This window comes from Panthera tigris, chromosome C1, assembly GCF_018350195.1.
Source record: "Panthera tigris isolate Pti1 chromosome C1, P.tigris_Pti1_mat1.1, whole genome shotgun sequence".
Taxonomy (NCBI): domain Eukaryota; kingdom Metazoa; phylum Chordata; class Mammalia; order Carnivora; family Felidae; genus Panthera; species Panthera tigris.
Genome location: NC_056667.1, coordinates 4070761 through 4177929, shown reverse-complemented (window position 1 = coordinate 4177929; position 107169 = coordinate 4070761). Strand labels below are relative to the sequence as shown.

General features: G+C 56.4%; 1 protein-coding gene and 1 long non-coding RNA gene across 5 annotated transcripts; one reads left to right on the top strand and one right to left on the bottom strand.

The window, feature by feature from the left end:
• Nucleotides 1-9000: 9000 nt before the first annotated feature.
• LOC122241114 lies at nucleotides 9001-10501 on the bottom strand. Of its 2 annotated transcripts, none has more exons than XR_006221082.1 (2): nucleotides 10339-10501; nucleotides 9001-9253 (listed from the first exon to the last, which is right to left on the bottom strand). It is a non-coding gene; the product is annotated as an uncharacterized LOC122241114 (long non-coding RNA). The 2 variants fall into 2 exon arrangements; XR_006221081.1 differs by lacking the exon at nucleotides 10339-10501 and adding an exon at nucleotides 9954-10332.
• A 43-nt stretch (nucleotides 10502-10544) lies between these two features.
• ACOT7 (acyl-CoA thioesterase 7) lies at nucleotides 10545-106208 on the top strand. Of its 3 annotated transcripts, XM_042996147.1 has the most exons (10): nucleotides 10545-10788; nucleotides 16583-16810; nucleotides 37542-37659; nucleotides 44138-44294; nucleotides 49031-49122; nucleotides 54470-54584; nucleotides 61922-62008; nucleotides 77984-78100; nucleotides 89432-89616; nucleotides 105835-106208. In XM_042996147.1, exons 1-10 carry the CDS (start codon nucleotides 10658-10660, stop codon nucleotides 105931-105933), a joined length of 1329 nt encoding a protein of 442 aa, XP_042852081.1. In that variant the 5' UTR covers nucleotides 10545-10657; the 3' UTR covers nucleotides 105934-106208. The 3 variants fall into 3 exon arrangements, with proteins under 3 accessions (XP_042852081.1, XP_042852082.1, XP_007078399.2); XM_042996148.1 differs by lacking the exon at nucleotides 16583-16810 and having other exon boundaries at nucleotides 10573-10788; XM_007078337.3 differs by lacking the exons at nucleotides 10545-10788; nucleotides 16583-16810 and adding an exon at nucleotides 19478-19686.
• Nucleotides 106209-107169: the final 961 nt, after the last annotated feature.

The window sequence follows — 107169 nt, the reverse complement described above, 5'->3', positions numbered from 1 at the left end:
AGCATATGCATCTTTTCAATAATACATTTTTTCAAAACGAAACTATTTGGAGACAAGCGCGGTATGGTTTTTTATAGCTTTGCCAATCTCTTTGCTATCTGCATTACTAGAAGACAGCTAGATTCTCCTATCTCTTGCACTCTGCGTGTTCTGATATGTTGTTCCCATGGAAGCGTATGAAAACACACACAAATATATCGTTGGGAAAAGGAGAAGTATTTAAAAAAAATTTTTTTTCATACTTATTTATTTTGGAGACGGCGCAAGCAGGGGAGGAGCAGAGAGAGGGGGACAGAGGGTCTGAAGCGGGCTCTACACTGTTAGGCTGACAGCAGCGAGCCTGATGTGGGGCTCGAACCCACAGACCACGAGATCACCACGGACCATCTGAGCCAAAGTTGGACGCTCAACCGACTGAGCCACCCAGGTGCCCCAAAGGAGGAGTATTTTAATGTTTTAATAGTCTTTTCAGAAACTTGTGGATACTTTTCTTCGCTACGACATCAAAACCCAACAGGTGCTAACTCCTTCAAGGTCAGCTGCAATACAGAATCCAACACCATATGGATATACTGCTTCGTCATGCTCTGTTACGTTAATTCCACTGATCTATCTGGCACTTTTTAATTAATGTATTTATTTTTAAATTTTTTGATGTTTATTTTCGAGGGAGACAGAGACAGAGCACCAGCTGTGAAGGGGCAGAGAGAGAGAGGGAGACACAGAATTAGAAGCAGGCTCCAGGCTCCGAGCTGTCAGCACAGAGCCTGATGCGGGGCTTGAACCCACGGACCGCGGGATCATGACCTGAGCCGAAGTCAGAGGCTTAACCAACTGAGCCACCCAGACGCCCCTATCTGGCACTTTTTAAAAAAGTAAGCTTTATGTCCAATGTGGGGTTCGAACTCACCACCCCGAAATCAAGACTCTCACGTTCCAGCCACTCAGCCAGCCAGGAGCCCTATCTGGCATTTTGAATGGGTCCTTTACCCACGTGTGATTATGTAACATCGTGCGTTAGTCATCTGAAAAATATCGCTTCCCTGAGTTATGCAGATCTTCGAAATACCGACTGATTTCATGATATAGTCTCGCCACACATCAGGAAGCTTCTGAGAAAACCCTGTATATTTGTTAGACACGAGGACCGCCAGGGGTCCACAGAGCACGCACTGGGAACAGGCACAGTTAAGAAGACACGATGGGGAGATGATGTGGAACCATAAAAAACCCACAACCCGAAAGAGGGCAGGAAAAGAGGGCAAAAAGAGCAGAGGACACACGGAACGTGGGAGAATAAACGGTGCGGGGGCAGCTGAGCACTTTGACAAGGAATGTGGGGCCATGACCTCTCCGTGACCGGAAGACTACCACAGGGCAGTGATGGCCCGCAGGCTCAGAGGACTTGAGAGCCAGAGAACAGTGGTCTAGCAAGAGTGAGGAGTAAGGACACCGCTTTTGGAAACGCTGGGTCGGAAATGTAACGAAGGCTTATGCTCATGCGATGGATGCTATGCAGTGACAAAAGCAAGCAGACCACTGCTCCCGGCAGCAGCCACGGCCACCTGTCACACCGACGTTGTACACGGCGATCGTCTGTACCAGGGAGGGGTGCCGTTTCTGGGAGAGCACAGGCGGGAGCCTTCTGGGGTGTTGGTGATGTCATCATTCGCGGTCTGGGGGGCTAATGGGTGTATTTATTTTGTGATAATCAACTGTACGATTATGACTGTGCATTTTCCTGCACGTATGCCTTATGTATAAATATCTGGATGGTTTCTGGGGCGCCTGGGTGGCTCGGTAGGTTAAGCTTCCAACTCTTCATCTCAGCTAATGTCATGATCTCACGGTTTGTGAGTTCAAGCCCTGCGTCAGGCTTCTGTGCTGACACCACGGAGCCTGCTTACAATTCTCTCTCTCTCTCTCTCTCCCTCTCTCTCTCTCTCTCTCCCTTTCTCTCTGCCCCTCCCCTGTTAGTGCACACGCTCTCTCCAAATAAATCAGCTTAAAAAAAATATCTAGACGGTTTCTGTGTGGTATCATAGGCATGATGGTGGTGCCCAGTACACGGCCTGGCATGTATAAAATGCTCAATAAATTTTTGTTAAATGCACGACAATAATCTTCATTAACTAGTCATACTGTCAACTACCATTTATTGAGCCCTCCCTATGCACCAGGCACTGCTCTCAACGACTTTTATGTATTAACTCACTGATACCTCATAAAAACCCTATGAGGTGTATACTGTTATTCTCATTTTGTAGATGAGGAGACTGAAGCACAGAGAGGTCAAGGAACTTACCTGAAGCCACACAGCTAGGTGTGCCTGAAGGTGGGGCCCTGCTGCAGGGCTCTGCATCCTTCCCCCCTCTTTCTTTTTTAATGTTTTATTTTATTTTTTGAGAGACAGAGCATGAGCAGGGGAGGGGCAGAGAGAGAGGGAGACACAGAATCCAAAGCAGGCTCCAGGCTCCTAGCTGTCAGCACAGAGCCCTATGCCAGGCTCGAACCCATGAATGCGCGATCGTGATCATCCAGGCGCCCCTGGATCCCTCCCTTTAACCTCTTCACCCAACTAGTCAGCCTTCCCAAGACCAATTATGAAATGAACCCTCTTAAGGACACGAACACCAAATCCAACCTGTGTTACTGGACCGCTGAGGCATAAAAGCGGTTCTGTTCCCTCAGTGACCTGAGCATTTAGATGAGCATTTGGAGGGGTCACCCAAAGCTCTCGCCAGGCAAGGGTTTGGTTACACAGCAGTCGCTTCTCTGGGGAGCCTGTCACAGGCAGAGAACAGGGGGTGGGGCTGGGAGCCTGGGAGCTGTGCCCTCCAGGGTTCTTCGCGACTCACACAACCATGTGGGATCTGATTTAAGTATCTCTAGCAAATTAGGGCCCTTTGACTCTTCAAACAGCAATTACTTGATGCATGAAACCAGCATCATTTTTCCCCCAGGGCCTTTGAGAAACTGTAATTATACCCCAGTTTTTTTAATTATCACGTGTGTGGGAAAAAAAATAGAATTTCTCTCACTCTGAGTGGTTTTTGTTGTAATCACAGGGTTCCTGGTATAAGTTTTAGTAAGGGGAAGTTTATTTTGATTTTTAGCAGGATCTGAAGGCGGGTGGAACCCAGGCTGGGGCCAGGGCCTAGGGAAGGATGCAGAGGTTTGGGGGCTCGGCCCCTAGGTCACAGAGCTTCAGACACAGCGCCCAAGGGCCACCGGGCTTACAAAGGAAGGGAACTCTCACCTCTAAAGGCACTTTGAAGATCATCTCTCACCAACACTCTAACGCAGGCACCCGGACAAGGCTATAATTCTAGATTTACAGTTTGACCTACTTACGAGTCGAAGGGATGATTTCTAAATGCTTCACTTGGAAAGTGCATCTCTTGTCTATTCTAAACCCTTGGGTGTTTTTCTTCTCCGTGTAAGGACCAATTTGTTCTTTGCTTGTCCTCTTGGATTATGGGTCCTGCTTTCAGACCGGTGGTTTATCAGGTCTGGGTTTCCTCAGAGTGGCTCACTGTGGGGTCAGAGCCCCAGGGCTTGATCTTACAGGTGTTAGGAGTGGGCTGGGTACCAGTGAGGTCTCTAAGCAGCCTCTGTAGTCCTCCCTGAGACGGAGGCCATGCTCAGCCTTTGTAGGTTTCCTGCTGGCAACAGATGGAGGGGCTTGTCCACTCAATGCAGTAGACAAGATGCTACTGAATAGAGACAAGTTGCTAGAATCACGAAGGGTCCAGCATCTCTTAGGAGGAAAAACAAATCTTTAGTAAAACAGCTAAATATTGGGGCACCTGGGTGGCCCAGTCGATTGAGTGTCTCACTTTGGCTCAGGTCATGAACTCGAGGTTCGTGAGTTCGAGCTCTGCTTCATATCCTTTTTTCTTCTCTCTCTGCCCCTCCCCCGCGTGTACTCTCTTTCTCAAAAATAAATAAACATTAAGACAACAACAACAACAGCAGCTAGATGTCATTGACATCAGAAGGAGACAGAGGGAGCAGAGGGGCCAGGTGGCCCCTTCCAGGCTGCATCTGGTGCCTGACACCCAAAAGGACATGGTGAGCCCTGGAGAATCCAGCACTGTCCTTTTCTTGTACTGGTGCCTGCTTGAACTAATCGGGGTCTTCTTCCGGGACCCCAGTTAGAGTGCTCTGGCACAAGGCAGACGGCATCCCATCTGATCAAATCATCCCCGGAGCCCCCAGGACCTCAGGACAACTGGGCTTCACAAGCTGGTTCACGAAAACTTAAGCTGACCTTTTCTCTTGTGCCACATCCTATTCCAAGTGCCTTATGATATCAACTTATTTCTTCCGTCCAACAACCAGCGGGGCAGTTGCTGTCGTTTCCCCGTGTCTCCTAACAAGAGAGCCAGGGCACAGATGCATCAGGAGACAATGCGAGGCCGCACGGGGCTCATGCAGCACGGCCTGGGGCCCTCGCTCCTAAGCCTACATCCCTCTCTCTCTGATCGGCCTCCCTCCTCTGTCTGCGACTCATCTCCCACCCAGTCACAGAAGGTCCCTTGACTCTGGCAGTCTGCTGGGGCTCCCCAAGGGTGAGCTTCATGTGACTTCTGGACAAAGGCTCGCAGAAAGGTCTCTGCATTTACTCAGAGGGCCTGCTCTCCCATGTGAAGGAGGCAACGGCAGTGACACCGATACGTGGTGCTAAGTGCACTTCCCGGGAGCCCTTCTCTGGGGGTCTACAGCCAGCCCCCAGCCTGTTACCCCGCCTCTGCCTCACCCCTTTCCAGGCATGGGTCAGGTGAATGGTGCTCAAGGACACACGGGCAGTTTCAGGGGCATGCACCCGGTGTTTCTTTGGCCCCTTCTCTTTCACAGCTCTGAGTGATAAATTCATGCTTACGCCGGAGTCAAATCTTCAGTTTAAGACACGGTATTCAGGGGCACCTGGGCGGCTCAGTCGGTTAAGCGTCTGACTCTTGACTTTTGCTCAGGTCGCGATCTCACAGTTCCTGTGATGGAGCCCTACATCGGGCTCTGTGCTGGCTGTGCAGAGCCTGCTTGGGATTCTCTCTCTCTGCCTCTCCCCAACTTGTGCTGTCTCTGTCTCTCTCAAGATAAATAAATACATATTAAAAACAAAATATAAAACTTACATTTACAGCATAAAAAAATAATGATCCCGTATACCATCACCCCGGTCAGGAGAAGAAACGTGAATACCGCCCCCACTCACCTCGTTCCCTGTGACCCTCCTTGCCGACAACACTCTTTTACCACCTGTTTATATTTTCCTAACAGAGTTGTTTATTTATTCTTAGCAAATTCCCGTTATGCAATACAGCGTTTTCAGCTATAGTTACCACGTTACGCATTAGATTCTGAGACCTTATTCATCTTACAGATAAAAGCTTGCACCATTTTACCAACCTCTTCCCATTTCCCCTAAGCCCCAGCCCTGGCCACCACATTTCTACTCTCTGTTCCTAAGAGTTCAACATTTTTTTTTTTTTTTTTTTTTTTTTACAGGATTCTACCTGAATCGTACTGTGCGGTATTTATATTTCTCTGTCTGGCTTATTTCACTTAGCATAATGCTCTCCAGGCTCATCTATGTTGTTGCCAATGGCAAGATTTCCTTCATTTTAAAGACTGAATAGTATCCCATCGTGTGTGTGTGTGTGTGTGTGTGTGTGTGTATAAAATTATAATATATAATTTATATATATTGAATTTTCCTGATCCTGTCCATCCATTGATGGACACTTAGGCTGTTTCAACGTGAATCATGCTACAATGAGCACTACAGCACAGATACCTTTTCGAGATGGTGGTCTCATTTCCTTTGGACATATACCCAGAAGTGGGCTTGCTGGATTATAAGGTAGTTCTCTTTTTCACTTCTTGAGGAGTTGCCATATGGTTTTCCATTTGCATTCCTAGTAACAGTGTCAAAGGCTTCCCTTTTCTCCACATCTTCGCCAACCCTTACCCTTTTGGGACTGGCACGAATAGAGTATTCGCTGTTTGCATGCATGGCTTGGTCCTACACGTTCTTTGGGATCTTTCTTCTTTCCCCCCACATTGTGATTCGTCGTGTGCAACTGGAGTTCGTGGGTTTCCACGGCTACTCAGTATGGCGCTGATGAGCGTGCTGCAATCCGCTGATCTGGTGCACTGCCGACGGGCATTTGAGTTCCAGTTTGGGGTTATCACAAACAGTGCCGCTGTGAATCCTTTTGGAAGCCCTTCTGGGTGACCTCACGCTCAATACACTGGAGATGTACCCAGTAGTAGAGTTTCTGGGTCAAAGACTATGGCAGTTTCAAGCTTTAGCAATTATTTTTGGTTGTTATTCTTCAAAGAGTCCACCTAACTCACGTTTCCACCATTGGTGTATGAGGGTCCCCATTGCTTCATATCCAATACTCCCTACTGACTTGAAAAAAATAATAAAACAGTCGCGGGGCGCCTGGGTGGCTCAGTCGGTTAAGCATCCGACTTCGGCTCAGGTCGTGATCTCGCGGTCCGTGAGTTCGAGCCCCGCGTCGGGCTCTGGGCTGACGGCTCAGAGCCTGGAGCCTGTTTCAGATTCTGTGTCTCCCTCTCTCTGACCCTCCCCTGTTCATGCTCTGTCTCTCCCTGTCTCAAAAAGAAATAAATGTTAAAAAAAAGAAAAAAATAATAAAACAGTCGAGAGGTTAGATGGTAATAGTACAAAAATACATCAATGGAAAGCGAAGGTCTAACCCCCCTTTCCCCAAAAGTTACCAGTGTCAATAGCTTCCTAAATATCTTTCCATAAAAATTTTCAGAAATTATTTAAATAATATATGTAAGGTTTTTTTATTAAAAATGTTTAAGTGTTTATTTTTGAGAGAGAGAGAGAGAGGACCAGCGGGGGAGGGGGCAGAGAGAGAGAGGGAGACACAGAATCTGAAGCAGGCTCCAGGCTCTGAGCTGTCAGCCCATCGTGGACTCGCACTCACAAACTGTGAGATCGTGACCTGAGCCGAAGTCAGACGCTTAACCCACTGAGCCACTCAGGCACCCCTGTAAGTTTTTTTTTTGAATGACAATTTGTGGATACTATTTCTAGTCCAAAGAAAGAGTGGGGAAATTAAATAGAATGAATTAAATACCTGAGGTAGTTCAACTCGTTGCTGTTGGTAAACCTCTGTTGAGTCAATCATCTGTAAAATATTTCCTGAGCACCTGTTATGTGCTAAGCACTCTTCTAGGAGCTTGGGATACAGCAATGAAAAACATGGTTGGCAGAGACAAAATAAATAGATGAGTAAATTGGGGTAACGGGGTGGCTCAGTCGGTTAAGCGTCTGACTTTGGCTCGGGTCACGATCTCGCAGTCTGCGAGCCCAAGCCCCGCGTCGGGCTCTGTGCTGACAGCTCAGAGCCTGGAGCCTGTTTCCGATTCTGTGTCTCCCTCTCTCTCTCACCCTCCCCCGTTCATGCTCTGTCTCTCTCTGTCTCAAAAATAAATAAAACGTTAAAACAAAAAACCAAAACTGTCTTACTCACTTATTAAAAAAAATAGATGAGTAAAATATATACTAAGTGGCATTAAGACCTAAGGGGAAAATTAAGCCAGGGAGAGATTAGGGACTACTGAGGAACTCAGCTTTTGACAGGTGGTCAGGGAAGGCCTTATTTACAGGTGATATTTTAGTAAAGACCCAAGGAAGTGAGGGCCGAAGCTTGGGGGTGCCTGAGGAAAGAGGTGTTAGTTGTAGTCAAGGACCCTCTGAGGGGTCATGGCGGTGGGGACCACGCAAGCACGGGGAGAGCGGAGATGAGGACATCTGGACAGAGGTGTGGACGATGCTTGGAATGCTACAGGGAGACAGGGCACATTCTAGACTTACTTTCCTTGTTTAATGTTTTCTAATGTTTACTTATTTTTGAGGCGAGACAGGGTGTGAGCGGGGGAGGGGCAGGAAGAATCTGAAGCAGGCTCCACGCTCCGAGCTGTCAGCACAGAGCCCGATACGGGGCTCGAACTCACTAACCATGAAATCATGACCTAAGACGAAGTCAGACGCTTAACTGGCTTGCCTAGACTTACCCTGGATGCAGAGCTGGCAGGATTTGCAGATGGGTTGGATGAGGGATGGGAGAGAAATGAGTCACAGGTGACTCCCCAGTTGTTAGCTTGAACAATTGGAAAAAAGAAACTGTAATGGGGAAGACTGGGAGAAGCAGTCTCAGGGGGAGTGGGAGATGCCTAGAACACCACTGGGGTGATGTGAGGTCCAGGCATGAGGAGTCTAGTGAGTCTAGGAGTCTAGGTGAGAGTCTAGAATTCGGGGGAGAGTTCTGGGCATCCCACATGGCAGAACTAGCAGAGCAGACCCAGCAAAGTGGCCAGAAAAGTAGTAGCGTGGGGTGTCTTGGAAGGCAAGGAGTTCACGTTTCGAGAGAGAGATGACTTCTGACAACAGATTACTGGATTTAGCAACTTGGGAAGGAATTAGTGACCTTGACAAACTGAGCTGTAGAGACAAAACCCAGGGATGGAATGGGTTCAGAAGAGAATGGAAGGGGGGTACAGACGACAGAGGGTGTATATATAAACAGCTTTTCTGAGAAGTTTTGCCCCGAAAGACAGGGACGGAAATGGCTCAACAGCTTGAGAAAATAGGGAAAAACCTGACGTGGGAAGGAGGGAGGCTGTAAGGTGAAAGACCAGTGTAAATCCACCAGCGCTGTAGTAAAGCTAACTGGTAATGGCTTTGCTAAGGGATTGCCCCCCCCCACCCCACTGCTGACCTTGAACACTGGGCAACAGTATAAACAACTGGCAATGACATACAAGTGGTTAATCCTGGAGCATCATTTTCTCTACAGAAGCAGGACACAACAATATCTGGGCTGAAAGGTCATGTTCCCTGGCTCCCTCTGCTACAAGAAGAGCTGTCACATGGACAGTGTTGACAGATGCTGTCTTTGGGCCAAAGCTTAGCCACACCCTTTTCCAAAGGTACAGATGTTGTCCCAGATCTCTTTTTTTGTCTCCCTCTGGGAGGGACCAGTCTATTTAATCCTGAACCATTCAGCCCATTCCCTAGTCTAGGAATATGGTTCAGCAGGTGGTCACAGTCAGGTTTCTTGTGTCCCGGATTTGTCTCCAAATCAGATTTTTTGAGGTTTTCGAAGAACAAAAGGTATCCAACTTCATGGGAATGCTCTCACCTATACAAAAAGGGCAGGGCCCCAGTAAAGACTTGTTCCTTTGCATTGACCGTCTGGGAAGACTGTTTGGAGAGACAGGACATTTGAGTAAGAAAGGTGAGAACAAAAAGGAAGGAAGGCCCTAAATTATTGATGTGTTGGGCCCCTTACATTCATTACCTCATTTCTCCTGGGGAAGGTCAGGTAAATATTACCAATTAACCGGTAAGGAAACTGCCTTGCCTAACGCTCCAAATCTGGTTTATTGCTGCTAGGTCCCATCCTAAGAAATCTATTCCCTTTGGGACCCATCCTGGGACGACGTGGTGGTTAAATAGGCTTGGTGACCCTTGGTGCTTGCATCAATTTAACTCTCGCTAGAAAACGAAATTTCTAATGCAATCGTCTTAAAACATAGATGTGATCCAGACTGTCCCCTCTATTCCAAGGACTTAGACATGAGCTGGGCTGCCTCTAGGGTCTGATAATGCGGGACTGACCAGGATGAGACAGGATTCCTTCAGAGCTATTTAGTTTAGTATAAATGGGTTTTCAAATCTCACTGAAGAGCCTATTTTGTGGGTTTTATTTGATTTTTAAAAATCTGACTACAAAAGCAATTTATGTTCACGGTAACAAATGTGGAAAAGGCACATCTTATACGGAGTAAAAAGCTCTCTGCAATTCTGGCACACAGATGTAATCACCTTTTCCCTCTTTGGTGTGTGTTAAGCCTATTTTGCAACCCAGACTTGACCTGGGCTGTGCAACAGAACAGCTCACCATCTTTAGGGCGCCCTACCGCCGCCCGCACGCACACCCCCAAGCAAAAGCTCAGGGCTTCCAGGAAATCCTGCACGAAGCTCGAGGCGGTCTGCAGCGGACCGCGTAGGCGGATTCCCTGCCTGCAGCCGGCGGTGTAGGCCATCCCGGGTCCTTGGTCGTCTGCAGCCCAGCTCGCCGGCTCCGGACTCCGGGTTCTGCGCACCCACGTGCCCTCCCAGCACAATACCCAGCAGCTCCGCCATAAATGCTCGTTTACGGGGGATGGGGGGACCTCCAATTTCCCGTCAGGGGCTGATTCGAGAGTGCAAGCCCCGGAGGCGGACCCCCGCAGGCCTTCCTGCCGCACTCCAGCCCCAGGGCCTCCGAGCCCGGGCTCGCTCACCTCCCGGGGCGCTGTATCCGCAACCGCCCAGCGTCGGCTGCCGGGACGGCCCCTCCCCCCCGCGGACACGCGCGGCGCGGGGCGAGGCTGATCCACGCGGCTGCCGCGCCCGGCACCGCCCAACAGTCGCCGAACCTTCTGGAAGCGGCTCCCCACCGCGCCCCACCGCCGCCAGAACCGGACGCCCCGGGCGCCGGCGGCGGCCCGAGGGGCGGGGCGTGCGGGGGCGGGGCCTGCGCAGGAGACCGCATTCGATTCGCCGTCGGGGCCTAGGTCCCGCCCCTCCGACGCGCAGGCCCCGCCTCCACCCTCCCCCTCCATGGCGCCGCCCGGGCTCATTCATTCCGCGCCAGGCCTGCCAGACACCTGCGTTCTCTTTCAGTCGTTCGCCGACGCCGCCAGCATGTCGGGCCCCGCCGCGGAGACCCCGTCCGCCATCCAGATCTGCCGGTAAGCGGGGCGCGCGGAGCGGCGAGCAGCCCGGACGCCGAGTCAGCGCCCGGGCCTCCCCCGCCCGCCCCAGCCCGCCCTGCCCCCCGCCCCAGCCCGCGGCCGGGCCCGGCTTCTCCGACTCGCCGCCCTCCCGCCGAGGCCTGGATGCGCCTCAAGGCCCGCAGCGCCGGCGGCCTGAGGCGCATCCCGGGGACGGCGCCGCGGCCACGCAGGCTGTTTGCGGGAGGACTCGGCGCGGCGCCGTCCCCGGGCGGGGTCGATGCGCATCCCTGGCGCTCCGCCCCGCCCCGCCCGGTGCCCGAGCGCGCCGGAGCCCCTGCCGGGGTCCCGCTGAGCCCCCTAATCCGAGGGCGTTCTCCGGGCGGTGGTGCATCGCCTGCCGGATCCCCTGAGAGGTGGGGTGCAGATTACCAGCTTGCCAGGCGAGCCCCTCGGTGGGTACCCGAGTGGGCGGAGGCTGCAGAGATACAGTCCCTTTCCTGTCTGCCTCGGCTTTTTCGGGGAGTCGGTGTTAACGGAGGAGCAGAAAATACCCATCCCCTCTAAAGGTTAACTGCTCCATTGAGCCTGGTAGCATCTTACACAATGGGGGCAACGGGTTGTTCTTCGCAGCGGACCACCCCCGGCCTTCCTCCACGGGCCATGGGTAGATAGAAGCCCCCAGAGGAAGCTGGAGATCGTGAGCTGGCTCGTTTCCCACTGGAGCGGGGAGGGCAGCCTCAAGGTTACCCTTCATTACCTTGGACAGAATCGGAAGCAGGCACGCTAGTATTTGAGCCTGAGCTGAGTAAGGGCAAGTCTGGGAAGGCCTCACTAGGACTGGGGCCTGCAGCCGGGCCTAGTCTGCCTGACACACCACTAAGAATGAGCTGCTTCCTGATTTGGGGTAGGTTCCTCAGATTTGGAGGTTGGGCATCACACTGACCTTGGGTCCCACCCACCAGGTTGGCTTCCTGTGGATGGTGACATCTCCCTGGAAAAGACAGCAACTGGATGTGTAGTAAGTGCTGGATTCTTGGGGTGCCTTGACTCCACCCCTACTTCTGACGCCATCAGAAGCCTTTCCTAACCTCAAGGTCAGTTTTGAGCGTTCTTAGGGAGAGGAGATCTTTAAGGGGAACCTTGCTCTGTTCCCTTTGTTATTGGCTGTGTGGCAGTCATGGCCCCACTAACTATAAGTTCCTGGCAAAATGATAGAAGCAACTGACTTTGGGAAACAGGAGGGCCTGGAGTCAGGGTCTTGGATCAGGCTCTGCCTCGTATTGGCCAAGTGACCTTGGCAATCATGGTTTACAAAGGGCTTGTGTATCTTCTCATTCGGTTTGCCCAACTTACCTGGGAGAAAGGATGGCAGGGGTCTCACCGCTGTGAGGAGAGGAAGGAAACTGAGGTTCTGGGAGACCCAATGTCTCTGTAAGGTCATCCAGCCACAAGAGCCTGAGGGCAGCCCCTGCCAGGTCTTCTGTCTCCAGACCCGTGTACTTTCCACTGCGCTCACCCCAAAAAGAAGATACTGATTTCAGTCTGCACGTGGAAGGCCAGGCTTTTATTTACTTCATGAGGATGATGAATAGCCAGTCTATACGTATTATCTTTCTTTAACCAGCTTCTAACAGTTAATAGTTCTTGGATAGTTTTAGACGCTTTCCGTGTGTGCACAAGCATATGTGTGTGTGCTTTTTGTTACCCATGGCGTGTACAGGGCTGCCTGTGGCACATTCACAATCGCATATTGTCTCTGAGTAGTCTTGGGACAGGTGGGCAGGATGCCTGGCTGAGGTGAGCCTCAGGTGCCCGGCATGACTGCCAAAGGGAGTGTGGGTGGGGCTGTGACAACGGCCGTGGTCACAAGGGCTTGGCCCACAGAAACCCCAGGATACTGGAGAGTGGACATACGAGGGTGGGGAGCCCTTTAAGGACATCTGAGCTGACACCCCATGTTGAAAGAGGAGCCTCCTGCCCTAGGACAGCCAAGCCCATGAATTTAACAAGTTTTACTGGATGCCTCCAAAGAGCAAAGCGCCACGGAGGGACACCCACATGGAAAATTCGGTCCTCATCTTCTGGGGTCCACAGTTCAGCAGAGAAGGAGGCCCAAACCTCTACCATCCTAGATAATTAAGAGTGGTCACATGGTCTTGGTGTGGAAGGCAATGTTGAAGAGATAGGGGCCCTGAAGGCTGGGGAAGGCAGTGGTTAGAACCAACCCTGGAGTCCGACAAGGAAAACGTAATTTGCTAACTAAACGTTAATTGGCATTACTGAAATGAATTCAGCCTCTGCCCCTTTGGAAGCTGCCTGACCTTTCCGTGTCCCCATTTTCTCATGGGTGGTTCTGAGTGTTAAAGAAAGTGTATCCAGTGCTTGGCAGAGTGGCCGGCACCTTGTAAGTAAATGAAAGCTCTTTTTTGTCCAAAAAGTGGGACACTGGCCCAAGAGGCTAAGGGGCCTGGATGCGAATCTTAGCTCTGCCTCTTGTAGGTGAGCTGCTTTCGGCTTCTGCGTGTTCCTTAACCTCCCTGGGCCTCAGCTTCCTTAGTTGTGAATTGGAGATGATAATGCCTGTGTCAGGGTGGCTGTAGGGATTACAATCTTTGCCATAGTGCTGGGCAGTTATAAAAGTGGCCTCCTAAAGGGCATATGAGCTCACAAAGAGAACAGTGTATCTTTGAGGGCCTGAACTTTGGACAGTCAGGCCACGGTAGGGTGCTGTCCTCCTCCCGCCTTTGATCCAGCCCTAAGATGCAGGTTCCAGGACAGCATTTAAAGTTCAGAAGAACAGGGGTACCTGGGTGGCTCAGTCGGTTGAGCGTCTGACTTTGGCTCAGGTCATGATCTCATGGTCCGTGAGTTTGAGCCCCATATCGGGCTCTGTGCTGACAGCTCAGAACCTGGAGCCTGCTTCAGATTCTGTGTCTCCTTCTCTCTTTGACCCTCCCCCGTTCATGCTCTCTCTCTGTCTCAAAAATAAATAAACATTAAAAAAATTTTTTTTAAGTTCAGAAGAACATTTTTCCTATGACTATTTTGGTTATTTCCTTTATTTTTTTTTTTTAAATGTTTATTTATTTTGAGAGAAAGAGGGAGAGAGAGACTATCCCAAGCAGGCCCCGCACTGTCAGCATAGAGCCCAGCATGGGGCTCCATCTTGTGGAACATGACCTGAGCCCAAATCAAGAGTCAGAAGCCTAACCAACTGAGCCACCAAGGTGTCCTCTTTTGGCTTATTTTTAACTAATGTTAATTAAATTTTGCTTTTCCTTGTTGGACTCAAGAGTTCTAGAATGTCAGACCCGGAAGGAGCCCCAGTCCACCTGTGTCATGTTATAGATGAGGAAAATGAGGCTCTCAGGGGTTGAAGACTTGGTCAAGGGCACACCTCGGACCTTGACCAGGAGCTGAAGGCTGTTGGTAGAGTACTCCCTGCCAGGTGTCCCCACTGCTACGATTTGTCCACTGCTTACTCAAGCTTCAGTTTATATTTGGTTGTGAGGCTTAATCATGGCATCAGTGTGGGCCCCTAGTAGAAGCCTCCGGGGCTTTGTTGAAAAAACGGCTGAAGGACATGCCATGTAACAGGTTGTAGGAGAGCAGGACTTTGTGGAGCAGTGATGGAGATGTCCAGGTCTGTGCAATATGGTGGCACAGTATACTAGTCACTGGCCATTGAGTGCTTGGGATGTGGCCAGATGTGGAGGAAGTGAATTTTTAATTGCATTCGTTTAGATGTATTTAAATGTAAACATAGATAGTCTCCTGGAATTTATGGCAGGCCTATGAGAGGAAGGATTTCCTAAGGGTTTCAGAAGCTCTCTGGGAACCGCCTAGCTAATGGAGGCGGACTTTGGTTTAGACTTTGCCCAGGGCGGATAATCCAGGAATCCTCTATTTGTAGGTAAGTGTGTGAGGTCTACAAGGTATTTTGTTTGCATGCTGTTAGATACAGATCTATTAGGAAATGTATTGAGATTAGTGATTGCTTTGTTCACTGTAGTACCGACAAAGGACCTGGACTTTAGCATGTTAAGGGGTTAGAATTTTTTCCCCTTGAGCTCTGTCTTTGGGTTTACAGTGGAATTAAGGAAAACATCGAATCTGATTTAGGGAAACCACACTCTGAGCTAATATTCTGGAACATTCCATAAAACAATGCACGGTGCTGACTCCTTTCTTGCTAGGAGGTGGAGGCCCTAGGAAAAGGCACAGTTCTTGCAGCTCGGAGAGCCTGTGGTTGGGTCGGCCGTTCTCACCCACCGTCCAGCCTCCCTCTGTAAGGGGGCCCGGCAGCTTGGCATTGCCCTGGACGTGGCACCACAGCCCATCAGCTCCCGGGTTTCACTCAGGCCAGAAGTTGCTTTCTTCTGTTAACGTTAAGAATGAAGCTGTCAGAGGGGGCACCCGGATGGCTGAGTCACTTGTGCGTCCGACTTCAGCTCAGGTCATGATCTCGCGGTTCATGAATTTGAGCCCCACATCGAGCTTGCTGCCGTCAGTGCCCGCCGAGCCCACTTTGGATCCTCTGTCCCCCTCTCTCTGCCCCTCCCCCGCCTGCACTCTCCCCCGAATAAATTAATATTAAAGAATGGAGCCGTCAGTCATTTTACCAGCAAAACTGGATTTATTTAGGAATTGCAGGGCAAGGAAGCTTACAGCAAAACCCTCGGCGCCTGGAGAACAAAAGAGAGGAAAGCTCTTTTATAGAGGAGAGAGGGGACTTCCGAAAGGTTGTTATGAGGGCAAAGTCTGTGGGCAAAGTCTGTGGGCGCAAACTGGGAGTTCAAAGGATAGTGGCTTCTCACTGGCCGAGTTGTGACTGTCTCTCACTGGCTCGGCTGTTGCCGGAGCGAGGGGAAACCCTTCTTCCTCCTGCTGGAGCGGTAAGTAGTAGCTAAAGCCATGTGGACTTGCAAGGAGCCGATTTTCCTGACTGGTCTGCAACTGATGCAGTGTGAGTGCGCCCCCTGCTGGCCCTGTGGCGCCACCCTAGAGGAGGTCTTTTACCGGTCTTCACCTGGTGGCGTGGCTTCTGCAAGGGGAGCCCAGCCTCCCGAAGACAGGGTCAGCTTCCAGGTCCACTGTGTCTCCAGGTGTCCCAAGGAGGGGGATGAATTACATGGTCAGCCTACCTGGGGACAACCTACACCTGAGTAACTGAGGAAGCTTGTTACAAATGCACATTTTCTGTATGCAAATTACACTTAGGTAGAAAATCGACCAAAGTGCAGACTTTAAAGCATTTATGAGATATTTGGGGGAACTTGAATAGTCCTTTGAAACTTAAAATATATTAAGGAATTTCTGTTTTTTAAGGTGAGATCATTGTAGTTCTGCTTTTTTTAAAATTAAATTTTTTTTTTTTTTTTTTTTAAATTTTGACAGAGCCTGCGCAGGTGGGGAGTGCTGGGGTGGAGAGAGGGAGAGAGAATCCCAAGCAGGCTCCACACTGTCAGCACTGAGCCGGACGCGGGGCTCGAACTCATGAACCATGAGAGCATGATCTGAGCCGAAATCAAGAGTCAGGCGCTTAGCCAACTGAGTCACCCAGACGCTTTTCAAAAAGCGATCTGATGAAATATCATGAACACATAATAAAATGCGTCTCTTTTAAGTGTCCAGTTCACTGAGTTTTAGCAAATGTGTGCATCCACATAATGACCACGACAGCTGTGACCTAGAACATTTCCATCAGCCCCAAAAGTTCCCTCCTGCTCCTTCTCGGTTGGTCCCTACCCACCCCCCGACCCCTATAAACAGGGCTGCTTTCTCTCACTCTAGTTTCTGCCTTTTCTAGACTCTCATACGGATGGACTCATACGCTTAGCGCTGTGCTTGTGAGCACCACTGCTGTGCCTGCAGGGCTCGCTGCTGTTGCATCCATTACCTGCAATATGTTTCTCTCTTCACCTGTCAGCGAACATCCGGGGTCTTTCCGGCTCTTGGCGATTTGTGAATACAGTTCACAAATGCAGATTTCAAAACTTCCAGGACACCATCGAGGAAACTTGAGCACACTTCCTGGGTATTAATGATACCCTCATTTAAAATATATTTTAAAATGTTTACTTATTTTGGAGGGGGAGGGGCAGAGAGAGAGAGAGAGAGAGAGAGAGAGAGAGAAGGAGAATCCTAAGCAGGCTCCATGCTGTCAGCACAGCCCGGTGTGGGGCTTGAACCCAGAAACCTCAGCCGAAATCAGGAGTCGGACACTCAACCAACTGAGACACCCAGGCCCAAAGAGGCATGTTTGAATAGCTTCAGGATAGGAAGAAGCAGGCAGAGAGTCAAAGGAAAATGGAAAATCGGCAAGGGAATTGGAACAGGGAAGCTGAGGATGTAGGGGAGGTGAAGGTGGTACAGAAGGGAAGGAGGACGGTGGGCCTGGAGCGCAAGGTGTCTGCCGTGTGCCCTGAGACAAAGAGGACGGGGTGGGGGGGAAGGAGGCCCCAGAAGCCTTTTTGTTTATATATATATGTATATGTATATGTATACACACACACACACACACACACACACAAACACATATATATATAATTTAATTAATTTATGGAAACTGTATCCAGTGTGGGGCTTGAGCTCAGAACCCAGAGATCAAGAGTCCGAAGGCTCCACCGAGCCAGCCAGGTGCCCTGAAGCCTCTTTGTCTTTAACTGTTTGTTTACCTCAGTCCAGAAAGTGTGTTTGGCAGAGGCAGTTCTGGATTCCTGATCATGTTTGGAACCTTCAGAATTCCAGTCCAGATAGACATCCCATTCAGTCATGACAGTTTTAGAGCCTGGCTATCCAGTTTCGTTTTGAGAAGCATAAGTTGGTGGAGCTGAAAAGCTCCCCATCATGGCCACTGATGTTCTAAATTACTTTCGGTTAAGTTGGTCCATTTAAGGGGCGCCCGGGTGGCTCAGTCGGTTGAGCATCCTACTCCAGCTCCGGTCATGATCTCACGGTCCATGGGTTTGAGCCCCCGCGTCAGGCTCTGTGCCGACAGCTCAGAGCCTGGAGCCTGCTTCGGATTCTGTGTCTCCCTCTCTCTCTGCCCCTCCCCTGCTGGAGCTCTGTCTCTCTCTCTTTCTCAAAAATAAATACACATTAAAAAAAAAATTTTTTTTAAAAAGGTGGTCCATTTAATTAGAACTGTGCACAAGGAGGGACCATAGTTTCTATTTATTTATTTATTATTATTCTTTTTTAAAATTTTTTTGGGGGGGACCATAGTTTTTAAACATAAAACCAAGTGTATCCCAGAAACGGGGGATGGGCGTCCCCAGTTTTTTTTTTATTTTTTTTTTAAATTTTTTTTTTTTTTTAAACGTTTATTTATTTTTGAGACAGAGAGAGACAGAGCATGAACGGGGGAAGGTCACAGAGAGAGGGAGACACAGAATCGGAAACAGGCTCCAGGCTCCGAGCCATCAGCCCAGACCCGACGCGGGGCTCGAACCCACGGACTGCGAGATCGTGACCTGGCTGAAGTCGGACGCTTAACCGACTGCGCCACCCAGGCGCCCCCTGGCGTCCCCAGTTTTGATGCCTGGGATCCTGTTTCTTTTCTCTCTTCTTTTTTTTTTTTTTAGTTTTTTTTTTTTTTTAATGTTTATTTATTTTTAAGAGAGAGAGATACAGTGGGTGAGCAGGAAGGGTCAGAGAGAGAGGAAGACGCAGAATCTGAAGCAGAAAGCAGAAAGCAAAAGTCCTACACAGCACAGTTCCAAACAGAAGTCCGACCAAAGTCCAAGTGAGAACTCTGAAAGGGCAAAGCCTTAAAATAGATCCTGAATACAGCCAGGAGAGCTCACACACAAAGAGAGTGGAGCTTGAAATCCAGGAGAAAACTTGCCCTTGCACTCCAGGGTCAGCAAGAAAGCCGTGACCCGTGTTGGCTTTGGGGGCACTGGCACCTTTGTGTCCACCAGCCCCGGAGTTGTTGGGGGGTCGCCTCTGGATCCCACTTCTGATCACCAAAAAAATGGTAACCTTAGAAATAAGAAAAGTCAGCTATTTTATCAGCAAAAATGGGCTTATTTGGGAAGAGCAGAGAGTTGCAAGTTGGGACAAGCAAGCTGTGGCAAAACCAACAAAGTCAAGTCCAACAAAGGAAAGGAATATTATGGGAGTGGGGGGAGGGGGAGGAGGAGGAAGTTGGGAGGGGGGTTCTGAGTGAAAGTCCACTGGAGAAAAGCCAGAGCCCAGGGGGATGAGGGTTTCTCATTGGCTGGGTTGCAGGGGTGGTCAAGTTCTTGTGCAAGATGCAAGGTACAGGGTTTTCCGTGGAGGCACTTAGCTGATCCTTCTGTTGGAATCTGTAATTGTCATTGACGCCAAGTGCTGTAGCTTCCCCTTCTAGCTTCCCGACTCCACTCTGCACCTTTTTCCTTTGTGAATGGTCACGCTGCTATCCCGCAGCCTGTTGTCGCCTTCCTCCTTTGCTCAGGAGAGAGCCAAACTCTATGACTTCAGGCCAAGTCATGAATTCCTTGCGTCACTGGGGTTGCAGAGAAGCATCCTGTGAGATGCTTCCGGAAGCAGAACTGCCAGTTTGACTGTGGACTCATGGGAGGAGGGGCAGCCCCAGGAGGAGGCTCCGGGGAGAGGGACATCTGCATTCCTGTCTGGAGGGCTCTGGGTGGGTCGGGCCCCCTGGGGAGACGGGAGTGGGGGCTGCTAAGCCTTGTGCTGAGGACTGGGTGAACTGACCACTCACTGCAAGATGAAGCTGCTAGTCTGCGCCCTCCGCCTCCGCCTCCACCTCCACCTCCGCCTCCGCGAGCTCAGCAGGCAGGCAGCCGCCTGGGAGCATCTGGGGCCCAGGAGCTCCCAGGGTCCTGGGCAGAAATGCTGGGCTTCCGTCCAGGCTGTTGAAACCAGGTCTAATCTGCTGTCTCGACCCTGTATCACTGCAAGGTAGGATGACAAGGACATTTCTGTGCCCACAGCAGCGCCTTCTTCCCGCTGGTGTCCAGCGTGCAAGGCAGACTAGGCAGCCCGCCCTGGAGCCATGGGCCACATGACTCAGGATTTATTGTTGACGGTTTGGAGGGGCCATTGGAGCACCGGGTGTTCAGTGAACTGCTTGACTGAGCATGCCCGCTAATGTGTTCATCCAAGTGGAAACCTAGCATGCTTCCCTGCCGGGGCCCAGTCAAAGTCCCCCCAGGCTTTGTTGGAGGAGTTAGGCTTTCGGGACTGGTGGGCTCTGGGCTCTGGGCAGCTGGCACCTTTGAGGGAAGGAGGCAGGTGTGGAAATTGAAGCACCGCACGTGCCAACAGCTGTGCGGGTTCATCCCTCCCTGGGCACCTGCTGCCGAGGAGTCTGGGGCCGTGGGGGCACCTGCTGTCTCCGGGGGCAGGGGCTCAAGCTGCGATTTTTGGACCAGAAGCTTATGCAGGGCAGCAGAGCTGTCCTCGCACGATGGGCTCATCTTCAGCAGCACAACGTTGTGCTGTTACCGTGGCCTTCCTATGTTTATTTCAAACTTTACAGAAACTTTGTTCGGTGAGTATATCACCCTCTACTTCGTACCAGCTTTATTTATCGAAACGTAATCCGTGTTCCATAGGACTCCCCACTGAAGGGTACGGTTTAGCCAGCAAAAATGGGTTTCTTTGGGAATAGCAGAGAATTACAACTCCAGACAAGCAAGCTTCTGTGAAACCACTGGCAAGTCTGGAGAACAGAGTAACCTTTATAGAGGGAAGGGGTGGGCGGCCTGGGAGGGCTGTCCTTTGGAGCAAACTGGGAGTTGGAAGTGTAGCGGCTTCCCATTGGCTGAACTCTGACAATCTCTCCTTGGCTGGGCTGTTGCTGGAGCTGGAGGAGAGCCTTTCTGGGGCCTGCCTGTGGTCAAGCAGGAGGGGTGTGGTGGGACCTGAGGATACCTCTCCTCCTGCTGGGTCTGTGGGGTGTGAGACCTCCCCCTGCTGGCCTCCCGACTCCATTATGAATTTTTTTATTTAAAATTTTTTTTTTATGTTTATTTTTTTATTTTTGAGAGAGAGAGAGAGAGACAGATCATGAGCAGGGGAAGGGCAGAGGGAGAGGGAGACACAGAATCCAAAGCAGGCTCCAGGCCCCTAGCTGTCAGCACAGAGCCCGACGCAGGGCTCGAACCCACGAACCGCGCGATCATGACCTGACCCGAATAAATATTTTTTTATTTTTTGTTAATTCAATTTGTATTAATTTTTACACCGCCTCCATCTATTTTTCTTTCTGTGCAAGTTCGGCTCTTCTGGACATTCCAGATAAGTGGAATCATGCAATATGGTGTTTTGTATCTGGCTTCTCTCACATAGCGTGATGTTTTCATCATGCGTGTATCCATGCTTCTTTCATGATAGTTCACCGTGCGGGGACATACCACATTTTGCATGTCCATTTGCCAGCTGATGGACCTTGCGGTGTTTCCACCTTTCATCTATTATGCATAATGTTACTATGAATGTTTCTGTCCCAGCTTTTGTGTGGACATGTGCGTTGATGTCTCTTGAATGTATACCTAGTGTGGCTTAATAAGACAAAGGTATTTAGTCTTTATCCCTGGGTCCTGGCACAGAGTTCCTAAGACACTTGAAATTCTTCCAGTGAGAGTGTATCTTTGGTATGCTGAGGAGATGCGAGGTGGCCGGGAGCCCTTTAGATAGCTTCAGGATGGGGACTGGTGGCCAGCCTGGTGCAGGCTGCCTTACCGGGGTGGAACTTTCAGCCCCACGTCCTATCTGGGGATGGCGGTGGGGGGAGGGAGGCCTGGAGGTTGAGTTAATCACCAATGCCTCCATCGTGACCGCCATAAAGATCCTGAACAGTGGAGCTGGGAGAGCTTCCGGGTTGCCGAACACAGGGAGGTGTCGGAAGGGCAGCGTGCCTGACCCCACCCCACACCTTGCGCTGTGCGCCTCTTCCATCTGGCTGTTTCTGAGCTGAATCCTTTACGACAAACCGGTAAATGTGAATAAAGCAAAGTTTGCCCGAGTCCCGTGAGCTGCTCCAGCAAGTGATCCAACCGGAGGAGATTTTTGTGGGAACCCCAAAGTCTAGAGCCAGTTTGTCAGAAGTTCGGGCGGCCTGGGACTTGAGAGGGGCGTGGAAGCAGGGACAGCCTGGAGCCCTTGAACTTTGGATGGGGTCTGCGCTACCTCTGGGCTGTTAGCGTCAGGACTGCGTTGAATTGTAGGACACCCAGCTGGTGGTGCAGAAGAGAAGAACCCGCACCTTGGGGGTCAGAGGCCGTGTGAGTAAAGACCGCTCCGCTGGGTCATGCGCTTACTCTGTTTAACTTCCGGGGTGTTTTCCAACTGGGCTGTTTCCCCCCCTCCCCCAGCAGTGCGGGGGCGGTCCACATCCCCCTCCGTGCTGGGTATTTGCCTTTTGGATTGCAGCCGCCTATCTCCTTGTGGCTTAGATTTGAATTTCTCTGATGAGTAATGACGCTGAGTGCTTATCAGCCATTTGTACAGCTTGGCTGTTTTGTTTCTTTACCTGTTTTTCATTTGGCATATTTGTCTTTCTGTTACTGAGTTGTTAAGACTTCCTTCTGTAGTCTAGAGATAAGACCCTTCTCAGATACATGGTTTGCAGAGATTTTCTCCCATTCAGTCTTTTCGCTTTGGATGTTCTTTTTTTTAAATTTTTTTTTAATGTTTATTTTATTTTTGAGACAGGAGAGACAGCATGAACGGGGGAGGGTCAGAGAGAGAGGGAGACACAGAATCTGAAGGTGGCTCAGGCTCTGAGCTGTCAGCGCAGAGCCTGACGTGGGGCTCGAACTCACGGACCGTGAGATCATGACCTGAGCCGAAGTCGGATGCTTAACTGACTGAGCCACCCAGGCGTCCCATGGATGTTCTGTCTTAAAGCACAAACCTTTTTTTTATTTTTTCATGTTTATTTAGAGAGAGGGCACACATGCTCGTGCATGAGTGGGGGAGGGGCAGAGAGAGAGAGGGAGACAGAATCTCAAGCAGGCCTCATGCCATCAGCACAGAACCCGATGCGGGGATCAACCTCACGAACCGTGAGATCATGACCTGAGCCAAAGTCACGAGCCAGACGCTCAACCGACTGAGCCACCCAGGTGTCCCTTGAAGCGCAGAAGTTTTGACATTTTCATGTAGTCTAGTTTAGGTTTTTTATTTTTTGGTTGCTTGTACTCTTATCGTCGCACCTAAGAAACCGTTGCCAGACTCAGGGTCACAGAGCCTTACCTGTATGTTTTCTTTCAGCCTCAGCCCTTCTGTTCAGAGCTTTACCTATTTTGAATCTGTGAGGTAAGGGTCCAGCTTTGTTCTTTTGAGGTGGACCCACCCCTTCTTCCGAGGTCCCAGGACTTGTCGGGGTCCCAGGCTGGTAAGTGCAGGGCTGAAGCCACACACCTGGCCCGCACCCCCGGGTTATCCCTGACCCTGAGGACAGAAGCAAAAGTCCACCGACAGTAAAAGTTGCGCCCTGTAGATTGTGGAGTGTTCATCACACACGTGGTTTCATTTCATGACTAGGCTGTGCTTCCTGGCGGCTGTGTGGGGTCTCAACCTGGGTCTGTGGTTCCGCTTCCCGTCCCTGAACACCAACCCCGCCCCTTCCGGCCTTCCCCGCCCCCTTGCAGCGTCGTGCTGTGACCAGCCTGTCCCAGGCAGGTGGCAGCCTCGTGTACAGGCCTACCTGCCTCCCGTGCGGCAGGTCCCCGTTGGGGACCTTCCTGGGCTGTGCCAGACAGGCAGAACCCCCTGGTGCCCTGAATTTCCTCCCTTAGGCTTGGGCTTGCTGTGGGGCAGGTCCAGCAGGCGTGACTGCCCATCTAGAGGGTGTTTAAGGAGCACCTGGGTGGCTCAGTCAGTTGAGCGTCCAACTTCGGCTCAGGCCATGATCTCAAAGTTTGTGAGTTTGAGTCCCACATCGGGCTCGCTGCTGTCAGTGCTGAGCCTGCTTCTGATCCTCTGTCTCCTCTCTCTCTCTGCCCCTCCCCTGTTCGTGTCTCTCTCTATCAAAAATAAACATTAAAAAATAATAAAGGGTGTTCATGGGGAGCCTGGGTGGCTCAGTCGGTGAAGCGTCCGACTTCGGCTCAGCTCGTGATCTCACAGTTCGTGAGTTCGAGCCCCGCATTGGACTCTGTGCTGACAGCTTGGAGCCTGGAGCCTTCTTCAGATTCTGTGTCTCCTTCTCTCTCTGCCCCTCCCCTGCTTGCACTCTGTCTCTGCCTCTCAATCAAAAATAAATAAACATTGGGGCGCCTGGGTGGCTCAGTCGGTTTGGCGTTGGGCTTTGGCTCAGGTCATGATCTCACAGTCCGTGGGTTTGAGCCCCACGTCGGGCTCTGTGCTGACAGCTTGGAGCCTGGAGCCTGCTTCGGATTCTGTGTCTCCCTCTCTCTCTGCCCCTCCCCTGCTTGTGCTCTGTTTCTCTCTGTCTCAAAAGCAAATAAAAACATTAAAAAATTTTTTTTAATTAAAAAATAATTAAAAATAAATAAATAAACATAAAAAAATAATAAAGGGTGCTTAAAAACCCTGGGAGGTGGGAAGTTGCCTGTAGCAGTCATGGCCTTGAGTGTGCCCTGTGGCCCTGTGAGACATTTAATTGGACATTGGACATAACAAGCAAATCAGAATTTTAGGGCCTTTTTTTTTTTAAGTTTATTTATTTATTTTGAGAGAGAGAGAGAGAGAGAGAGAACAAGCTGGGGAGGGGCAGAGAGAGAAGGAGACAGAGGATCCAAAGCGGGCTCTGTGCTGAGAGCAGACAGCTGAGAGCAGATAGCCCGATGCAATGAGGGGCTTGAACTCACGAACTAAGAGATCATGACCTGAGCCAAAGTCAGATGCTTAACTAACTGAGCCACCCAGGTGCCCCAGGGAAATTAGAATTTTCTTTTTCATGTTTATTTATTTTTGAGAGGGAGACAGAGTGGGAGTGGGAGACAGAGAAGGAGACACAGAATCCGAAGCAGGCTCCAGGCTCTGAGCTGTCAGCACAGAGGCGGACATGGGGCCTGAACTCATGAACCGCGAGATCATGACCTGAGCCAAAGTCGGATGTTTCACCGACTGAGCCACCCAGGCGCCCTAGCAAATCAGAATTTTAATCCAGCCGGGGAGATAACATCAGACTGGGAGGTTGAAGCATCGGGAGAAAGAACTGCTTTTGTAATAAAACTTATTTTCTCACCGTCTTGATGTGGAGCAAAGTCTGACATCAGCTGACAGGGGAGCGGCCCTGTGTTCAGGAGCAAAACCTGCGTTCTGAGAGCTCGCCCCGGCTCCCATCTGCACCCTGCACCCTTCAAGCTCGCTTGCTTAGCTCTCAGCCCCGGGGCAGGGGGGGGGGCACAGGAATCACCCTCATTTTACAGATAGGGTGAACCGAGTGCGGGAGTGACTCCAGTGGACACTGAAACCCAGGTCTCTCAACACCGAGTTCTCTGTACCTCATCGCCTGCCCTGACCAGGGGCAAATGCTGCTGTAAAGGAAGGGGGCAGGTGGTGGAGACAGCTCCAGCCCGCCCGCTGCCCCAGAAATGGCCTGTTGTTTACTTTGGCTTATGAATGGGTAGGATTAAAAGTCTAAGGTGTGATGTGTCTCCCAAACTCAGCACGATGCTGAGGGCGTCTCTGAGCCTTAGGGAACATGAGTGTCCTGATGCCGCGAGGTCAGGGCGTTGCTCCCTGGGTCTGGGAGAAGACCCTGAAGTCCTCGCCCCCGTAAGATTTGTCTGATGGGTCTTAGAAGGGCACCTGGTGTGAGTGCTTTGCTGTCATTCAGGGCACGGGACTGGAAAATGCTTGGGGTTCGTTTCTGATCCCTCAACCCCTGTCCTGGCCTGCCTTGGCACACCCCAGCTGGGGTCTGTAGGGGGCGTGCTGGAGACGGACCCTGCCCCTCTCTCCACCTATTGAAAGTCCCCAGGCTTCCAATTCAGTCTCTCTTCGAGCCAGCTAAATATTTCATTACCTTGTGGGCACTTAGCAGATGGAAATTGTAGCCTTGTAACTGATCAGGGTGAGCGAGCGTGGGTGGCCATCATTCTCAGTAAATGCCACACTTTTTGTGTGTGTTTTTGGCTGTGCTGGTGCTGTGTTCGCTCAGATGTGGCTTGTGTTTGGAACCAGAGCTTTAACGGCGACACTGCTTTCTGGTGTCCTCCCGTGTCTCAGGAAACTAAGTCCTGTTTGATTGGTGCTCTGCCTCCGTTGATGACAGGCTGAGCCCACTATGTCATGTGCCTTATGAAAGCTGAGGTGATAACACTCACAAGCCAGCCTGAAGCTGCCTAATTGATCCCGTGGTATCTGAAACATGTTGCCAATATTCTTTTTTTTAATTGAACGTAGTTGTCACACTATTGTATTAGTTTCAGGTGTACAACATAGTGGATGGACATTTACATACGTGATGAAATGTTCACCCTAAGTGCCGTGACCGTCTGTTACCATATGGAGTTATTACACTATTCTTGATGATATTTGTCTCTATTTATGAGTCTGTTATCTTATTGGTTTTTTGTTTTATTTTTTTAGATTCTACGCATAAGGAAAATCATACAGTATTTGTATGATTTGTTTTGGTCGATTTCACTTCTTCCTTCATTTTTTTGTTCATGTGGCATGTCACGTTGATTGATTTGTAGGACACTGCATCATCCTCGAGTCTCTGGATCAAATCCCACTCGATCGTGGCTATTGATCCTTTTTTTAAATTTTTATTCTTTTTTTTTAAAGTTTGTTTTGAGAGAGAGAGAGTGCATGTGAGTGGGGGAGGGGAGAGAGAAGGAGAGAGAAAGACTCCCAAGCAGGCTGTGTGTTGTCAGTGTGGAGCCCGATGTGGGGCTCAAACTCACAAACCGTGAGATCTGACCTGAGCTGTGATCAAGAGTGGGATGCTCAACTGAGCCACCCAAGCGCCCCATTAAGATTCTTAATTCCATGGGGCGCCTGGGTGGCGCAGTCGGTTAAGCGTCCGACTTCAGCCAGGTCACGATCTCGCGGTCCGTGAGTTCGAGCCCCGCGTCAGGCTCTGGGCTGATGGCTCGGAGCCTGGAGCCTGTTTCCGATTCTGTGTCTCCCTCTCTCTCTGACCCTCTCCCGTTCATGCTATGTCTCTCTCTGTCCCAAAAATAAATAAAAAACGTTGAAAAAAAAAATTAAAAAAAACAAACAAAAAAAAAAGATTCTTAATTCCATAACCAACAATTCAAACCAACAATAGTTTTTTTTACTTGATTTTTCTTTAATTGCTTCCATGTACCTATTAAATTTTACATCATTAATGCAGTAGAGAGTAGAATATAGTTAATTGAAATTAAAGGGTACAGTTCGGTTAAAAAATTTTTTTTTAACATTTATTTGTTTTTGAAAGACGGAGACAGAGCATGAGCAGGGGAGGGGCAGAGAGAGAGGGAGACACAGAATCCGAAGCAGGCTCCGGGCTCCGAGCTGTCAGCACAGAGCCCGACACGGGGCTCGAACTCACAGACTGAGAGATCATGACCTGAGCTGCAGTTGGACGCCTAACTGACTGAGCGCCCCCAGGCACCCCGGGTAGTTAGTTTTGTAGGAAATTGCCAAACCGTCTTCCAAAGCGGCCGCACTGTGTTGCGTCCCCACCAGCAGTGAGAGAGGTCCTGCTGTTCCACCCCTGACAGTGGTGTCACTGCCATGGTTCTAATTTGCAGTCCCCTGGTGGCCCGTGATGGTGCACATCTTCCCATATGCTTATTTACCGTCTGTGTGTCTTGTTTCACGAGGTGTCTGTTCATACCTTTTGCCCCTTTTCATATTGGTTGTTATCATAGAATTTTTAAGAGCTCTTCATTTATTTTGGATACAAGTCCTTCATCAGATACGTGTCTTGTAAACGTTTCCTCCCGGTCCGTGGCTTGCCTCTTACTCTTTTTTTTTTAAGTTTTTAAAAATGATTATTATTATGTTTTTATTTTTGAGAGAGAGAGAGACAGGGCGAGCAGGTGAGGGGCAGAGAGAGAGGGAGACCGAGGATCAGAAGCAGGCTTCAAGCTGACAGCAGAGAGCCTGATGTGTCTCTCGACCTTTGTCAGCTTCCAGATGCCTTTGAAAGCTGAACAGAAGGGTTGCCACTTAATTCCAGAGAAATGCACACCAGACGCAACCTCGCCCATGCCCAGGGCCCCCTGAGCTAGCTGGACTTTGTTTAGTATCAGAAACACTGTGGCTGCAGCCTGCCATGTCCAGCTGTGTGTGGTTTTCTTTGGGCTACATTCCCAGAGCGCTCTTCCTCGGCCAAGTGAGTCTTTGGAGGTCTGGCCAACACAGAAAGTTCTGGAAGTGGAGGGATGGGCCTGTTTCTCCACAGCTGTCTGCAAACAGGTTGAACAGCTTTATCATGATACAACTCATGTCCTGTAAGTTCATTTACTCTTGAGGACAGTTCAGTGTTTTCTGGTATATTCACAAGGTTGTATAACCATCACTGTTCTTGAATTCCAGAACATTTTATTCACCCCCAGAATAAACGCTGTGCCTGTTAGCTATCACTCCCCATTCACCTCTCCCAGGCCCTGGCAACCACCAGTCTGGATTTGCCTGTTCTGGACGTTTCCTGTGAATAGAATCATGCCTTATGTGACAGGCTTCTTGTGCTCAGCAGCACTTGTTCAAGATTCTTCCATGTGGTAGTAAACATTGCTACTCAATTCCTTCTTAGAGTCAGATCATATCCCATTGCTTGGAGAGACCACTTCTGATTTATCTGTTCATCTGTGATGGGCATCTGTGTCCTTCCCACCTTTTTTGGCTACGACAAATAATGTTGCTGTGAACCTTTCCGGATGTCTGGTTGTATCGTTTAAAATAGTTCTTGGTTGGGGCGCCTGGGTGGCTCAGCCGGTTGAGTGTCCGACTTTGGCTCGGGTCATGATCTCACCGTTCGTGAGTTCGAGCCCCGTGTCAGGCTCTGTGCTGACAGCTCAGAGCCTGGAGCCTGCTTCGGATTCTGTCTCCTCTCTCTGCCTCTCCCCTGCTCATGCTCTGTCTGTCTCTGTCTCTCAATAATAAATAAACGTTAAAAAAATTTTTTTTAAATAGTTCTTGGTTAATTTAGAACATGAGGAACCACCTCATGGTTATTTAACTTTGAAATTATTTACTCATAAGGCTGACAACAAACGATTCCTTTCTGTGGAAAGGTCTGTTAATGGCTCAGTCGGTGTGGCCGTGGAGGCCTGCAGAGGTGAGGTATGGTCCTTGCTGATTTGACTGAGCCATGGTGGACTTTTAGATATTTCACTTGGTTGTGTCATTTAAAAAAATTTTTTTTATGTTTATTTTTAAGAGCGAGACAGCATGAGCAGGGGAGGGACAGAGAGAGAGGGAGACACAGAACCCGAAGCAGGCTCCAGGCCCTGAGCGGTCAGCACAGAGCCCAACGCGGGGCTCAAAGTCACAGAGTAAGAGATTCTGACCTGAGCCGAAGTTGGACGCCCAACCGACTGAGCCACCCAGGTGCCCCTGGTTGTGTCACTTCCTGCAGATTTCCCTCATTCCCTTTCTGTGTTTTGGTTTTTGTTTGTTTGTTTGTTTGTTTGTTTGTTTGTTTTTGAAATCTTGGTTCTTCTGGTTTAGGTTGTATCCCTGTACCCAGATGTTAAGTAATTGATCGTGCCTGTCATTAGTGGGTCATTCCAAGTCTGAAAACTGTCTTCCCTCTAATGGTGACAATAGGGTCTTAACTCAGCAGCTTGTTTCAAAGCGTTTCTCGGTCGTGGATTTGGGTGCCTCTTCCTGCATGGCCAGCCCCGCGTCACAGCACCATGTGCTCCGTCAGCCCAGCCCAGCCCAGCGCGGGCTGACTTCTCGATCCCAGATCCCTTGTTCAGGTGCCCGCTGGTTGCAGGACCCCCGTGTGCTCCCGTGAGGACTGTTTCTCTTTACGCCAGTCTTGTGTATCTTCACGATCTTTCCATAACTGAGAACGAACCTGGTGGGGCAAGTCGTGCCCGGTTCTCGTCTGCATGTGCGTCATCAACTGCGTCACCTGGGTGGTGTTTTGATGGTAGGTCCGCAGCGTGCAGGAGGGTGCGTCTCCCTTGGCCCCGGGCCCGGCCCCCTCCCGGGACGCCATCGTGAGGGTGCCGAGCGCCCAGTCCCCCAGGTCTACCTGATGTGGGCCTGGGCAAGCCTCCGGCCTTCTGTGTGCCTGCTTTCCTCACAGGTAAAAGTTGGGGCCTGAAGTGGGTAGTTTCCAGCGACTCTTTCGACTCAATTTCCTGTGATTGTAAGGGATTTGAAAAGGTCATGGGAGTGATGGGGTGGCCACCCGTCGCCTGGCGTGGGCAGTGTGCCCAGCACACCCAGGGTTGGGACCAAGGGGGAGAGAAGCCAGCGTTGCTTAGGGAGGCTGCGATGCCTGCATTGAGGAATGGGGCCAAGTCCAAAGGGCATAGCATCCGGGCTGAGGCCCCCCTCTGGTCCCATCTGGCCACAGCTCCGGAAGGGGCTAACAGAGACCATGCTTCTGCTTCGGCGAGGTGTGTCCCTAAAAGTGTTCAGGAAAGGAGCTGACGAGGCCTGTCTTAGGGAGAAAGCCAAGCTGTAAGAACCTGTGGGATGGCTGGGGGTGGCGCTACCTGGGGGGGGGGTGGTGTCTGGTTGTGGTTGTGGAGTGGGAAGGGCTGTGGTGCCTGGACACATGGCTGTGGGATGCCCCGTGGCCAGAGTGGGCACCTGTGGCCTTGGGGCCTTTTCTCTGACCTGAAGGTGATAGATGGGTTTGACCAGACCCGGCACACGGCTCTCTTAGGGGGCACCCAGAACCCACTATGGGAGTCTGCGTCCTTAGTGGCCTTGGGGAGCAACGCTTTTGACCTCTTGGTCCAGGCGAGGCGTGGGGCAGGCTGCTGGCCGGGTGCACGCAGGGCCTAAGCACCCAGCTGACTGGAGGGGAATAGGGCGGATGGAGTGGGGGCCTCTGTCCATTCTGTGTCTCCCAGGCACTGGCTCACTCCCTGATTTGACACCTATTCATGGCACTTTGCTGTGTGCCCGGCCCGGTGCCAGCTGCTGGGGACACAGCAGTGAGCAGGATGGCCCCAGGCCATGTCCTACAGGAATAGTCCTCGGACCTCCCTGCAAATGGGGTCATTTCTACTCAGGATCAAGCACCGTCAGGGACAGCCAAGAGGCCGAAGGAGGTCTGCCGTCCCGCCAGGGCCCCCGTCAGGCGGTGTGGGTGGGGAAGGCTGTTGGGGAAGGTTTTCCGCCCAGATTCTGCCCTGACTCCCCCCTCCAGGTAGACATTTTGGGTGTGGTCAGCAGGCCCCCTTATCCCTTCAGGGGCCCTCTCGCCCGAGGACAGCCTTGCCACTTCCTGCCCCGGCCGGCCTCCCTCCCTGTGGAACCAGGCTCTGTGCTGTTGGTCAGTCTGGAGTTTTCCTTCTCTCTCTCTTCGTACAAACGTGGGAAGACTGGGGACAATGGTACCTGGACCTTTAGGCGTAATTTGTCTGCACTTCAGGGAGGCCGCTGGGAGCCGGGAGCGTGCTGGGCCTCTGGTGAGGGCTGTGTGTGAGTGAGCAGCGGGCCCAGCTTGCTCTGTCCTCACTTTACCCCTCGAGCACAAAACCTGCCAGAGTCGCCCTGCAGGTGAGGCGGACCGGTGCCCAGGAGCCAAGCCAGGATGACAGTTTTCAGGAAGGACTCTCTCAGGTGGCTTGCAGGCAGATTCATTCACTGGTGGTGGCCATCACCCTGCCTGATGGACGGAGGCTGTGCTCTGCCCAGTGTCCTGGCTGCGGGTTCCTGGGAAAGTGGCCTTGTGTGGAGGTGCCCTGGGACGCGGGGGTAATAATTACACATCCGGCCTCCTCTCCCAGGACTGCCACTGTCACACGTGCTCCTCGGCCACTCTGACGGCTTGCCTGGCACCCAGCGGGAGGGGAGACGGAAGGCCTGTCCCTGGCAGCCTGGCACCGGAGAGGGGAGGAGGCAGGTCTGTGTGGGGGTGGGGGTGCCAGCCAGGGGAGTGCCGGGGCTGGCAGAGCCAGTGGGTCACCTGGACCCTCGACCTCCAGGAGGTAGCTTCGGGGACAGGTGTCAGATGCCAGCCCCTCTGAGCAGGATGTGGGGCTCTGCACCAACTGTGACCTCTTGCTGTGAGTCTCCCTCTGGCCTGAGACCCTCCTCCCCTGTCTGCGTCTTGGGAGGCTCAGAAGGCTTGCAGGGAATCCAGGCCTGGGGCCCGGCCTCTGCTGAGAAAAGTCTGGGTGGGCGTTTGCCCTCTCCTTGGGCCCCCTAGAGGCTTCTCAGAGAGGCACCTGTGACTTCTTCATCTCAGAGACAGCAGCGGGAGGGCTCGAAGATGTACTTCTCCGCTGTCATTATTTACAAAGCGAGGTTGCTATGACAGCTGGCCTTTGGTAGAGTCTTCAGATCAGATTGGGGAGGCAGCCTCTTCCTGGTTAGATTGGGCAGCCTGGTGTGGCGGGGAGTTGGGACGGTGCTTGTGGTGGGGAAGGGTGGGTGCTCTGGCTGCCGCTAGCCGCCTTGCCTCTCGGGAACTGGGATCCGGGGCAAACCAGCGGGTATAGCTTCCCAGATGAGCAGGTACCACAAAGTCACGCGCCGCCCCCTTCTCTTAGGGGCATCCATCTGGGGGCCCTTTGAAGGGGTCCGATGTAGAGGGGACGCGGCCCCTTCGTGTGGCCAGGGACAGCTGTGCCTGGCCTGATTCTTGCTGAGTCGGATGTGAGGTGGTTAATGGAGGCTGGGACGGGAAGTCCAGTCTCTGCGTGACACCTGGGGGCCTGGGGGCCTGGCAGGGTCAGACCCTGGGTTCCCAGAAGAGTGGGGCCGTGGGGCCGTGGGGCTCAGCGGTCTCCCTCCTGGCTGGAGCCCCAGGAATGATGGCAACTGTGTTTCTTTCTCTTGCCAGCCAGTTCCCTGGTTGGGCAGGGCTCTGCTGAGCGTCCTGCCTGCTCAGCCCCCGAAGGTTCTGCATTCTCAGGATCAGTGGGTGCTGGTCCGCTACCCCCTGGAGCCTTCTCCTGGTTCATTCCCCTGTCCCAGCCGAAGTGTGAGCCTGGGTGTTCGGTGTGATTGGCACCCCCGACCCCATGCCTGCTCTGGGACCTGAAAGAGCCCCAGGGACTTTTTCCTGGCCCAGCCACTTCTCCTCCCTTGCCTCTTGTAGGGGATGGGGGGTGGGGGTGGGGGGGCTCTGGGGCTGAAGGAACTTTCCTGGAACCTTCCTTGGCAGCAAATTAGAGGGGATAAGCAGTGTCACTTGGGCTTCTGGTTGGCAGAGGCCCCCATAGAAACATGAGGTTTCACATGTGCCATGGGCAAGGCCCGTGCCCACCCTGTGGGCACCAGGAATGGCACTCCCTATTCTTCCTTGTCTCCCTGCCAAGGCGACTGTTCCCTGCGCTGAGCACAAAGGAAGCTTGAAAGCTGCCGCTGTGGGTAAGGTCAGGGCAGAAGCTCCTGGGGGTTGTTCCTGCTCAGGACACCCATCATTGCCTGTCTATTTTGAGCCTCATTTAGAAAGGATGGGCCCGGGGACCTTCTGCACAGTCTGTGAGGTGTCCTTAGCCCTGGCTGCCCCGTGTGCCCCCACCTGAACCCCCCCCAGAGGCTCTGCTGGTCTTTGGTGCAGGTGGAAAATCCGGGAGACTTTATCTGTCCCGGAAATCTGGCTGTGCGCGGAGCCGGCCTTCTCCCTCAGAGAGCTATTCTAGCTTCCACCGTGGGAGACGGAAGCAGGCCTCTCCAGCCCAGTAACCATGGACTCCTGCAGCACTGTTACGTTGTAGCGCTGACATGTTTGGGTGAGAATCAGGCTGACCACAGCCCCCTGTGGTGCGGGCACCCCCTGGCCTGGGCTCCCCGGGCTGGGGAGGCCGCCACGCCCGCGGGTCCTGTGGGCTCGCCTGTCACTCCTGCTGTTTTCTGTGCATGGGGCAAAGCCCCCCTGAGTGTGAATGTGAGTGTCAGTGTCCTGCCAGGACAAATGACCACACATAGCGTGGCTTACAATAGAAATTTATGTTCTCACAGCCCGGAGGCCACAAGCCACAAGCCACAAGCCACAAGACAGATCCTGCTGTCGGCAGGGCCACACTCCCTCCGAGGGCCCGAGGGGAGGATCCTTCCTTGCCTCTTCCAGCTTCTGGTGGCTCCTGACGTCCTGCATTTTTGGGCTTCTGGATGTATCACTCCAGTCTCTGGCTGCTCCCCGGCGTGTGTCCATTTCCCTCTTTTCAAAAGGGTGCTGTGCACACTGCATTAGGGCACACCCTAACGACCTCATCTTAACTTGATGACATTTGCAAAGACCCTGTTCTGTATTTAAAAAAAATTTTTTTTAGGGGCGCCTGGGTGGCTCAGTCGGTTAAGCGTCCAACTTCTGCTCAGGTCATAATCTCGTGGTCCGTGAGTTCAAGCCCCGCATCGGGCTCTGTGCTGACAGCTCTGAGCCTGGAGCCTGCTTCCAATTCTGTGTCTCGCTCTCTCTCTGTCCCTCCCCTGCTCACACTTTGTCTCTCTCTGTCTCAAAAATAAATTAAGAAACATTAAAAAAAAAATCTTGGGGCGCCTGGGTGGCTCAGTCGGTTAAGCATCCGACTTCGGCTCAGGTCGTGATCTTGCGGTTTGTGAGTTCAAGCCCTGTGTCGGGCTCTGTGCTGACAGCTCAGAGCCTGGAGCCTGTTTCAGATTCTGTGTCTCCCTCTCTCTGACCCTCCCCTGTTCATGCTCTGCCTCTCTGTCTCAAAAATAAACATTAAAAAAAAAATTTTTTTTTTTTAATGTTTATTTATTTTTGAGAGGGAGGGAGAGCGAGCACGAGCAGGGGAGGGGCAGAGGGAGAGGGAGACACAGAATCTGAAGCAGGCCCTAGGCTTTGAGCTGTCAGCACAGAACCCTACAAGGGGCTCAAACCCGTGAGCTGTGGGATCATTACCTGAGTCGAAGTCGACGCTTAACCGTCTGAGCCACCAGGCACCCCCACTAAGACCCGTATCTAACTACGGCCCCATTCACAGGTTCCAGCGGCTAGAGCTTGAACGTATCTTTCGGGGGACACAGTTCAACCCAGTATAAAAGCTCTATGTGGGGCTAAGGAACAGGAGGACGGGGCTTGCCTTCAAGGTGTCTGCTGTGAGGCCGGCTACACGGAATGCAATGGGCAACAAACAGGTTTACTCACATTTGGAAACATCCGTGGGACACACTCCTACAGCTGGAATTGCTGGGTCGGAGCCCGCCTGTGCCTTTGGAGTTTGGGAATGCCGGGCTGTCCTCCATGAGGTTGTGTCTACTTATTCCCGCCCCCATTCGTGGATGAGTCCCCTTTCCTCCCAGACCGTAGGTCGGATGTTGCTGGGACAGGTGGATCCAGGTAGGGTGGTAGGAAGGCCCTGGCTGATGCTCTGGTTTGGCCAGGGCAGTGGCTGATGATGACACAGAAGTTCCAGATGCCTGAGGGCTTCAAGTTCCTCACTAGTGAGGTGAGTCTTTATTCTTTAGATGAGAGAGGTGATTTAGGACTAGATTCCTGCTTAAGATGACTCTCCAGGCAGTGGGATGAGTGGCTGGTTAAGTGCAGGAGGAGATGGGCAGGTGCAGAGATGCCTCCCCGACCAGGTGCTGTGGTCAGTGCTGCTTGCTTCACCGGGTTTTCTTTACTTGTTTTTTTAATAGTGAAGAGGAAAGAGAAGCCCTTTTCATACCCATGGCTGCATTAAACCTGGGAAAACAGGGGCTCCTGGGTGGCTTGGTCAGTTATAAGTGTCTGATCTCACAGTTCATGAGTTCAAGCCCTGCGTTGGGCTCTGCACTGATGGTGTGGAGCCTGCTTGGGATTCTGTCTCCTTCCTTCTCTGTTCCTCTCCCGCTTGCTCTCTGTCTCTCAAAATAAATAAATTTAATAAACTTAAAAAAAAAATGGGAAAACAAAAGCTTGAATGAGGGACCACATGTTCTCCTGGCTGCCCTCACTTGTGCCTGGGGAGGACCAGGGTGTGGGCAGGGAGAGCCCTGGGGAAGTGAACTGGGGAGGAAGGCCCTGACAGAGTGAATGGCCTTGAGCAGTGGGGGGGCATTGGGGACCCAGGGGACTCAGGGTAACTGCAGAGTGCTGGGTCAGGATCAGGTCCAGTGGAGGGAGGTTTATGTCTGAGTGGCCAGCTGGCCTGGGGAATTAGGTCGGTGCCTGGTGCAGGACCCAGGGTGACCAGGAAGGGTGGGGGACAGCAAGTGTCCCAGTGAGCTTTCGTGCCTCAAGCGTGTGGTCTGGAGCTCCTGGCATTTACTCCCAGTTGCCCAGGATCCTGGGGCAGCCCGATGTTGATGGTGTGGGGTTTCTGGGGACCCTCAGTCTGCAACTCCAGACACTATCTCCAGCCTCCTATCTCACAGGCTGCTTCCTTATCAGCCTCTGACTCAATGTCCCGCCGGATGTGAGCACTTCCTCCTCTGCCCTTCTCTCCCAGGTCGCACAGCATTGCTGTGGGTCAACCAACAGTGGCAGGGACAGCTGTGCTTTACAGACAGGCAAAGCGAGGCCCGAGGGGAAAGGCTGGATTCAAGTTTCCCCAGCGCTCTAGAGCCCAGGAGCTCAGCTCTCCCTGGCCAGCCCCTGCCCTACGGCAGCCTCTGTGGTACCTGTGCTCGCAGGAGGACCAGCTTCTCTGTGTGGAAATGACCGTCTGTCCTTCACGAAATTGCAAACAATTCCAAAGGAAAGAGGTTGATAACAATAGGGTTTTTTTTAAGTTTTTAAAAACATTAAAATTTTTAATAAACATTTATTAACTTAAATAACATTTCAAGTTTTTAATAAACATTTTTTTAAAGTTTATTTATTTTTGAGAGAGAGAGAGAGAGAGAGACAGAGTGCAAGTAAGGGAGGGGCAGACAGAGAGGGAGACACAGAATCCGAAGCAGGCTCCAGGCTCCGAGCTGTCAGCACAGAGCCCGACGTGGGGCCTGAACTCACAGACTGTGAGATCATGACCTGAGCTGAAGTCAGACACTCAACCAATTGAGCCACCCCGGCGCCCCACGGTGATGGTTTGATGTGTGTACATTTTGCAAAACGATCACTGCAGTGAGTTTAGGTGACACACATCACCTGACAGATGTTTTTTCCCTGTGGCGAGAGCTTTCACTGCGGCAACTTTCATACAGTGCAGCACTGTTAATGTTAGTCACCGTGCTGGGCGTTATGGCCCCAGGATTTATGTCTCTTATAGTGGAACTTTGTGCCTTTGTACCTAGAGCTGTGGCTTGTTTCCAGTTCTCAGGGCAGCCGGCCCCACTGGGACTCCTGATAGGGGGGGTCCTGTCCTGGGAATTTGTCTGCTGTCCAAGGGGGTCACAGCCTGTGTCCTCATGCTCACTCAGCCCTGCCCTGCTCATTCAACCCCAGGTCTTTGGGGAGCCTGGGAAGCAGGAAGGGCAGGAGTGCTGGGAACTCCCAACGGTCATGCCGCCACCTTGCTGCCTCTGCCAAAGGTCCCCACTGTCACCCCTTCTCTGCTGGGTGCCTGTAGCTCTCGGGGACAACTTCCTGCTCTCTGCCCTCCTCCCTCCCGTGGAAACAGGGCCCGGTGGCCTCTTGCCTGGGGCTGTCGGGTCAGCATCCCACTGTGACCAAACTCATGGAAAGTTCTTTTTCCTTCTTTGGGAGCCATTGGTCTCTTTGGAGGACCTTCTCCTCACCCTGGGTGGTCACTGTTGATGAGTGATGTCCTTCTCAGGAGCCTCATCCTGCTTCTCTCTCCTCTGCCTAGGATCATGAGGCCGGATGATGCCAATGTGGCTGGCAATGTCCACGGTGGAACCATCCTGAAGATGATCGAGGAGGCAGGGGCCATCATCAGCACCCGGCACTGTAACAGCCAGAATGGGGTAAGTGTCTGGGGCGGTCATGCAGGCTGCATGGAAGGTTCCAGGGCCCAGGAGGCCTGGCATCCCTCTGTATGCAGCACTGCACCACTCTTGGGTCAGGATAGGAGTTTGCTTGGCGTCTTCCCTTCCTTCATCCCCTGGGCCTTGGGGATTTCCAGAAGCCCTGGGTAGGTTGCTTGGTTTGGGGCCCAGCGAGGGAGGACAGGGGACAGCCAGAGACTGAGCTGAGAGCTGCCTTTAAACTCCTCCTCCTTAAAGTCTTGGTTTCTAAACCCCCACCCCCATCCCCAGCCTGGCCACACTGGGTCTGACCCCTCCTCTGCCCCATCCACCCCCTGGCGGGGGGGGGAGCCAGGGCAAGTACCGAGCCAGCAAAGCCCTGACCGCCTGGGTTGAGGGCCGGGCTTTCTGCTTTTGGGACTTCAAGGCAGCTGGGGGCTTTGGGACATCACCTCTTACCGTCCCTCCAGCCCCAAGGGACCTGACCTTTCTTCCAGAGGCCTGCCAGCCACCTTGCTTGGGGAAGGGGGTCTGTCTTGTGCCACGCTGCCACCTGGGGGTCAGCAGAGATGCGGCACCACAGGAAGCCGTGGCCTTTGTGTCCCTGAGTGCTGTGACCTGTGTCCCCATGGGCCTCTGCCAGCCACCTGCTGTGATGATAGGAATGCTGGAGGGGGCGGGGGTGGCTCGAGGAGAATACGACAGCAACACCTGTGTGTGCGTGTGCGTGTGCGTGTGCGTGTGATAAACCAGGCCGGGGTGAATGTGTTACTTACTGGGTGGACATTGACACCCAGGAGGAGCTGGGTGTGAAGGAGGAGCTCGTCTGCCTGGCTAGGACTCTGGACTTGTTCAGGAGCCCTTGGAGTTCTGGGGCAAACCCAGCAGTGTCCAGAGCACGCCCTCTGCTGGCCGTGGGGAGGGTGGGCCTGAGCCTGTGGGGCCTGGGGGCTGAGAGAGACAGTGAGGGTCCCCCTCGGGCCTGGCGGGAGAGGCTGGACACTGGGAAGGAGAACCTCAGGGTAGGGGAGAGGAGGAGGGGGGCCTTGGGAGGCCACGTGGGTGGTGAGGGCCTGTGTAACTGCTGTCAGTAAGTGCTTAATGTTCTGCAAAGCTGTGAAGTACTCCCACTCATAATCCTCGCCACGCCCCGTTGTCCCCATTGCACAAGTGAGGACGTAGAGAAGAGGTCGCCTACTTGCCCGAGGCTGCGTGGGGCAGTGTGGGTAGGTCTGGACCACGAATCTGCCTCAAACCTGTGCTTTGAGCCTCCGCTTCTCCTCTTGCGCTCCCTGGAGGGAGCCTGGGCGCAGGAAGGACAGTTGTGACGCGTTGGCTTGGAGATGCCTCTGGACTGGCGGACCCAGGATAGGGGTGTAGAAGTTCCAGGTTCAGGGGGGCATGTGAGCCCCAGGCAGCTCCAGGTAGATGCTGGCACGGGTGCTGATGCTGATCTCTGAGAGGCTTCTCTGGGGCTCTGAGTCGGGGAGGGCACCCCCACCCCACTCGCCTCGAGACCTCATCCGGTCTGTGCCTTTAGTACCGTCATGTAGGCCCGGAGCTCTGTTTCCAGCCGGGCCTCTTGTGGCTCCACCTGGATGCTTAACTGGCCCCTTGACCTTCACAAGGCCAAAAAGACACCCTGGGCCTTTCCCCGGGCCGCTCCTCCCACAGCCTCCCTCTCCTCCGTAAACGACCTCTGCGGCATTCAGTTACTTACACCCATTGACTCCCTTCTCACTGGCGGCTGATCCTGTTGGCTCTGCCTGCTGGGTGGCTCCTGATCTGAGCACCGGCCAGTTCCTGGGTCTCCTCTACCATGCCTTCCTCTCAACACTAGCCGGGGCCACACTGGCCCTCCTGTGGCTGTGTGAACTGGCCAGTGTGTTCTTACCCCTGGGCCTTTGCACTGCCTCTTCCCTCTGCCAGGGCTATTCTTCCTCCAGATATCTGCATGACTCGCCCCTCCTTCCGGTCTCTGTAAATACGACCTCCATCCAGGCCTTTCCTGATGACCAGCTCCCTCCTTGCTCCCAGGTATTCCTGGAACACTGTGTTTTGCTCCTGTATCTTTGGTATGCTTGCCCCCTTTTGCACCCCGTTAGAGTGTAAGCCCCGCGAAGGGAGGGACTTTTTGTTTGTTGGGTCCCTGCCGGATGCTCAACATCTGGGCAAAGGCCTGGAAAACTGTGGGCTCCCGCTGGCTGTCTGCTCATTGCCAGAAGCGTCTGTGGAGTGGTCACCCAATGAGAGCCTCCGTTTCATAGGCGCTTATGCGCCAGTGATCACCCTGGGTGCTTGACCTTCTTTTCTTTGTGGAATCTTCCCAACCATCTTCTTAACCCCACTTTGTAGGTGAGGAGCGGAGGCCTAGAAAAGTTATATGGTCTCCTGAAGGTCACAGAGAGCCACGTCCTTGAGGCTGGCATCGGCAGGGGGCAGCCTGAGTGGGTGTAGGGGCAGGTGCGGCTCACACAACAGCAGTGATAAGAGCTAACCCTTTCTGGACCCACTCGCTCACACGTTTGATCCCCACCGGCCCATGAGAGGGGCAGCTCCCCCCTCTCTCCACGTATCATCCCCTTGAATCCTGGCAGCAGTGTGCCGGCACCATTTCTTTCTGTATTTCACAAGGTCAAGAGCTAATGAGTGACAGAGCTGGGAGTTGAGCCCAGGGCCCAGCGCTATTCTTTCTGGCCCTGCTTCTGAAGCTGCTCTCCTGGCCCAAAGTCCTGTGGTCACTCAGGAGCCCAGCCCCTGTGGTTTTCTGGGTATCTGAGCCCAACAGGCGGTGTGATGCCGGCCACCTTTGGGAGTGTGGCAGAGGGCAACTTCCTGGGGGTACATGCTAATCAGACTGTTCATGGCTGCTTCCCAGGGTGGGGCTGCCTCTCCCTCTCTCAGCAGGGAGTTACAGGGGTGCGTGCAGTTTGGAGAACCTCGTGCTGAATACAGGTATTCATCGGTCCGTATTCTCAATGTTTGGGTCATGCCTGTTTTTTATGGAATGCCCGAGGCGGGCCCAGTGCCCTGCTAGGTCCCTGGACAGCAGCTCCCAGTCAAGTTGCCCCTGCCCTGGGTCCAGCCTGGCATAGAGTCCCCAGGCAGCACACCTGTCTCTTGGGCTGCCCTCCTTGCCCCGGTAAGACTCCTGAGTGGCTGCCCCATAAACATTCGTTCTGTCCTTTGGAACCGAGCTTAGGATTCATAACGAGTGGCCTTCCAACCCAGAAGAGCAGATCTGAGGCCACTGTCAGGCGTCCTGTTGGGCGAGGTGTCCTGTGCCAGGTGTGTGTTGAAAGCATTCCTGACTGCCTTTCTGTAGCCTCCTGGGCCACTCTGCCAGTGTTCCGGTTCATGGAAGGGAACATAAATGCCCCCTGCCGAAAGTTCACTCGGCCCTGAAGCATGTGGACTAAACGTGAGCCCATCTGCGCGTCCCCTCTGTGTCTCCCACAGACTCCTGGACCTGCTCCTCACCTGGCCCTGCAGGCCCTGCTGACCTGTGTTTGCACCTTCTGCTGTGCTCCCCCACCCCGCCCCTGCACAGTCCAGCCTGCCCTCCCCTCCGCCTGGACTGGACACACTCCATACCTGCCTCGCGTTCTTGCCTCAGCTCAGATGTGCCCTCTGTGGGGAGGCCGCCTCCACCCCCACCCCATCCCATGCTGCCCTCTTCAGAGCACCTGCCACTGTGAGGCATTGCCCTGTTTGTCATCCGAACCCAGGCCGAGGGCAGGTGCTCTGACTTACTCCCCTGAATGGCGCTTGAGGCGCAGCCTGGCTCCGTGCGTCAGAGCCCGCCTGGTCTGCGGTCTCAGTTGCCCTGGTTTACCCGCGGTCTAGAAGCAGATGACCCTTCCTCTGATGCACCGTCAGATATCGGCCTAATGCTGTGTCACCTGCCCACGTCACTCACCTCCTGCAGCTGTCACATAGGCATTTTCTCATCTCACATGGTCCCAGGAAGAAGTACACTAAGAGAGAGAGAGAGAGAGACCATGTTCACATGGCTTCTATTACAGCATGTTGTTACAGTTGGTATTATTCGTTAGTGTGCCTAACTTAGAACTTTGTCGTAGGTGTGTATGTAGGGGAGAAATGGTATCTATAGGGTTCGGGACTACCCGTGGTGTCAGGCTCCAGTGAGGGTCTTGAAAGGAATCCCCCGTGGACCGGGGGTGGGGGGGCCTGTACTGTGAATGAAGGAATGCTTTTGTGGCCGTGGGAAAGCTCAGGTCCATCCGAGGCTTAGATGTGGACAGATGTGAGAGTAAGCTGCATTTCCATTAGAAATTATTAATACATATGCATACACGTTACCTGCGTGTGAGCGTAGCCATGCCAAAGCTCAGCCACTCTCCAGTGAAGATACCTGGGTCTCGCAGACAGCGCTCGGATGACCCCAACAAGCGGCCCAGAGGCAGGGCCTTGGTTTCTGTCCTGCTCCGCTTAGCGCGTGTCTTTCCAGCTTTCTACCAGTGGGTGGTGCTGCAGCCACAGAAGCCTCCTTCCGGGTGTCCGTGCGACTTAGGGGGCGAGGCCAGATCAGAGTGGCCCCAGCTTAGCCCCAGGACCTTTCCCATCACCCTGGTCCCCTGTCTTGCTGACACCTGCCTCTGGCACGTTTACAGGAACAGACACCGGAGGAACCCCCGACCCCCGTGTTCCTGAGACTCACCTGGGAGGGGTGAAGGTGGAGGTTCCCTGACCGTCCCTCCAAAAGAGGCAGGTCCTGTGGGTTGAGGTGGGGCAGGGAGTCTGCACGTTTTCGAGGCAGCAGGCGGGTTCTGGCTCGGGTGCCGCGGGTGGTGTTGCCAGGGCTCAAAGTGACCGTTACCTACAAGTGTGGTATGGCCCACCCTGGGACGGGGGGCGCTGTGAGGAGCAACCGGGAAAGCGAGTCCCAGAGCGGGCAGGCCCTGAGGGCCAGGCTGTCAAAGTGAGCCCCATCTCACACTCCCTGCTCCCCGCCCGGCCTGGGGCAGCCAGACGTGTGCTCAGCGTTCCAGAAGAGATGATTGGTTTCCGGCAGGAAGCGGTAGAGGGTGCAGTGAGGGTCTGAAGTCCCCCTCTTCAAACACCTGCGACCTTCGTGTCGTTCCGTTAGCACCGACGAGAAGTGAGCAGTCCTCCGTGCCAGCGCCAGGAGGCGCTGAGGCCGCATCACACGCTGCTGTCCTCTTGAGAAGTACTCTGGGAGCAGGCACCAAGGTGTCTGTCCCTTGGGTCTGGGCAACAGTCCCTGGTACTGAAAATGACCTAAGGGAATCCATCACAGGACTGTTTATAAGAAGAAGTACTTAGTGGGGGATGGATGTGGGGGGTCGGAGGGCGGTGCCTCGGTGGTTCCAGTCAGTGAAGCTAAGCGTCTCTTGATTCTGGCTCAGGTTGTGATCTCTTGGTTCGTGAGTTTGAGCCCCGCAGAACCTGTTTGGGGTTCTTTCTCTTTCCCTTTCTTCCTGCCCCTCCCCAACTTGTGTTCTCTCTCTCTCTCTCTCTCAAATAAATAAACTTTAAAAAAATAAAAACTTCATTGGAGAAGAGTGAATTTAAACAAACAAACCAACAAACAATTGGTGTTGACCCAAATCTCTAACAACAGAGGAAAGAATATTCCATTCTATCCAGCCATAAACATACTTTTGCAGTGACATGGCGGGAAATACCAATCACGGGCAGTGCCGTGCACACGAATGAGGAAGTCTGTCACGTTTGATAGAGAACGAGCCCCACAGTAGTCTGTCGCGTGCCCTCCGGATGGCACTCCAGGTGTGGGTGTATTCTGTGGCCGTGATGATCCATTACCCTGGGGTGTCCTGGGTGGCTAGGGACAGGTGACGTTAGGCAGCCCTGGTGCCCTGTATACCCTTTTGAATTTTGAGTTCTGCGAAGGGGGTGCCTATCTGAAGGATAAATAAAACTTAAAGAATAGTGATTGCAGGGCCCTGGTTGTAACGCAGCCAGGTTCTTTTCCCTTGTGTTGAGTGAAAGAAGGCAGTTTGTGGACACGCATGTTTGTTTTCGCATGACCGTATAAGACTAACCGCACACGAACCAGTGAGATCCCATTCTTAAGGAGAAGAGCCTGGGAGGGAGGATCTCAAAATAGAAACCTGGCTCCTCTTTGGATGGATGGGAGGAGTGATCTTCCCTCTCCTGTCTACTTCGCTGTATTTCCCAAATGTTCCATAAGGAGTATATCTTTTTTTACCTTTCATTATGCAAGTAATACACGTCTTTTGTAGAAAAATTAGAAAAAGAAACAAGCCACTCATAACCGTCACCACTCAGAGAATCCCGTTAGCGATCGCTTTGGAGTGTTTGTTCCCCTCGGGCATTCCCGCGTCCCCTGTGGTTTTGCAGTTCGGAATGTGGCGCTGCTTTCCCAGTGGGGGAAAAAAGGAAGGCCGTTTTCAGGAGCGTCTCCAGGGTGGGGACTTGCCCTGCCGGTAACCTGTCTCTGGTCCCTCTGCAGGAGCGCTGCGTGGCCGCCCTGGCCCGGGTCGAGCGCACCGACTTCCTGTCGCCCATGTGCATCGGGGAGGTGGCGCACGTCAGCGCGGAGATCACCTATACCTCCAAGCACTCCGTGGAAGTCCAGGTCAACGTGATGTCTGAAAACATCCTCACAGGTAACTTCCGCATCGCGTCTCACCAGCGGTGACGGCACGGCGGCGGCCGCAGCTCACATGCATGGAGGGCTGACCCTGCAGCAGGGGCCGGTCCTGACGCTGTCCGTGAATGACCTCCCTTAATTCCCACCCTGCCATCCTCGTTTCGCAGACAGGAAGGGGTTAAGCAGCGAGACCCCGGGAGCGCGTGCCTGGACCAGGATTCAGCTCTGGCTCTGGGGGTGCAGCCACCGCCCATCCTGCCTTCCGGGCGGGGGGGCTGGGAGGGCACAGGCCCTTCCCCCTCCCTTCCTAAGCCTTCCTAAGTGAAGGTGGTGCCCTGCGCCCGCCCCAGGCCCTGCATACCAGGCTTAGGCTGAAAGCTCACTGGGCCAACCTTTGACTCTGGTTTGATCTGAATATTCTCTTTCTCAGGGTGGTAACCATGGAAACCCCTTTTCATCCTCCCACTGGGCTCTGCAGGGGAGCGTGGCTCTGGTTTGCACCCGCTGCTGCTTTTTATAACCAGGCTGCTGACGACGAAGGCAGGGCCTTTTGTCCCCTTGCTGCCCCCTCCCTGTCCCAGACCACCCTGTCCTCCCGCGCAGAGGACAGTCCACGCTGGTTCTGAAGGCAGGAGCTGCCTGGGTCCTGATGCCCCCCTCGCCCCTTCCTCGGCCATCCCCGCAGGGTGCTGTGCTCAGAGAGCTTTAAGGGGCGCAGGCTTCTCCCTTCCCTGGGCCCAGAGCACAGTTGTCCATCTGGAACATCCCGGTGACCCTGGCAGGCCCAGCCATGGCCCAGTGAAGGGTGCAGCGCGAGGCCTGGGATCAGGGAGCGGCCAGCACCCCTGTGCCCCGTGTTTGTGGCCTAAAGCCTGTTGCAACTCTGGCATTAGAGGGACCTGGGATGCCTCAGGTGATGGCACAGAAAGGGGTACCTAGGTACTGTCTTCTCACAGTAGGGCCTTGGGGTGTCTGTCATCACTCCCTGTGGCCTGTCCCTCTGTGGCCCAGGCCGTCTCTCCTGGGCAGTGCTGGGCATTGTCGGGGGACGTCACTGCCTCAGCTGCTCTCTGTCCTCATGCTTCCTTGTCGATGGCAGTCCCAGCAGTGCTGCTGTTCATCGTGATGGTCAGTGTCACCGAGCCAGGGACCAAAAATGGGGGAGGGGCATGCCTTCCGGATTTCTGTCATCGAAGCCCCCTTTCTGGCACGTCCCGAGCTGTGGCCCAGGAGGAAGCCCTGGGGAACAGAATCGCTGTTGGCGAATGGGGAAGAGGCCGGGGGACAGAGGCGCTCTTGACTTTGAAAGTGGAGCTCACCTCCCTGGCATCGGACCCCCGGCATGGTGCCTCTCAAGGGGACATCGTTGGTTGTCACAATTGGAGCAAAGCTACTGGCATCCAGTGTGGGGAGGCCAGGGGTACGCGGGATGGTCTCCACCACGAAGGGTGATGCAGTGTCCTTGCGCCGAGGCAGAGAAACCCAGCCCTGGATCGAGAACCTCTGAGGGAAACGGCCGTGTCTTCCTCTCCCGGGCACTTTCCTTGTCTCCAAGCAAATGTGGAGCTGACAACCAGGGGGCAGAGAACAAGGGAGCGAACGAACCACCAAACCCGCAGAGGCTGCCGGGGAGATTTGTGTTTGTGCAGAGATGGGAAGCTGACGGAGGGTTTTGTCTAGAACGACACGCTCTGCCTGACTTCCGAGGGGTCCCTCCCACGGGGGGGGCTGGAGGCTCTCGCCTGGGGCGGTGCTGGCAGAATAGCAGCCCCCCCCACCAGTGAGGACGCACCTCCCCGGGCCCCTGGGCCCCCGTGGCCTCGTCTCTGCTCCTTCCCTGCAGGGTGGGCACTTGGGGCCTCATCTGCCCTGTGCAGAAGGGCACTGGCGGCGAGGAGAGGGCTGCATGTGTCCAGCTTGCAGGACGGAGGGGCAGGCTTGCTGATCCCACTGTGTTCTGAGAAGACACAGGCTCGGGAGAAGCAAGGGACGGGCCCCTGGCCCAGGTGTCCCCACTCCTGACCTCAGGCCTCCCCTGTAACACGGGAAGGGGTCAGTCACGCCTGGAGCCCTGAGGCCGCGGTTTCTCCACACGGCTTGGTCACCTTGCCCCAGAACGTCCTGCTGCCTCCTTTCTTGTTCCGTGACTTCTGGTCTCTCTCTCATTTCTTTTCTTTCTTGCTTTCTTTTTTTTTGGAATGTTTATTTTGAGAGAGAGAGCACACACAAGCGCGGGAGGGGCAGAGAGCGAGGGAGACACCGAATCCGAAGCAGGCTGCATGCTCTGAGCCATCAGCACGGAGCTGAATGTGGGGCTCGAACCCATGAACCGTGAGATCATGACCTGAGCCGAAGTCAGATGCTCAACGACGTAGCTACCCAGGCGCCCCCTCTCTCTCATTTCTGGCTCTCTTTCTCCAATTGCCACGTCTGTGCATCCCTCTCTCTGTCTTTCCGTGTTTGGATCCGTGTGTCTCTCTCTTGTTCTAGGGCCCTGTGTCCCCCGAGGCCTCCCGCTCTGTCTTAACGTGTGTCTGTCTGTCCACATGGCTAGGAGGGGAGGGCAGGGCTCGGCCGCCTTGTCCGTGCACTTGTGGCACCCCCCTCCAGCAGTGTGTGGCCCAGCAGACCCAGGGGGATTCTGACGGCGGAGGGAACTGAGACCCCAGCAGGCAGAGGTCCCCTGTCTTGTGGGTCCCCCTCCTTCGGGGGCTGTGCAGCCTGTCAGGAGGCAGCCGAGCGAGCACTGACCGAGGCAGACAACCAGCAAAACTTCGCCTTCGAGAAGGCTCATTCATCTCCGGCAACTGTCAAAATATTAAGCTAACTGGGGTGTGATTGGTGCAAACGCTCCAGAAAATAGCTGGGAGCCCTTAAGATTTTCAAATAGGTGTTTTTAATCCTGCAACTGTCTTTTGATGGTTTTATTAAATGATGGAGAAAGTGCAATTAGCATGTTTTGCCTCATTTGCCCTGCAGTGTTCGTTTAGGTCCAGAGGCGGGCCACTGCGGGTTTCCATGGAAACCAGTTTGTCAGGCCGGCTCCAGCAGAGTCAGACAGGAAATCTTTATTCCCCAAAGCAGGTTGTCAGATTTACTCTCAGTCAAAGCGCAGTGAAAATCGTTTCCGTGTGATTTGCCTGTGGTTCCCGTGTCGTGCTGATGGTACCGTCGTGTCGGGGCCGGGCGTCAGGACCAGGCCCGGGGACCTCGGGCTCACCCTCCTCCTACGTGACCGCGGGGCTCGGCCTGGTCCTGAGGGCTGTGTGTAGAGGAGGAGACCAGAGCCCCCGGCCCCCTTTGGGAAGGCAGGTCAGAAAGAACTGAGGCGAAGGGAGCTCCAAGAGGGGCTTCAGAGAGCAGGCCTCACTGCCCCCTGTCTGCTACGCTTGCTTCCTGCAGATGTACCTACCGGTCTCCACGTTGGGGATCTTCCATGTTGAGAAGCTACTCTTTGCAGGCATCCTTGCCAACAGTTCCCTGAAATTACTGGGATCCCGGAGGCCTGCCTGGGTCTGAGTGGCACCGAGTTGCTGTGGGACCCTAGGTAAATCCCTTGACCCCTCTGGGCTCCGGGGTCCTCCAGTACAGGTGAGGGGGAGTGGACTAAGTGACTCTCGACTTTTCTGGTCCAGGGTTCTCAGCCCAGACAGGCCTCTGTGGTAGCCCCATCGAGGGTTCTGTTCCCTGTCGTTCCGCCCAGAGTGGGAGTCAGCGGCCCACTGACTGTCTCTCAGCACTCCACTCTGAAGTTTCTGGATGGGAGCTCTGAGTCAGCAGTGAATCCAAGCGTCCAGTGTGAAGGACCGGCCTCACCCGGCTGGCTGTGCACCTGTGCCGGGGTCTGTGGCCTGGCCAGCCCCCCCCCCCCCCCCCCCCCCCCCTGGCCTCCCACATGTGCCCTGGCTCGGTGACTCCCCGAGCCTCCCGCCCACGTGCCGCTGTCCTTCTGGCCCCTGTGTGGCGGGAGCTCTTCTCAGTGGTGTTGAGGCAGGTGGATGTCCCCTTGCTGAGCGCTGTGGCGTGAAGCTTCTCAGCAGAGCGTGCTTGACCAGAAGTTCAGGGTCTGCCGGACCTGTTTGCGGGAACCCGAGCTCGGCCTGGGCTGAGTCCCCTGGCTTTGTCCCCTCTTCTCCGGGAGGTGCTGAGTGAGGGCCCCACCTGAGGCTGCTCAGGCTTCTGGGCGTGTTGGGGACCAAACTTCCCTTCCATCAAATACCCGCAAGGAGGCAGTGCCTGCAGGTGGCGCCCTCTGTGTCAGCAAGTGCTGGAAAGCCGGGACCCCCCCCCCAGGCTCAAGGTGTGTGAACTGAAGCCTCTCCAGCACCCTCCAGAGGGCAGCATTGTGGTGGGGATGGTGCTGGCTTCCGGTGCTCCGGCCCCCGCTCGCACCTTGTGGCTAAAAAAGGCTTTGGGTGGGCGCCTGGGTGGCTCCGTCAGTTGAGCATCAAACTTGGGCTCAGGTCATGATCTCACGGTTCGTGGGTTCGAGGCCCACATCGCGCCCTGTGCTGACAGCTCAGAGCCTGGAACCTGCTTCGGATTCTGTGTCTCCCTCTCTTTCAGCCCCTTCCCTGCTCACACTATGTCTCTCTCTCTCAAAAATAAATACAAACGTTAAAATTTTTTTCAAAAAGGCCTTGGGGATTAGGGGCCCGAGAGAGGTGTGTTTCAGTCCCGCCTGCCCTGTGCCCTGAACTTCCTGTGGTCTCCCTGTGTCACCACTCATGTGTTGCTTTTTTTTCTCTGAAGGAACTAAAAAGCTGACCAACAAGGCCACCCTGTGGTACGTGCCCCTGTCACTGAAGAACGTGGACAAGGTCCTGGAGGTGCCTCCAGTCGTGGTAAGGAGACCCCCTTCCACTTCCCTCTGGGGACAGATGGCAGAGGCCTGGTCATCGGCCACACAGACGTCCCTGGAGAGCCGCAGGGGCTGGGCGCCGGCCTGCCAACAAGAAATGCCAGTGGAGGGGGTGTCCCTGCCTGGGATCTTCCCTGATGGGAACGTGAGTGAAGGCTGGCCCCGTGCAGCCAGATGCCCTTCCTGGAGGACCCTTCCTCGTGCTCCCGACCAGAGGAGAGGTGGGGGCCAGGACGGTGTTGGGTGACGGGTCCTTCTGCCGAGAGCCAGGACCTCCAGGCTGCCTGGCCCAGGCCAGCTGCTCCCCTTCGTGGTCCCTAAGGAAACAGACGCTAAGACATCTCTGTTTCAGCCTCTTCTCCCTCCACTTGCCCCTGCTGGTGCCTGCCACCACCCTTGCTTCTGTCCTTGTGGCTTTGCTGCAGACAGAGGCATCTTTGCACGGAGGGAGCCCATCGTGTTCTGGTTGTTTCTGGGCCCGCTGTGGGCGCGCTGGGGTGGGCAGGCTTTGGAGGGTGAACATGGTGCCAGTGAAGGATTTCGTTCCTTCCCTGAGGTTGCCCCTCGCCTCCTCCCATGACCCCAGTCCCTTCGTGTTTCCAGGACACGCATGACAGCTCCCCCGTGGACACCCGCAGCTCTCGTTAGTTCTCACACCCAAGCTCTTCTCAGAGAGAAAGGTCCTGTGGCTGCAGTTAGCATTTCCCTGCCGTCACGACATACAGAGAACGACATTTTTTTAAGTTTATTTATTTTGAAAGAGAGAGAGAGAGAGAGAAGGCGTGCGCACACGAGCAGGGAAGGGGCAGAGAGAGAGAATCCCACGCGGGCTCTGCACTGGTGGTGTGGAGCTGAGTCTCACAACTCGTCGCTCTATCTCACGAACCGTGAGATCGTGACCTGAGCTGAAATCAAGTCTGATGCTTAGCCACCTAAGCTCCCTGGTGCCCAGAGAACAACATTTTTTCAAGTAATGGAACCGAGAACCAGATAGGTGGGGACCGGTGTCTGCTCACATAGCTCACAGAGAAGCCGGGCGATCCTGGCTGGGCCCAGCTGTCCCTGCCCTGCTCCTGGGGACCCCCTGGCACAGGCCCTTCCCACTTAGGGGAGGCCCGCTCTGTCTCCCCTACAGGCTTTCTCACTCCCCCGCGCCCCTGCAGGGTAAGACTGGCCTCCCACCCTCTGCCCACCAGCTCAGTGTCTAACCATACACCCTGTCTGGGCCCCCGGGGACAGTCCAGGCCCAGGTGGCACATTTCCCCGGGTGGGGATGGCCGGCCGCGGGGCTCCGGCTGCCGTGTAGTCTAGATTTTTACAAAGACACCTTGGGGCAGGGGAGCCCTCTCCGCATTGAACAGGAAGGGTGCTTAGACCTTGGCCTGGGGTCAGGTTGGTGGCCAGTCCTTTGGAATTGTGAGAGAAGGGAGGCAGCGCTCCCCCCACCCCCAACAGCACTGTGTCACCCACCCCTGCACAAGCGAGGAGAGTGTGTGGACGCTCAGGGCCGGGGTGTGGGGCCGATGGCTCCTGCTGGTCATGTCTGTGTGAGTGTCCTTGGGCTGCTGGGACGGAGGCCCCAGGGAGGACCCTTCCTGCCTCTTCCAGCTTCTGGCGGCTGCGGGCACTCCTTGGCTGGTGGGAGCACCCCTCCCACCTCTGCCTCAGACTTCCCATTCGGGTGTCTGTGTGTGCCCTGCCTAGCTGAGCCCCAGCCGGTGGCACGGGGGTCCACATACAGTATGTCCTCATCCCCGCTGATTACACCCGCGCAGACTCCGATGCTGTGAGAGGCCACTTGTACCGGTCCCGGGGGAGGCAGGAGCTTTGACAGGACCCTGTTCAAGCCAGAACACCGCCCTTCAGTCCAGCCCCACCCCGCCGCCTCTCTCCCTTCTCCTCCGTCTCTCCCGTCCCTGCACCACTGACTGGTGCAGGGGCTTTAAGACCCAAGTCTGAGGCACAGTGACTTTTTCTCTCTAGAAATTAACAGACGTACCTGCCTCTGCCTTCACATTTCCCACTAAGCACTTGGCGTTAAATTAGCCATATCCGCATGTAAGTACAACATAATTACTAAACTGATTTAGTTTTCAGATGCCACAGAATTTAGAAGTCTCCGGCAGACCTTTTCTGTGGCTTCAGCGCCATCTGATATGTGTTACGGGGTTGATACCGAGGGAAGATTCTGGGGCTGAGCAAGTAAGCTTTTGCTTCCTCTGGCTCCTCAGGGCCCCAGGGGCTGAGAGCTTTGGGTCTTCAGCCAGCAGGACGGGGTGGGTGGCGTGCCGGTTCCTGTCCCCCCAGAGGGCCAGGGCAGCTCCTCCCCAGGGAGCACTCACCCCCACATCCCGGAGGGGCCCAGAGCTTTCCCAACCCCTTTGTTCAGCCGGCTTTGATAAGACATAAATACCAACTTTGCCCTTGTAGAGGCGGAAGCGGCGAGTTCTCCAGATGGGAGAAACCACCCAGCTCCCAGCTGCAGCCGCTGCTAATATTTATGGGAGCTTTTCTTCCCCCACGTGTGAGGCCCACATATAAGCCTTCAGTTGCTTTGAAATATAGGTCTGCTGTTTTCATTGTCCTGATTGATCCTGGAAAGCTGTGTCTCTCTGGCGTTTATGCTTATCTGCTGGCAGCTTAGCCACAAGGCTTCCTAATACCCCCCTGAATCTTCCTGTCAACCTTTGACAGCTGTCATTTATCCGAGAACACACATCTCTGTCTTGGTGCGTGTGTATTACATGTCTCTTTCGCGTGTATATACATATTATCTACGTGTATGTCGCACATATCTCACAGATACACATGTAGATGTCACAGGCACACACAGACCTTAGAACACACACGCTCGTGTGCTCATGGATTTACTGCATGTGCACATTTCCCTGGAAGAAGCCCAGCCGTCAACCGTGTGCAGTGTTAAATAACTCCACCTTCTTCTCCAGGAAACAGGGACCCCAGTATCCCTGTGACAGGAGAAAGATTCCTGCGGTGGCCGGGGGGGCAGCACGGCCCTGGAGAGACCTGGTGGGTGGTGGAGAGTGGACGCTTGGGGCTTTTTCCAGTGTCCGAATGTGCACTTAAGAGTCTTGCACAGACAGTTGGGACATTTGGGCTGAGCTGGCTTCTGCTTCATTCACATCAGCTGGGCTTGGCGAGCCCTTGGGGATGGGAGTGGGGTACCAGCCAGCCCATCACTGGGATGCTCTAGTGATTTTATCCCCAGATTTAAAGCCAGCAGGGCAACGGTTGTGAGGAGGCTGCGTTTCCTCTGCCTTCGTGGCTCAAGTCTGGATGGGGCCCCGCCAGGCCCCATGTGGCTGCACACAGCCAGGATTTATTAGGCTCCGGGCGGGGGCGGGGCAGGGGTTGGCTCTTTCTTAAAATCTCTTTAGGGGCGCATGGGTGGCTCAGTCGGTTGAGCGTCCGACTTCGGCTCAGGTCATGATCTCGCGGTCTGTGGGTTTGAGCCCCACGTCCGGCTCTGTGCTGACAGCTCAGAGCCTGGAGCTGCTCCGGATTCTGTGTCTCCCTCTCTCTCTCTGACCCTCCCCTGTTCATGCTCTGTCTCTCTCTGTCTTAAAAATAAATAAACATTAAAAAAAATTTTGTTTTTTAAATCTCTTTAAAAGGCATTTCTTGAGGACAGTTGAGTTCAACCATGGATTTTTCCAGATAGGCACAGCACAGACTCTGCTCTTAGGGCCTTTACTCTGGACAGTGGGACGGGAAGCAACAATTCACTTATGGAGGAAAAGGGTAAATTATCCACTGCAACTTAAACACTCATGGTCTGTTTCTTTTGAACAAACCACTCAGCTCCTTTCTCAGCCTCCTTTGGAGACAGGCTCTCTGAGCCTCAGATAATGGTAATTAAGCCGCAGAGTGGTGTTCAGACCCTGTGTGATTTGGGGCAGAGCCACGAGCAGGAAGATCAAGAAGTTTAAAAGTAGCTTTTGAAAGGAGCTCTAAAATTGCAACCTGAAATGAATTTGCCTAAGTCAGAGAGCCTTCATGGGGGGACAGAGAAGGGAACAAGGGGCCCTGAGCTTAGTAGCCACTCCGTGGGCTCAGCCAGGAATGCTGGCTGAGGGAATGAAGGGGCAGATGTTGGAACCAACCAAAGGAGGATGGCTGGGCCACAGTCAGCACAGGGGGCCTGGGCCGTGGCGGCGGGAAGGGAGAGGGCCGGGCCCCTGGGGGAAGCAGCTGTCAGAGGGCCCGGGGACCTGGTCTGGTCTTCTCATGTCCCACAGGAAGGGCGTGTGTACCCTACACGGGGCCGGAGGACGGGGCCCTTGCTGTCACGTCAGGGAAACCCAGCATCTCTCTCTGTGCCCAAGGAACCCCAGTTTTTGTGCCAGTTTTTGTATATTCACGTTTATTTCTTAACTTCTTGGGTCCAAACCCCTGTCATCCATTAAGAAAGCTCCAGTGGGGCTGTCTTTGCTCTGGGGAGCCTTCCTTGCAAACCTGCAGCCTCTTGGACAGGCTGGGGGTCAGCAGAGTGAGGATGTCGAGGGCACGCAGAAAACCTGCTCTCTCCTCACCCTTTTGGGGCTCCCTGGATTCTGTAGTTCAGTGTCCAGGAATGAATCCCAGGAAGGGAAGGGCAAGTGTAAAATGAAATAAGTAACTGATTGTTGACGTGATGTTGTTTTAGCAGTGGGACATTGGGAGCAGGCTAAAACGCTCACGCATATGAACCGGGCCTCTCCCCTAAGTCATGTTAGGTTAGTAAGTTCTGCTAATGCGGTGAAAGGAGGAAATATTCCTACTTTGACACTTCCCACAGGGGCATGTGGGTGGCTCAGTCGGTTGAGTGTCCGAATCTTGGACTCTTGGTTTTGGCTCAGGTCATGATCTCAGGGCTCGGGAGTCTGAGCCCCGCATTGGTCTCCCTGCTGACAGTGTGGGGCCTGCTTGGGATTCTCTGTCTCCCTCACTCTCTGCCCCTCCCCGGCTTGCTCTCTCTTTCTCAAAAGAAACATTTTTTTTAAGTATACAGTTTAAAAAAAAAAAAAAAAGAAAGAAACTTCTCACATAGCATGGTGGAACTATCTATATAGACGTGGGCATAACAACAATTCTAGAAAGCACATGAAGCAAACATTTGACTGAGATTTCCACCTTCTGTGTATTTTGTTGTTTATATTAGACGTGTGTTATCAGGAAAACAATAGACGGCTCCAGTTACGTAAATGTAGGCCACCACACAAGGAAGCCTTGAGTCCAGGAGGCTGAGCCAGGCCTGGCCGGGGAGGCCAAGGGGAGGCAGGCCAGGCTCACTGCTGCCGGCCTGACCGTCTGTCCGCGCTTCCCCGCAGTATTCCCGACAGGAGCAGGAGGAGGAGGGCCGGAAGCGGTACGAGGCCCAGAAGCTGGAGCGCATGGAGACCAAGTGGAGAAACGGAGACATCGTGCAGCCCGTCCCGAACCCAGGTAGAGGCTGGGGTGCGGGATGGGGGACGAACCTCCGCCAGCCCGTGTGGAAAGTTCTCCTCTCAGGGGCAGTGCGGCCCCCACACCTGGCGCTGTCGCCTGCGACCAGGCCCTCTGGGCTCCGCGGGGCCCCGTCCCCTGTCCGCGCACCATACAGACCCCTCCCCAGCAGCACAGTCAGCAACGAGGGGGCGGGAGGGCTCAGCGAGGCCCCGCGGCCCGCGGAGTGTTGGGGCAGAGGCCCCACTACCTGGGCAGAGTGGAGGTGCCTGGGCATGGAGTTGTTCTTGTGTCCTCCCCCGCGCCCCCCATGTGCTCAGGAGCACATTTCTTATGGGATTTCCAGTTCATAAAAAACACAAATGGCAACAGCTTTTCCTACGCTGTTCCTCGCCAGCCCGCCACTCACGTGTCGCCGTGGCAAATGGCCTCCCTGGCTGTGCGGGCGAGAACGCTCTGTGGGTGCACCGGTGCCTTCTCGGGCCGCGTCCTCCTGGTCTTTTGCCCCCTTGCCCGCACGTCCAGGTGGCCGGCTTTAACAGCGTGTCCATCCAGAATCCGAACACATGGGTCCAGGGATGGTTCCCTGCAGATGGGACTTCCCCCACCGCGTCCTGAGCAGACGGCTTCCCCGGTGCCCAGACAGTTCAGGGCAGGGTCTCTGGGGCTGTCTGTTCCCATCGGGACACGGTGAGTGCTTGGGACGTGGGTCTTCCTGGTAACCTGTGTCTCCCCTGCACACGCAGTGACCACGTTTTATCTGCGTGGAGAGCGCTCTCCAGAACATGCTGTGTGTTGTTGCCGGGTTCCGTAGGTGACACCTCAGGGCACCCCAGACACAGGTAGTGTCTGAGTTCCTGGTTTGGTCCCTGACAGCTGAGGACCTGTCCCGAGGAATCCCTCTCCTCACTCTGAGCTGTGCCCCGACTTCCACTAACCAGGACCACAGTGAGCTCCAGGGCCTGGGCCAGACAAAGTTTCTGGCCACCCACCCACTTGCCCTGGCTGCAGGCCACGTCCACCATCGGGGTAGGGACGCTGGTGACGGCGCAGCAGGGTACACATGAGGATAGGACCTTCTGGGCTTCGAGTTGGGCCGTTCAGCCGGCGTGTCCTGGCTTCCCCAGGCGGGGTCTATTTGCACAAGAGTCTGCAAACCTTTTGGTCCCTTCCTGTGCGTCTCCCCCTTATCCTTCTCATGTTCCAGCCTCAAACCCGCCCACGGGGAAGGCTGGTGGACTGTGCGTGGGTTGGTGTCTTGACTGTTCTTTTCACCTCTGCTTTCCAGCAAACGCCAAAATGACAAATTCCTCGTCCGAAATGTTGCTGCTCTGATGAAATTCTATGAAGCGGTATCTCTAAAGATAAAAAGTACATAGACGGTCTGTTGATAACACAGTAACCCACAAGACAGGCCTGGGGTCCCTCCTGATGACGAAGGTCTGCCCCAGGCCCTAAGACCTCTGCTGAGGGCATCAGACCCGGGCTCTGCTTTTGGGAGGGCGAGCGCACAGGCTGGTCAGGCACAGATATGGAGGGCGACAAATGATGTGAGGGAGGCGAGGTGGGGGTTCTTAGGAGAGGTACACACTCGGCGCTGAGGGAATTCGGGGACAGAGAAACTGGAGGGGGCTGAACGGCAGCTCTCCCCAGAAGACACGTCCGTGTCTGGACCCTTAGTTGCAGAAAGGGTGTTTGCAAGTGTAGTCAAGTGAAGGACCTCGAGATGAGGTCGTTCTGCTTTACCCAGGTGGGCCCCAAATCCAGTCATCATCAGTGTTCTTTTTTGTTTTTCTTTTTTTTTTTAGAGAGAGAGAGAATGTGTATGAAGGAGGGGCAGAGGGAGGAAGAGAGAGAACCTTAAGCAGGCTCCATGCTCAATACAGAGCCCGACCTGGGGCTCGATCTCCCAAACTGAGATCATGACCTGCGTCAAAGTCAAGAGTTGGACGCTCAACTGACTGAGCCACCCAGGTGCCCCGTGACCAGTGTTCTCATTAGACAGGAGGGGGAGACAGTGTCAGGCCAGCAGCAAGGGCAGGGCTGAGGAGAAGTCGGGGAGGCACGTGGGGTCTGCTAGGGCGCTCCCCTCCTTGGGTGGTTTCTGGCGAGTGCTTGGGATGGAAGCTGGGCTGAGGGCCGAGTCCGGGGCTTTGAGAACCTGAGGTCGGTCCTGGTTTCCTCCTTTGACTGTCTGGGAAACTGAATATAAAGCTCACAGTTTCCAGGTTAAAGTCCCTTTGCGCATGGGGTTATTTTCTGTTTGCTATGGTGTTTGACTGTAAATCTGGTACATAATGTTTCTCGGAATCTGTTACTGTCCAAAGATATTAACCAAAGGTGGCCTTCTGAAGCTCGAGCTTTCTTGACAGACTTTTACAAGCTTTTATTTTTTACTTTTCTGTGTTCCAATAAAAATGCATCTTTCTCAGAAGATTGGCTTAGGGGGACCGGCTTTTAAATGCTTCTTTGGGAAGTCATATGTCCGTTGCTTGTGTTTTTGAATGTCATCTGTACTTCTGACCTCAGTTTCCCGATAGAGCTGCCCTCGGCCTGGCAGGGCTCCCAGTGCCTGGAGCAGGACGGGCTCCCCAGGACCGGCCACCACCTCCTGCGTGGCTCGGCATGGGCTGCGTCTGGCGGCTGTGCTTGAGCCAGCAGGACAGGAGCTCAGCAGGAAGGGCCGAGCGTGTGCTCAGCGCTGGGGGTCTTTCCAACACTCGAGCCCCTTCCTGTGGGAGGACCCCCCGCCACCCCACGTATCTGCGGCTCTCTGTCACTGTTGAGACCAGAACCAGATTTCAGCCAGCTGTTGCCTAGCAACCCCCGTCCAGGGCTGACCTCATCCTTGAGATGCCTTTTCAGAGAGTCTGGGAGCTCTTTAAAACCCAGCTTTTCTTATTGTTTTCTCCATCTGACGAGAGAAAATAGAATTACCTTGAACTCTTTGATCCACGGCCATCAGATGTCCAGCTTTGACCATGTAGGGACTGTTTGGCCATCTGGAGCCTTTTGGGGGAGCTGTAAGGTTCAGGACAAAGTCAACCTGGCTCTGGTTGTTGGCCTGGGCCCGGGCTCTGCCTCCCCGTGGCCGGCCTGTGACCGGCCACCCCTATGGGCACGTCCTCTCCAAGCCATCCGTGAGAGTGCTTGGTGCCCGTCTCGGATCTGACCAGGATCTGACCAGGTCCCACCATCCTGTGCCCGTGAGCACTTGCTCTGGGGAGGGAGTGAGGTGTGGGGAGGCAGGGGCCGGGCAGCGAGGGAAAGGTTGTGTAGAGTCAGACTGCCCTGGTCTGAATCCCACTTCTGCCTCCACAGGGGCTTAGTCTCCCTGCGCCTCTGTTTCCTTGGCTGCAAACACAGTAAAGGGGAATTTTGTGTTTGTTTATGGCCGTGTTGATCCCCTCCTGTCACTGCCCTGGGGACCTCACTCAGGTTCCGGATGTCATCGTATAGTTGAGGTTCAAAGAATTGGCTCTGTATTAGTCAAGGTCATGGTAGCTGCTGTAGCTTCTGAACCCTAAAATCCTAGTGCCTAACTTACTAGAGGTTCATTTCCTATGAAGTCCAAACCTGGTGTTCCTAATCAGGGGGTGTCCTGCAGATGGTGTGGACTCTGTCTTGGGGCTCTGCCTCTTTAACAGGTAGCTTCTGGGGTTCTCTTGGAAGGGGAAAGAGCAGGCAGGCTCACACATCTGGGATTTTGATGGTCGGGCCCGGAAGCAGCAACGCCCCTGGGCAGCCTGCGAGGGGCCATGCGTGGAGAAGGTGAGGAGAAGGGACTGCCCCGTCCTGCCTGCTGTCCACCTGTTCATTCCTTCGCACGTGTGGGTCACCTCACCCGGAAATCCTGTCCAGCTCGCGTCAGAGAGCGGTGTCTCGGGTTGTGTGTGGTCTCCTGTTGCATTTAGATGCAGTACTTTGGGGACCAGGGGCCAGGAGCCAGGGAACTAACAATGGGCCCCCTGCACTAGCACTGTCTACACGGAGGCGGGACAGCAGGTGGGGGCAGACAGGCTCACCTGTTCCCAGGGCTGAGCCTCCTGGCCAGGGGAAGGCCTGCAGGAGACCCTGGTGCTGCCCTCGGGGTGAGGGTGGGTCCTCTCAGTCCCTTTCAGCTGTCCGGAAGGGTCTTCGTGTCCGCTGTCCTCCTCGGCCTCACTGGAGTGGGCACCTGCTCGTCTGCGATGGGGGACGTCAGAGGTTTTCCCCTCCTGAACTTAGTGGGCATTGGATCTGTTGACTTCCTGTCGGCTTCTTGTGACAGTCACGCTGAGAGTCCTTTCCAGGCACACTTCTCAAGCTCTCTCAGCTGGACGGTGGCTTCCTTGACACTCTCGCATGGACACATTCGTGGGCTGAGTGGTGATGGGCTTTGATCTCTGTGCCCCTCGGTCCCCAGAAGCAATAGGCTTTTCCCACCTTGATGCCCCAGGTCTCTGGGCTCCACTCACTCTCATTTCTGCTTCCAAACTGGCTGTTTCAAGGGTTTCCTTTGGGTGGGGCCCCAATTCTGATGCCCACTTATGTATTCATTAAGGCAGCATGGGCAGCGGTAACAGCCCCCGAGTCTCTGTGGCTCCACCTTGCACTTGGCAGAGTCTTTTCCCGTAGGTATCACTGTGGTTCACCTGAGGCGCGGAACATGAACAGAGGAGAGGCCGCTGAGGATGACCAGGGACGGGGAACCAAACACAAAAAAATAGACACAGGCCCACCTGCGAAGAGCCCCGTGGGTGCCAAGTTCATGGCCGAGGGAAGCAGGACTGGGGTGTGGCCGGGGTGGGGGGGGGTGTTGTTTTTCCCCATCAGAATTTTGGTGCTTTCGCTTATTAAAAGCTTATCGGTTCAAGGTCTGAGAACATTAAATTATTAGACATGGCCTAACTGATAACTTTTGAATGCCATTCGAGAACAGTGGGGGCATCTCTTTGACTAGATCGTGGTCAGTATTCAAATGGCTTGTCATTTGAGTAAATAGACATCTGACACGACAGAGCTTTTGTGTGCAGTTCTCCATGGTTTGATGTTTTAAAACCTTCACCTGCAGACCTCTTTGCTGGTCAAAGCAGTTCCTGAGATTGGGCCAGATTTGAGACTGAATTTTCATTTGTGCTGCAAGAGTGGCTTTCGCGTCTTTTATGAGTAGGACACGAACGCGGGCAGCAGAGCAGGCCCCCTTGGCTCTCGGGGCCTTTCTGCTCTCCGCTCGCGTGCTTTGCAGAGACAGGGCTCGAGGGAGTCGGCGTTTGAGATCAGCGTGTTGTGGACCGGACAGCGCTGACTGGGGGTGTTTCTCTGACAGGCGAGGAGAGGGTCGTCATCAGTGTGCTTTGTGGTTTCTCCGGCTGTCCCCAGGCAGGGGCGCTCCAGGTGTCTGAGCCCCCAAGGCCGGTTGTAGGCGTGGCCCTGGCTGGGTGCAGCCTCACCAGCAGGGACCGTTGCCTGCACCTCCCATAGCACAACAGGGATTTGGGGGTTTGTCTTCGCCATTTCCCCGTGAAATTAGAAACCGGGGAGGGCAGAATCCTGGACACCCCTAGGGCCTGGGAGGCCCGCACTCAAGTGGCAGCTGGGAGGAGCATCTCCTCCCTGGAGTCAAAGCCACGGGCCATCTGCACTACGTGCAGTCCCCAGGGCACCAGGAGACACCTGGAGCACCTTTCCCGCTGCTTTTGATGTTACCCCATCCCCCCTCTCTTGGACTTGTCCCTGTCGTCTGTCGGTTGGTTTTGGGTAGTGTCCTTGTCCACCAGCTCGTGGAGGGGCCCCTTGTGATGACAGTCTGACCCACATCCAGACGGGTGGGCTGGATGGCCAAGTCCCCAGAATGTGGCCTCTCACATGGGAACCCTCCACTAGCTCCTGACCCCGGGACGGGATGCTGCTTCCTACCCCCCAGCAGAGCCCGAGGCGGGAGCTGGGACCTCACGCGGGAGCCGGCCCCTGCCTCTGACCGCACACAGTGAGCCAGGAAGGAAGGTGGGGGGAGCAGGGCCAGTCGTGGGACCCCCTAGAGGTGAGAACCGACTGCCCCTGAGAACCAGACACCCCCCCCCCCCTTCCAGAGTTGGAGCCACTTCATGGCTTCCCACGCAGCCGAGGGCCTCTTCCGCCTTCCACGGGGGCCTCTCAGTGGACGGCATGTGACACAAGTGCTCGGAACTTGAGTCTGAATCACTCTAAGCTGTGAGGCTCGAGGACCAGTACAAAATGTCTTGAGTTTGGAGTTAAATACTTCACGGTCTCAGTTTCCACGGGCTCCAGTTTCCCTGCCTTGTGACCCCTTCAGGCCAGCAGGTGGTTCGAATTCCGTAGGGAGGAGCGTCAGACAGTCTCGGGAGGACGGGTGGTGCTGGGGAGACACCGGCGTGCCACCAGCTCTTGCCTGCAGGGCGACATTAGCGTTTGTGCAGACTGTTCCGTGCACAGCCCCACGTAGAGAGGACCCCTGCTCATCTGCACTGTGTCCCCGTCACTCAGTGGCCCTGTGGGCCGGCTTCCCCATGGGCCCGCCTGGCTGGGGCGGGAAGGGTCGCCCCTCCTGAACACCAGCCATCCGGGCAAGAGACAAATGAGGGTCATCCTTGCCCGGAAGGCTCCGGAAGGTGGGAGCGGCGGCTGGGTCTGCTCAGAAGACCTTATACCCGTGTTACCCGCACGTGTTAGGGGAGGCAGTGCCGCGGTATGACAACCGCCTTCTGGGGACAGGGTTTTATCACGTCTGGTTTTAAGCGTAGCCTCTTACGGCTATTTCGGCAGCATCATCAAGGGAGGGAGGGATGCCCCCCGGGGATTTGGTGAGCTGGGGCGGTGACTGGGAGGAAGAGGCTGGCATGCCTCTGGGTGCCGAGTCTTCCTGGGCAGACTGGGGGCTGGCGGGAGTCCCAGGGTGCTGCCGGGGAGGCCGAGTCTGTGGCCTCAGGTTCCTGGTTTCCACCTCGCCGTTGCGTTCGGTGAGCTATAAATGTACACGCTTGCGAGGTTGCATGGTAAGTCTCTGCGACATTGTCCACGATCGTTTACAAAATGGGAGTCAGAGCCAGACCGAAGACCGTCCCGATGGAGAGTGCCCACAGCCCTGGGAGCGTGTAGCGGCGAGGTGTCTGCTGGCTGCCTGTGGCTCGGGACGGGGCCTTGTTGGGGACACGGGGAGTGACCTCGGGACCCACCGACAGAGCGGCTGATCAGCCTCCGAGAAAGCCTCCCCTTCCCCGGCCGGAGCACGTTGAGAAATCACCCCCGAGCCGTCAGCTCGGCGTAGCGCTCCGTCGCGCTCCGTCGCGGGCGGCGATCTGTTCCCCAGGCCTGATCTCTCTCCTTTGCAATTCCAGAGCCGAACACGGTCAGCTACAGCCAGTCCAGCTTGATCCACCTGGTGGGGCCTTCCGACTGCACCCTGCACGGCTTCGTGCACGGAGGTAAGAAGACAGCGGCTCCCGTTTGCACGTCCCCATTAATCCCCCGGGAGCCAGGCTGCCGTCTGACCTAGTTTAGGCTCGTGTGTTTAATGAAGGAGAAGTTTAAACTTTTAAGAAGCTGCATAATCAATCACCGAAATACAGTCGGCGCCTGTTTTTAAAATTGGAAACGAGAGTCAGATGGATGACTGTCCTGATGGAGGGTCACTCGCCACCCCAGGACCATATAACCGTGAGGTGTTTGGTGGACGCCTGTGGGTCGGGCCAGGGCCTTCCCGGGGACAGTGATGTCACCAGGGAGTAACAGTGTGACCCGCCAACAAAGAGTGGCTACTTGAACATGGTTTTGCCGCTGGGTTGTTCTTTATTTCTTCCTTTGGTCAGACTCCACCTTAAATAAGGCTCGGGAAGTACGGCGGGACGTAGGGAGGACTTAGCTCTGGGTTCACAGGGGGCACTTTTTACCTTAGTGAAGTGTAATTGCTTTTCGTGATTTACAGAAAACAATAGATATACAGGCACTGACACAATGCCCTTCCTTTATGCTCTCATTTCCAATTGCCCAGAGCACCCAGCTCTTCCATTTTCTCCTCAGAAAACTCCTATTCATCCTTCAAAGCCCAGCTCACGTGGTACCACTCTGTGCAGGGTTACACTGATACTTCCACCAGGGGAGGCCTCAGGAGCGAGTCTTGATCTTACTGTTTGTGTGGCCTCCGGGGCCTCACAGAGCCAAAGAGCCTCTTTCCAGGGACCTGTTTCGTGAACAGGAGGCACAGATTACTTTCAGGTTGAGAAGCGTAGGATAATGGGCTGTGGGATTTGAGATATATTTTTTAAGTTGGTTTCTTTTTTTTTTTTTTTTTTTTTTTTTTAGCTAGTCCTCTTTTTGTGTACATATACGTGTATATTTTTAATTCCATGATTGTCTTCCTCTCTCAACTAAATGCTGGCGGCGGTGCCCTTAGATGTGATTCACTTAGATCCTACCCATCGGAAGCCGTGCTTTGCAACCAACAGTACTTTCCAGGCGCGTGCGTGTGGTGGCAGGCAGGGCATCTCCGTACTCTGAGGACAGGGCGGTCTCATAAGCCGTCTCGTCTCCTCTTCTCCACCAGCCCTCACCTGCCTCCTGGAAATGGGGGGCCCTCTTCCGAGCCCAGGCTCCCGTAGCTGCTGAGAACGGCCTTTCAGCCTGCCTGAGCTCCATCCCGCCGGGAATTTGTGAAACTCTGTGCTAGAACTTTTGCTTGTCTCGTCCACGTGTTGGAAGTTCGGGATGGTGGTGTTTCCTCCATCCGCTGTCTCCTTGTTGAAAAGCCTGGGCTCTGTCTTTAAGGGCAGGAGGGTGTGAGGGAGTTGTTGGAAATCTGGAACCCCACGGGTTATCGTGTTCACCCATGGGGCCTGGGCTGCTGCGTCCGTTCGATACCGGCACGGTTTTTTAAGAAGCGCATCGAAGGCATGTTTGCGATGGCTTTACAGTTTTTAATGCCTATTTTAGTAGGGGTTTTGTGCCCACAAGTTAAAAAAAACACACCTAATATTTTTATCAAATGCGATCTCTGAACGGTGTCCGGCTAACTCACCGGGAGCGAATGAACAAAATTAACACGGTGCTGGAAACACCCGCGAGAGACCTGGGATTTTATGGTGTTTTCCTACAGAGAGAACGCTGTCGATAGATGGTGTCTAAACTCATTTGAATCAAAGTTGCCTCTAACCTGTAATTCAGTAGGTGCCAATCGCAGGGGAAGCTCTTGCGTGGAAATGGATGCCAATTTGGCTTTTATTCAGTCATCCTGTACCGCGTATGTGTCTTTCAGAAACCATTCCCCCGTGCCATTTTCTGTGATTTTCACACCCGAGATAGTCTTAATCTTGTGAACCCGCTCCTGTCCCGCCACTTAGAAACACACAGCACAGACGCCGGCCGCTGGCTGTGCTAAAACTGGTGAGGGGCGTAGCGGGTGTGGGAGGAGGTCCCAGATGGAATACAGGACGCCAGTCAGATGCCCAGTCTTGCGTCCCGTCCTGGGTGCGTGGACGGGACCTCCGGTGACTCACTGAGGGAGGCAGGAGCAGCAGGGAGCTGGCAGGAGGCTGTGCAGAGGAACTTGGCCCAGTGTGCCGGGAGGGACCGCCGTCTGTGCCCCCCTGCTTCTGACGTCAGGGCCTCCGCACAAGCGTCAGCCTGGGGTTTGGCCTCTGCCTTCCCTGGGTCCTGGGTGAGGCCTCCCCTCGCGCACTGTCGGTTGTGGCCCCTGAGGAGGCGACTTGGCAGATATCTGGGGGGGGGGGGGGTTTAGGGTCATGCCACAGTGAGGATCTTTTCATAGACTCGCCCGACACCCATCCTTGCTGAAAACACTCGGTGAGAATGGGAATTGACGTTACTTCGTGACAGGATAAAACACAGGTATCTGAGCCCGAAAGTAAGCATCTTACTCTGAGGCGGAGTCATGGGCTCGATCCCATGAACCGTGACGTCGTGACCTGAGCTGAAGTCAGACGTTTAACAAGTGAGCCCCCCAGGCGCCCCCTGTGCCTCTTTCTTCCTCTGGGCTGCTCCCTGCCTGGCCCTCTGTGGGCCGTTCCCCGGGAGGGGGTGTCTCTGCTCGCCACCAGCCCGACCACGACCATAGTGGGGGGCTCCCTGGGGGGTGGCCCAGCGTCCCGCTCAGGGCGGACTGGAGGTGTCCTCCGCACGAATTCTGCACTTCTGAACTTCTGGCGGCCTTGGATTTTTTCCCTTTGGCACTTTAAAAAAACTTTTAATTAATTATTTGAAACCGAGGTATTCTGTGGAAGGGGGTCCAAGACGGCCTCTAACCAAACCCAGCTGCCCCTGCCCTCGCTTCGCTTGAGCAGCGCTCTGGCTGTGCTGCTCGGATGTCTGTGGCTCCGTCTCCCCGGGCCTCTCGGCACATCATCCCCAGACTCCGCCGGCGTGAGTACCGCCCGCGCCACGCCAGGCAGAGCGCCACGACTGCGTCGCCGTGTGGCTTTGTCACCGCGGTCCCTCCTCGTCACCTCATCTTCCACCGACTTTGAACACCCAGCTAAGCCTCCGTGCCTCCGTAAAATGCTTCTCAGTACAGTCTTGCCCGCCAGGCAGTCGTTCGGTACGCGTTTCCCTGGAGAGAGCGCCCTCCCCCCACCCAAGCCGGCCCGCCCGTTCCCTGCACCTGCTGCACGGCTCCCCGGGGCCAGGCGCTCAGACTCCTAGAGCTTCCCGTTTCCTCTTTGCTGGTTTAGGTGGAACACGTCCTCCAGTGGCTTCCCGTGAAAGGTATGTATTAGCCAGGTTAAAGGTTCAGGGGCGCCTGGGCAGCTCAGTCGGTTAAGCGTCCGACTTCGGCTCGGCTCATGATCTCACGGTTTGTGAGTTCCAGCCCCGCGTCGGGCTCTGTGCTGACGGCTCAGAGCTAGGAGCCTGCTTCGGATTCTGTGTCTCCCCGCCCCCCCACACCCCTCCCCTGCTCACACTCTGTCTCTCTCTCTCTCCCCCTCTCAAAAATGAATAAAACATTAAAAAAAATTTTTAAAGATTCAGCTGCTGGGCTGAAGGCCCGAAATGGTGGCTTCCACGAGACAGAGGACTATTGTGTCCTGTGTAATGATGCAGTTGTGAGAGGTCAGGGGCTCGCGTGGAGGCTCCCTCTGCCTCGGTCTGCTGTCCCTGGGGTGGCCCTGTTTCTGCCGGGCGGCAGCACAATGTGGCACCAGTGTTCCGCCCAGAGGCAGTTGGGCTCCCGGGAAACTGCACCCAACGCTCACGTCCGCTGGTGGGTCTAGCTGGCCAGATGCGTCTGTCGAACACTGGAGTTGCTATAGAAGAAAGGGAGAACTGATGGGGGGCACTCTCTCGGGGGCTCAGTGGTTTATCTGCAGTTTGTGTCTGGCATGCTTTCCCAGGGACTTAGAGGCATTGGTGCGTCACCTTACGGCTTCTGAGGTTCCCGTTCAGAAATCCAGGGAGTCTGGCAACACCCCTGCCTGTCCCCCTTCCCCGATCCTCACTGCTCATTCTAGCCTCTGCCCAGGGCCCTTCCACCATCTTCCTGCTGTCTGCCTTCCTGAATAACAAATTGTGTGGTCTGCAGTTTCTGGGCCCCCCTCCCCGTGCTGTGCTTAACAGACCCTCCCTCTGCAGCCACTGCTCTGGATGGCTGTGCCCTCCCCCCTCCCCCCACCCCCCACCCCCCACCCGGTCCTGAACACCCCAAGCATCCATAGGTCGGGCGACCTCGCTGGGGAGCCGCTGCTCCTGAGATGGAATCAGATGCCTGCAGCTCTGGCCCTGCCCCTGCCAGGCCCCGCCCCTGCCAGGCCCCGCCCCTGCCAGCACAGCCTTTGCAGCTGGTCTTACCCGTCAGTCTCACCAGCTTTTGTGGGGTCGGCCCTCCGTTTGGGCTTTGGACCCTCTTCCTGCCCCCTTCAGGGGTTTTGCCCCATTGGCCGGCTCATCCTTCCCACAGTGTTGGTCTGTCCACTATCCTGAGAGGTTGTGGATTGTGGTCTCATTCTTGCTGCCCGCGGGGATCACCAGGGCACTCAAAAATGCAGATGCCCGGGCCCAACCAGTAGGACCGGAGGCCATGGGGAGGCCCAGGTGTTCCAGTTGCTGGAGCTGCCCGGTGATTCTGTTGGTCGGGACGGCCTGGGGGAGAGGACACAGCCGGGAAGGGTGAACCTTGCTTGGATCCAGCGCCCAGAGTGTGTTTCCTGCCTTTGAAAACCAGTCCCAGCTCTGAAACCTTCTTTTGTCGGCCAGGTGTCCCTACGACAGCCGCCCAGCTCCCTGCTTCATGCTACTACTTAAAAGCTGGAAGAGGGAGAACATTGTTCCTACAGCCAATTATCGTTGTCCTCTGTTTTTGAGTTTATTTATTTATTTTGAGAGGGAGAGAGAAAATCCCAGGCAGGCTCCTCACTGCCAACGTAGACCCGGACGTGGGGCACGTGAGATCGTGACCTGAGACCAGATCGAGTCGGACACTTAACTGACAGAGCCCCCCGGGTGCCCCTATTTTTGTCCTCTTTATTTACCCTGGGAAAGACCCCAAAGCTGGGAAAGGAAGGGAGCTTACAGGATCTCAGTCCAGGAGGGGGGTCCTAAGCTATTGGCAGTTTTTCTCTGTTAGAATCGCAGGCAGTAAGTCAGACTGCGGATGGAGCTCCAGTGTCCCTAGACCAAGCTGCCAGGTTGGGTCCCACTTGGCAGGCTGGCGTCTTTCCCACTCGTAGGACAGGCCTGTGTGCAGGCCACGTCCAGTGGGGGAGCCACGCCTTCTGCCTCACCCCGCCTGGCACCTGGTTTTGAGGGTGGGGTGGTCACTGACTGGAATGACTCTGCCTCTTTGCTGAGGCTGCCTCTTCAGCTTCAGCCATGCCTGCACCCCGGCCCCGGGTGTCGTCAGAGCAGTGAATGGACGCCCCGCATGGTAAGGGTGAGCACTGATGGGCTCCGGGAGCCAATGCTGCTGTTTCAGAGAAGAAGGGGCCAGAGCGAGGGGCTTTCTGTCCTGTGCTGTCGTGAGTCTGCGAGTGAGTGTACCGCTGGGGCCCCTACCCCTAGCTCCGACGCACTCTGGCGGTCTGGGGGAGGCGGGTGCGCACCGGCTGGGCTGGGGCCCCTGATTTCTAGAGTGACCTCACTGACCTGACAAGGCTCCCAGCTCTGCAGCTGGAAAAAGAATGAATGATGGAGTCATGACTGCCCTAAAACCTTTGTCTTCAGAGTCGCTGATGTTCCATTGTCACAGTGGCCTTGGTGTCCTCAGGCCAGCTGGAGGCCAGTCATCTCTTTCCTGGTAGAGTGGTGTCCCCAGCCCACCTGTGCCCCATGCCTCCACTGCCCCTTTCAGCTTGGTTTCTCGGCAAGCCGCTTGCGCTCCGTCCCTCCTGTCTCTCTCATCATCCTCTCTCGAACCTGCTCCCAGCACCTCCCTCCTGTTGAGGAGCCCTCTGACCTGCCAGAGCCAAAGCCAGAGAGCCCTTCTCGGCACTCACAGTTCATCCGGCCCCTCTCAAGCTCCCTCCCCAGACCCCTTCCTCCCCTCCCTGCACCCTGAGCTCTCTCTCTCTCTCTCTCTCTCTCTCTCTCTGGGAATCCCTCTGGGACTCACCTGGACTCCAGCTGAGTCCTCAGGACCCCCCACCCTGGGATGGCTGCTGGGGTCCTTGGGTCCCCCAGACCCTGTTCCCAGGCATCCCCCTGTAGTGGCAGCCAGGCCATCCCCTAGGTGATCTGGCCAGAATCCCCGTGATCTCCTATGGCCTGGCTGGCTCTCTTGCGGACTCCCCACCTCATCTATCAACCCGCCCTTTGGGCTCCACCTTCAGAACATACCAGAATGTGAGCTCTCACCTCCTCCACCGCCCTCCCCCGCCAAGTCCCCATTACCAGGGAAATGGCCTCTTGCCTGGTCTCCCGACTTCCCTGAACCACTTCTTTTCCCAATGCTGCAGCCTCGCCGAGCCTGTTACACCAGAAATCCGGTCAAGCCGAGCCTGTTCCAGACCCTGTGGTGGCTCCTGTCTCACTCCCAGGAGACACCAGATCTTTTTATTTGTGCCGCTTCTGTCCTTATGAGGCTTTCCAGGAGGGCCCTCCCCTGTGCCTCTCCGACCCCCCTTATCTTGTCCCCCCTCTTGCCTTGCTCTCCCCCTTCATAGTCCCAGGACACCTGGGGCACTTCCAGCTGTGGACCCTGCCCTGCCCACACCGTCCACCCCCCCCAACCCCCTCACCGCACCCTGTGTTAGGTAGACCCCACCCCCACCTGCTGTCTGTGTTCACAGGCGCTCACCACCCACCCCTCCCGGAGCGCAGGCTCACAGGGTGGGGACTTGGCGTGACGTGCTCACGGCTGCATCCCCAGCACCGAGTGCAGGGCCTGGAGCAGAGTAGACCTGCAAGGGAAGCAGGGCCACAGCACGGCAGCAGAGGCGGCCCCGCAGGAGGAGCGCGGGAGGGGGTGTGAGGTCCGGGGTCGCGGCAGAGCACCACGCCGACGCCGCCCGCCTGAAGCGGCGGGAGACAGATCTCGTACACGCCGCACAAACATCAGGCAGCCAAGGGGCCACGCGTGGCTCCCGGGGGTCCCAAGGCTGGGGGACCACACAGCTTAGCTGGCACCTAAGGGAGAAGGCAGAAGGGAGGGAGGTGGGTGGTACACGGGCAGGGAGAAGCCTGGTGGCCCAAGCAGAGGACATCTGGGAGACGAGGTGCAGGAGGAGGCCTCCCGCCCGGATGCTCTTGCTGCTTGGTTTCCATTGGGAAACAGCACCTGTGGGAGGAATTGATTTCACTGCAAAATCCAGAATAAGGCACAGATGCTCCTTTCCAGTTTTGTGGCCTCATTTAACTGGAGCCCCTGCTGCGTGGCAGACAGTGTGTCGAGGCCTTGGCTGGGGAGGAGGGAGAAAAGAGAGGAGTGAGGCACGTTTCCGACTCTTGGGGAACTGGCCTCGTGGGGCCCCGAGGTGAGCACGCGAATGCGGGTTTGGGTCTCAGTTTCGTCATCATGCGGCCAACAGGTGTGCCGGTGACGGCCGCATTCCTCCCCGTTCTTACTTTCTAAGAATCTTTGGTTTTGCAAAAGTCGTTCTCGGCGTCCGAAGCCGCAGAGAGCAGCTTTGTGTCCAGGCAGGCAGCCGTGGGGAGCGGGGCAGGAGACCCCGGGTGCCGCTCCTGCCGTCCGGGGCTGGCGGCGGTGAGGACCCTGCTGACGCCCACCCCGGGAACGGGTCTCCTCCGGCCGCCTGGCCCTCTCAGTGGCCTCCTCCAGCCTGGGAGACGTGTGTGGCTGGCCGGCGGTCCCGCTTTTCTTCCGGAAGTGAGAGCGTTTTGCTGGAGAAACCCGGTCAGCCATACAGCGTCAGAATGCTCTCCTCTGCCAGTGGACTGGGATCTTCTGTCTCTGGTGCCAGATTAATTAACTTTCGCTTCCTGTTTCGCTGCATCACTAGGGGCGCGGATATCCCCTAACAGTGGCTTTCCTGTTCAGTATCTTGAGCATGACTCTGACCTGACAAGGCTCCCAGCTCTGCAGCCCTTCACCCCGACTTGAGTGTTTCCTTTGAGGAAACTGACCCGCACTGGTGCCTGGCCTGCAGAGACGCGACCTTGCCCTGCGTGGACTGCAGGCCTCGGCCTGCCCTTCCCGAAGTGGGGAGCACCGAGGGGATTTATGCGCAGGACCGCCACCTTATCCCCAGTCTCCCTTGGCTGTTGGGGCAGCAGTCCGCCTGCCCCACTTTCCCTGCTGCCTTGTTCAGAACAGGGAAGCGTCGACTCTCAAACGGCAGGAGGCGCGTTCGCTTGTGACCTTCTCGAGTCCCCTGACACCGAGGGTGAGGGGTAAAGCATGGCCGGGCAGCCCTTTCTCCTGACTCCCTGGGTCTGGGATGCTCCTGGGCTGTGTCTGAGGCCCCCGCCAGAGTTCCCGCTTTTGACACTTTGGCATCAGAAACCCATCTTTACCACCTTGTGTGTCAGTTGCCAAAAAGAATCCTTATTAATTACCTCATTGAATAGTCCCCTGCCCCTGGCCCTGGTTCACAGAGATGACCACAGGTACATTGGGAACCTGGGAGGGAGAAGCCAGACCGTCTCAGGAGGCTGTCACCCCACGGGCTCTCAGAATTACCCCTTGCCATTACTGGGGGTGGGCCAGTGAAAATAGGATGAACTTACTATTGTTTTCTTAATATAGGAGGCTGGCACCCACACTCCGTCAGTTGGGATTAAATATAGAAACGGGGGCATCTCAAATCGCCACCCACAGCGCGGGCAGTGGCTCTGGGCGCTGAGCTGCTCACGGCTGCTGCGGGTTTGTAGGCGAGCGTGACCCAGTCCGCCAGTCGGGCCTGGGAAAATAAATTTAAGCCTCTATTTTTAAGCCAGCCGACACGCTGTCGATACTTGAAAAACCCTTGAGCAGTTAAATGTTAGATTCAAAAATATCTCCGGTACCCGATGTTTATCTGTATGTTGGGGGCCGAGCGGGTCTCATTCTCTGCCTTCCCATGATTCCTGCAATGGATGTGGAGTCCAAGGACAGCACGTCTACAATTTTGTTGTCATTTTTTAAATGGCGAAGCTTGGGTAATGAGGACAGCACATGACAGACTGTAATTTGCCAGAGCGATTTTCCCATCACCGGGAGCACCTCTTGTACCTAAATGGGAAGACGTTGACAAGCTTTTCCAGTGGGACCCTGGGCAGAGGCACTTTGGGGAAGGCTCGGGCACTTGGGAGTTTAAGTGTTGAAGAGCGAACAAGAGGTGGTGACAGTGTCAAGGACGGCTGGTGGCTTTGGCTTCTCTAGCCAGACTGAGGGCCCAGTAGCAAAGTTAGGGGGACACCAGTCGCGAACTGGTCAGGGGGGTTTCCACTGGGGAGGGTATTGTTTGGTTTTAACAAAATGTACTTTTCTCAGTGGACACACGGCTTGTGACCTATGGCGCCTTCCATCATAGATACTGAGTTTTGTGGAAACAGGCCTTGCAAACGTGTCAGGACGGGATGAGGCCTTTCGTGATCTTCTCTCTGCACGGGCCACGTGACCTCATCATTTTGCCTTAGCAGCAGGTAACGAGAATGTCCCAGAACCAGCCCCGCTCAGTGCCGTGTCCAGGGCTGTTCCTCACCCCACCAGGAAGAGGGGACAGGCAGCTTGAAATCAGCATCTTATTACAATCTCGACTCTTACGAGATCAGCTCTCTTCCCTCTAAGTGGACACCAGAAGTCACTTGACACGCAGGACCCCAAAGGACCACGGCATCCTTGCCTTGTCTGGGAGCGGCTGAAGTACGCATCTGTAAGAACAGAGACGCTGGGGGCTGCCAGGAGCCGCGGGCAGGTTGCCAGCGAGGCCTGTCTTCTCTGGCAGACCTTTCTGCCTCCAGCTCTGATGCCACGCTTCCCTCGAACGCTGTGGGCACCAGGAGACCTCTCTTTTCAAGGCCAAACACTTGAGCTGTGGACAGAGCTTTTCCATGTAGTGAGCCCTAGAGTCTGCCTCGCCGTCCCTTCTTGTCGAGCCTGCCGTGGCCTCCCTTAGAGGCATGGGTTGACGGACGTGGGCAGAGTTGGTCCAGGTGACAGCCTTCCTGGAGCTTGGACCCTGCCGCCCCCCTCGGCTGTCCCCTGCAGAGCAGACCTGTCCTGCAGTGTGGGTATTGCTGCCCACCCTGACTGCCCACTGCCTCTGTGAGTCACTGTTCCCGGTACCCGGGTTGAACCCCCAATTTGGGGCACAATCTCCTAAGAGACACACGTGCTGCCACCATGCCTGTGCCCCAATCTGGGTCCTAGAATCTGTGGACTCCATCCATGAGCGGCCTTGGCTATAAAATGCCAGCATTCTGTGTGAGGTTTGCAGCTGTCCCAGCTCAGATTTGTATGCTAGCTCTTGGGGTCAGGGGGAGGCTATCTTTTTAAATGTCACCCTCAGCAGACGTAGCAGGTAGTTTTGAAGACCAGCCTTATCTGACAGATCCCCTGACACAGCTGGCTCTGGACCAGATAAGCAGGCCTTTGTGGCCTCAGCAGCGAGTGACGGTGGACCAGACTGTTACCCAAATACGGACCCTACGGCTCCGACTGGAGCAGTGTCCTTGAGTTGAATGTGATCCATAGCTGGCGATCCTTCGTTCATTCGTTCATTCGTTCATTCATTCATTCATTCAGCACGACCCTTTCCTGAGCACTCTACACCAGGTTCCGAATTGGGCGGGGACACTGTCAGGCACGTCCCCACCTGGTGCTGGCCTCCATGTCACATGTGATACAGATGGTCTGGGGATGCAGCTTGGGGGCTGACAGGGGCATCTGGGAGCAGGAGGTCACCCAGCTGCTCCTGTCTTTCTCCGGAGTCTGTCCCAGGCTCGGAGCCTCTCCTGGTCAACACATGCTCTGGATTCTGCAATATTTTATTTTTATTTTTATTTTTTTTTACATTTTATTTATTTTTGGGAGACAGAGAGAAAGAGAGAGAGAGAGAGAGAGAGAGAGAGAGAGCAGAAGTGGGGGAGGGGCAGAGAGAGAGGGAGACACAGAATCGGAAGCAGGCTCCAGGCTCTGAGCCATCAGCACAGAGCCCGACACAGGGCTCGAACCCATGAACCGTGAGATCATGACCTGAGCCGAAGTCGGACCCTTGACCGACTGAGCCACCCAGGCGCCCCTGGATCCTGCAATATTTTGAATAACCGTGAAGTCACTTGGGGAATCTCTACCTGCAAACTGGGCCAAAGCCCAGTTTGAAGGAGCTGAGTACGTCCTTTGTCCATTTATTCTTTTATTCTTAATGGCTTCTGCTTTTCCGGACTTATAAACAAGAAGTTGGTTGTGGGTACTTCCTGCATTCCAAACATACTTCCAGTTCAGACTCTGCCTTTCCCTCCTCCCTACCATCCTCCCCGCCCCCCAGACCCTGAAGTTGATGACACTGCCTGGTGGCTCACGGCTGGCAGCTCTGGTTTCGAGACCTTCCACACCCACACCCGCTAATTTTACTGCCACCCCCACCTGTCACCATGGTCTTGCTCTCTCTTCGTATCCCGCCTCGGTTAGGAATGCCACCTCAAATCTCAGGGTTGCAGGTCCTGGATCGAGGGGCAGCGTGGCGTGGCCTCTGGCACCCCGTGACCAGGGGCTGGTCCCCGCTCTACCCCAAGCGAGTGCTGTGTCTTTCGAAAACTGGAGGCCATGATGTGCCTACCTCACAGGGCTGCTGTCCAGGGAGCGTCGGTGTTCATTCATTCATTCCTGCGCTCAGTGTTTACGGAGGGCTTATCAGGGAGCAAAGCAGAGTTGGCTCCCTCCAGGGCCGACCCAGCCCGTGGGACTGCGGCGTGCTGAGCGGGGGCTGCTTGCTGCCGCCATCGTTGTTTCTTCTCTGCTCTATTCCCACCTCCCGTGCCAGACTTCGGTGTCTCCTCCTCCGTTTCCTCCCAAAAAATCCTCCTCGTCCCTGGCTCCTCAGGAGGACCCCGGCGGTGGCGCCATCTGAGAAAAGGACAGCCACACATAATACACATTCTGTTTACAGACGTCTGAAATCTCCTAGTTAAAATGCTCCAGGTGCCCCCCGCCCCAGTTTCTGCCAAGACCTTGCCTCTTCACCGTTCTTGGGTCCAACTCTTCCTAGACTCCGGGATCGGCATTTTCTGAGTGTAAATTTTTGCCGGTGCCTTGGTGTTTCATGGCGTATGCAGCCTCTCTCAATAATACTTCACACTGAATGAGCTTTTGTTGGCTGCTCAAGGAAGGTTTACTTATTGTACTTAGAGTAAGTCTATGGAAAAATGCCTTCTGGATTCAAAACCAGGGAGCAGGGCCCCTTGTCCAGCTGTTGGAACAGCTCTATTCTTTTTTTTTTTTTTTTTTTTTTTAATGTTTATTTGTTTTTGAGACAGAGCATGAGTGGGGAAGGGGCAGAGAGAGAGCTCCCTCTCTGGAACCAGAACCAGGCTCCAGGCTGTGAGCCGTCAGCACAGAGCCCGACGTGGGGCTCGAACCCACAGACCGCGAGATCATGACCTGAGCCGAAGTCGGACGCCCAGCCGACTGAGCCACCCAGGCGCCCCGGAACAGCTCAATTCTTTGTGAGGCAAACCGACCCAGGAGCACTCGGTCTGTGGGCTCTCCCTCGGCAAAACCGAACGCACATGCACACACACACACACACACACACACACACACACACACACACTCCCAGACACTCCTGCCCACACATGTGTAAGCTCCCGCACACGGGTGCACATACACGCTCCTCCCCCATGTGCATACGTTCCCACACGTACACGCACGTGCACGCGTGCACACCCTGAAGCCACACCATGTCAGGAGGCGGTCCGTGGGTCTCAGACCTGCTTCGGTGCCCTCTGTGGTTCGCACATGTGAGGGGACGCTGTCACTTGGACTCCACCCTTGTCCCCTGAGCAAAGTGTGTGATTCTCACTCCGTTTCCTGACATTCTGGGACATTTCACTTCTCTTTCCTTTTCTGTGTCTCTTTCAGACCTCAGATCTCTAAAAAGTCTCCAGTTAGGTAGGTGTTGAGTTTCACAGACCTTCACTAGTCCTGCGTCTCGTAGTGGTAGCTGCTTTGCCGGGCAGCACGGGGCTCGTCCAGCGCGAAGATGTCGTCGCCTCCTGTTCCTGCAGTAGCCGAACCCGGGACTCAGAGGGCCATCTGCCCTCCCAGGGTCCCCACCAGGCAGGGGTGATGCGGCAGTCAGTCCCAGGCCGTCTGAACCACCGTGATGCAGGGCCACACTCACACTGCAGTTCGGTTCACGCAGAGGCTGACTGATTCCCCCCGCAGGGACGCGGTCCATGCTGAGGAGCACGGTGGCGGGTGCCGTGTTGTGTTTCCCCTCCTTGGAGTGCTGGGCTGGGGACGCCTGGGCTTGCCCCACCTTCGCCGAGGCCCCTGGGATGGGTAGGAAAGCCCCAGAGCCTCGGGGTGGGCTTAGGGGAGGCGCCTGTGTCCGTTTCCGATACTAACTCCACCCAGCGGAGGCTCCTTGCAAAGCAAAGTATGACCCCTTGTCTCAGACCTTCGAGCCGAGCTGCTCGAAGGCCTGAGGCTCCCTGGCCTTGCCGGAGCCCCCAGCCCCAGTCGCCTGGAGATAAAACCTGGTGCTGACAGTTCTTGCCTCTCAAAAGAGCCGTTTCCCCAGCGTTCTGTCTGCAGTCTCTGGCATCGGACCAATGTGTGTCTGAGCGTCTGTTGTTCATTTGAAAAATGAGGCTACCAATCCCTTCCTGCTTGGACTAACCAGATCGATGCACCGGTTATCTCTGAAGGCACCTTTAAAATGGCAGGCCGCAGCTCAGTCTCCGCTCCTCATGGTCGTTCATCATTACCATCATGTAGCAGTACCTTCTTTTAAAAAGTCCTGGTAATAAAAGCATTATTTTTCATCTGGAACACTAACGTATTTTTTTAAACCTTTGTGTTCTGGAAATGCTCAAATGTGTACAGACGTGGAGAGAAGTGTATACGGGACCCCAGGTTTTCCTCTCCCAGGCAGAGGGCCCCTCTCTGTCTCCCACGTTCCTTTTAAGTAGCGTCGTCTGTGTTGGTGCGAGGCCTCTGGTCCAGTACGGAAGGGACTTGTATTCTTTTTAGTTATATCATATTTTGTTTTCCCCACACAGTAAAGAGAGTTTTAATTAGTCACCAATGTTTAAAAATTGGTAGATTCTTCATAAATGTGTGGGTTTGAGTCTTGCCTAGAAACATCGGGAGGCTGGTAGCATGGGCCCCTCATTCCTGGGGGTGGGAGGCAGTAGGCGGGTCTGGGCAGCGGCCTCCTCCCCTCCCCACATCGCCTGCCTGACCCCACTGGCATCCGAGTCTGTAAGCCTTACCCTAAACATGCTTCCCCCGTGAGCCTGGCTTTCGTGAGTGGGGTAGAGTCTGTTTTCTGCCTCTCTCCGGGTTTTTAGAAGGCGTTCTGTATCCTAGGGTGAATGTACATAGCCTTCTAGGATTTCTGATAGATACCCCTCTGCTGCTTTTGTAGGTCAAAAATGGTTGACTCTTGGCAATCTCCTGTAGCTCAGCCGAAGACAAGACACGGTTTGAATGTTTAAATAGGGGGCGCCTGGGCGGCTCAGCGGGTTAAGCATCCGACTCCTGATTTCGGCTCCGGTCGTGATCTCAGGGTCGTGGGATCGAGCCCCCCATCGCCCTCTGCACTGACAGCATGGAGCCTGCTTGGGGTTCTTTTTCTCCCTCTCTCTCTGCCCCTTCCCTGCTCACTCTCTCTCTCTCTCTCTCAAAATAAAAAAAATCAATGTTTAAGTATGAAATAAGTATGGTGTATCGTACGGGGGGTGGGGCAAGAGTTGGGGATGGGGAGACTAGCGGCTGTGCAGTCACGATCCCGTCAAGTTAAAGCATGGCAGTGAGCAAATGTCTGCAGCCTGAGGTTTTGAAGACAGCTTGACCTTCTGTGAGCCTGCTTTTCTTGTTTGTTCATTTTACGTAACAGCTTTATGGAGAATTCACATGCCATACAACTCCGCAGTTACAAGTCGTCGATTTTTAGTGTGTTCCCAGCTACACTACCAAACCACAGTCAATTCTAGAACATTTTCATCCCCCCAGAGAGGAGCTCCATACCCATTAACAGTCCCTCCCCGCCTCCCCCCGATCCACCAGCCCTAGGCAAACGTTCATCCGTTTTCTGCCTCTCTGGATTTGCCCATTCTGGACCTTTCTTGTAAGGGGAATCCTACAACATCTGGTCTTTTGGGACGGCTTCTTTCACTCGGCATCACGTTTTCAAAGCTCCTCTGTGATGTAGTGCGGGTCCGTGCTCGGGTTATTTTTCTTGCTGGATAATATTCCATCCTATGGATGTGCCACATTGTCTTCATCCGGTCATCAGCCGATGCACATCTGAGCTGTTGTGAGTAACGCTGTCACGGAAACCGCGTACAAGCTTTTGTGAGACCGCGAGCCTTGAGTTCTCTTGGGTGCATACCTGGGAGTGGAATTGCTGTGTCGTATGGTGACTCTTGTCAGCCTTTTGAGAAACTCCTGGCTGTTTCCAAAGCAGCTACACTCTTTCCATCCCCATCAGCGATACGTGAGGGTCCTGATTTCTCCACGTTCTCACTTGGCATCTGACTTTGGGCGCGGCCATCCTGGTGGATTTGGTAACAAAACCTTCCCGAAGGAACGTGATCTCTGTAGAGGGTAGAGAAAGGATCGTCATTTTGTCAGCGGCCTAGGCCATCAGCTGTGGTGATTTTCAAGAGCTCCCAAGGAAGCCGGGTTTACATCATAAGCTCAACATGCCCCAATCGTGCACCCCCGTACCCAGCGCCGGCTGCGGGCCCTGCCCGTGGGTAGCGGGAGGGCTTTGTCTCTTATGACTTGTTCCCGGGGTGGGAAGTAGCCTCCCCCCGTCTCATCTGCCATGTGGCCATTCTCCATGCAGGTGTCACCATGAAGCTCATGGACGAGGTGGCTGGGATCGTGGCCGCACGTCACTGCAAGACCAACATAGTCACCGCTTCTGTGGACGCCATTAACTTTCACGACAAGATCAGAAAAGGTAACGGGACTCTGCTGACGGAAGGCAGGTGGCCTTTGGCTGTCGGGCTCCCTCTGCCGGTTCGCTTTTGGTTCGTACCCCCTGTCGCCGCCAGCGCCCTGGTGTCCGCCCATTTGCCATGAAAGACAGGAAGCCAGAGTTTTGTGCTTTGTTCCTGTAGTTGCATCCGTGAGGCTAGGATTTGCTCGTTTGACTTTTCAATCTGATAGACTTCTTTATAACTCGTGTTGGGGGCCCTAATCCTACTAAAGCGCACTGTGAACCCATCTTCCGAAAATGCTCTGCGAACAGAGCCCTCTGAACATCTTATGTGCACAGTCCTGGTGCCTGTTGCCAGCAGACTTTACGCCACTGTGCACGTTTCCTCTGGCGTTGGAATAACCCTTGATGTAAGTAGTGGTGGGACCCGCGCCGAGAAGCCCAGGGACCGCAGTCCTGGGCCAGCCCACCTGTACCACCCGGGACAGCGCTGGGGTTTGTCCTGTCCCCAGGCCCAGCGACTCGGCCGCCACCCAGACGGCGCCTGCTGTCTCCCTGTGCGTTTGCCACCACAGGAGACAGGGCCGGCTCATCTCGCTCGTCCCGCGTTGCTGCTGCTGGTGTGGAGCGGCCGTCCCCTCCCGAGACACGGTGATTTCAGTGTGTGTTGTCTTCCGAGGTGAGGCTCCGTGCCCCAGAAATGTAGCCCTTGGCTGCAGGGCTGCGAGAGCCTGGCATTGATGCTGGATCAGCCCTGCTGTGACTGCAGCCTCGCGGGGAGAGCCGTCGGGTCAGACCGGTCCTGGGTGGGGGTGGCGGGTGATGACAGGCACGCCGCCGAGCGAGCGAAACAGTGCTTGTCGTGCCCCCCACCCCCACCCCCCACCCCAGGCCTCACTGACCCTGGAGGGCCCCGGGCCAGCACGGCCACGCTCTGTCTCGCAGAACACGGCAAGCGAGTGAACGTCCTGGAATGGGAGGGGCGGGGGAGGCGCGTGCCCGCCCTACATGCCGGGAGCATGTTAAGCGTAGCCGAGTTGGATTTGGGTGCTCTGAGGGGAAGGAAAAGGTCTGCGGTGCCGCTCCCTCTCCTCTGCGGAATCCCTTCGTAACTGGTAGGTGTTTGCCACAGAGACCCCAGCGCCCTGTTAGAATTTACCCCAGGCGAGCGGCCTTGCCTGTCTTGGCTTGTCCTCCGTGGGCCGCGGGTGTGGTGTGCGGCCGTGCCTCCCTGTCTCGAGAACTCCTCCCTGCAACCAGAACCCCATTGTTGAACGCCGCTTCAAAATCCACGGTGGAAGACACCTTTACGGGCCGTGACCTTGCTCTGTTCAGTGTCTCCTGAGTGCCCTTTGAGAACCACCGACCAGGAAGAGAGACTTTTCTAGAGAATCAGCCAGTTTGCTCAGCATCAGCCCGCTCGGCAGATGTGGTCCACAGCTGGGGAAGCCTCCAGAGAATGAAGGCTGACCGCCCCCCCCCCGCCCCGACCACGTCTTCACCCTCAGGCCCTTATATGACCAGGGTTAACTTTTGGGGATGGAGAATGATTGGCGTCTGGTCCGTAGGAATTAGCGATTTTCAGGGAACACCGTGGGCTCTACTTGGAGCAGAGAGTGCTTTCCGGGACTCACGCAGCAACGGCTGGGGCAGCGCGTGTGTGCGTTGCCTTGACGAACACTCTCCGTTTCTAAAAAGATATGCTTATTCCAAAACACAGAGAAAACGGTCTTCATTTTCAGAAACTGTAGTTTCTGGCAGGACATTCTCCTCTGGACTGGTTTCCTCCAGCGGGCAGAGTGAGGGGTGGGCCGCGTGGGCTCGCCCGGCTGCACCCTCGGGTGCTGAGCCCCCACAGTCCCCGTCCGGGGCCCCCGGCTGGTGTCCCAGCCCTGGCCTGGAGCCCGTGCCACCCCTGGAGAGCAGACAGGTCACTCTGCTTTCTCGGGTCACGTCTCATTTGGCGCGTCAAGGACTGTGGGCCAAACCGGCAGTGATGGAGTCTGGTCTGTTTCTGTGCCAGTGTCCTCCAGGGGCTGTTAGACGCTGTCACACCTTATCTGTTGTTTTCCGGAGGAACATCCCCGTGTGAAGCTGTGGGCTCCTCTGTGGGAGAGCCCGCAGCGACGTTCCCAGGCAAGGTCTCCGTCCTGACAGCTCAGGGCCACACCCACTTCAGGGACGGAATGGGCGCGTGTTGTCTTCAGTTCCATGGGGCCGAGGTCGCTGCAGGTGCGGCCACTGTCACGGGCTCCCGTCCTCCCACGTTCTTTGCTCCTTTCTGGGGACATGCAGCGTGAGGCTGGGGGGGCCCTGCTGGCTGTAGGCAATCCAGGGGTGCCAGGAGCTCGCTGAGGGGGACCGGAGACTGACATTCCCGCTCGTTCTGCGTTGATTTTCTGATGCAAACCTGCTGAGATTCCCGTGAAGTCCAAACGTGTGGGGCTCTAGCTCCGCCTCCAAGCTCCTGCTGTCCGTGATCCAACGTCTCCTCCGCCCTACCAGGAGGGGGCCGGGAGAGCCAGGCCGGCCGGCAGCATGGAACCCAGCCCTCTGCACCTCGGCCAGGGCTGGGGCGGAGTTCAGTGCTCTGCACGGCGGTGTGTGTGTCCCAGGGCTGCACCACAAGGGACCACAGACCTGGGGCTTCAAACAGCAGACGTTCACTCTCTCACAGTCTGGAGGCCCCAAGTCCCCAGTCCTGGTGTGGGCAGGGCCCCTCCGGAGGGACTAAGAGAGGACCCTTCCAGCCTCTGGTGGCTTGTGGCTCGTGGCCACATCACTGTACCCTCTGCCTCCACCATCACATGGCCTCTCTCGTCTGCCTGTTCTCTTCTGATGACTCTTGTCTCAGGACGTGAGTCTCACCCAGAGAATCCAGGAGGATTTCATCCTGAGATCCTTGACTCTGGGGCATCTGCAAAGACCCTTATTCCCAGCAAGGTCACATTGTGAGGTTCTGAACGGACTTACCTTTTGGGGTGCCACTGTTCAGCCCGTTACAATGCTTTCTCTCCTAACAGCTTGGTTCCGGGTAGATGCTAGCTCACTTCCCCTTTCACAAAATGGTGAGGTGGGTAAAATCTGTGCCCCACGCTACCCCTTTCCTCACATGAATGTGAGTCCTTCCCTTGCAAGAGACGGCGGGAAAGTCAGCACCCAGCCCGGGGACCTGACACCTGAGGGCAGCCCCCCCAGAACAGAATTGAGGCCCCACGCTTCTCCGGCATGGGGGCACCGAGGAGGGACCAGTGACGTTCCCATGCGTGGCAGGAGGTGGGGTCAGCCCCAACACCCAGACGTGTGGAAATGACAAAATGGCAACACTATAGTGTAGAACATGGAACTGCCCTCCTTTTTCTTGGGCACTGAACTAACTCGTTCCTGAGTCGAGTGTGAAATGAGATCAGCATAAGGACTATTTTTTTTTTAAGTTTATTTTATTTTGAGAGAGAGAGAGAGAGAGAGTAAGCAGGGAGGGGCAGAGAGAGAGGGAGAGGGAATCCCAAGCAGTCTCTGCGATGTCAGCGCAGAGCCTGACGCGGGGCTCGATCTCGTGTACCGTGAGATCAGGACCTGAGCCAAAACTAAGAGTCGGACACTTAACGGGGCTCGGCCACCCGGGTGCCCCCAAGGACCATTTTTTAAGTACTGATATTTCACAGAAAAGGCGCATGTAGGCGACGGAGCCGGTGGACACCCCAGGGCTGTGGTCACGGTGTGGCCGCTGTCCACAGCCAGCGCCCAGCCCCCGGGGCCGTGCCACCTCCCATCTCTGCGACGCACAGCCCTGGAGGACGCAGCTGTAAGAGGCCGCCCCTCCCCCCCCCCGGGAGGGGCGTCCCCCACCCTCTGAAGGTTGATCTGACGCAGTGGAGAAAAGCCCAGAAATGTCGCCGTGTTGCCAGCCAGGCACGCAGCCTGTTTGTGAGCTCCCTGCAGCTGCTGTAATGTCTCACCACAGAACCAGTGGCTTAGAAGGTTCGCACCCTCTCTTACGGTTCTGGAGGTCAGGCGTCTAAAAGCGGTCCCCGGGGACTTATTTTTATTGGGTCGCTTGCTCCATTGCTGATTTGTTTGTTTGTTTGTTTGTTTAAGTTGAGAAGTTAGAATGCCAAGGCAGCTGTGAAGGGAAGTAAAAGAGGAACATTGTTACCTTTGATGCCATGGTCTGGGAAGCCGTGGGCAGGAAAGCCTGAAGCTGGAGCTGTGTTGTGGAGAAGCCGCGTCCCCAGACTCTTGGGTGGGAAGTGAGGGATGGTCTAGAAAATGCTTTGGGATGCAAAGCGGTTATGTAAGAAATGCCAAAGTTACTTCGCCATGTCCGTGCTTTTCTGAGAAAGCTACACTGTCCCTGCTCTTTTTGGAGCTTGAGCGCTGAGCTGTTCTTGTCGTTTGAAGTGCTTGGCAGCCCCGCAGCTGTGGTAAGAGCAACTTTGTATTATTCTGTTTTCTTTTCCTCTGTTTTCTTTTCCGAATCCCCGCAGGCCCCGCTGCGCTGCGGCGGCAGTGGCTCTGGGAGGTGGGGCCGGGCACCTGCCGGCCCCCCTGGGCCACGCCACTCCGGGCGGCTCAGCCCTGCTCCGGGAACAGAGGAGCTGGGGTCGCAAGGGTGATTTACACCTCGCTTGGCGGGGCGTAGGCTGTGCCTGCCCCGCGGCCCAGGAACTATACTTATCCCCAGTTTTCCCATCCGGAAACCGCCCGTGCAGCAGGGCTGCTCCCTTCCAGAGCCGGGAGGGCAGGCCGTCCGGGCGCAGGCATCACCTCGGCGGTGCTGAGCTTCCCCCCTGGACAGTCACGTGCAGCGCCGTTCACCGTTGACGCTCCCTCGGCCGCCCGAGTGGCAGCCGGCCCACACAGCTGTGCGTGGACCTCCTGGCTTTCTCCAGCCTCTCGAAAACGTGGCTGAGCGTCCTCGCTGTCAGGGGAGTCCGGCCCCTGGCACTGGCCTTGGCCTTGGCCTTGGCCCAGGGCCCTTTTCCCACTGAACTGAGACAGAGGCAGGCACCTTAGCCTCCTGCCTCCAGTGCCAGTCGGGCTTTGCCTGGGGGGCTTTGCCTTGCGGGGGGGGTGGGGGGGAAGCACCCACCTGTGCGTCCCCCGCAACAATTGCTGGCCACACATGGCTCTTTGCCTCCTAATTAAAGGTAAGCAAAATGGAAAATGGTCGCACCTGCCACATTTCCAGTGCTCAGTAGCCACGTGTGGCCGGCAGCCACCGCATCAGACGGCAGAGAGCAAGGACATCCCACTATCGCCGGAAGTTCTGGGCAGTGCTGGTCTCTGGACCTTCTGGACTCCGTCCCCGGTGTCTGACGTTCCGGGAGGAATTTCCATCAACCCTACAGTCATATAGACAGTCAGCCCAAAGCCGGGTGCCCCAGAGCCCCCTTGAGCAGGGCCCCACGACCCCGCGGCTCACTACAGATCTGGGTGCAGAGCCTCCCCGCGAGGCCGCCTGTGGTCCCAGGGTGCTCTCTGCACGCCACCTGCAGGGACACCCGCTCAGACCTCAGGGGCCTGGTTGGGGTTCCCCGGGCAGGGCCCGCCTCTTGGTGGTACGCAGGGGGCTCCGCTTTATTCTGGGAATTCACAAGAGGAATTTCACAGAAGCTCCAGCTTCGGTTAGATATCTATCCGATGGTTGCACCGCCACACGGACGGCCGAAACGTGCAAACTACAAGACAGTCGACAGTCGTGACAGTCCCGTCCCTTCGTTTTGGCCGGATACTTTTTAGCAAACTAACCGCAGGTATTGACTTCCCGGGCCCTGGATGCAACAGCAAACTGACTTCCCTTCAGAAGCCCACTGGGTCTGGGGCTGTGTGGCTGCCGGGACCCTGGCCCCATTGTTTTTGGGATTCATTTGTTTTTACTTGGAACTTCGTCCACGTTTCTAGACTCTTTGTGTTGTCGTAGAATCCTGCTTCAAACATGGAAAGGTCACGTTAAGTGCTAGAAATGTATGATAAGACCCTTTCAAAATAATATGCTCTGAGCTTTATAAGTGTCACCCCCCTGATTTTATAGTCACTAACGATGCAGTGTCAGTAGTGGCCCCAAGAAACTGGATTTTACATTCAAGTCGCCCAGCGTAGCGTCTGCGTGGATAGCTGTATTAATTCTCCGTGGCTGCCGTGACTGCTTACTAGAAATGTGATGGCTGGGACAGCAAACCTGCTGTGTCCCAATTCTGGAGGTCCAAGTCCAACCCGGGTCTCTGGGATAACACCACGGAGTCGGCAGGGGGCAGGCCCGTTCCTTCCGGAGGCTCTGGGAGAGAATCCGTTTCTCGCCTGTTCACCTTCCACAGGCCTCCTGCCTTCCTTGGCCTGTGGCCCCTCCACCATCTCCACAGTCACCAGGGTAGCATTTCTCTGACCCTCCGCTCCTGCCCCCTCGTCTGCTTAGGACGATCCCTGTGAGGACATCGGGCCCCCCTGGATAGTGCAGGCTGGTCGCCACATCTCAGGATCCTTAACCTAACCACATCTGTAAAGCCCCTTTGCCACGGACGGTCACATAGTTCACAGGCTCAGAGGATTAAGACATCTTTCGGGCCCACTGCTGTACCTGCGGTCCAAGTCGGTTCATTCCACTTGACACAGGTCATTTCTGAGCTCTGCCTATAAGCTCTGTAGACAGGACTCTCACAGATAACACAGGGGAACGACAAGGGGGTCAGCTCTTGGGGGTTTCGGGGCAGCATGAGAGGACGCGTCCCTCAGTCTGTCCCAAGCCCCCCAGCTGCTGCTACCAGGTACCTCTGAGGTTTGGGAGATTAGCAATGAGGCGACAGAGGTGACGAGCTTCCAGGCAAATCTCAGCCTCTTACAGAGAGTTGGTGCTGGAACTCGGGTCCGGAGGGGACTTTGTGTACCGACGTCCCGGGACCCGGTGAGCGCCGCTGAGTCCCGGCCTCTCGGCCCAAGCTTGCGTGCTGGGGATGCTGAGCTGTGGCCCAGGCCTTCCTCTGCAGGGTCCACTCGTGCTGCGGTCACATCTCAGTGTCAGGTCTGGCAGAGCTGCTGACGTCCTGGAACCCGGAGAGAAAGGGCAGGGTTTTAAGGCTCGGTTACCCTGTGCTCCCCACAGACTGAAAACGTAAAATCTCTCTTGCTGATGCAGTAGCCCGTTGTATTTATTTAGACAGTGTTAGAAGTGGCATCTTGGCCAGTGTAAATGCACCTGCTACAGAAAAAGAGAAACGCTATTTGTTTTAACCTTGACTTCTTATCGCCACGTTGGTACAAATCTCCACCCGAGACACTAACGGCGTTGTGTGGGCTCACTCTGTGCTTGGTTTGAGGTGGCTTTTCCTGGAGGACTGTTAGGGAAGGACACTCAGACCTTACCGGAAATTTCTGTCCCGGGCTTGCATCCCCATGACATACTTAACGTGGGGAGGTGACCTCCCCGTGGCCACATTTGCAGCCCACCATTTCCTCAACTTCCCCGAGAGACGTTACTCCTGTGCCTGTTTGCAGATGAGGCCACAGCACAGTGTGGCTCCCGGCTTGCTGCCTGCCCCCGGGGACCTCCCCAGCCACTGCAGCCTGCGGGGATGGCCGGCCACCCAGGGCTCGCACCAGGCCTCAGAGAGCCTGCCTTTCATGGAGACGCTTTTTGGGAACGTCTGGCCGTTCTCACTTCAGCAGCTCAGAGGACTACTCCGTGCGCCCTCCTGGCCTCCGTCCCCCAGGCCAGGAGAGAGGCCCTGACACCAGGAGCCTGTCCTAGGTGGGCTTGTGGCACCCAGCACCAGCAGCAGGTGCCGTTTTCCCCCTTGACCTGGTCATGCCTGGTCTTTTTTATTTTTTTGAGAGAGAGAGCACCCACGCGTGCATGTGCATACACATACATGCACACATGAGAGGGAGAGGGACAGAGGGAGAGACAGAATCTCAAGCAGGCTCTGCACTGCCAGTGTAGAGCCTGATGCGGGTCTCAAACTCACAAACCATAAGATCATGACCTGAGCTGAGACCCAGAGCCAGACACTTAACCGACTGAGCCACGCAGGTGCCCCATGCCTGGTCTTTTAAATAAACAAGCCACTCTCTGGGTGGATTTGGACGTGTGACCTAGTGGAAAAGTCCCCAGGCAATGTGTCAGTGCTTTGGACGCTCGGCCTCCGCTGCCCCCTACGGAGAGCCTTTGAGCATGTGACTGCTGCGCCCGGTAGGCCCCCCTCTCTGCAGTTTCCCAGGCAAGTTGAGGTGGACGGGAGCACAGGCTGGGGTCCTTCCCGGTCTCGGGTGGTCCTGCCCCTGTACTGGGGGAGAGATGGAATGAGCCAGACCTTGTGGGAAAGAGCCTCACCGCCCCATCTCCGTGAGATCTCTGGGCATCCTGGCCTCCACTCGGGCAGCATGCCTCTGGCTTCGTGTCCAAGCCCCATGCTCGCCAGTAAACCACGTCGGCACGGTGGCTCTCCAGCCTTGCCCGGCCTCCGTGTGGTGAAGGGGCCTCTAGGATCCAGTGAGAAACCACCTTGCACGAGCCTCGAGGAATCGGCAGGAAGGGGGAGCCAGCCCAGGCTGAGCCTTGTGCTGGGTCTCCCAGTACCCTGCACATGATGGCTGCTGTCACCACTCTCTGGGCTGTGAGCACCCACCCCGGGTGACCTCTGGCCACATGAGATAGGAGTGGTGGTCCCTGGAGGTGAGCGGGTCCCCTTAAGTCACACAGCCCCTGGCTGGGTGTGGTAGACCCACAGACATGTCTGGGGTGCCTCCTTCGTGCTAGGTGCGCTCAGACACAGGGCGTGACCCTCCTCCAAACATGTGCACCTATGGGGTCGTTCAGTACATGTCCTTCTGGGGCGCCTGGGTGGCTCAGTCGGTTGGGCGTAGGGCTTTGGCTCAGGTCATGATCTCAGTGTCCGTAGGTTCGAGCCCCGCGTCGGGCTCTGTGCTGACAGCTCAGAGCCTGGAGCCTGCTTCTGATTCTGTGTCTTCTTCTCTCTCTGCCCCTCCCCGGCTTGAGCTCTGTCTCTGTCTCTCTCAAAAATAAATAAACATTTAAAAAAAATTTTTTTTTTCATAAAAAATAAATTAAAAAAAAAAAAAAGGCCTTCTGGGGTGCCCAGGTGGCTCGGTCAGTTAAGCATAGGACTCTTGATTTCGGCTCAGGTCGTGATCTCACGGTCCGTGGGATCGAGGCCCAAGTCAGGCTCTGTGCTGACAGCTCGGAGTCTGCTTGGGATCCTCTCTCTTCCTCTCCCTCTGCCCCTCCCCCCGCTCACATGCACATGTGTGCACATGTTCTCTCTCTCAAAAGAAGTAAATAAACTTAAAAAAAAAAACCCATGGCCTTCAACTTGGGGACGATAGGACACTTCAGGGGTCTCCTGAACCCCTGAAATCTTAAGCAAAATCAGTCTGTTCTGTTTCTCTCTGGAGAACACATGGCAAGCACAGATTCTCAGAGGGTGGAGGGGACATATGATAGAAGGGACCCCAGGAGAGGCATCTATACCCCCCCGACCTGCCCTGCATGTGCACTGGGTGCTGAGGCTCCCATAACTCAGGCAGGGCCTGGCGAGCCTATGGGTGGCCTGTCCCTGTTGGTCACATAGGCAGCTCCGTCCAGGGCAGGAGGACTTGCCCGCTGACGCTTGACCCTGACGTGCTGCTCCCTGGTCTCAGCCCAGCACAGGTGTATGCTGAGTGCTCTGTTCACGACTCTACCCTTGTAGCTCACATAGTGCCACTTGTCACTGACCATGTGGCCTTCCTTCCCTCCCGGAAATGGCTGTACACGGCATGAAGCACTCCCTGTAAGTATGAAACTGAATGTGGCATGGAACATTCTGGTACTTTATAACATGGAATAACTGCTCCTGCTTCTGGTCTGCCCACACACTCACCTCTAACAGTCACCACGCTGTCTTGACTTGTCCGTCTTCCTGGGTCTTTAAACATGTCTTGTGGGGCCTGTCTCCTTGGAGCTAGGATGTCGGGGCTCCCCCGGGGTTGTTCAAAGGTCCCCACAGCCAGCACTTCCAGGGAGCAGGACTCAGCATTACATGCCAGACCTGGGCAGGGATTTCCTTGAACCCAGCCCGGAATGAGGCCATGCTGGGGCGTGGGGGTCGGGGAGCCCTTGTGGCTACATGTTGGTGGAGGGGAAGCCATGCATATTCCGTTCGCCTGGATGTCCCCGAGGGTTAGCGCCGCCTCATGGTCCAGAGCACCACCACTGGCGATAATAACGACTGGGCACAAGGCCAGCATGTGGCCCATCTCGTGCTTCCCCGTAGTTACCCTGTGAGGCAAGTCAAGTCTGTTTATAGGAAAAAGACTGGGCTCCAGGAGATACAGGGCCAAGGCTAGATGGTAGGTGAGGGCCCACGAACAGGAGAGCCACTGTAGGTTAGGAAGCAGCTGCCAGGGTGGATATTCGTGACCCAAGGGGCATGGGGAGCTCAGGGAGGTTGGGCTGAAGTCGAGAGAGAGGGACACCTGGCATGGTGTCATGGGAACGTATGGCTTTGGACTTTATCATAATCAACAGGCGAAACCACGCTAGTACAGGCAGGTGGTGAGCACCTGGGGACTCTGACCAGGGACAGAGCCATGGGTGTGTTGTGGGAAGGCAGTGGCTGCTGCTCGGGGGAGAGCTCTGGTCCCGTGAGCAAGCCTCACGGAGAGACGGAGAGCCTGGCAGGGCAGATGTAGTTTTGCTGGACAGAAGGGTAGGAGGGCAGGGCCCAAAGTGCGCACAGTGGCTCTGGGGGATGTAGGACCACGGTCACCGTGACGGCTGGCCCTACCAAGCACTCGAGGCTGCCACTAGACCAGCATCAGGAACAATGGCTGGGGAGCACGGAAGGGACCAGGGGAGGTAGAAGGAGGTTCTTCGGTGGCGCTTGGCCCAACACGGTGGGGCAGCCGCGTGGCACCAGTAAGGGCACAGTGTAGACAGTGTGGTTGACTCGGCCTCGACACTCCTGCCAGAGGGACGGAGCCAGCTCACCGTGCAGCCACCTGAAAGCAGGTTGGGGCCTTGCCCTCGGGCAGGCGTGTCCCCGGCATCCTTCCAGCAGACGCTGCCCCTCCCCGGGGGCACAGACCCACGCTTGGGCAGGGGGCCAGTGACCCCTCAGCTCACTGCTCACCTAGATGCCAAAAGTGAACACCTGCTCCCGAGAAAGGTGACCGCTCAGGGGCCGCTACTAATGAGGCGCTGTGATGTCTCGTCATCTGTACGTCCTCGTAGCATTAGAGTGATGTCGCGTAACCAGGCGTCTTCTAACGCCCCCGGTAACCCCGATGCCTGTGCCCTCCCCACCCGGCCCGGCCGCCCCGCCTGTGCCCTCCGCTGACGCGCTGTGTGCTCTGCAGGGTGCGTCATCACCATCTCCGGGCGCATGACCTTCACGAGCAACAAGTCCATGGAAATCGAGGTGTTGGTGGACGCCGACCCCGTGGTGGACAACTCGCAGAAGCGCTACCGGGCAGCCAGCGCCTTCTTCACCTACGTGTCCCTGAGCCAGGAGGGCAAGTCGCTGCCCGTGCCCCAGCTCGTGGTGAGTGACCGCCTGCCCTGCTGGGCGCCCAGGAGAGACTGAGTCAAGGGAGCCCCTTCTGGGGAGCAGGGCCCCGGCCTGGCTGCCCCCTGGCCAGGCGTCCTTGGCTGCGCCGCCCCTCAAATGTGAGGGGCTTCCCCTGTCCATGCAGACGGGGCAGGGGCGGCCTCCTCACCAGCTCTTTGCGCCGGGAGTCCTCTCTTGGGGGTGAGGACGGCGCCCCGGAGCTCCTAGTGCTGTGCACACAAGCTAAAATGGGGCCGAGGACCCTCCCGAGGGACAGGTTCTCAAGGAGCCGTAGCCTGTGCGTCCTGCTCGACGGGGACCGGGCCAGACCCCTATGCCACGGGGCTGGGCATCGGGGCCTCATGACCTTTTCCCTGCCTCGGCCGCCTGGCCAGGCTCTGCCCCGGGCATGCAGAGAGAGATGGCAGGGGTCTGGGCTGGGCTGTTGTCACGCAACCCCACACGTGGGCTGCCACCACAGCACCGAAGGGTCCGGAGCTGGAATCCCAGCACCTTGACCAGTGCTGACCACGGGGCTGCTTGAGAGTCAGGGAGCCAGAAGCAGCAGAGGTTCAAGGTGGCGAATGGGGAAGGTGTGGGTGTGTGGTGAGGATGCTTGGCTGGGAGATACTCGGTAATTGTGTATCGATCAGACGAACGGACGGGCGGACGATGCTCCCAGAGTTCCGTGGAGGATAGTGACGGTCTTGCAGTAAGCCTCACGAATTCCTTAGCAAGGCCAGTCACAGTGAGTGCCCTGCCTGGAGCGTGTCCGGGCACCTGCTAGCACGCCCTCTGCGCCCCGTCACCAGCTGAGGACCGTCCGCCCCTCCCCCCACCCCGGGCCAGCAAGGCTGAGGCACCTGTGGACGGTCGTACGTTCAGTCCCGCGGCGCCTGGGTTTGGGTCCAGCACACGACTTGCCGTCATTCTGGGCGGGGAGCCTCTGCTCAGGCTGCTCCTGGTTTCTCCTGGGGCCGCGGTCGGGGCTTCCTGCCCTCCGTGGGGTGAGGGTGAGGGGGCGGGGTGGGGTCTCTGAGCGCCTGGCACTTGGGCGGCCCCCACAGTCGCCGCTCCCGTGGCTCCTCCAGAAGAGCAGGTACCGGAAAACTCTGTGATGGACACGCTGCAGCTAAGACCTCACTTCCTCACGTGGGCTGGGAGTCAGGCTCCCGCATGCTTCCTCACCACCTGGCTGGTGGCCTGCCTGAGGCCCGCCCAAGGCCCCGTGGGGGTGGCACTCAGGCTTGGAGGTGGGGGGGGGGGCTCACCAAAGCCGCCGTGGCAGTGAGGCCCCTGGCGTGGCTGTGTCGTCAGGAGCCTCGGCTGCCTACAGGGCCCTTTGCCTTTGCGCCTCCGGTGAGTCAGGTGGGGTCAAGAGATGTCTCCGATGACAGAGCAGAGACGGCTGCGAAGGGGAGGGCTGTGAACCTGGCCTTGAGGGGTAAGGGGGTTTAACCAGGCTGAAAGGAAGGAAGGCAAGAGCTGGGGCGGGAGCCCCCCCCTCAGGCAGACGGGCCCCAGCCCCCCATTTCCAGTGGGCCTCGTCAGCTGGACGCTTCCCGCTCCGCCCGGCCGGCTGGGACGCGCCTTCCGCTCTGCAGGCTCCCCCTCCAGGCCGGCAGGATGGCTTCCACCCCACCCGGCCCTCGGCCCACGTGCGTGATCCCCACTCCTGGCCACTTCTGGCCTTGACCTTTGCAGCCCCGTGTCTCTGGGTCTTGGGCCACGTCTCCTCAGAACCTTGCCTGCTCCTCGTGGCCCCAAACGCAGGCCTTGCCCGCTGCTGGTCTAGACCCGTGTCCCACCTTTTCCATGTCTCACGGTGCCTTATCCTAAATGCCGAATTCCGCCGCACGCGTGCGAATACTTGACGTCTCTTCTCTCTGGCCTCCGGGCTCCGCAGGGTGGCCAGATCCAGGGACACCACGTCGTGTCTCCCCGACCCGACACACGCACCAGGCCTCGGTGAACGCTGTGCTCCCTTGACACAGGACTGCCGTGTCCAGACCATCCATCCGTGGCCCCTAAACACCAGGCCCTGACGGGTCCCTGTGCCCGTCCCCATCCTTGGGCGGCGGGGTCCAGGCCCTGTGCTGCAGGCATCGCTGTGGTCACCGCTCGCTCCCCGGCTGACTTTGCCAGCTCCGCGTCTCTCTGGGGTCTCCACACACGCCTCAAACGTGATTTATCCTGAATTGAACTCATTAACTTTCCCCCCAAAACCCCACTCGTCCTCACGTGTTGTGGTCCCTTTCTCAGTGAGTCTGGGAACCCGCCTGGCCCCCCTGTCCACTGTCCTGCTCGGCCCCCCACACCCGCTGTCTCTGGGCCCCACCCCTGGCTGGATCCCCGCTCAGCCCTTGGCTCACCGCCTCCTCCATTCTTGCCGCCCTCGGTCTGACACCCTAGAGCCAAGTGGATTTGTTGAAACAAAATCAGATTTTCCCCCCTTCCTGCCTAATCTGCTCGGCAGCTCCTTGGCACCCTCAGCACGGGGTCCGGTGAGGCTCTGTCCTCAGCCCCCAGACTCGTTCCTGCCTCGGGGCCTTCGTACCTGCTCTTGCCCTGCCTGGATGCCTTCCCTCAGACCGGTGCAGAGCCAGCTCCTTCCACGGTTTCTCAGATAGTTCCTGCTTAGGTGGCCTTCCCTCCGCACCCTAGATAAAGCCTGACCACCCCACCTCCCCCACCCCCCCCGCCCCCGCCCCACGGCCCGGTGACCCTCTCCCCTCTCCACACCGCCTCCGGGCGCACAGCACCACCTCGGATCCTCTGGTGCACACGCATTCGTTCGGTATCCGGCCCCGCCCTCGGCCCCGATGTGTGACTCCAGGACCCCCAGCACAGACTGGGGCTCAGGAAGGTGCCTGTGGGGGCTCGTGGGCTTGCTGGCTTCTCCAGCCACATTCCTCCACCCCGCCGGTCAGTGCCCCGCTGGACACTTGGCGAGTGCCGGTCCCTAAACACCACAGGGGCTCCCTCCCCTCACTGCTGCGGACGCGCGCGCGCCGTCAGGGCACGCGCGCGGGTGTGGGCATCCTGCTGCCAGGGTTCGGGGCAGGGACCCCGGCGCACTCCTACTTCCTGGGCGCCTCCGTTTCTTCCCCTGTACAATGGCGACGGCCCCAGCACGCGCCACAGAGGGTGGGTGAGGGTCCTGTGCGCTAGTTTATACGAGGAGCTCCACGCTTGTCAGCTGCTGTTTGCTGTCCTTTCCTGGAACCCTCTGGAGCCCTCCTGGCGGGGGTCATGAGGGAAGAAGCAGGAGGGGGGCGGTCAGCATTCACTGTTGTTCCCTAGGTAGGTTCCTTCCACGGTGGCCTTGTGGACGGGGGCCTGGGGTTGGGGGGAGGGGAGCCATTTCCCAGAGACTATCTGGATAAAAGGAACCAGGGACCCGGAGGGCTGGGGGCAGCGGCCAGCTGCCTGTCACGGGAGAGAAGGGGCGGGAACACATCTAAGGCCACCCAGCTGGTCCCAGCCAGGCCCAGCCCCAGGACCACTGGGGCCCTTTCCTCTACTGTCAGCTGAAGGGGTGGCCAGGGGCCCGTGGGCCTCCCCAGGTGAGTGGGAGAGTAAGGACAGGCAAGGAGTCGGCCCATCTTCATCTTGCAAAGGCTCATTCTGAGCAAATGCAAATTGACAGGGTTTTCTGGCACAGTCCGAAGTGCCAGCTAGAGCCGAGCTGTAAGGCTCGCCCGCTCCAGGGCCCGGCAGCTGCTGTGGGCTTGATGGGAGGTGCCGAGGCCGCCCCTGCTGCCCCCATGCCGCAGGCACCCCAGAACTCAGCCCGCTGGGGAGACCAGGGCTGCAGCCGGGAGGAGGGCCTCGGTTCCCCGGAGGTCCAGTCTCCCATGGAGAGTGGCCTGCCGTCAAGGAGCCCCCTGGGTGGGTACCCAAGACCTCCGTGGACATAGGAAACAGTCGCGGGTCTGGGCCAGCCTGTGTGCGCAGAAAGCTGCCTGTGCCCTTTCTAGAAACCTGTGACGGGGGACAGGGATGTCCATCATCGGTGGGGGGCCAGCCCAGAGGAGGAGGTGCTGGTGCCCGGCAGGGTTGCAGCGGGACGGTGGGGAAAGACACTTGTTTGAACAAAGGGCACGTGACCGAATCCCCTAAGCCTGAGGGGCCAGCAGCTAGCGATGGCCGTGTCTTCCTGCCGGCCGGCCTCACGTTGATCCAGGCTGTTATCTCTCCAGAATTAAAGATGGTCTTTGATTCTTCACTGAGGCATCCTGGGGCCCACCCCGTGGCAGGGAGGGAGCCCCGGCCTGTCCTGCGTGGCGCGCACTCGAGGCCCGCCGACACAGCGCCGTCTGTCTCCCAGAACACGCGTGTGCTCCGCACAGCCTACGTGCCTGTGCCCGTGGTGGGCGCTCGGCCTCCTCCCCTCTCTGCCCCCCCACCTTGTCAGCTATTTTTAGCTTCCATCCCCAGGGACCGGCTGACATGGAAGGCAGCGCTGCTGTTTGGAGTTTTTCTTGATGAATATTTTATTCTGGGGCGGCTGTGCTCAGCAGCTGCCGGCACTTTCCAGGCTAATCATTAAAGAGGCAGATGTGGAGTATGGAGCTGGGCTGCCGGGCTGGACGCCAGGCCCAGGCCCCACTGCTGCCCTGCCTGCCTCTGAAGGCCTGTCTGTGGCCATGCACCCTGACGTCAGGGGTGGAGGGCACGCCCCAGATGGCCCTGAGCAGGGCTGGAAAGGCGGCCTGTGCAGAGAGACACGGTGGCAACCGCTAGGGTGGCTTCCTGGGGACCTGACACCAGGTTGGTCCCAGCACCCTCCTTCGTCTCAGTTTCGTTTTAGAAACTGGAGAACCAAATTATTTCTGTGTTGAAGGGAGGAAGCACTGTTCTGGGGCCCCCGCCTGCCTCCCATTCTCTGGTTCAGATGGGGATGCTGCTGCCCCCAAGGGCCCCGGGGAGACAGGAGGTGTGGCTGGAGAATGTGGAGGGCAGGGTGCCGGGGTGCTGTGTGCTGGCCTGCGGTGACCGGGGTGTGTCGACACGGGGCAGGGTGGCAGGACAAGGGGGAACCCAGCCCGGCACATAGGCAGTGCACGTTTTGAGAGAACCCTCAAATACAGCTGCTTCGTGGATCATTTGGAAAGGACTCTTTGCTCTTTAAAAAAAATTATTTTTAATGTTTATTGATTTTTGAAGGAGGGGGAGAGAGAGACAGGAATGAGCAGGGGAGGGGCAGAGAGAGGGGGAGACACAGACTCCACAGGAGGCTCCGGGCTCTGAGCTGTCAGCACAGAGCCCGACACAGAGCTTGAACTCACGGACCGCGAGATCATGACCTGAGCCGAAGTCGGACGCTTAACCGACTGAGCCACCCAGGGGCCCCTGGAAAAGGAACCTTTTCCCCAGCGAACTGAGGCCCGACTGCAGAGCCATGTCACATGGGGCGGAGGGTATGAAGCCGGTTTGCTCTGCTCCCAGAAAACCCAAGCCACCGAGTGAGCCTGGCCCGCCGCAGACGGCCTTGGCTGGTGCTGGTAGATTCTCGCCTCCCGGCTCACCAGGCTGTCACTCAGCGTGCCGGGGCCTAGACGCAGAGGCCTCCGTCGTCAGCCACTGAAGTGACAAGAAAGTATTTTCTGGGTTGAAACAGGAGGCAGTGAGGCACAGTCTGCCTGTCTGCTTTCCAAGCGAGGCTCGCCCCAGCCGGGGAACGGGGAGAACGTGTGCTCAGGCGGGAGCCATTTCTGCGCCTACTGAGCACCCACTCTAGGGGCCGGGGGTGCCCCCCTAGGCCAGTGTCCAGGCAGGGCCAGTCCCTGTCACCTGGGAAGGTGACAGCTGGAGCGCTCCCGGAGTGCCGACTCACTTCAGGGCTGGCGGATCCCCACACTGGGGGTCAGGCTCGGTTGTTGCCATCCTGCAGACAGGTGACCGTGACAGAGATGGGAGGTAACTTGACCGAAGTCACATGGCTGATCTGGTCCAAGGGACCTAGTGTAGGACCTTGAGCCCCAGCCACGACTGCTCCCTTCCCGCCCCCGAGCCTCCGTTTCCCCACTGGAGCCATCACGGGCTGAGCAATTACTCTGCAGGACCTCTCTGAATTGTCCCAGAGATGACCTAACTGGGAGGCTCCCGGCTCCTTTGCCCTGCAGAGGACATCCGTGCCCAGCCGGACCCCAGGCACGTGGCATGCAGGCAGGGGGCTGGGGTCCTCCCGATGGCCCCATTCCTTGAGATGAAGCATCAACAGCTAAGGAGGCTAAGGAGGCTGCCACTCCTGACCGCGGCCAGGCCTGCTCTGCACAGCCCAACGCAGCAAGGGAACACACATCACTTCCCCAGGTCGTAGGAAAGTGGGTCTTTACCCGGGGACTGTCATGGGTGGGGGCCCCTCAGCGTCCTGGACACTCAATGTCCTGGAATGATGTTCACTCGCTCCCTAATTGAAGAAACTCAGATGTACTGTAGTGCGGCAAGATTGGTGCTGTTCTGTAAGGGTGTGAGAAGCCACGTTATCGAGGGAACCTGTGCTCCGTGCTGCCTCTCCCTGCCCCTCCCTGCGCAGGGGTGAGTCAGGGACTGGACTTCATGAAGCTTCTTGATCCCTCCTCTCACTTGGTTCTGGACGCTTCACAGGGACTCTGTCTCGTGGTGGGAAAATGCCCCCATCCCCAAGCCGTTCCTGTCACCTCAGTGGTTGGTGCTGGGAAATTTCTAGTGGCCTGTGAGAACCGGGGGTGTGGGTGAGAGGGGGCAGTCCCCGCCAGCGCGGCCTTCCCCTCTGCTCTTCCTCCAACCGCCTTTACCTGTGCCGCCGGCAGATGTCCCCTGAAGCCCCACCGTGTCCCTGCCGGTCCGCCTTGGGCCCTTTGCCGGAACAGCAAGTGTTTTGGAGACCACCCTCCCGTTAACATTCAACAGCCAGCTACCCGAAAGGAAGGGCCCACGGCACCAATGATAACACCTTTTCTTGTTAAAACGCTCGTAGGTTCTACTCTGGAAACATTGGTCTCGTTGCTTTGTTGTGATGTTTTCAAATCCGGGTGACCCCTGGCTGTTTTAATTTCTCTCGAGTGTGAGAACCCAGAAGCAGGCTCTCGGAGGGCACAGTGAGGCCTGACTCCGGTGGCACCAGGAAGGCGGCTGGAGGAGGGGAGGCCTGTGGGCGACACTGGCCGAGGGGCAGTCTCCTGGGGAAAGGGAGGGGACCCCCGCTGGTCAGGGCGCCCCAGGTTCCACTGCGGCCACCTTGGAACGTAAGTGAGGGGAGAGGCCTGTGAAGGTGGTTGGGACCGGACGGGGGCCAGGGCTGGAGGACCGAGGAAGGGGATTTCAGCAGGACAAGCTCATGGCCGGTCCGTCCCGCGGGGGAACACAGACCCGCCTGCCCCTGATCGTGTAAGAAACACTGCTTCTTACTGGCACCGTGCTTCCTCCGCAAGGTGGCAAAGACCCGGTGAATCCGGGGACACTCCTGAACCCTGTACTCAAAGGTCCAGGTGAGAAGCAGGCTCTGGAGCCCCCAGTGGTAGGAAGGATGCAGAGGGGCCTCCCTGCACGCACGCGCGGCCTCGGGCTACAGTGAGTCGGAACCGCCAGCCGGAGGGAGGTGCTTCTTCGGGGACTTTATCCACGCCCAGGTGCGCTGGACGCTCCCCGTCATGCCTTTGCCACCACCGGGGGCTCCTGTTGAGCCCCTCAGGGGTCTGAGCTCTTGAGTTGGTTGGGAACGGAAGGCGTCTGACTGCGTGTCATTGGAGCCAAGCCGCTGGTTTGAATCTTTAGCACAAACACCACGCCAGTTTGGAATCAAGGCTCTTTGGTTTCGCTCTTCCATTTGTTCGATCACTCGTTCTTTCATTCATTCGGCAAATGCCTCCTGGGCCAGGCCCGGCCTCAGCGAATGGCAGTTACGATCTTTATCGTGGCTGTCCGGTGGGGACAGCCGAGTCGACGCAGCTGGCTCAGGAGTGAGTGCTGTGACCACCGCCACGCCCCCCACCCCACCCCCACCACCGCCCGTGTCGTGGGTGAAGCTGAGGAGAAGGCGCCCGATATGATTGAGTCCTGCTTTGCCTCCTGTACCAGAGCCGTCACCCTTCACTGCCTTTCCCGATGTCCCCAGCTCCCAGGCCCTCTCGGAGGGGAGTCCACGGCCACTCTGCACAGCACAGCCGTCGTTCCTGAGGCTGAGCCGTGCCGCCGGGTGAGGGGCCCTGACACGGGCAATGTCACCGTTGGAGCCATCACTGGAGGCGGCCGCGGGGAGCCCCCTACGTGGGCCATCAGGCAGGGCGGTGAGGGACTCTGCTGCCCGCCCGGCCTGCTGAGGTCGCATCTGTGGGTGCAGCCGCGCTCTGGGGACACAGCTGCTTGCCAGGCTAGGGGCCCCGGATGCCAAGTTCACCCCTGCCTGGCCACACACGGGGCCCCCCACGAGGCCATGCTGAGTGGCCCCAGTCATCAGAAGACATCCTGACTGCCTGCACAATTGTCCCCAGACCCCTCCTGTCTCCCATTATGAAGACGGGAGAGGGAGCGTGCACGGCTTCCTAATTAAGAACGTCTGTGTCCCTCAGGCTCGCAGGAAGCTGTTCTGTCACCACTGGAAACCCTCTTCGCACCAGACATTCGTTAATTACAAAAAGGACAAGCTATTGATTTTACCGCGAGTGGAAGTTAGTCACTCGCCCTCCGTGCCAAGTTCCAAATGTGTGTGCTCGCGGCACAGAAAATTGCAAACTGGAAAACATTTGGTCTGCGCTGTTAGGCTCCAAGAGCCACAGGCTTTCCTCCGGTGGAAAGGAGCCCGGAAGACAGCGGCTGGCAGGAGGGAGAGGACGCAGATCTGCGGCCCCTGCAGCCAGCGGGCGGGGGCCGTTGGGGCTCCCTGAGCAGAGGGGCAGGGGCACTAATGACCCCCGTGTCTCTGGCTGGGTGTGAAGTTCCAAAGGGCCTGATGCCTTAGGTGACCCCCGGAGCCGTCCGCCCTCCTCCCCGGGCAGTGCTGGGAGTTGGCACATTCTGTCTCTGAGGCTGTCTGTGACACGAGTACCTCCCAGGCACGAGTACAGAGAACACCCGGCCGTGTCACCTCCTCAGGTCGCTGGTTGACAGGTGTGAGAACCTTGCCCTGGGAAGCTGGGGGCCATCCCTGCAGCCCAGAGCCTGGCTTCCTCACGACCCCTCCACCGTCCCCTCCACTAGGCAGGCACCTCCTCGCACCCATGGGAGATGATGCACCGGGTCTGAGCCTCCCCCCTCCAAGGCGCGGGCGTGTGCTCGGGCTGTGGCGCTGCTGGCCTGTGGTCCTGCGCCCTTCTCCCCGCCGGCAGCTCCAGGCCCTTGAAGGCAAATGTGGTTTCCCGCAGAGGAGCTTTTTCCTTCTCCCCGCCGCCCCCAGCCCTCCATTAAAAACAGCAACAGCCAACAACTTATGTATTTATTTACTCTGCCGGATGGAGGGAGACGGGATGCAGGGAGGCGGCAGCCGGGCCGTGGGCGGGGGCCGCGCAGGCAGCCATCTGTCTCGTTCTGTCAGCTTCACACCCGGCAGGGAAGCGGTGGCCCCTCTTAGTCACTTGGCTGGGAGGGCTGTTTGTTGGAACTCACGGCCTGGGGCGGCCGAACGTCCTCTGGCCCCGGGGCCAGGGCGGTGCCGCCACAGAATGCCGAGCACTGCCCTGCCCACCTCTGTTTGCTTCCCTCTCCCCCTCAGATGGCCGTGAGGGGACTTGACCGTCTTTATGAATCCCTGCCCTGGCTGGACACTTTCCTGGGCAGCCGGGGGACAGGGCGCAGCGCTCACGGGGCGGGGGCGGGGGGTGCTCGATGCCTGATGTCAGCCAGACGCTGCCCCTAGGCCTGGTGGGGCTCTACAGAGCCCAGAACATTCAGCACATGCCGTCATCCCGAGACCAGAAGAGAGATGAGCCCTCAGCTGGCCCCTTCCTCTGAGGCCTCGCTGAGCTGGCCGGCTGCCCGCACATCCATCACGAGTCAGCGTTCGTTCTGTCTGAGGGCAGATCCCGGCTGATGACTTCGCTGCGGAATATTGAACGTTGGTGCTGTGCACTGGCCTCTCCCTCCACCGAGTGGACGCTAGAATTTACCGTGTTTTGTGCCAGCAGCGTGGACGGGAATCATCTGCGCTTCGGCCTCTGCCCCTCCTCAGGGCACGCATTGACTGAACTAGTGAGAGAAGCATCTAGTGCTTCTGGCACACACATTCTGGAACCCCCGATGGCCTCTTGGCTGCTGAGGGGTAAGTAGCTGCAGTGGTTGGGGGCAGTCTGGTGGAGGGCGGGCTTCAGGCCTGACCGGAGCCGGAGCTCTAGAAAGCCTTGCTAGACCGGATCATCACAGCTGCACGTCGGGCCCAGGGGGGTGAGGGGAGGCCAGCAGGGTGCCACCCTGCACGTGCACGGCCCCAGGGGTGAGCGCCCCCTTAGGACTGGAGGACCCAACATGATGCTCCCCTGGCTCGCAACTCTGATGTGTCTGTACAGACGTTCCTGAAGTTGATGAACTAGAGAGAGGATTCCTCGTGAGTGCAGGGGAAGCATGGGGTGAAACATGGAACGACAGCCCCAACTCCGGCTTCCCCTGAATGTGGCAGAAGGGCAGCACACTGCTCATGTCTGTGGAAATCTGGAAGATGCCCTGGCTGCTTGTGGTGCCTCGGTAAACCCGGGCCCCGTCAGCCCCGTGGGTTGGACTCACCCTCACGGGAGCGACTGGGTGTTGGAACCGGAGCCGGACAAGGGAAAGTGCACCGCACCTCTGCCATCTCCCACAAGAGCTCGAGAAGCTTCTTGGGGAGGCGCCTAGCTCCGAGGCTGGAGTGAGGGGCTGGGCCAGGAGCACACCCCTGACCCTGGGCCCCTGGCAGGCTGGCAGGCTGGCACCAGCTCAAGAAGGGGCCTTCACCCTGGGGGCCTCCAGGTTCATTCTGGGCAACATCGGAGGGTCACAATATTCCCCATTGCCTGCCCGGGAGCCCACGGATAAGCGCCCATTGGCATGGGATGGCCTGGCCCAGGCTCAAATCGAGGCAGCAGTGCCCAGGCTCAAATCGAGGCTCTGCGGCTTACCAGATGCCATTTGGGCAAGCCACCCACCCCCTCTGGGGTCCTCGTTGGTGAAAGAGAAACCGCAATGACTTTGGTGCTCCTTGTGGGTTGCCGTGCAGACTGTATCGAGCTGGCGTGGTGCTGGCACGTGCCGGGGCTCAGTGCAGGCCGATCCCTAGAAGCCGCTGCCCAGAGAACTTCTGAGAACTGCCCCAGGTTGGCCCCCTGTGCACAGCCCACGTGGGAGAAGGGGTGGGAGGGCTCCACGCTTGGTCACCGCACAAGGTTCACCTGGGCAGTTGGAGGGATATTGTCACAGACGCGTGGGTTAACTCGGGTCACCGCGGATATGGTTCTGGGCTGGAGGAAGGTGCCAGGTGGGGAGGCGGGCGAGGGGGCCGCAGGGAGATAGAGCCTGGGGGGGGGGAGGGGCAGCTCCCCTCCAACGCGGGACTCAGTCCCTCAACTGACTGCGTGTGACTTGAAGTTCTGTGTGCCCACGGAAGGGAGAAGGGGTCCCTGCAGCTGCCCTCATGGGTCTAGTTGGTTTTTCTTTTTTTGCCTTTAATTATAGAAAAATAAATGCAAAAGTAAAGAGAAGAAAGAACCCTTAGGTGGCTATCGACACGGGGCCAGTCTTGCTCATGTATATACCCTGCCCACCCCACCACCCGGGCCGGTGGAGGCCAATCTGAGACGGCATCATCGCCTCTGAGTCTTTCAGTGTGTATGCAGTTTGTCCTTTGTCACCGGCTTATTCTTACCAGTGGACTGGACTCTGGACAGCCCCTTGCCCCACAGACACCTGGCCCCGGGGGCCCGGCCTGCCTTCTCACAGTTTCTGCAGGACCAGTGGCCCCAGCAGCAGGCTCTTGAGCGTAACCCCAGCATTGCCCAGTGTTAGAAGGGCCCGGAAGGGCATCCAGATGGATGCCCGCCCCAGCGGCAGGTTCCCCGGGCAGCTCATGGGGGCCACTGTGTTGAGGCCTTGGGTTGGAGAGGGTATGGGTGCTGCCCCTGCTCCTTGTAACCACACAGACAGGAGGGTCTAGGAGCTTCCCACTCCACAGATGAGGTGCCCGAGGTGATCCGGGGACTCTGCCCCTGCTGTTCCCCAAGGGGGCCCTTCCCGTGCGTGGTGGCTCGCTCTGCTGAGCGGGCCCTGTCACCGCCACTCGCCTGACCAGATGGGGAGGACAGCCGCGGTTGCCGTTGGCAGGTGGCCCGCACACCTCCGTGGATCGGGACCCTCCCACCAACCCCCATGTGCCTTGGCACCCACTCGGCTGCTCCCCCCACTCTGGAGTCTCCCCGGCAGCACCTGGCCCTTGAGACCCCCTCGCGCTGCTTGACTTTGTAGTGCGGCCGTGTCACTGTCGCTTCTCGACGTACCGGATAATCTGCCTCGCCTCTGCGTGTTGCCGGCTACTCCGTCGGCTCCCGAGACAGGGTCCGTGCACCCGGCCCAGAGCAGCGCACGAGGGAGGAATGAATGCATGAATGAATGAATGCGTGCTGGCTCGGCCGCTGTAGGGAAAGCGCCGGGCTTAATTCAATGAGCGTTTCCTCTGCGCTGCTCCCGCTTGTGTGCCAGGACTGGGGTGGGAGGCATCTCCGTGCCGGACCTTCTCCTTGATTTTCTGTGAACTGTGAGGAGGGTGTTCACCTCTGGTCGTCTGCAGATCTAATTACACACCGTACGGTTTTCACGTACCGTAGACAGTCCGGTGGGTGTTAGTGCGTTCACAGAGGCACACAGCCATCACCACAATCAAGTTTAGAACATCGTCATCCCCCCCAAAAGAAACAGTGCACCCCTCAGCCGTCAGCCCTCCCCCAGCCCCTGGCACCACTAACCCGTGTTCTCTGCGTGGGCGTGATTATCCTAAAGGTTTCGTGGAAATGGGACTCCTACGTGAAGTGGGCGGGGGGCCTCTGTCGTCTCTCGTTGGGGACGGCTAGCAGGACTTTGGTCTCCCCAGCAACCCGGTAGGGTGGGTACGGGTCCATTTTATAGAAGACGGTGTGGAGGAGTCTGCGAGCCTTACGACGGGCAAGCGGCAAAGCCAGATTCAAACCAGACTGGCCGGCCCCTCGCCCTGGCTCCAGAGAGGAGGCTGGGCGGGGTTTCGGGGCAGGATGAAGAGGCCACTCCAGGAAGGGTGTGCAGTGTGGTGGGGGTCCCGATGCGGGCCAGCCCATTCCACAGGCCGGGTGGCGCTGACCAGGGTCTATCTAGGCATCCTCCGGGGCTATGGGGACAGCTCTGAAGGCGCGTGCCACGTGCTGGTAGTGGGAGAGCGTAGGCAGCACCTGGCCATTCGGCCAACCCCAGATGGTCGTGCGGCTCCTGAGGAAGAGGGGTCCTTGGCCAGATCTGTTTGGGAGGTCGCCGATTCAACAAAGTCGAGCAGATTTATGTAACGTCAAGATCTTCAAAGCCGCGGCCCTGTGCGCACGGTTTATTGTGAGCCGGCAGCTAGCATTCAGTTTCCCACACCCACTTGGCCAGCAACCGTCAAGAATGCTACATCTTCCCTCCAGAGGTGGGGACGTCAAGGCTGGGGATGGGGCACAGAGGCTATGGAGACCACTCCCGCTACAGATTTGCAGCTAGCGCCATTAACACAAATGGAACAATGATGCGTGTCCTCGAGGGAAAGAACCGAAGCGCATGGTGTGGACGGCCCAGAGGGAGCTATGGAAAGACTGGCGGACAGATGGACAGAGAGATGGTTGCAGAGGGTGGTGCTGCTTCCCAGGGGCTTGACCTCGGTGGGCCATTTCTGCCCACCTTCTAGGACCCCCCAGAGGATGGCTCCGTTTGCCTCCTGCCCCCCCCCCCACCCCGGACCTCACCCTACTCTTCTGAGCCCTGAGAGCCCTTGGCTGGTGACCCGGGCACTTGGAGACCAAGTTCCTCACGTGAATCCCACACCTGCCAGTTTCCAGAAACGCTGGTGGGCTAGAGAAACGGGCCCCTCACATCAGGCAGGACCTGGCTCCATTGGGCTCTGCAAACAGCCCGGGGCCATCCCTCTCCAGCCCGCTGCCTTGCTCGTGGCCTTTGCTTTTGAGAAGTTCTTTTCTTCCCAAGCCTCTTGCCTTCTTTCCCCTGCCCCAGGGATGGGAACTCTACCAGCTGGAGGGAGGGCCCTCGGCACACGGCCCAGCCCACCGTCTCTCCATCTGCTTTCCCCCTCATCCAGTCCCCTTTCCCAGCTCCAGGACCCAAACATACTGCCCATGAGCGGGTCCTCTGCAAGGCAGGTGGGAAACCTGACCACAGTCCCTCCCCCGCGGGAGGGGCCCAGCCATGCCACCCTCCCAAGCCGTGGCCTTTGGCCACCGCAGATGGATGGGAGTCACAGGATTCCTCAGCCACGCCAAGCACGTTCCACGGGGGGGGTGGGGGGGGGTGGGGGGGGGGAAGGGTCCCCAAATGTTTCAGCCCAGTGGCCTTGACCTTGCATTCTTGGCCTCTTTGGCTGTCCCCCATCTGGTGCAGGGATGGATGGAGGGGGGCAGAGTGGGCCACAGGCCAGCGGCCACATATCACCTGGATGCTTATTAGAAATGCGTCTCAGCCCCTGGGCCCTAGACCCACCGGATCAGAACCCGGGTGACCTACGCACACATAGGCGTTGGAGAAGCCCCCGACCGACACATCCCACCTGGGCTGCACAGAAGCCGGGCTCAGCTGGATGCGGCCTTGTGTTTGTGGGGTGCCTTCAGGAACAGGGACCGGGCCCCCGGCCCTCCTGTCCCCAGGAAGCTCCCCGTTAGCACTGCCTGCTCTAACGGAGAGAACATTTTGTCTCCCTGGGCTCTTTCAGGTCAGATTGCATGGCCTCAAATTTCATCTTTAAAAAAAGTCAGCCAGAGATAAAACCAGAGCCGCAGGACCGCCTTCCTCAATAAAGTGTCTTGGAAAAGCCACTTTCCATGTGTGCTTTTCAAACAGGCACCGGAACCACTCCGAGGAGCACGAGCCTAGTTCTTTAAATACCCGAAAGTTCCGCTGGCTCCGAGCCACGAGGTTTTGACAGTTTACACCTGGTGACATTTAGCGAACAATTTCAGAGGCGGCTGAGGGGGAGGAAGTATTTGGCTTAACCTGACACTCCATCTTCCAGCTGATTGTTCTCTCTTTTGCCAATATACCATTTGCCTGTAAAACACTTAGGCCTAAAAATAGCTGCTGGGGCTCGAGTCGTGGATGGAGGGCACCTGCCCCATTTCTTTGCCTTTCAGACACCCTCAGGGTACCGCAAGGAAATGTCCCCGAGGCATCCGCAGAGCGCTTTAAACCTGCATTCCTGGCCGGGGCTGGGCCAGAGAGAACTGTGCAGGGGGACAGATGGGGTCCCGGGAAGTGACCGCCTGAGCTGCTGCGGTGGTCTCCGTGCCTAGCGGCCAGGCCACTCTTGAGAGCGGAAGGGGGCGCCGTTCCCAATCCTGCCACGTGGGCAGGCACGAACCGAGACTTCCCGGGCAAAGCCCAGCCTCCGGCCCGTTCCCTCTGGCCAGTGAGGGGGCTCTGCCCCCCGAGGAGGGGCGCGTGGCCTCTTAGGTCGCTCAGAGGAAAGGAATGCAGAGAAGGGGCTACCAGGACCCGAGGCGCCTCTTCCGGTCTTCTGTGCCGTCCAGGGCTTTTGCCCACCCAGCCGTCACTACTGCTCCCGGCCCAGCGAAGCGGCCACCCGGAGGTCACCCAGCCGGCACGGTGCTTGTCTCCACTTCCCTTCGGGGCAGGGACTGTGAGCAGCTGGCACTCCCTGGGACTGGACCCAGCGGGGACCCCCTTCCTTCCTCACACTCGGCCCTGCTCTAGGCCTTCCCTCCCATGTTTTATCAAGTGCATTTCCAGCTAAGGTTCATTATCAAAGAGGCACTGGGCTTGGGATTCCACCTGCCATGGAGGGTGGCGGGGAGGCACCCGTGACGCTGGCATCCGTACAGGGACCCCTTCCCAGGGTCTTCTCGGCCGCCTGGCAGGAAGGCGGGGCCCCGGGCCGGTGCCTGGCCCCCGGGCAGCCCCAGGCCGCCAGCAGAGCCGGGGTGGGGTGTTCGGGGGGGCCCCCCGGGGCAGGGCCCAGGCCATGGCCCGCATTCGGGGTGCCGTGGCGTCTCTAACCTGCCTGTGTCTTTGTGTGGTCCACAGCCCGAGACCGAGGACGAGAAGAAGCGCTTTGAGGAAGGCAAAGGGCGGTACCTGCAGATGAAGGCAAAACGGCAGGGCCAGGCGGAGCCCCAGCCCTAGGCGCCCCCTCCCGCGCCAGGTCTGCGGTGGCCCCGGTGTCTAGTCACTTAGAATTTACCCCCTTGGCCAAAAACCCAATCCACATTGAGAGCTGGTGTCGTGTGAAGTGTTTGTCTTGCAGTGTTAACCTGTGCTCTCCTGAAAACCTACACACCAAAGCTTTATTTATACCACTCCAGTGTCGTCCCTAGCGCTGGAGGCACTCCCGAGGGAATGCTCGCGTGCACGGTGTGTACGGAATCCAGCGTCACTAATAAAGCTGCTGTTTGACTGGACCTTGGACCCGGGTCGTCATTTGTCTCGGGGGGCTGCTTTCCTGTTGGGCACGGGGTGGGGGGCTAGAGGCTTCCATGGGCCCTCCCGCACTCCCGTCTCGCCCGGGTGCCGATACCTGCGTGTACCCCAGCCCTCGGGTTCTCCTAATGACTTGCTGGCTGGAGGGAACACCCCTTCCCTCCCAGGGCCGGGGCTCCATGTCCTGGCCGGGAGACCCCAGCCAGCAGCCCGCTTGCCCTCTATCTGGCTCATGCAGGCTGCCAGCTCTAAGCCTCGAGTGGCCTTCCCACAGATGGGGGTGGGGGTGCTTGTGAGGACCCAGGGAGGTGATGTGCAGGCAGAGCAGAGCCCAGCCTGACTGGGCCACGTTCAGCAAATGGGAGCCCTGCCCCGGCCTCCCTCTGCCTCTTCTCAGTGGGAGCAGCTCTGGCTCTTTAGCCCTCTGGAGGAAGAGGCAGGGATTCTTCTAGAAGGAGCCTCCCAGCTGGTGCCAGGGCCCCTGTGCCTGTTGTGGAAACCCCCAGCCGCTCAGGCCAGGGGGTTATTGGGAAGGCTTGTGGGTGGGGTGGGGGTCTGAGCAGCAGCGTGTGTGAATGGTGTCAGCGTGTAGCTGGGGGGGAGGGGGGGGTGGGGTGGGGCGTGCATGCACATCTGTAGCCCTGTCTGTGCATACGTGTGTGTGCATGTGTGAGATGTGAGGCTGTGCGTGTGCAGCCTGCCAGGCACTACAGGGGTCAAGCCTTCACCCCCACCCGTGGCTGAGAAAGACTCCACCAAGCACACCTGGTGATGGGAGAATGTTCCCAACCCAGGCTCATCGTGGAAGCCTGGAGATGGGGAGAGTGGCCACCCAACAGCTGCAGCCTCACACAGGGCTCCCTGGGGCCCAGAGAGAGGGAATGAGGCTCCAGATGTGCAGAAACACCCGCCAAGAGCTTCGGAATCTGTCTCAGGCCTCAG

Excerpts from the sequence above, each read along its gene's own strand:
- ACOT7 (XM_042996147.1), top strand. The coding sequence starts at position 10,658 with ATGGCGCCGCCCGGGCTCATTCATTCCGCGCCAGGCCTGCCAGACACC. Across the intron at positions 44,295-49,030 it reads GTCTGAAAACATCCTCACAG|GAACTAAAAAGCTGACCAAC; the intron begins GTAACTTCCGCA and ends TTTTCTCTGAAG. Across the intron at positions 62,009-77,983 it reads GCACGGCTTCGTGCACGGAG|GTGTCACCATGAAGCTCATG; the intron begins GTAAGAAGACAG and ends TTCTCCATGCAG.